A 123,510-nucleotide genomic window follows, 5' to 3' on the forward strand; every position below is an offset into this window, starting at 1 on the left:
TCCAGTTTCCACAGAGAAGACAGCGTCTCTAGCTCAGCACACACACACACAGGCGCGCACACACACACACACACACACACACACACACACACACAGACAGACACAGACACACGCACGCGTTGACTCTAACTGTCTGTCTCTGTCACTGTCCAGCCTCACACAGTTTGTCTGCCGCGGGTTGGGTGAGTGCCACCTGAATGACAGGCCTGTCACTCTAGTCGCTCAGAAACCGCCCCCTCTCTCTCTCTCTCCCCCCACACTCTCTCTCTCTCTCTCTCTCTCTCTCCACCCACTCTCTCTCTCTCTCTCTCTCTCTCTCTCTCTCACCTATAGCATGCATTCCCACTGGACCAGTCGAGCCACATTAGTAGTACCTGCTCTCCGGCTGCACTCCTCCTTCTCCTCCCCCGAAGCGTCACCTTTCTTAGGGCGGGTCCTCTGAACCTGGGTGACAGGGAGGGGACAGGGACACAGGTGGAGATAATGGAGGAAGAGGTATAGGTGTCGCTCACAAGGAGGACACCCAGTTAAACCAAAAGATCCTATTGTAGTTTTATATTTGGACCATGTCACTCCCCTATTCAATGACTGATTTGTAACTGAGAGAGAGAGAGAGAGAGAGAGAGAGAGAGAGAGAGAGAGAAAGCTTATGGGTCTTATGGATTTTTAACCACTTTGAACCCAAGCAAACTCGGTTGAACATTTAGTGAAAATAGCTGATCAGCATTTATTATTATTTTTGTACGTTCAGCTATTTCCGGCTAAGATATGTAGCCGGGGGGGGGGCTCATTTGTTGATTCCGATCAACAAGTGATAGGGTCTTAAGTGGTTTGGAGAGATTAGTGGTGTAAAACTATATCTTTGCAGGTTAAACAGACTAATTGCACGCCATTACAATTATGTGTCTAACCTGTTAACCCATTTTGGGCGGGAACCCCTTTGGGTGTTTTAAGCATTATTATGTTATACTTTAGATATTGAAAAATAGCAGATCTACAGCACAAGCTCATAGCGATAAAACGATAAAAATCGTGAAAACTTAGTGCAAATCTTTGAATATATATTCTTTCAGAGCCAACGTTTTTAACTCTGGTTTGCTTCTGGAAGGTCCCTGGAACTACATATTTTCAGATGGGGTCGGCGGCCAATCACATATTTTTGGGGGTCCTTGACATGCAAATGATTGAGAAGGACTAACATAGAAACATTTAGAAGGCATTTGTAGAATCGGCGTCAGGTCTTGTCCTTGTAGCAGAAGCTGCAGGTCGACCATCGAGTGTGAGACTTTGCGTTCCTCTGAACTTTAAATTTGACTCCAGTTTGACTCCTAGTCATCAAGCGCACCTGGCAACTCAATAGCACAGTGAGTGCATGAACATCTGCTGTTGCGGTACCACAACTGATTAATTATTTGTTGTACCGATGGTGGAGGATAATGAAAAGCATAGGCGGGGCTCTGACATAGTATTTGTCAACAGTGTTTTTATTTTCTTTAAGCAGCTATAACATGAATTGTTACGGTTTTTAATATTTAATATCATATGTGCCTCAAACTTATTCATAATGGTTTGAGCCTCAATCACCACTCTGATATAAGACAGTCCATGGCATTTCTGTTTTTGCTGCAGTACCTCAATGTCCTGAGGTGGTGGGGGTGCTGATATGCAACGTATATTTGAGTCATTATAATACTGATGCTAGATAAACACAGGCTTGTTTCCATTCCATGCCAGCTTGGAAAAATCAGCAATGGCGGACATTGTAAACAAAGTGGAAATGCTAATTTGGAAATGAAGACTGAAGAGAGGGAGGAATTATACAAAGTAGGGTGACATTGATGACATCACAAATACGACCAAATCAGTTGAGTGCAACTGAGTGCAATTTCCATAAAAGCCCCTATATGATGATGTTTGTGGGGATAGAAAATACACAGGGGAGCTGAATTTAAAATACACAGGGGAGCTGAATTTAAAATACACAGGGGAGCTGAATTTAAAATAAACAGGGGAGCTGAATTTAAAATACACAGGGGAGCTGAATTTAAAATAAACAGGGGAGCTGAATTTAAAATACACAGGGGAGCTGAATTTAAAATAAACAGGGGAGCTGAATTTAAAGATGCCCATTTTGTACTTTTTCTGTTTTGTATGTGTCTATGAAGTTAATATTACTATAATTAATAGACCCCGGGTGTGGTTATAATATTCAAATAATGTCTTCCCTTTGTATTTTTGGTTTCTTCCTGAAAGCCTTTGAGTCAAAAGGCCCAATCGAAAAAACACCACTTTAGTGACACACTTAACTTAACATCATCCCCTCCCCTATACGCAAATTATCATATGCAACAGCTGTGGGTGCATGAGGCCTCATTCACACTATCAAACAAATGGTTCTGTGCTCTGTCTGTGATTAATTAATGTATTAATGGCTATACCACTGAGAGTGCACAAAATGCTCAGAGTTACAGACCCACAAGGTTCCATTTGATATAGCTGAATATTAACATTGTATTTTAACATTAATGCTGGACATATTGGTGGTGGTACTTGGTTAAAAAAGGTTGAGAACCACTGCTGTACAGCTGCTTAAATTGTGCTGCCTATACCTACTTGTTTGAAGTGAACTTAAGTTACAGACAGTACTTTGCACTTTTTTTAAAAGCACTCTGGTATCGGTATTCAGTATCGGTATCGGCTAACACAGAAATTGTTGGATCGGAATCGGATCAGAAACGAAAAAAGTGTATCGGACATCCCTAATTAATAATTATCATTTAGCTGGGGACCCCCTGGAACTCCCTCAAGGACCCCTGGGGGTTCCCCACTTTGGGAACCACTGCACTATAGGATTTGTGTGGTTAAAAGAAAACGGAAAGACATAGCTGCACTATCTTCCCTTTGTCCAGCCGGCCTGCACATTTTCTGATGGTGACATTCCTGAAATACCACTTGTCTCAGTTGTCTGCACACTTTTAGCAGAAACCAGAGGGGAAATGGACCTGCTGCAACAGCCTGTGAAAGGAGTGCATTGTCTCCCAAAACAAGACCAATACCAATACTAATGCTAATGGAAATGGTAATGAAGCTCTATAGGACATGATCAGGCTTTCTCAGGACAACATGATGGGAAAAAAGGGAATTACGACGGGTCTAGGAAGTTAATCAGTAACCAGACATCAAACAAAAAGAGAAATGTGGATATTTACTCCCGCAATCAGAGAGCCAGCCGGACACCCAGTTGGACCTCTGCCCAAAACTCAACGTCACGTGGGCATCCTGTCCACCCCGTCCACATGACATGAACTTCCTGTCTGTGTCCTGTGTTTTATTTTATCCCACGATTTTTGCAGCCCACTTTTTCACCAAGTGTCAATTATCTAATATAATCCTGGGCACTTCCTCTGCCAACCTGGGGAGGGGGCAGCGGACTAACCTCATGCTTCCTTCAATGCATGAAGAGTCCAAGCTGCTTCTTTTCTTTTCACCCGACAGGGGAGAGTTTCCCCGGCTGGACGTAGCGTGTGGAAGGAACACGTTATTCCAACCAGTTCCTTTCCCCTCCATCAGGCACCCTGGCTGGCCAGGGTGAGGCAGTTTAGAGACCAGGATTACTGCATGTTTTTTTGTGAGGGTGCCTAGTTGCCTACCCTAGGGGACACGGGGAGAACATGTGAGGGTGCCTACCCTAGGGGACACGGGGAGAACATGTGAGGGTACTTACCCTAGGGGACACAGGGAGAACATGTGAGGGTACCTACCCTAGGGGACACGGGGAGAACATGTGAGGGTACCTACCCTAGGGGACACGGGGAGAACATGTGAGGGTGCCTACCCTAGGGGACACGGGGAGAACATGCAAACTCCACACAGAAAGGACCTTTCGGGTATGGGCACTGATGACGCGGAGGAGAGGACACGCCCCCCCAGTGTCCCCAGCAGGAATGGAACCCAGGACCTTCTAGCTGTAAGACGGCACTACCGACTGTGCCATCGCACCCCTCGTCCTGTGTTTTAGTATTGATTTTGACAGCAATTTTTTATTTTAGTTTAGTCGTTGTCTTTGGAATTAAATTTTAGTTTTAGTCACATTTTAGTCATCTGAAATGTTTAACGTTAGTCAAATTTTAGTCGACTAAATATCATACAATTTACAATTTAGGCATTTAGCAGACACTCTTAATCCAGAGCGATTTACATTAAGCAAGAACAAAGAATAAAAAGCATGATAATACATCAAATACATACAAAGTAGTTGAATGAATCATACATAAGCTAAGAGCGTGAAAGTGGAAAATCTATATAATGAAACTATGCATATACCGGTATATACTATACAGTGCTATGTTTACATAGAAATGCCATGTGAGTCTACATAAACTGCTCTCTAAGTATACACAAAAATGCTATCTTAAGATTTTAGTCGACTAAATCTACAGTTGATTTAGTCGAATGCTGAAAATAGCAGATCTACAAGCTCTCTCTACAAGATCTGCTATTTTCAGCATGCAACTATAAGCATAACATGTATTTTAGTTCTATCTCTTCTCCACTTGTCCCTCCCTAACAGTTTAGTCTAGTTTTTATTTATTGATGAAATTGTCAGTATATTTAGTCTTAGTTTTAGTCATCATATAGCTTAAGTTTTGATTTAGTTCTCTTCAGTGGGAAAAAAAGGTAGTCGACGAACATTTTTAGTCCTAGTTTTAGTTCACGAAATCAACACCAGACTTCACTCTCCCATGCGTACTGTATGTCAGCTGTAGCCTGTGACCCTGTATAATCATGCTTACTGTACTGTCAGGTGTGTATCATGTTATTGTGTAGGTTATGATGAGAAGGTTTTGATCTTGTCGATCCTGTTTGGTCTTACAAGAAGAGCCTGTTCTATATGGAGCACGACGACTTGACTCATGACCTTCTAATTCCTTTATGCTGACATAATAATGACAACCTACTGTGTGTTTATTGGGTTGTTGCACGGTGCAACCAAACTGGCACTGATGCATTGAATTGGATCGAGACCAAGAAAACCTAATAAAAACAATAGTCTCCGCCAACCAGGTAGGTCAGGTCAGGTCATTGTGGTTCAGCAATGTTCGGAATTCAGTCATTATCAGTGGTGGTAAATAGTGGTTGATATAAAAATGTACTTAAAGTACCAAAAGTAGAAAGTATACTCTTCATGCAGAATGTCTCATTTCAAGTTTTCAAATGTATCAAAATCATTTGAAAATAGCCGATCTACAAGCTCACAATGCGTTGCGATGCCAATTTTAAATGATACATTCTGTATAATGACTTAGTTAAGTTACTGCGAGAGTGAGGTCTAGCAAATACCAACTCGGGATTCCTGGCTTGCTGCCCTCCACACTTTCCTATTATATCTAACATCAGGTTCTTGAGCTCTGCAGTGTTGTTAGCTAAGCTGTCGCGCCGCAGTGCGTCTACATCAAGGGGCCAGTGAGGCACTCCAACGTTGAAGCACTGGGCCCTAGTGGTAAGAGGAAGGACTGCAGGCGGACCCGTGGATTCATGACGAGGAAACCCCGTGCAGCTGGGCTTTAACATTGACATTCGGTTGCATTTCGGCATTGCGGAAGTATTGACGTTTTGAGACGGTCCTTCCGGGTGCTTCAAAACGCCACTGAGCAACTTCCACTGACATGAATAGCGGAGGGGGCGGAGCTTCGCACCAGATCAGTCTCCATCCTTCTTTATACTCCATGGTCTACGTATGTGGTGCACTTCTTTCCCCTCCTGGCTCTGCCCTGGGTATTGGCTCCCATATGAGTCAATTTACTTGCCTGCAAGTTCTCAAGTACTTTTACTTACATGCGAGTACTTGTTGTGTTCCACCATCGTGTCTTAGGGTGTGTCTGCATCATGCATGGAATGGGCGGTTCAGGGCTGTGTATTGTTCCATGACCGAGACCATGGAGCATGCTGGCTCTTTAAGCTGACACTGTGGGACCTCTGTGGCAGGACACTGTGCTTCCTACTGTACACAGCAACATCCTGACACACTGTAATAAGAGTTTTTTCTTTTCTTTTTTGAGAAGTGCACACCACTCCTAATAACTTACTTACTTACTTACTCCTCTTCGTCCCCAATGGGACATAAGGCTTCAATGAGCGCTCTCCATTTCATTCGATCTCTGGCAGCATGTTGCGCCTCTCCCCAGGACAGATTCATCTGTTCCAGCTCCTGCGTCACAGTTCTGCGCCAGGTGGTCTTGGGCCTCCCAGGTTTTCTTTTTCCTGGTGGTGTCCATCTTAAAGCCACCTTTGTGATGCAGTCCTGCTCCATTCTCAGTACATGCCCTAGCCATCTCAGTCGTCTGTGTGTAATGTCCTTTGTAATGCTCCGGCTCCCTGATTGTTTGTACAGTTCATTGTTGGATATTTTATTTGGCCAAAAGATCTGACATATACGTCTTAGGCATCTGTTGTGGAACACTTCCATTTTCCTTGTGTCTGTCTTGACCACTCTCCAGCTCTCAGATCCATACAGCAGAACAGACTTGACATTGCTGTTGTATATGAGCATCTTCGTTTTGAGGCTATACTTTTTGGATTTCCAGATGGATCGGAGTTGGGAGAAGGCACCCTGAGCCTTTCCCAGCCTTGCTCTGATGTCTTTTGATGCCCCACTGTCCTTACTGATAAGGCTGCCCAGATAGGTGAAATCGTCCACAAACTCGAGTGGTTTTTCATCGACAAGGATGGGTTGTGTGGGGGTGGAGTTCACACACAACACTTGTGTTTTTGAGGTGTTTATACCGAGTCCGACCTGTCTGGCGAAGGTGCTAAGCCTGTCAGTTTTAGCCTGCATGTTGTTGTGGTTTGTGGATAGGAGAGCAAGATCATCAGCGAAGTCAAGGTCTTCCAACTGGGAGAATAGGGTCCACTGGATGCCTCTCGGTCTGTCAGCTGTGGTGTTGGTGGTGATCCAGTCAATGGCGACAAGGAAGAGGATAGGAGAGATGATGCACCCCTGCCTCACTCCGGACTTCACGGGAAACGCCTCAGAGAGGTTATTCCCCATGATGATACTACACTCAAAATGTTCATAGAATGTTTTTATGATGGATATGAGCTTTGGTGGTATCCCATAGGAGTTCAGTATCTTCCAGAGGGTGTTTCGGTGGACACTATCAAAAGCCTTCTTGAAGTCCACAAAATTGATGTAGAGGGGTGTGTTCCATTCTAGGCACTGCTCTATTATGTTCCGCAGTGCAAATATCTGGTCTGTACATCCTCTTCCCTTCCTGAAGCCTGTTTGCTCCTGTCTAAGCCTGGTGTCAATGGCTGTCTCCATCCTGTTGAGAAGGACTCTGCAGAACACTTTGCATTGTAGTTTCTGTAACAATGGTTTTTTTATGGGGTGGCATTGTTAGTGCCACGCCCAACCCCCAACCCTCCTAATAACTGGCCGCGTGTATATGTCTACGTCTTAAAGTTGAGCAGCCTAAAGGGCCATGCACGGTTCAAGTATAACTAACAATAAAACTGTACCATATACAGTACAGTACAGAGTACAGTACAGCAACTATTACCAGTAAGACACCTGAGGTGATCCTTAAGCACTGTAACTACAACTCCAATATGGTTTACCATTGTAGTTAGACGTTGTCAGGCATAAACCTCTTATCTCCATATATATAATATTATTATCTCCATACTAAAAGCATTCAAAAGTAGCAGATCTACAAGCTCGAAATGCAGCGCATTGTGTTTCGAGCTTGTAGATATTGTACATCGAGCTTGTAGATCTGATATACAAGCTCACAGAGCATGCACGTCTGCTATTTTAGATCAAAAATGTTTGTCCCCATGGCACAAAACATGTTCAGATGGGGGTCCGGCACGCAGCCAATGTACATATATTTTTCTTTTTTTTTTGCCTTTAATAGTATCAAGTGAAGACTGACATGCAGGAAAGAGGGAGAGAGAGAGAGAGAGAGAGAAGAGGAGAGACACGCAGCTAAAGGTCGTCATGAACGGAACTCGAACACGCAAAGCGCTGTCAGACCAGAGCCAGCGGCGCCCCAATACATATAATGTTGGGGGTGCTCGACATGAAAAGGTTTGAGAACCACTGATGTACTGTAGGCTATTACTTACTTGCTAAACCTAATTATGACTCTTCCAGAGTAACTTAGCCCAACACCGGCCTCTACTAATGTTGCAACCAACAACAATGCATGCTCTACGTCTGGCATCACCACATCAGCATTTAAATAACGTGTGTTTTGTTCTTTCCATTTGACAGAAGAAACTGATGGACATGTACAGATAGTCTCTATAAACAGTCTAGTGTATTGTGTGTCCGTGACACACTGAGTCACACCGATGGAATGAACCCACCACTAACACAGCAAAACTGGTTGTTTGACTTCTCCAAAACTTGTTGTCAGATGATGATATATCGTTGTTGTCGAAATGGAAAACTTGCATGTTCAAAAACCATTCCATTTTTATTATCATTATGCATCATAAAATGCATTTGAACGCATTCAGACCTGAGGCCAAAATGTCTTCTAAATACAAAAATATGGTAATGGCGCTTTACATAGATTGGGTGACGTTCACCCATTCACATACACATTCACACACCGATGGCGGTGGAAACCATGCAAGGCACCAACCAGCACATCAGGAGCAATTAGGGGTTCAGAGTCTTGCTCAAGGACACTTCGACACTGACTCTGGGGGAGCCCGGGATCGATTAACTAACACTATATGCATATGGATATGGTGCTATTTAGTGATGCTCAAACTTTTCAAGTTAAGGGACACCAAAATCATATGTATTTAGCAGACGCACCGCCAAATACATATTCTCAAAATCTTTTTGTTCCAGGCACCACCAGAAGCAAAGATTTAAGATAAAAATGTTAAAATTCACAAGATTTGCACCCATTTTCACGATTTTTCAAATATATAAGATCTGAAAGCTCATAGCGCTATGATCTTGTGCACAGTATGAAAATAGTGACACACAGAAACAGAATCATATACACATACAGTATAGCTAAAATGACACAGTTGCTTTTCCTTCCTTCTGTGTGAAACCCTTTGCATGGTGAAGTAGGACGGAAATAAAATAAACAACGTGAAAAGTTGACATTTTGGAGATACGAGGTTTCAATTAATTCTGCCCGACAGCAACGATATGTTAGTAGTTTGGTTGTCATTGACAACCATTCTGTAGGCTATATACACGACTACTTACTGTAACAGTTCTGGAATGTTTAGCTATTGTATTGTAGTATTGTTAAGATAAAAAAGGTAATGTTATCTTTATGTCCTAGTACTATACAATATAACCAGCACACAACTGTATGTCCTGGCTACTATTATTTGCTTTGCTTTGGTATTCCTGAGGCATTCCATTTGTTAAAGAGTATAGCTGAAAACAACTATAATAAACTAAACAATTATTTGGAGTAGACCTACTTAAAGGACAACATTAGTTTTTTCATGTGCTGCTTTCTTTCGTTTTAAGGATTGTAGCTGTTTTTGACAGGGGGGGGGGGGGGGGCATTCGAGCATGGAGCTAAATATGTAAAAAAGAAAATACATTTTATAGCGATTTCTTTTTTATTATTAATAAAATAAAATATACAATTTTGTTTAAAAAAAACCAACATATTTAGCCCCATGCTCGATGCCCCCGCCCCCCTGTCAGAAACAGCTAAAATCCCTAATACGAAAGAACGCAGCAAATGAAGAAAAATTAACACTCATCTTTTGCTTTCTCTAATAACAACCTAAAACATGAACCTTGGTTGGAAAAAAACTAAAGTTGTCCTTTAAGATTAGAATCAACTAAACTTAGATTAGATTTAGCATAAACACAAACATTCCTTAAAAGAAAACTAAACTTGGACATCTGCAGGCCATTTAAAGGTAGTGTAAGTCAGTGGTTCCCACACTTTTTCATGTCAAGGACCCACAAATTGAGACGCATTTGAAAAGATGCCAAGGACTCCCATAAGAGAAGAGTTTTGTGGCTCTAGCAGTGATTTTCAACCATTTTCATTTCAAGGGCCACCCGGTTTGACCCCCATTTAATGACATTTCAATCTCTGGGACCCCCAATTTATGTAAAATCAATGTTTATTTAATAATGGAACCAATTGGACCTTAACGGGTCCATTTGGTTCCATTTGTAGACTCTGAGTTACAGACCCATAAGGGTCTATTTGGTTCCTGGCTATCATTTAGCTATAGGACCCCTTGGGGTCCCCGGACTGATTTAAAGGTAGCCTATAGTGTAAGTGATATATTTGTTTTTGGTTCAAACAAAAAAGTTTATTTTGTTATAAAGCAATACATCCTAAATAGTATCCCCATCTCTTTGTATACATTTTCAGGTGGGTTGCCAATTTCAGCCAATTAGGAGAGAGAGAAAGAGAGAGAACCCATACCCATCCGCTTAAATCAATGTTATAGTGTGTGTGTGTGTGTGTGTGTCTTAAGTTGTTGATCCTATAATGTATGAGTTCTTTCAGAAAAGGATCAAATTCCTATACTCACTAATTAACCTGACCTGAAATATAAAAACTCAGCCATGAAGAATGCATATTATTTTTCACTCATAACAATAAGCCTTTTGAGACAAAGACAGTTATAGACTTACTTGAATGAGGGACAGTCCTCTCTTCCAGTTCATGGAGGCACATTTAGGAAAGAGTGATACAAGCCAGCTGCTCCACTCCTAAAATGAATTAGCTCGTTAGCTGACATTACCATTACTTTATATCACTAAGCAGAATACATTTCCGTCTTCAGTGTCAGCTTCGTCATTCTCCATGTGCACACGTTAGCTGCAATTAAACATTCCTCGTTGTTTGAGCTCGCACAGAATATTTCAGATTCGGATAAAAATGTAATTGACCTCTTATCTTCTTATAATATTATTTCTTGGCTTTTGTGTAGACGTTACACTTACACATGACATGGACGCCAAAACAAACAGAAACCAACGAATACTGCCACCCCCCCATTTTACTTCATACATGTCATGTCTGACTCTGCCGCTAGAGGGCAGCATAGTACCATGGAATTCTTCTGAGAAAAATATTCAAGGTTGAAGTTATTCATTTTTCCATTATTTTCAACACTTTTCATATTCAAGGTCCAGTATTTATTTGGCATTTGAGCCACGGGACCACCAGTTGATGAGATTTATCGTTGGTTGGATAAGATTTTGTCCACAATTCCATGCTGTATTGATGTTGGTACCTGCATATACCATATATAAGAGGCAAACATTTGTCAAAATAACAATTCTTCTATATCAATTGTGTAGACTTCTTGTAAATTATGTAATGCAGAAGTTTAACAATAATTCAACTCAACTCTTGAGGAGGTCCAAAATGTGGTTATAGATCTTTAACTCTCAAGAGTTAAAGATCTATAAGGGTTCCATTTTGTTACCAACTTTCCATCATTTAGCCGGGGACCACCTGGAACCCCCTCAAGGACCCCTCAGGGTCTAGTTATTTCCTAGTTATTATAATTAAGAGTAGCATCTAGTGCAATAGTTGTCAAAAAGACAAAAACTACATATTCCCAGTTCCCACTCCCCTCTACACAGCAAAATCCTGCTCTGTGTAGGACATTTGTAAGTCGGTCTGAGAGTATACAATGTGGACCTTTAGGGTCAACTAAATTAACACTTAGGAGGACTTTACTGTGCACAAACTGTTCCAAAACTCAATCTGCATGATAGTCACTGAAGCACATGAAGGAATTCCAAGAATGGTCACCTTGCAAAGCCCCTTTACAGTCAGCACAACATGAGCCCCTATTTAGTTTACTGCTTGGCTTGACGGAGAGGAGACAGATAATGCCTTCAACATTTAGCAGGTTGATCTGTGTGTTCTGAGCACAATGACAAACAAACCGCAGGTCATGACCTCGGAGCAACAATAGCCACTAGCCAGCCCCCTTGAGAGGTCGTTTCAACCCCGTTTTCTGATGCAGTCAACTGTAAAAAATCCCCCTATAAAGAATGACTGCATGGATTGGGAGCATCAATGTGACCACCCTTCCCCCCCCCACCCCCCCCCCCCCCCCCCCGACATATTGAGTAATTTGATTAAAATATATTGCGATATTTGATTTTGTCCACAACGCCCCGGCCCTAAAACCTAAAAATGTTGTACCTTCTGAACACCAGCTAGGGATTCATGTCTTTCTCCCACCCACCCCTTTTTCCCCTCACTGTATACGTTTATTTTCCCTTTTTTCCTCCTTAATGAATTCCTGTTCTGTTCTTTGGCTATATAGAAGTGTATACGTCTCTAAATTATTTGATGAATTGAACAAGGTGGACCCTCTTGTAAACAACTGTAGTTCTTTCTTGGGTCGTCCACTCACAGTTAAGTCTTTGTATTGAGTTGTGCTTGAAATCGACTGTAATTCTGCAAACTGTTAATAAATATTTCAATCAATCAAACAATCAAACATGTCATAAATACTGCACAACAATGTTAACCACTTCCATTCTGAGGTGAACATTGGCCAAAAAATAGGTCTACGATAAGCTTGTAGGTTATTTTGTGGCAAAGAGATTTGGAGGTTTGGTGTAGTACACACAGACACACACACACACCCTCCTGCAGAGAGGCACGCCATTAAACAGAGCGACTGTTGACACAGCTGTTTTATCCAAGCACTGATTTCAGCAGGATGAGAGAGGTCAACCCATGGAAGACACCAAGACACCACAGAGGTCAAACTTTCATCTTAAATCAAAATGGACCACATGCTGATTTGCCTGTCTTAATCTGGCTGTTGTGCTGACTGCTGTCTTGGCCAGGTCCATCCATCCATCTTCAACTGCTTATCCGTAGTCGTGTCGTGGGGGCAGCAGCAGCAGTGCTCCAGACTTCCCTCTCCAGGGCAACAGTCCTGGGGGATCCCGAGACGGTCCAAGGCCAGTGAAGTCGATGTGGTTCCTCCAACTGCGCCTTGGTCTTCCCCGGGGTCTCCTCCCAGTGGAACGTGCATCGAGGACCACCCTAGGGAGACGCCCGAGAGGCATCCATTCCTAACCAGATGCCCGAACCACCTAAACTGGCTCCTTTCCACTTTCCAGGCGAAGAAGCAGCGACTCTACTCCGAGTCTCTCTCGCGTGACTGAACTTCTCACCTTATCTCTAAAGGGAGATCTAAGGGTCTTTTATCTCTAATTAATTTCAATATTTTACAGATAAATCAATTATTGCAACTCTAGAAATTGAAGATGATAGGCATTTGAGATTAACTAAGGATAACTTTATTGTAGTCTCAGCAGGAATTTAAGTATCAGCAACATAAAAATGTACAGTATAGATAAGAGAGGTAGTGGGAGGATTTCTTCTCAAATCCACTCTCTCCCCTTCACAGGCAAACAGACTTGGATGCATTCAACAATAAGCCAACAAAGAGAGTGCAAAATTATCACAGTGTAGCAAAACAAAAAAAAATAGAAAAAAAAGGATAGATTGTCAGAACATTTCATCTGTAGTCCAAGTTCCATCATTAATTTAAACTTGCGTGATGGGAGGACAGGATTCTTCACATAGGGGACTTCAGAGCAGTGGTTTCCAACCTGGGAGCAAGTGGGCCTCCAAATAACTATAGGATTTTAATGATAATAACAACACACAAATGTTCTTTAAGTAAGTCGGGAGTCTATCCCTGTTCGTTGTCTTTAAAACCTTGAAACCTTTTCATTGTAATACCGATAAAATACAAAGAGAAAATAGTAACTTAAAAGTATACTATGTTACTTCCATTGATCCAAGCCGGGAACGGAATAATTGATTGACCATTCAAATAAAAATAAAAAGAGCGTGTGTTTGTGTGTGTGGTCCATCGACTGGAAGTGTTCAGTTGCGTGGCGGGGCCGCAAACACCATAGATATATATAAGAAAGCTAGATGGCTCACACATGCTCTGGCCAATGGAGAGCGACGTTGCTACGTGATGGCCATCTTACCTCGGGGCAGCATAACATTGCGTCTATGGGGCATGTACTATTTAAATACCGGTAACCATAACTTGCTCAATTTTCAACCGATTATCAAACGGTTTGGTTTGTTATAAACTTATATGCTTTTATATGATGTTCATATAAAATTAAGCATATAAGCATCCTGGATCATAGCCTCATTGACAATGTTTGTAATAAACCAACCCGTTTGTAAATCTGTCAAGATTTGAGCGAGTTATGACTGTTTTTGTTTGAGCTGCCATTGAACATACTGTACTGTAGCCCTGAGGCAACATGGCCGCCGCGTGATCTACGTCAGAGACGCCGCCTTGAGCCATCTAGCCTATATGTCTATGGCAAGCGCCTCCAAGATGTCCAAGTGCAGGGCCCTGATGCAGACAAGGTTGGGAACCACTGGGTCTTTATAGAGAAAAGCACACTGATGCTCTCAGTACAGGTAAAGCCTGGTTCATATACTTCGCTGTACATCATGTCTCACAACCAAGTATAGTAAATCAGGCTTAATGTGTTGCCTCATGCTCATAGAGGCACATTTCAAACACACATATATATACGGTATATGAGGTGGACGACAACAACATAGGTTTCCAGTATGTTCAACATTAACACTGTCACGTTCATTGAAAAATATAGTGTAAATATAGCTAACTTCTAACATTGTAACCTGTTTCCAGTAAGAAGATAATATTCTTTAGAGATTAGACTTCAACTATGTGCCGGGTTTTGTACAAACATTACCTGCTAGATAGGGAAATATAAAAGATTTAGGAAAGACAAGTTGATTTGATTGCTGCAGTACTGCGATCGCACGATGAAACGTACAATACAAAGGCCGATTCCAGTATACGCAGGAATACTGTAACGTCCGTTACCGTCCCAAGTTATGAATTATTAGTCAAAACATGGTATAAAAATGTACAAAATCCCTCCTTCAAAGTTTCCCTAAAAACCGATTGCCCTTCACATAGCCAGCCTTTCACACAATCAACCATAAAATAAATTAAAAAAATATATATTGTGGCTGAACCTGTTTCAGTCCTGGCATTCTGCACCTTTGTATTTGAACACATCAGACAAACATGAATATTCAAATGATAGCTTCTAGCATATACGTATGATATATACGGTGTGTGTGACTTCAACATATTTGATAGGCATAAAAAGTTAAGAGTTAACAATTTCATATGTTTCAAAAAGGTAGTACTGGTTACGCTATTTACAGTGCATTAAAGGCTGTGCCTTAACGTTTACTAATGCTAGATTAATTAATCAAATGCGAGCACGGGTACTTCATCAATGGAAAAACCGACAGATAGACAGATAGGTTAGACCCGACTTCGAACTTTAGAAAACGTCTTCAAAATCCTACAGTTTTCTGAAATACCTGTTTCTATATCAGTGGTGCTCAATATTTCATGTCAAGAAACCCAAAAACATGTAATTGGCCACCAGCTGGAAAATATGTTGTTCCAGGGAACCCCCTGAAGCAAAGATTTTAGTTAAAAACGTTCGCTCTGAAAGAATACATATTCAGAGATTTTGGCCACATTAAAAAAATAGCAGATCTACAAGCTCGTAGTGCGGCACTCGGTGCCACACTATGAGCTGGTAGATCTGCTATTTTTCAATAGCTAAAGTATAACAATACTTAAAACACCCAAGGGGGTTCCCGTCCAGAATGGGTTAAGACATCCGTCAGTGTCTTCAAATTATCTTAGACTTGCTAAAAAACCCAGTTTGAGGATGTTTACGCACATAAAACAAATGAAACAAAAGTTTGACACAAGTAATATTTCTACTGTTCTGCAGTCAATCACCATTGCTGTGATGCGTAATGCAATGATGGTACTCGTTTCAGAAGGCAGTTTTTCTTATTTGGTCCAACAGATTATGTACACATGCACATTTATATGTTTAATTCAGGGGTTCTTAAACCAAACCATCCAACTTGATATGTATTTGGGGTGCATTGCAGACCCCCCCATCTGATTTTTTTTGTGCCACAGATAAGATGATATGTCAAAATTTGTCAACATTACACACTCGCTGTGAGTGTGTAGATCAGGCAATCTTTGAATAGCTGAAAAATGAAATAGTATTCTTCATTTTGTTGGAGGGGACCCCCTGGATCCCCCTAAGGGGGTCCTCGGAGTTACTACAGGGGGCCGCCAAATCTTTGTGTGAAAGGAGTTTTTTTTAATTAACCACTTGAACCCCCCTAGTATCCCTATTCTGAGGAAACCTTTAGTCCAAACTTGTCCATACAAGGCAAGCTCACAATGCCTTGCTCTCCATTATGTTCGGCAAAGAGGGCTTGGTGTCAAGGGATGGTTTAAGTGGCTAAATGACAGTGCTGTCAAACGAGTCAATTCTATGAAATCTATGAAAGATTTGCAACACAATTTTATACAATATGTAGTGTGTGTGTGTGTGTGTGTGTGGGGGGGGGGGGGTCTCTCTGCTAAGGGGTTCTTGGTGAAGACCTGTGTCTCTCTGCTAAGGGGTCCTCGGTGAAGACCCCTGGTTCACAGAGTGAAGGTGGTCAGCATGTTCTCCTGACTGGAGGAGCGCTTATACCCGGAGGATGAGCTGAAGTAGGTTTCTCCGTCAGTGCTGATGTCGTCTTCATCGTCGTCGTCATCCAGGTTGTTCAACAGCGGGGCAGAGTTGGTCTTACGCCTTCGGTGAGAGAGAGATGCACAAGAAAAGAGAGAGAGAGTTTCAAGTAGGAGTCATTCTTTTTTACATTTAAAAACAAGAACTGTTGAGATAAGCTGTCACAAAACAACACAATTAAAACATGCAAAACCTTATAAAAAAGACAAATACAAAATTAAATATTAAAAGCAATACGACCAAAAGAAAAAAAAAGAAAGCCAACTCTCATACTGGGTTAAAAGCCAAGGAATAAACATGTTCTGAGGATTCAGTCAGTTTGAGATATACCAGGATACCAGCATGCATAACCGTTTCTAAGAAAAGCTAGATTTGATCACGGGGTTGATCTTTTTGTCCAATTGAAAATCACTAGGGGTGCACGATACCGATTCTGACTGATTCCAGAGGACAACAATGGAAACAAGCCTATAGGCCCTATAGGGGCTTGTCCCAAAGCCTGGATTAGGAGATACGCGTCATTCTTTCCGCCGCGCTAACATGTAAGTCAGCGGCAAGCTAATATGAGCCCAGAGCGTAGCATACGGCAGCCGAAAGGCGAACGGGCAAAAAAAAAATCTCATAATGATCAAATATCATTGAGGATGCGCTAGGACGTCCAGCGACGTCTAAGGTACAGCTCGGTTTTAATCCTTAAGACGCCTAGGGACGTCTTACGTACAGAAACTGTTTTAATAAACAAATAGCATATACTCCTTTCCATGTGTCTGTTTTCACAACTGAATGACTACTGAATGAGATAAGTACACAAATTAAATGTAGATTTGTTTTTCTTTTTGCTGGTGAAAACAGATAAAATAATCTGTATTATTTTGAGACCGATTCAATACCGATATGGCATTTTTATGGCCAATATGGCTGATTCCGATTATGCTACCGATTAATCGTGCATCCCTAAAAATCACTGTCCATCATCACAACCAGATGTTGCAGTAGTTCACTTAGTTTTGGTCACATTTTTGTCACCTGGAATGTTTTAGTGTTAGTCTAGTTTTAGTCAACTAAATGTCATAAGATTTTAGTCGACTAAATCTACAGGTGATTTAGTCGACTAAAATGTATTTTGGTGGGCCTTGATGCTGTCGTAACGACTGATTTTACACTTGCTGAAAATAGACGATCTACAAGCTCACAACGCGTCGTGCTGCAACACGTTGTGGGCTTGTAGATCTGCTATTTTCAGCATGCAACCAAGTGTAAAATGACTTATACTGGATCTCTTGTCCACTAGTGCCTTCCTAACATTTACTCTAGTTTTTAATCTGTTGTCAAAATTGTCAACATATTTAGTCTTAGTTTTAGTAATCATAGCTTAGTTTCCATGTAGTTTTCGTCAGTGAGAAAAGGTAGTTGACGAACATTTTTCGTCTTGGTTTTAGTCGACGAAACAAACACTGGTTCCAGGAAGATAAGAGATATCCACCAGAGTGGAATCACAGGCAACACTGCCTCCAAATATCAGGACACCGTTTTACTCTCTTGCTGCTAACTTTTTTTCTTCTTAATTTTCTTTGTCTGGTATTTCCTCAGGATGGGGGACAACATTATTTGTGTATGATTAGCACACCTGGTGACACATTATGATTAAAAAAAAATCTCTGTAAACTGAAAATAACTATTTTGGTAGCGAACAGTTTAGTGTTTTACAGTTATTTGTCGGGGCTTGGGACACCCAGCTTGAAACGGGGACAAACCCAGGTAAACTAGGACATCTAGTCACCGTAACCCAAGGGGAGCACATAAAGGGAAAATAGGATTGCCCCAAGGACAGAACCCTGAGGGACTTCACAGGGGAGAGGCACTGGGGAGAAATACACAGAATCACCAGTTCTGACAGAAAAAAACCCCTCTGTTAAGACCTGAACCACTCTAGACAGAGCAGTACCTTAAATACCCACACAACGCTCCAAGTGAGAGACGAGAACACTATGGTCTACTGTGTCCAATGCTGCTGCGAAGTCTAAAAGCAAAAGAATGGTGGAATCCCCGGAGTCAGTATAGCTAATACAATGACTGTAATAATCTTTTAAAAGTGCAGATTCAGTGCTATGAATGCTTTAGGACAGATAGTCAGATTGGTATGTGCTTAACACAGCCACTTTGATGTACTTGTTTTTATATTTATTTTTTTGTTATCAGTTTCATAAAAAATCCAACAAATGCAATATTTCAGTGTTATCCAGGGGCATCAAGGGGTCCTTAGGGGGTCCAGCTAAATGACTTAATATAGCATCAAAATAGCCCATCTACAAGGCACTCTGTGAGATATGCCATTTTCCTATGCCATGCCATTAGTTTCATCAACTTTGAACCCCACAATTCGTCTCTTATGGGATCCTCCACTGGCACAAAATATTTTCAAATGGTGAGTCTGCTGCAGCATGAAAAAGTTCATTTTTAAATTAGTGTTGTTTATAACAGCAAATTTGGATTTTAGTTTTAGTCGTAGTCTCTTGAATAGTTTTCATTTAGTTGTAGTCACATTTTAGTCCCCTGGAATGTTTTAGTGTTAGTCTAGTTTTAGTCAACTAAATATCAAGATTTTAGTCGACTAAATCTAGTTGATTTAGTCGACTAAAATGTATTTTGGTGGGCCTTGATGGTCGTAATGACTTGCTGAGCTTGTAGATCTGCTATTTTCAGCATGCAACCAAGTGTAAATAGACTTAAACTGGATCTCTTGTCCACTATAGTCCCTTCCTAACATTAGACGAAATTGTCAGTATATTTAGACTCAGTCATCACAGCTTAGTTTTTCATTTAGTTTCCATGTAGTTTTCGCCAGTGAGAAAAGGTAGTCGACGAACATTTTTCGTCTTAGTTTACAGTCGACGAAAACAACAGTTTTTTCATGACCTTTGATGTATTGCCATATTTCAAACTGTTCCATATGGTTGTGGTTTTACCTGATCTCGCTCCTCAGAGCTTTGAGCTGACTCTGGATCTGTTGTGGTTTTACCTCATCTCGCTCCTCAGAGCTTTGAGCTGACTCTAGAGCTGTGTGGTTATACCTCATCTCGCTCCTCAGAGCTTTGAGCTGACTCTGGAGCTGTGTGGTTATACCTCATCTCGCTCCTCAGAGCTTTGAGCTGACTCTGGAGCTGTGTGGTTTTACCTCATCTCGCTCCTCAGAGCTTTGAGCTGACTCTGGATCTGTTGTGGTTATACCTCATCTCGCTCCTCAGAGCTTTGAGCTGACTCTGGAGCTGTGTGGTTTTACCTCATCTCGCTCCTCAGAGCTTTGAGCTGACTCTGGAGCTGATCGTTGGCCTCCTGCTGCTCGTCCAGCTCTCTCTGCAGCTTCTTCTTGCCGTGCTCCAGTCGGTCTATCTCCTCCTCCGCCTCATCCATCTGCCTCTTCAGGGCCTTGAGACGCAGATTCAGCTTCGAGAGAAAGGGAGGAATGAATAGCGATGGTTTAATGACAGCATGCACACTGCATCATCAGCACAAATTCACTTTTCTTTTTCTCTCTCGCAAATGTTGGTTTTGGATGATAAATGGGCACGGCCCGCTAATCAATGCAAGGTATGCGTACGTACGTGTGTGTGTTGTGTCTAGTCTCTACTCTCTACGTGTGTGTGTGTGTGTGTGTGTGTGTGTGTGTGTGTGTGTGTGTGTGTGTGTGTGTGTGTGTGTGTGTATAGTGTACGTTGTAATATTGCTTACCTGGTCTTTTTGGTCTTGCATTGAGTGATGCTCTTCATCCCCTTGCATCATCATCTCCTTCACCTTCCTCTCCAGCCGACGGTTGGCCAGCTGTAGGTTGGCACGCTCCCTGGAGAACCAAGTCAAATCAAAATAAACTTCTATTTATTAACCCATTTTGACCCGAGGACAAATTCTACAAAATGTCTTCTAAATCCTACACCTATTCTAAAGCATGGCCTTCACCTCTCCTCTGCTTCCAGCCTCTCCTCCAGCTCCTGGATGCGACTCTCCATTTGGGACACAACGCCATCTTTGTTGGATTTCTGGGAGCCCTCTAGATGAGACACGCGGCCCTTCAGGTCTTTGTTCTATAGGAGGAAGACACATAATAAGGAGGACTTTCAGTAAGACACCTGCATTCACTGATTTATGGGCCCACCACCTACCACCCAACACACAAAAACAGGAAAAGAAGAAGAAATGGAATGGATGCAGCAATGGGGCAAAAACCATCGGAAACGGCATAAAAAGAATGAAGAAGGACGTGCAGACAGAGATGAATGACACGACGCACAGGGGCTTTGATTTGATTCTGCTCTTTTCGAGACTTTGTGCAAGAGTTTGTATTTGTCCTCCAAGACAAGGCGAAGTTGAGTGGAGTGCTGTGGTAGTTAGTAAGTACCTGTCTCTCCAGAGCCAACTTGTCACACTCCAGGTCCTGTCTGCCAGCCCTCTCCTGCAGCAGTTCATTCCTCATCTGCTCCACCTGTCAAGCAAGAGAGCCCAGACACTGTCATCGCCTTCCTTGGCCTGGCCCGGCCCGCCGACACGGCCCCCGCATTCTGTCTGAGGACAATCATTACCCGTGCAACCACCGGGCTGAGCCTATCCCCCCCCCCCCCCCCCTCTCTGAGGAGGGGAGGGAGGGAGGGGGGACCACTGTAGCGTGCAGTGACTCAAAAAATACTAAAGCCACGGCGGTTATGACTGACAAGGGCTTTAGCTAATTGGCAGGTTTTGGAACATTGGATATTCCTGTTCGGTGGCATTCCAACCGCCTTACTGTTATGTACAGTACATTAGTACTGTACAATGGTTCCCATGTCAAGCCTCAGTGTAATGTGGCTCCAAATGGCTGTCATAAATCACCGGCTTTCAAGACAGAAAGTGGGAGCCAAGAAAATGTGATTAAGTTTCATTATCATTTCTCATAAGGTTTATATAACTTTTTTTTCTTGTTCAAGAGTTTCACCTTTCTACCCGCACTTTGATTCAGTTTAAAGTCACGCGAGGGTAGGCAACGTTAACCCGGGGCGATTCAAATGCTCACTATATCACTTCCACACTCAAGTTGGTTCGGCGCCAGGAACTTAACAGTATGGCTGATTTTATACTTGGTTGACGCGACACGTTGTGAACTTGTGTTGCTTTGTAGTTCGATCCCGCAAGTTTTCCGTGCACGATGCCCGGCACTGCACGCAACTAAATATAAATCCGGCTATAACAGAGTTGGACATCCAGAGTTGTCCAAGTAAAGTGACACTTTAAAAAAAGGCAGCCAAGGGATGAAAACCACAATCGATACAAGCGGCGGCCGGGGTGATGGTTCTTTCTTTTGTGGAAGAGAGAGAGAGAGAGGGAGAGGGAGGGAGGGGGACTCGAGCAACAGAATTGGTGATATTTTATGCCAATTAGTGGTGTGACAGTGGGGCTGGCTCTGATGAACGATGGCCCCTATAACTGGTGCGCCCCGGCACGGGCGCTTGAGGGAGCTGAATCAGCAGACTGGAACATACAGCGAAACTAATCTGCTTTGTGAGAGACGGCGGGGAGAGGAGAGGAGAGGAGAGGAGGGGAGAGGGGGGAGATTACTCTCATTTAGACAGGAGAGGAGCACCTGGTGCTAGGGAGAGACGCAGGTGTTCTCTCACTGCGAGCGCCTCTCTCTCTCTCTCTCTCTCTCTCTCTGCTGCCACCAGACCCCCATAGCCATACACCCTCCAACTCGCATACGCACGCACGGCCGCACGCTTTTTCTAATACTATACTTTTGAGGACATTCACATTTTAGCAGGACAGTGATTTTTTATGAATGCCATGTTTAGACATTATTATTTTTGAGTGGAGCACAGCCACTATGTCTGCATGACATGTCCGTATGTTTAGGGTACTACCAACAGGTGACAAAGTGGCGCTGTTGAGCTTCACACTGTGCACAGGTACATGATGGGAAGCTGAGTTTTAGTTAGTTTTCAGTACAAAACAGAGTACCAGACGCAATAGCATTTGTTGACCGCCAAGTGTCACTGTTGCACCACTCACTTCAGACGGGTCTGATTTTCGCCTAACTAAAGAAAAAAAGAAAAAAAGCCTGCAAAGCCTTGTAGAGCTTGTATATTGGATGGTTTCGGCAGTGTTGGAAAAAGTACTCAATTGTTGTACTTGAGTAAAAAGTATCAATACTGCAATGTAGAATTACTCCGTTATGAGAAAAAGACCCGAATTCAAAATGTACTTGACTGAAAGTACTAAAGTATTGTCCTCAAAATGTACTTAAAGTACCTAAAGTAGAACGTGCTCATTAAGCAGAATCCCATTTCAAGTTTTCAAATGTATACAAATATTTTTTTAAATGGCAGATCTACAAGCTCACAATGTGTCGCATCGCAACGCATTGTGAGGTTGTAGATCGGCCGAAATACGTACAAATACCTACCTCAAAATTGTACTTAAGTACAGTACTTGGGTAAATCATAAAACAAACAATTTGTCTTGTCCAAGAGAGAGGCCAGGAAATGTCTCACTCACTCCACTCGGACTGCAGAAAGCAGTGTTGCCTGGACAACAGCACTCAGGCTCAGCTGAACCCAACCCATAAGCACTGCTGTCACAATGCCATTCTCCTCCAGTTTGCAATGTAGTCCACTTGCCAGAATGTGAACCCAGTCATGTTGAGTATACAGTACACCAACGTTTTATGTTAGAAATGTTGAGCATGGGTCCCCAGCATGTAGAAACTGTCAGATGCTAACTTGCATATGTTGAGCAATTTTCGTAATTGCCATAATATGTGACTATACCATTAACAACAAAGGGAAAAAAATATCGTAATCATACATTTAATCATGCTTTAAGTAGCATGTGACGTGTCAAACTAGGGGGTTTTCATGATGCTGAATCTATTCTATTAGTTTTGCACAAAAAAAACATTCTTTGGGCTAAAAACGGCCATAGCCATAGGCTATGGCCCTTTGTTAAAACTGATAAATCATTAAGGAAAGTTTATGCATGCACTATGTGTACTATGTAAACTCTAAACTTCCATTTTCCAGCCATTGAGACATTCAGTTCCAGAAAAAAACAATTTCTAATTCCCCCCCCCCCCCCCCCCCCCATCATCCTGATCAGATAATCACCACTGGCTAATGCGTTACACAGAGTGTACATGTTAATAGCATCTAGAACAATGTAATTTCCTCCACACACACACACACACACACACACACACACACACACACACACACACACACACAAAACGGTCCAAAGGCAACAACATTCTAACAGCAAAACCAAGCTCTCACACACAAACAAAATGTTCCCCCTGCTCGGTTCATAACGCCTCCATCAGCAGCTTTATCGAAGAGGAAGGGGAAGAAAGTGGAGCACTCGCTTCGCCCCGGCCAGGACACGAAAGGTCTGACCAGGCAGGCACAGCACGGGGAAGGAATCTTGGGAGTTTGTTCTGGAGATGCACTTATACTGCACATGAACTCCACAACCTCCACAACTTGAGACATTTTAGCAGTGTGCCACCTGAGAGGGGTCTGACTCTCTCTCTCTCTCTCTCTTGTGACTGACGCATGGACATTAGATAAGATGCTGTTGGACCCACAGCTGGCACACTGCCAGTGTTGATTTTTACAGCAAATTTTGATTTTAGTTTTTAGTCATAGTCTCTTGAATAGCTTTCATTTAGGTTTTTTTTCCTTCTATATTTAACCCATTTAGGCCTGATGTCCAAATTTAAAAAAAATGTCTGAAAAACCTCATGTTTCTGTATCAGTGGTGCTCAATATTTCATGTCAAGGACCCCAAAAATTATATGCAATATGTCTCTATAACTAATCTGTACTCCATAACATGTGATCATGGTCGTGAGTTAAATAAATTATGATGATGATGATGATCAAAAATATCCTCTTTTCCCTTTCAGTGATTCTGTGTTGTTATATGGGGTGGTGAGGTGAGGCAGAGTATAGCAGGATGCTGAAAAATGATGATCTGGAGTCAGTTTGTTATAAGTTGTGATGGAGCGGGTGTTAAAAAAAAAAATTCCAAACCACACCAATGGTTCGCCGTGACAACTCCTCGCAACCAAACGGTTGCGAGTTACTAGACGCACGTCTACCTTTTTTCACTGACGAAAACTAAATGGAAACTACATGAAGACTAAGCTATGATGACTAAAACTAAGACTAAATATACTGACAATTTCGTCAACAAATAAAAGCTAGACTAAAATGTTAGGAAGGGACTAGTGGACAACAGATCCAATATAAGTCATTTTACACTTGGTTGCATGCTGAAAATATCTGATCTATGGCTCGACGCGCTCACAACACGTCACGCTGCGACGCATTGTGAGCTTGCAGATCGGCTATTTTCAGCAAGTGTAAAATCAGCCATTACGATGGCATCAAGGCCCACACATTTTTGTCGACTAAATCAACCGTAGATTTAGTCTAGTAACACTAAAACATTCCAGGTGACTAAAACTAGATGAAAACTATTCAAAAGAAGGGCCTTGCAAATGGGGAGCCTCATTTTCAATGAGACCTGCATGCTTTTTTGCTCGGTGAAGTCACGGTGCGACAACACAAGTGTATTTACGTGAGCACGGTCCCGTGAATTTGGTAGCGCGTGCTCGTTACGTGCACACGCCCGCGACTCACCAGACCTGGATTCTGTTTAGCTTTTTTTTTACGCTTGCGTTGTTGCGCCCCTCTTCAACAGAGATGGGGGAGACCTGTGATGATCCAGACCCTCTTCAACAGACCTGGAGGAGACCTGTGTTGATCCAGGCAACAACACCTGCGTTCCTCACTTCACGTTAGCAAGGCCCTTAAAACTAAAATCAAAATGTTCTGCCAAAGACAATACTGTTGCAAGCAACCATTGAATTGAACCAATTGAATCACGTGTGGTTGACATGCGTTACCAATGCGCTGACGTGCAACAGGACATAATATGACACAGCTGGGACGAACACTAAAACCGTTTGGTCGCCTCAGTCTCGACCCATGTGTGGTTTGAGCTTTATCACTGACTTGGGGGTCAGTCTAACCGACAGGGTGTGCTTTATCACTGACTTGGGGGTCAGTCTAACCGACAGGGTGAGCTTTAACACTGACTTGGGGGTCAGTCTAACCGACAGGGTGAGCATTGGTGTGGTTTGAGCTTTATCACTGACTTGGGGGTCAGTCTAACCGACAGGGTGAGCAGCACAGTTACCTGTTCTCGTCCGCGGTCGATCCTGTCCATCAGCATGTCTCCACTGTTACGTTCTTCATCCAGGTCCAGCTCCAGCTGAACGATCCTGTCCTGCAGAAACACCAACATCCACAATATCAGTAAGACGCACTCAAAGAAACCCCACAGTCAATTAAGCAATATTACACGAGAGGGGGTGGTTTACTTCGGCGTTGCTTTCGGAACATGCCCTGCAGGCTCGTTCCTGCAGCATCGCAGGCATGCATTAATCACGTTAATCAGAAAATCGCTGAAAAAAACATATTTCTTTAATGACAGATGTAGTCCTCACTACGACCACAAATGTCCCAAGAAACTAGCTAGCCTAGCCACCGAGTTTGCTGCGCTCTGGGAGAACAGAGCAGCAGGAATTCTTTGTTTTGATTAGGTGTGGAGTGGTGCTCGTTTGAACCACGGCTAGAAGGTCGTTTCAACCAAACCAAGCTTCCTCGAAATGACCTGTTGTAAAATAGCCAATGAAGCACTCTTGTAAACCGGTGCTTCTCAAATGTAGCATCACTTGAACGACTTTATCCATGATATGTTGGCTATTCAAAAATAGCAGATTACAAGCTTACACTACAAGCTCTGTACATATATACTACAGTTCATTTCACACAGATATAATTTTGGGCTAAAATAGTGCACAGTCTCGCGCTGCCAGACTGTTGCCTCTCGCAATTTCCAGACGCTTTCCGTCATACAGTCTGGAGCAACGGAAGCTCTGATCATCATGAGTAAAGCAATTTAGTCCTGACAGTCGCGCAAGTTTATCCTAATATATACTGTGAATAGAAATCATCTAAGCATATATAGCTTGCTGCTTAGCAGAAATGAAAATAAAATAATACTAGATAAAGTGCCCCTCGGGGCACAGGTCTCCACCAGGGCAGGTCAGGTTGTGGCCTCCTGGTGGCGCTATAATAAGCCAATGTGAAAAGGGTGGGATATATTCCTCAGCCTATAGGAAAGTCTGTGAAAGATTTCACGTAAATTGCACGCTGTGTTCATGATTTGCCCACATAACGTTACCGTCAACCATGGAATCGACAACCAAAAAAGAAACAGGAATCCTACTGTTAGTACCTCCAACAGTTTGATGTGACGCGTCTTGTCGTCTTTAGAGTGAGAGCTGCTTTCAGCCTCCTTCTCCAGGTCGTAGATGTGTTGCGTGAGGGTCTTCTCGGCGAGCGCGGCCTCGTCTCTCTCCTGCCTGCACTGCCGCAGCTCCTCATCGCGCCGGCACAGCTACGGGGATGACCAGACAACATGAATGGTAAAATGGTGCCTTTATCCAAGGTTCTTTACATAGATTGTGTATTATATTCACACACACCGATGGCGGAGGAAACCATGCAACTGAAGCGAGGCACCACCAACCTGCACATCGGGAGCAATTAGGGGTTTAGCGTCATGCTCAGGGACTCTGGCGGTTCCCATCCGGCCACTCTACCGCTGAGCCACTGCCGTCCCCAACAACACACGGATGAATGGATGAATACGTACAGGACGCAATATATTCAACCACCAATCAGTGTTGATTTTGTCGACTAAAACTAAGACGTAAAATGTTCGTCGACTACCTTTTTCCACTGACGAAAACTGAATAGAAACTAAATGAAAACTAAGCCATGATGACTAAAACTAAGACTAAATATATTGAAAATGTTGTCAACAAATAAAAACTAGACTAAAATGTTAGGGACTAGTGGAGAGATCCAGTATGAGTCATTTTACACTTGGTTGCATGCTGAAAATAGCAGATTGAATGACATATTTTTCACTTGATGAATCTACAAGCTCACAACGTGTCGCAGCAGAAAAACTAAAACTAGAACACTAAACACTAAAACATCCCAGGTGACTAAAATGTGACTGAAACTAAATGAAAACTATTGAAGTTTGACTAAAACTAAACTGGTATATATACAGCACAGGACGCATTATATTGAACCATCTTCTCCTTGAAATACAGGAGAACTGTTTATCATCTCTGTCGGGCAGAGAACTTCCAAATGTCCAAAACTGGTACTTTTCAGGATTCATATTCAAAAGCATCAAAAGTAACAGATCTACGAGCTCAAAGCACGTTGTTTTGAGCGTGTAGATCTGCTTCTTTTGATGCTTTCGTGTGATGCTGTAGTTATTCATGGAATGAAAGCAAAATAAAATGACTGAAGTTTCTTAATGCTTTTTTTTGTTGGTATTATCATTCTGTGTTGCTGCTGTTCCACATTAACCGCAAAACCGGTTGAAGAAATAACAGATTTGAGGATTCAAAACCTTTGCTTTTATCAACACCGTCGTTCATGTCTATGGAAGATGCTTCTAAGATCAGTTCAAATACTCTTAAAAATATATAGATCGGTAATTTATCCGGCTAGACGGCCAGATGGGCTATTTTCGGTGAGCGACGTGCTTTCACAGAAGAAATACCTTCTATGGAATCCAAATAACTGAAATCAGTCTTGGCGACAGAGAACTTTAATGAGTATGATTACAGTCAGTACCGTAGTAGGGCGTTCATTTAGCAAAAATAAAACAAACCTAAAAGTTAAAATAATTATGGAGATAATAGGGTTTCTGTCTCGACAGCGAACGTTATGTTTCAATTTCACCCGTGACCACGGTCTGCTGCTTACCGGTCCTCCTCAATGACTAATAGAGCTTTTGCACAGCATGTTACTGGTGTGTGTCCCCACCCCCGTGCCCTGCAGCTGGAAAGCCCCCTCTTCTTAACGTGGAGACAGTGAACATTCATCATTGGACTCGCTCCTTCGCGTCCCCCAAAACAAATATTTGGCAATTACACTACAATTATTCCATACAGCACAATATAAGAGCTCCTTTTTTCTTTGTTTTAACCCCCAACAAGTAAAGAAATGAACGCTGGGAAAAAAATAGGTCTGAAATACCCCCACCCCCCCCCCCCCACTGCTGTGATAGATTGCAGAGGAAAAACACAAGTACCATTATTATTTTATACCTGCTTACTGTCATTTCAACACTGACCACAAGGTGCCCTCGTGGCTGCTGTGAGCCACAGAAACATTAACATTGCATGCATTCAAATGAATGAACTAGCTGTCAAAATAACTTAAAATAAAATACTGGGTAAGTGAGATAATTTGTGAAATGATTTAGATAAGAAAGAAATAACGCAATTAAATCCCAATCCCATAATCCCATCCACTCTGTACTCTCTAGCCCTATCTGGGCATACAAGGACACGAGTCCATTTGGTAACATTCCTATACGCTATCAACTCAAGAGTACATTTATTAGGTGTTTTTTGTACCGTGCATGTTTGTAATTTTAGCAAAAGTCTGCCAAATGTAAAAAATAAATAAATAACAAAAAGGGTGTGGAGCGACAGGGATTTGGCACAGCTTTAGAGGTGACCTCACCACCAGATTTATTTTGGCGGGACGGGTGGCTTCATTAAAAGGAAGTGGGGAGAGGGGCTCGTACTGTAGGAGGATGTATAGGAGGTCAGATAGCCCCCCCCCGCCCATGGGCTTTCACAACAATGACACAACTTCCTCTACTTCCTGTACGAGCAGCTGGACAAAGAGACTTGGCCGTGCGTGGATGTCGGAACGACGGAGCAGAGCGAGAGAACAATGAATTATACCTGTGTATGCTGTTGCTTCAAGGAGCCAAAATTAAACAAATGACCCCATTCCAAAAAAGCCTCCTACACATGCAAAAACACAACTCTTGATACGGGCCCGGGCATTTATCAAACCCACCGAAAACGACACTTTCCCGTGATTAAAACAAATGTTGTCCTGAAATACCGGTACCTGCAGCCCAGAAACGTTAGGAAAAAAGAAAAGGTGTGTGGACCCTTCAAAAACACCGCCAAGGGAAGGCAAGACAACAGGTTCGTATACAGTATACACTAACTACAGTAGTTCTCAAACTTTCTCGTGCCAAGGACCCCCAAATGGACACTAGCCCGGCCATGGACTCTCATTTGATATACCAGGGACCCCCATAAGAGACCATTTACAGTATGTATACGGCTATAGCAGTGATTCTGAACCATTTGAATTTCAAGGACCTGTCCTCCCACATTATTTTGTTATGCAATACCACAGACTCGAATGTCATACCATTATTCTCTCTGGGACCCCCCAATCTACATGATGATGTGTATAAAATGGAACGGGTCCATTTGGTTTCATCTGTACGCCCTTGGGGTTACAGACACATACTGTAAAGGGTCCATTTGGTTCATTAACTAGGGCTGGCTGGGGACCACCTGGAACCGCCCCAAGGTCCCCCGGTGTTCCCTGGACTCCCTGAAACCATGACTCAGATTGTCTGGCAACCGAGAGACCGAACGCGAAGGACTTGTGAGTAGCAATACTGAAAATGTCAGTTGATGATTAAAAGATGCTACAAACTAAGAAACAATGATACACAGAGGTCATAGTGAAAACGTGCTCTCAAATCCACACCTAAACTGACGCTGTCCAAAGATGCAAGGAAGCAGTCAGGGTTTCTGTTTTCAATTCAAGGACACTTTGACGTGAAGCCAGGAAGAAGAGAACGAACCGGGAACCTTCAGCTCCTGACTCACAGCCGTTAGCCACCTAAAGAAAACACCTCCCCAAATTACCCTCCTTCAGTTATGACTCATGCAATTATGAGTGTAGGACTTATTATGAAGTATTTATCAATTACAAATATGATTAACAATATATATCGGCACTTACCCCATGTATCTGTTCATGCCCTGTATTAGTTGTATTAAATACAGCTGTATTTGCGCCCCAGATAATTGGTACCAAAAGAAAATTCAGAAGATGCATCTTCTTCTATAGAATATCATGTGATTGATTTATATGCAAATAATGTTTCCGCCCTTTTCCTACATTAACCCATTCATGTCATTACGGAGGCGGTGGCTCAGGGGTAGAGTGGTCGGATGGTAACCACAAGGTTGCCAGTTCGAACCCTGTGCATGGTTTCCGCCGCCATCGGTGTATGAATGTGTGTGTGAATGGGTGAATTGATCAATCTATGAAAAGCGCCATGGATAAAGGCACTATATAAATGCACCATTTACCATTACTATAGTTCTCAGGACTGAAATGAAACATTAACCATGGAATCCAAATTTAGCAGGCTGTTATGACAGTGTCCTTGGTAAAACAAAGGGGGGGAGGGGGGGGGGGTGGAATAATAAAAATAACCTGCTGGTTGTGTTGTAACATTTTTTGTTTAAACAAAGCTAACACTTTTTACTGGATATACTCCTTGTTCTGGGTGACTGGCACCACATGTTGGAATGTTACACAAAGGGATGACTAACTTCTCAAGGACCTTTTTTTGTAATATCTGAAGATAAAAGTTGCTTTGCTTGCTGACCCAGAAATAAACTTTTTACTGCCTACTGTAGTTGAGAGTCTTAGGTTTTGCTTTGTCTTTGTTTTTTGATACTACTGAGTACACCAGCTTCTCTTGTGGACATTCTATTCCCAATTGTAAGCATATCGTACCCTATACCCTAGAAATACTGCTTCCTCATCTTATTCCTTGTTATTAACAACTTGCGCTATCAACTAATACATTGTTGCTGTTGGGCAGTACTTTGTGCAGTGTTCACTTTAATTCATGTACCTTTCATTGCATGTGTTCCACTGTGTTTGCTAAAGCTAAATAACTAGACATGTATTGCTGTACTAATGTCATTTCATTTCATAATGTTCCTCTGTATTTTCTGTTGTTACATTTCAGATACCATTCATTCATTGATTCAACATTCATTAACCCATATCTACTTTAAATAAAGACCATAAAATGTCAACCAGTGTCATCCTTTACTCATGCTCTCCGACCGGTGGTGGGCATAATTATAGCTACTACTAGTACTAATATTTCACATCGTTGCCGTTGGGCAGAAACCTCCAGTATCTCCATATTCTAACTTTTTTTCCTTCTTTTTTGTGTGTAAATGAACGCCCTACTTCAGTGTTGATGTGACAAGGCCCATTATTAATTCAGCATTTGAGCCACGGAACACCATTTGATGAGATTTAGTTAGACCCAAAACTAAAGAATATTTTTGTTATTGTTGAATTTCCATGCTGTATTATGTGGCACCGTAGGAAAGACAACAGGCAATCGTTGGATCAAAATAACAATTATCCAATTATCCAGTTTTGGACATAAAACTAACCCACCATAAACTAAAAAACACCAGGACAACGCTCCACACGTCCCAAACTCTTCTCCCCTCTGGCTCCAAAACTATGGAATGCACTTCCCACTGCAATCAGAAGTGCAGACTCACTCCCAATCTTCCGCCGTAGTCTGAAAACCCACCTCTTCAGACTCCATCTTAGCCCGTAGCACTTGCCCTAGCCCCGACGACCTTACAGGCGTATGCAAAGGCTCAACTTATGTAACTTAGATAACATGTCTTGTAGACATAGCACTCTAGTGTATTCATTATATAGATATTCCACGGTTCTTAGCTTACGTATGATTCAGGATGACTATTTATGTACTGTATATGATGTATTACCATATTTATGTTCTTGCGTACTGTAAATCGCTCTAGATTAAATAAAATTATTAAAAAAGGTCAAATAAACCCCACCCTTTATACCTAATTATTCACACAGGGCCTTTTTTCCCTAAATAATTGTACAAAAACATTCCTGACATTCTTAAGGCGAAACCCGATACATTGCAAACAAACGGGAGTGGCTCGGAGATTAGTGGCATTATTTCGTGGTTATCAGTTATAATAATCGTGGGAGCCGCTGGGGCCAAAAGTTCTGCAAAGAATGATCAAAGTGATTCAACACAATTTCCTTTCTCTCCCAGCGTCTATACCGTGAACGAAACTCAATCAAATGCTTCGCATTTGGGGCAATGACAGGATTATTACTCTCTCATAATAATTCTAAACCCGGAGGCTCCATTTTCATCGTATTAGCACTAGACCAGTGTTTCCCAAAGTGGGGTCCGGGGACCCCCAGGGGTCCTTGATGGAGTTCCAGGGGGTCCCCAGCTAAATAATAGTTTGGAACCAAATGGACCCTCATGGGTCTGTAACTCTGAGAGTGTACAAATGGAACCTAACGGATCCATTCGGTTCCATTTGTACACTCTCAGAGTTAAAACATTGATTTCACAATATAAATTGGGGGTCACAGAGATATAAATGCCATTAAATGGGGGGTCCGTAGACTAATATGCATGTCTAACTGGGGGTCCCTGGCATATCTCTTCAAATGGGGGTCCGCGGGGCTCATCAGTGTCAACTTGGGGGTCCTGGTTTGGGAACCCCTGCTCTAGACCTCTGGGCTGACCTGTGTTGCATCTTTAAACATCCATGAAATGACCGGCGCTAAGGATGAGGAGCAGGCTAGTTAGAATCGGGTGGGAAGTAACTAATAACATTTACCTAAGTACTGTGCTTAAGTACAATTTTGAGGTATTCGTATTTGAACTTTACTTTTACTCCACTACAGTATATTGAAAACTTAATAGTTACTGGTTACTTTTTTGTAGATTTTGATTAATATTACAAAACATACAGTAACCACTTCAGCCACAATATACATTTCGGCCATTCTGAAAATAGCCGATCGACAAGCTCACAATGGGTCGCGATGCGACGCACTGTGAGCTTGTGGATCTGATGCGACGCACTGTGAGCTTGTGGATCTGATGCGACGCACTGTGAGCTTGTGGATCTGATGCGACGCACTGTGAGCTTGTGGATCTGATGCGACGCACTGTGAGCTTGTGGATCTGATGCGACGCACTGTGAGCTTGTGGATCTGATGCGACGCACTGTGAGCTTGTGGATCTGATGCGACGCACTGTGAGCTTGTGGATCTGATGCGACGCACTGTGAGCTTGTGGATCTGATGCGACGCACTGTGAGCTTGTGGATCTGATGCGACGCACTGTGAGCTTGTGGATCTGATGCGACGCACTGAGAGCTTGTGGATCTGATGCGACGCACTGTGAGCTTGTGGATCTGATGCGACGCACTGTGAGCTTGTGGATCTGATGCGACGCACTGTGAGCTTGTGGATCTGATGCGACGCACTGTGAGCTTGTGGATCTGATGCGACGCACTGTGAGCTTGTGGATCTGATGCGACGCACTGTGAGCTTGTGGATCTGATGCGACGCACTGTGAGCTTGTGGATCTGATGCGACGCACTGTGAGCTTGTGGATCTGATGCGACGCACTGTGAGCTTGTGGATCTGATGCGACGCACTGTGAGCTTGTGGATCTGATGCGACGCACTGTGAGCTTGTGGATCTGATGCGACGCACTGTGAGCTTGTGGATCTGATGCGACGCACTGTGAGCTTGTGGATCTGATGCGACGCACTGTGAGCTTGTGGATCTGATGCGACGCACTGTGAGCTTGTGGATCTGATGCGACGCACTGTGAGCTTGTGGATCTGATGCGACGCACTGTGAGCTTGTGGATCTGATGCGACGCACTGTGAGCTTGTGGATCTGATGCGACGCACTGTGAGCTTGTAGATCTGCTATTTTCAAAAGATTTGTATACATTTACATTTGACAACTTGAAATGGGACATTCTGCATAAAGAGTACTTTTAATTAAAGTACATTTTGACGCCAATACCTTTGTACTTTCACTCAAGTAAACGTTTAATTCCGAACTTTTACTACTTGTAATGTAACAGGAGTAGTTCTATATTGCATTACTGATACTTTTACTCAAGTACTAAGAGTACTTTTTCCAACACTGGTTAGAATGTGCTATAAGAGCGGGGGGGGTCAAACATTCCTAAGCCATGACATCATGCTCTGAACCTCGGGGGGACGGTGGAGGGGAGGTTGATGTGGTGGGGTAGGGAGGGGGGGGAGGCTGTCAAACCACATTAATTCAGGACAAAGACTCATCATCCATTGTTCTTGGTGGGAGGCTTTGGCTTGGTGTGAGCCTAGCCTACTGACAACCACATGGTCCCCCCCCCCCCACATGACCCAGAGAGTGGAGACTAACAAGAACACTTTTGGCAGAGGTTTGGGGTTGGGTTCAAATAAGTTCCAGAATGCATTTTTGAAACAGCTATAGTGTAGATTACTAGATTCTGTCTCATTTAGACCTGAGGCTTCGATTCTACAAATGTCTTCTAATTTCTGCAAACACCTATGTTTCTATGTCAGTGGTTCCCAAACTATTTCATGTCAAGGACCCCAAAAATGATATGTAATAGCCATCCGACCCCAATCTGAAAATACCTTATTCCAGGGAAATACCTTATTTGCAGACGAAATATTTTAGTTTTCGTTTTAGTCACCACAACTTAGTTTTCATTTAGTTTCCATTTAGTTTCCGTCAGTGAAAAAAGGTAGTCGACAAACATTTTTCCACCCAACAGAGACGATATAAACGGCAGTGATGTCCTCTATCTCTCTCTACCTTGTCTTGTAGAGCTCTCTCTCTCTCTTTCTCTCTCTCTCTCTCTACCTCGTCTTGTAGAGCTCTCTCTCTCTCTCTCTCTCTCTCTCTCTCTCTCTCTCTCTCTCTCTCTCTCTCTCTACCTGGTCTTGTAGAGCTCTCTCTCTCTCTACCTGGTCTTGTAGAGCTCTCTCTCTCTCTACCTGGTCTTGTAGAGCTCTCTCTCTCTCTCTACCTGGTCTTGTAGAGCGTTGGCGGCCAGACGCAGCTTGTCCATCTCCGCTGCTCTGTCCTTCAGCTGCTTGTGCAGGTCGGCCAGCTCCCGGCGGTTCTTCTCCTTGTAGATGTCGATCTGCTCCTGCAGCTCCTGAGTGGATGACTGGGAGGCCTCCACGATGTCGTTCATCTGCACACACAATCATAAATCATAAACCAAGTCTAAAACAGTATAATTCAAATTTATAATGTGTACATTTTATGACCAGCTCAGTGGCCTTGTGGTTAGACTAGAGTGTCCGCCCTGAAACTGGGAGGTCGGGGTTCGATCCCCGGCCTGGGTCATACCAAAGACTGTAAAAATGGGACCCAATGCCTCCCTGCTTGGCACTCAGCATCAATGGGTTGGATTGGGGGGTCAAATCTACTAATCAAAATGATTCCTGACCGCGGCGTGGCTGCAGCTCACCGCTCCAAGAGATGGGTCAAATGCAGAGAACAAATTTCACTGCGGTAACGTGTGTGACAAATCGTACGACTTAAACTATACAAAGAAATTAACCTTGAATCTGTGTAATAACACATTATATTTTAACGTTTGCATAAGCCCAGAAGGCCGTCAACTCAAGGCCAGGCCTAGTGATAATTCTTCAACATAACTCTTCTCTTCTGGGGGTCCAAATACTTATCAGTTTGGGGGTCCTTGACAAGAAAAGGTCTGAGAACCCCTGTCAGTGGCGTGCACAGATAGACACCAAGTGGTACTAGTGCACCTGCTCTTTTGCCCTCTGGACAGCAAAGTGCCCTTTTGAAAGTTAGTTTTTTTGTACAGTTTGTTCATTTCAGTTTTGTTTTGTACAGTGTACAGTATTTGGGCCCATGGTGACATCAACCAATTCTAGATTAAAAGCATTGAATGAATTATTTATGCCCACAAAATCTATACATCTCACACACTTAACCCATTCTGGACAAGCACGCCGTTTGATGTTTAAAGCATTTAGATTTTGAAAAACGTGAAAATGTGGTGCAAATCTTTGAATATATATTCTTTCAGAGAGAGCGTTTTTAAGTGCTTCTTGGGGGGGGGTCCCTGGAACAACATATTTTCAGATGGGGGTCGGTGGCCAATTACATATATTTTTGGGTGTCCTTGACATGAAAATGTTTGAGAACCACTGACATAGAAACAGGGTTTTCCTAACATACAGTAGTACACAATGGTCTCCAGTTATGTTCACTCTCAACATGCAGTAGAACACAATGGTCTCCAGTGTGCTGTATGTGCTCTGCTCACCTCCCTCTGCAGTTTGTCCACCGTGCGGTCCAGGAGCTTCCTTTCATCCTCGATCTCGTTCTTGGTGTTTTTGAATTGCTCCTTCTGAACTCGCTCCTCCTTCAGCCTCTCCTCCAGCTCCTTGTGTTCGCCGTTCATCTTGGTCAGGTTCCTCTGTGTGTGTGTGTGTGTGTGTGTGTGTGTGTGTGTGTGTGTGTGTGTGTGTGTGTGTGTGTGTGTGTGTGTGTGTGTGTGTGTGTGTGTGTGTGTGTGTGTGCATGTGCGTGCGTGTGTGTGTGTGGGAAGAAGAAGGTCACCGCCATGAAAAGACAGTCAGGGTGAACCCATCAAAAAATTCACAGAGCTTTTCATTTGAAAACTTCTTAAGGTTCTTTGAGGTTGCTTTCTTTCTCAGCGGCGACCGGGCCAGCTAGTATTAAGCCAAAACATTTCAATCACTACCACAATACAGAACCCACTGATGGATATCTCTGGGTCCTGAATGGCTGATAGAGCATGCCTCACGACAACATACAGTACTATTTACTTATTTTTGGTTGACAAAAAAATGCACAAAACACGTACCCTCTTGTGCTGAATGTATTATAATCAGGACTATAATCATAGACTATTTGACATTCAATGTTATTTTTCCACAAATGAGTCTTATAATCAGTCTCGTCTTATATTCGGCACAATACGGTATTTGGCACGTACAGTATCTATCACAACCAGTGTCATGCTTGGAGAACGCAGTACCACGGCCGTGGTACCAAATAAATTGTGACGTGCACGCGCAGGTACGGAACGGTGCACGCGCATAACTGTTTACGTGTTAACGCACGTTCTTCTCATACACGGTATAAGCAACACTTTCACAGCAGTATGGCTCTAGTCTAGTAGGCTGTCTGCTGTGGTGTTCTGCACGCAACTAGAATGCCTCCTCCTCCTCCGTCCATCAAAGAAGAGATGCGTCCAAAGCAAACTTTTTTGTTTCGCTATACTGCAGCGCAGGAAAGAAGTTTGTCTGATTATTTTAAGTCTACTTTTGTGTTTGTGTGGCTTAGGCCATTGATTATTCCCAACCTTTTAATACTGAAGTACTACCTAAATATACATTTAGGTAAATATCTGGCTCTCCAAGTACCACCATAATAACTGATGTTAAAATACTGGAGCGTAGACCCGCCCTTTTTGTTCCATTCCTATAAGCCAATAATGCTGCTGCTCTGACAAAACTCTGTCTAATCACAAATCAGCACAACTGATGATATTTCTAATGTGATTAATCCCTTCTCAAATCTTCTATTAACAGCTAGGTGTGCCGTCATGCTCATTTCAGCCGTTTCAACCATTTGCTTGGTCATAAGAACTACCCAATAATATTTAAAAAAAGTCATTCCACTTTTTCTCCTTATTGAGGAGACTCCTCTGTGTACCACTAGAGGGAGGCTCAAGTACCACCAGTGGTACTAGTACCAGTTAGGAACCTCTGGTTTAGCCCATCAGCTGTTCTGTGCGCACATGTAGGTTCGCGAGTGCACGTGCGAGCGTGTGCGTGTGCATGACGTGCCGTGGTACTAAAATAAAAATCACCATTACACCACTGATCACAACGATTGAACACATTAGACATTACACAAAACACATGAGCTTTTTTTCTATTTTTGAGGGAGCATTTTGAACCTTGGGCAGATTATTATTATTATTTTCTTTCTTTCCAATAATAGCAACAAATAGCCGATCTACAATCTCACAATAAGTCGTCGCATCGCGGCACATTGTGATCTTATAGATCAGTTACTTATTTTGCTATTTTGTCATACGACAAAGTATATCCATCTATAAATGCAAGTCTCTTTGTGTTCTGTACGTGCGTATGTCTGTAATCCACGTTAACTCAGAAATCGTTCGGCGTTCGCCCCGCCGACTTCAAATTTGACCGCTCTAGTATAAATAAACCTTGGCCGGCCATCTCACCTGGACATCCTCTAGTATAAATAATCAAGGGCCGGCCATCTCACCTGGACATCCTCTAGTATAATAATCAAGGGCCGGCCATCTCACCTGGACATCCTCTAGTATAAATAAACCTTGGCCGGCCATCTCACCTGGACATCCTCTAGTATAATAATCAAGGGCCGGCCATCTCACCTGGACATCCTCTAGTATAATAATCAAGGGCCGGCCATCTCACCTGGACATCCTCTATTATAATAATCAAGGGCCGGCCATCTCACCTGGACATCCTCTAGTATAATAAACAAGGGCCGGCCATCTCACCTGGACATCCTCTAGTATAATAATCAAGGGCCGGCCATCTCACCTGGACATCCTCTAGTATAATAATCAAGGGCCGGCCATCTCACCTGGACATCCTCTAGTATAATAAACAAGGGCCGGCCATCTCACCTGGACATCCTCTAACCGGGTGGTTAATGCGCGGTTGGCGTGCGACATCTCTTCTTCCTGTTCTTTGATTTCCGCCAACGACTCTTCCAGCTGCCTCTTATCCCTCTGCCAGTGCACAAACGTTTCATTACATTAATACAATGGGGGGGAAGCAAAAACACAGTCTAACAACATTTATCAGGACACTTAAAAGGTGATATTGTGATATAAGTATAGTGTTAAATAGCTCTAGATTCTGAATATTGTTCGATGCAATTGGTATCGTGTTTGCCAAAGACCTGGGAGAGACGGGAGAGACCCCCGTTACTGAACAACCACTCTCTCTCAAAATAAACCTCACTCAAAACATATAGCAGATCTAAACGTTAAAAGGACGTTAAAAGTAAATATATTTAGGACGTTTGGATGGCACTTACACCCGCCTTCTAATGAGAGCGCAAAATCTCTCTGGGAAGAGCCACCCATCGACTAATCTTATATACGGCAACCTTCTCCGTGTTTCTTCACTAGTCCGATCCAGAAGAACACCGTTTGCCAGCCACTGCTCTGGAATCCTGCCTCAAAGCAGACCAGAGGTAGAAAACTGTGGTTCCCTGATCGCTAGGGACAAATGCTTCAGTAAGTAGGAACTGGGGATGGCAATGAAGGACCGGAAAGTCTAGCGTGGCATTGTGAAATCCATGATCTCGACCGCGGTCGAAAAAATTATGATGATGAGGACGTTCATTTAGGCCTCACTCACACCTAAGACACACTTGTGTCCTGTGTCTTCTGTGTGTCATGGCCGCCTCAATGCATTTCCAATGAGAGTTACATGGTTTCATGACACGACCTTGTTGCAAACTTGCATGGCAAACTTGCATGGCCCATGCAACAAGGTTGTGTCTTCCAACCATGTGAGTCCCATTGGAAATGCATAGAGGCGGCCATAACACACAGAAGACACAGGACACAAGTGTGTCTTGCGTGTGTCTTATTAGGTGTGAGTCTTATTAGGTGTGAGTGAGGCCTTACAAAAAAGGGGGAAAAAAAGAAAAACGTACAACATGGAGATAAGAGGTTTTCTGCACGACGATAATTGAATAAAGTCTCACCTCCAGTCGGCCAACCTTGTCTCCCAGTCGGCTCTCCTGCAGCTTGGCCTCGTCCACGATGCGGTTGAGCTTGACCACCTCGTTGTCCAGCTCCTGCGTCCGCCTGCGCAGCCGCTCGGCCTCCTGGGCCAGGCGTCCTGTGTGACCCTCGGCCGCACCCCTGGCCGCCTCCACCTCCGCCTTCTCTCGGACCACCGCTTCACTGCTCTGTGTGACAGACAGACCGAGACCAGTATTATTTTATTATGTTTTTTTGGGCTTTCGCATATGGAGGGACAGACAGTAGGCTGACAGGAAATAGGGGAGAGAGATGGGGAGTGACATGCAGTAAAGGCCGTCGGGATCGGGAGTCGAGCCCGCGGCACACTGCCAGACTCAAACTACCGGCCAGACGAGACGATTTTAGTTTTATATTCATATTCAATAGATTTCAATTAGCTTTAGTCACATTTTAGTCACCTGGAATGTTTTAGTGTTAGTCCAAATTTTAGTCGACTAAATGTCATAAGATTTTAATCGACTAATTCTACAGTTGACTAAATTGCATTTTGGCGGGCCTTGATGCTGTCGTAATGGCTGATTTTAAACTAGCTGAAACTAGCCGATCTACAAGCTCACGACGCATCGCACTGCGACGCGTTGTGAGCTTGTAGATCGGCTATTTGCAGCATGCAACCAAGTATAAAATGACTTGTACTGGATCTCTTGTCCACTAGTCCCTTCCTAACATTTTAGTCTAGTTTTTATTTGTTGACGAAATTGTCAATATTATATTTAGTCTTAGTTTTAGTCATCATAGCTTAGTTTTCATTTAGTTTCCATTCAGTTTGTCAGTGGAAAAAGGTAGTCGACGAACATTTTTCGTCTAGGTCGACGAAATCAACACTGCAAGCCAGAAAGAGGGGAGCCCGTGACAGGTGTGACTGTCACCCCGAGACTAGAAAGTGGAACAATGTGGCGCAATGGGAGAAAAATAAATAAATAATCAGAGGCTTGTTATGACACGAAGACATTTTTTGTCACGCTCATCACTTTCTGGAGACCTCCATTGTTGGCCCCGTGGGAGAGAGAAAGAACACGGCGACCTCCTCCCGTTATTCTCTGACACATCATCATAACAAACCAGGAGAAAAATACAGGACAATACATCTCAAGCCTCCATTTAGCTTTTTTCTCTTTTTTTACTGAATGAGTGAATGGCTTCTCCTGAACTAGGCTGGGAGCACACAAAGGCCGAAGTCACCAGCCATAGACGGAAGAGGTAGAGATGATTGGTCCCCTAAACCCCAATTTATCCCTCCTGGACTGATCTGGACTTGCAGTCAACCCGAACCGTTGGATAGATTAGTTTCTAGGTGACTGCTGGTCAGTCAGTCGCCCCCAACGGGCAACGACGCCAAGACATTCCCTCAATAGCCCCAATGATGGTGCCTTCATTTAGCCCAAGGTCGATTATAAAAAAATTATCGTGGCACTTTGTGCCGCGCTGTGAGCTTATACTGTACATCTGCTATTTTAGAAGAAAGAAGAAGAGAGAATAAGTCTTAATGGGCTAAATAGTTCCAAGTTCACCTCTGGCCGTTGGGAAGTGTTTTTTAGGACAGTGCTGTGCTTTTTCAGCTGGAGAAAACAAAAACTCTTTGGTGGACATCATCACACACACTGGGGCCTTATACTGTAAGTCTGGATTTGTGTGCTGAAGAAGGGACCGTGTGTGCGTACGTGCGTGCGTACATGTGTGCGTGCGTGCGTGTGTGCGTGCGTGCGTGGCACTGTATTGCACTCCTCTCCATGGCCCAGATTTATGAATAGGGGAGTTTTCTTTGGCTAAGCATGTCACTGTGTGGAGTTCAGTTGTGCAACTTAGGGGTGAAAAAGAGAAAGATTATTCAAGGCAGACAGGAAGGAGGAGGAGGAGGAGGGGAAAAAAGAAGAAAGAAAGAAAGAAATGCAAGGAAGATGATGCAACTTGACAATAACCACAGTATAGAATACTAATCAGTGGCGATGACATGCATCCTGCAGACAAGACACGTTTGAGTCTGAGAACACTTCACACATGTTTGCTCAAAAACCAGAATATCGGAGAAGCGAAGAGGAATGCCAGACAACAGGTTTGAGCGGTTTCCTGTTCCGACACCAGCTAGCGTGAGGAATGTCATGTATACCATGTGTACAGAGTACACACACTCCGATGCCTGTCGCTTCTTATCTAAGATGCATAGACGATTATCATTTAGACCCGAGGACGATGCTACAGATGTCTTCTAAATCATGACAGTTGTCTGAAAAAAAACTATTACTATATCAGTGGTGCTCAAACTATTTAATGTCAAGGACCCCAAAAATGATATGTATTTGAAAATATGTTGTTCCAGGGACCCCCCCCCCCCCCCAGAAGCAAAGATTTTAGTTAAAAATGTTCGCTCTGAAAGAATATATATTCTAATTTTGCCTCAAACTTTTCACGACTTTTAAAAAATAGCTATTTTTCAATAGCTAAAGTAGATAACAGGGGAACGCTGATCAAAAATATAAATTCTCCATTCTCTCTAAATGTGTAGACTTCTTGCAAATTAAGTAATGCAAGATGTCTAACAATAATTTAACTCTTGAGAGCGTAAAATGAAACCAAATGGACCCGCTCTTAAGAGTTAAAGATCTATAAAGGTCCATTTGGTTACCAACTCTCCATCATTTATCTGGGGACCACCTGGAAATCCCCTCCTCAAGGACCACTGGTAAACCTCATATGTCCAAAGACCAAAACTGTTACCTGTTCAGGATAAAAGTTGTAATATAGCAAACGTATAGCGGATCAGTCAGGCAGAAGAGGTTTCTGTCCGACAGCAACGATTCATTCATGTTAACCACTTCGCTACCAGGGGTTTTCCCCCCAGCCAAAAATATAGTCACTGTAGGACTGAGACCAGATTCTACAAAATGTCTTCTAAATCACAGTTTTCGGAAAAAAAACAAAGATTATGGTCTCTATCTTTTCCATTTGCATTTTTCTTTTTACTATTTTAAAACGTTTTAAAATAGTTCAACTAGCCAATCGACATACTATAACTAGCCAATCGACATGTAGACTTGTAGATCGGCTATTTGTACTATTTTTAAATGTTCTAAAATAGTTTAAAAAAATGGCGAATAAGTTTAGGGATGATAAGGGGTAAGGGGTGGCGCAAGATATAGGGCTGGGACTATTGGCCGAGTATATGTGAATGTGCTCTTCACTTCATTGCATATGCCTGATTTGCCCATTTACAATCGTGCGCCCCTTGCCGAAAATAGTACCTCTCTACAAGGTTGCACGTGGTGAGGTGAGACCACGCATGGTGAACTTGTAGACCAGGCTATTTTCAGCAGCACTGCGGCCGGCCACGTCATCCACAGACCCAGAATAACTCCAGGCCTTAGCGTTAAGAATGTGTCACTGGACATGGTAGTCAATGAACGTAGTAATTCATTGACAATGCAGTGGCTCAACTCCAAAGTCCATCCTTCCCCATGGCTGCTAAAAACCCACTCTACCTCCTACTCAGACGGTGCGATGTGCTGGTCAACTAGCAGGGCTGTTACAACAACTAGCCTGCAGGGTGTTTCAATAGCAGGGCTGTTACAACAACTAGCCTGCAGGGTGTTTCAGCTAGCAGGGTTGTTACAACAACCAGCCTGCAGGGTGTTTCAACTAGCAGGGCTGTTACAACAACCAGCCTGCAGGGTGTTTCAACTAGCAGGGCTGTTACAACAACCAGCCTGCAGGGTGTTTCAACTAGCAGGGCTGTTACAACAACCAGCCTGCAGGGTGTTTCAACTAGCAGGGCTGTTACAACAACCAGCCTGCATGGTGTTTCAACTAGCAGGGCTGTTACAACAACCAGCCTGCAGGGTGTTTCAACTAGCAGGGCTGTTACAACAACCAGCCTGCAGGGTGTTTCAACTAGCAGGGCTGTTACAACAACCAGCCTGCAGGGTGTTTCAACTAGCAGGGCTGTTACAACAACCAGCCTGCAGGGTGTTTCAACTAGCAGGGCTGTTACAACAACCAGCCTGCAGGGTGTTTCAACTAGCAGGGCTGTTACAACAACCAGCCTGCAGGGTGTTTCAACTAGCAGGGCTGTTACAACAAACAGCCTGCAGGGTGTTTCAATTGGCACGGGTGTTTCAGCTAGCATGGGTGTTTCAGCTAACATGGGTGTTTCAGCTAGCCTGGGTATTTTTAAGCAATATTACACGAGAGGGTGTGGTTTAGCAAGCATCACTGAAGTGGCAATAATCACGTTAAACCACACCCTCAAGTGTAATATTGCAATTATACAACTGTTACACTTAAAATTTAAACTAAAAATAATCGCTGAAAAAACAGACTATAGCTAGCCTAGCCACCGAGTTTGCTGCGCTCTGGGGGAAACAGAGCAGTTGAATTATTTGCTTTGATTAGGTGTGCAGTGGTGCTCGTTTGAACCACGGCTAGAAGGCTCTTTCAACCATTCAGATTGCTTCCTCGAAACTGTTGTATAATTTAACTTTAACCCATTAAGACCTGAGACCAGATTCTAATGAAATGTCTTCCAAATCCTGACAGTTTTCTGATAAACCCTATGTTTCTATGTCAGCCATGCCATGATGCGATGCCAGCTCAGCACTAAGAGACCAGTTAGACCAGTTTCTCCTCTGCCACCACAATGCCACCCTCATCATGCCTCAACTGGCCCGGGTCACAGCGGAGAGAGAGAGAGAGAGAGAGAGAGAGAGAGAGAGAGAGAGAGAGAGAGAGAGCGCTCCATGGAGACTGGCTGTGTTGTGTTTCACTGCTGATGGATTTGGTAAATGGATGCAATTAGAAGAGTGAACATTAAAGTAGAACAAACAAGAGTTTACTGTAGTAGTTTGCTTCTTCTTCTTCTTGAGAGGTGCTAGCCCCTCCTATATTCAGCTATTAGTGTAGATTTTCGTCTTACACAAATTACATTCCCATCGACAATTAAAGGAGAATTCTACGTCCTAGTGTCTGAGCAAATATATAGGCATAGTGTCTATTTTACGTCATGATGTGTATAAGAGCGCCCCTCACTTCACACGGGTGTGATTTTTGATAGAGCTGTTGTCCCCACTCAATTTTGACAATATTTGACAATGAAAGGAGAAATGAGGTCATATGTCCACAAATATGACGTACATTTGTGGCAACACAAACATTAAATGCCATTGATAATGAAGGGAACATTTACGTCACAAGACGAGCAAATCGGCTAACCAATCACATAAATTCAGTTGTGCATGATGTGCAGATGTATAATGATAAGAGCGCCTCACTTCACACGGGTGTGATTTTTGAGGGGCGCCAGCCCCTCCTATATACAGTTTGAATGTTTGTCTTTCAACGAAGAAAACGCTGTAGACAATAAAGAGAAATGTAAAAGTTTAAACTAAAACAAACATTAGCACCTGTTGCTTAAACAAACATTATGTTGTAATTGATGTTGTATTATGATACGAGCGCTCCTCACTTCACACAGGAATTTTTGAAAAATCGTGAAAATGTGGCGCAAATCTTTGAATATATATTCTTTCAGAGCGAACGTTTTTAACTCATATCTTTGTTTCTGGGGGGCCCCCGGAACAACATATTTTTCAGATGGGGGTCGGCGGCCAAATACATATATTTGTGGGGGTCCTTGATGTGAAAATGTTTGAGAACAACTGAGATAGAAACATGGGTCTTTCAGAAACTGTCAGGATACAGAGGACATTTGGTAAAATCGACTCAGGTCTAAATGGGTGAACTTATACCTGGGGGTCCACCGGGGGTCTGACCTTGAGGGCTGTTCTTGTTTAAGAAGAAGTGCTGGTGGGCATACTTGGTCCTGTTATGGTTGGTTATAGAGTCAGCAGAGGTCATGGAATGGGGAGGGGGGGATGGGGCAAGGCATTCATAACAAATGGACCCGGAGTGTTTTCAAGTGAAGCCCCGCCACTCACCCCCCCTCACTCCCCTGCCTGTCCCACTTCCCACACTCATTGTAACGATCCATTTATAGATACAGTACAAGGGGTTTCAGCCCTCCTATAGGGCGGCGCCATTTCTCTTTATTTGGTGTGAGTCTTGCACATAACCTCCTCGACATTAACCTGACTCCGCCAGATTGTGGCAGTACTGAGTTCACAAGTTCCCTCCTCCTGCCTGGATCTGGGATCTCTCAGGCAGAAACGATGAACCAGGAAGCAGGGACAAAAATCTGATATCTCCATAATAATTTTGAGTTGTAGTCTTGTTAGGTTGTGTTTACATTGCGCTGTGACACAGCTTCCATATGTCATAAGTCTCGCGTTGATCCCGCCTCTAGCGGCCCCATACAGCCGCGTATCGCTCCGGCCGGAATTCTACCGGAGTACATCGTCTCTGTCTGAGAGATCCCAGACTCACCCAGCTGGCAGAATGCAAATGTTGTCCAGCAGGGGGAGTGGTTCTACCAGGCTACCTCGACATCCCCAAGACCCAGAAAAGCGCTATATAAGTTTGATATAGTATTATTATTATTATGGATCTCCATCTTCCATCGTTAGCGACTCGGTGCTCTACAGCCGGGCACCGGTTCAGTGAATAAAAAGAGGAAGTTTATTAACAGAATATCATGTGGAGGTAAAAATGCCACAGTTATAGTATTATGTATGCCTGGTTGTTGACTCTGTGCTCCATCCTTGTGAGTGATGTGACTTCAAGGGGATTGCTGTGCACTCAAACTGTTTGACCAGCAGTTGTGCATTAATGGTGGTGGACAACAGTACAGTACATTAACTAGTGTTGTGAAGTACTGTGGTGGACAACAGTACGGTTAACATTATTATTATTATTTTTTACATAATAGGTAGTTAAACAACTAGTTTAGTAAACTAAGCAACTAGTAGAAATCACTAGAAGTGAAAGCCCAAGTCTCTCTCTCTCTCTCTCTCTCTCTCTCTCTCTCCCTCCCTCCCCTCTCTCCCCCCCCCCCCCCCCCTTCTAGGTCATTCAGACAACACAGCGTTGCCAGATCAGCTGACAGACATAAACACTGGAGTTCTCCAGTCCCTTGAGCAAACAACCTGCAACAATCAAGGGACTGGTGAACTGCAGCATTATATCGTTGCTGTCGCCGGGCAAAAACCTCTTATCTCCATATTCTAACTTTTTGATTTGATTTGATTTAGAAAAGCAATTATTAAAAACATTATAATCAGTGATTCAAGGATTTCACAGGAAAGTCCAAAGACTTTTTATTTCCACTGAGGTCCTCTCACACGGAACGGAACAATACTTAAAGACTTTTTATTTCCACTGAGGTCCTCTCACACGGAACGGAACAATACTTAAAGACTTTTTATTTCCACTGAGGTCCTCTCACACGGAACGGAACAATACTTAAAGACTTTTTATTTCCACTGAGGTCCTCTCACACGGAACGGAACAAAACTCTTGATCATTCTACAGCGTCACACAAAAGCATCAAAAGTTCCAGATCCAGACGCTCGAAAACATGGTGCGAACAGACACATTTTGAGCTTGTAGATCTGAAAACATGGTGCGAACAGACACATTTTGAGCTTGTAGATCTGAAAACATGGTGCGAACAGACACATTTTGAGCTTGTAGATCTGCTACTTTTCATATTTTTTTAATAACACCATAGACGTTCAAATGAATTGAACATTAGCTGTTGATAATGATAAGCATGTCCAGCCACGCCTTCCCCATCCTGCTGTTTGATGATTGGGACCAATAAAGAAATGTCAACTGCCTCTCTGTCACGCTGAACGCAATCTAATATAATTTTACAATCAATATTATGTATTGTTATCGTCCTTCAATCTAGGGAAGTCAAAGCTTTTCTCACTGAGCCTCTGAGGACACGGCTATATCTAACTAGTGGGCGACATGATTTGTGCATTGCTTTGCCATTTACTGTCGATATCATAAACAACAGCTACGATAAACGCGCACGAAAGGTTACTGCACAAACATGATGCCCGTATGTACACATCAATTATTGCCCCTAGTAAAACAATTTGTATGAAGTGACTGCAACAAAGGGTGAGAAAATAGCCTTGGCTGGATTCGAAGTGGAAATCAGGACGAGCTGAAAAGGCAGGATATCCCCTCACAGCTGCAAAAACATGCTGACTGGGACTCCACGTGCACACATGGCACCGTGGCACCGTGTGGATTTAGTTGAAAAATGTTCGTCGAACGAAAACTAAACGGAAACTACCATGAAAACTAAGCTGTGATGACTAAAACAAATTTTGTTTATTGTTGACGAATTGTCAATGAATATATTTAGTCTTAGACTAACATGTTAGGAAGGGGACGAGTGGACAAGAGATCCAGTATAAGCCATTTTGCATGCAAGTTGCATGCTGAAAATATCTGATCGGCTATTTTCATCAAGCATAAAATCGGTCATTACGACAGCATCAAATACATTTTAGGTGACTAAATCATTTGTAGATTTAGTCGACTAAAATCTTATATCTAGTCGACTAAAAATCGACACTAAAACTTTCCAGGTGATTAAAATGTGACTAAAACTAAATGAAAACTACTCAAGAGACTATATGACTCAAACAAAAAAATAGAAAATCAACACTGGCCATGTGAACAAATGATTAGCCAATAATAAATGACACAATCTATTCAAACCAAAAGGCTTTGGCACTTTGCTGAGAAATGTAAATAAGCATTACCCTTGTAACTGTGTTGTAAACGTTTTGTCCTCACATGACGTGCGGCAAAATGTAAATAGGCTATACTTAGTGCACTGCTTCAGGTCAATGGCATTGTGATTTAGTGGGGCTGTCTTTTTGAGCGCCAACAATGTTGCTTTTTTGTGACACTATAGTGTAGGTTGAAAGTTTCTGAAAGCTTTAACCCATTTTGAACTGAGGCCGATTAAAATCTTAACAGTTTTCTGAAAAACCTACGTATGATTCTATATCGGTGGTGCTCAACCTTCTTCATGTCAAGGACCCCCAGAACTATCTGTATTTGGCTGCGTGGACCCCAATCTAAAAAGATGTTGTTCCAGGGAGCTTTTTGTTGACTATAGTCTGTGGCTTCACATTACATGAAAGAAAATGCGGTCTGAAAGACAGAACTTCATGAAGTCAGCTAAAAAAAACCCATCAAGGTCATTCCCTGTAGCGTAGTAACTTATCAGTGTTCAACATTCATATCAGCTCTCTCTCTCTCTCTCTCTCTCTAACACACAAAACAGTTGTCCTACAACGATTTTTCTATTGGGGGAAACTTTTGGAAGTTAATGTGGTTAATCCATTTTGGGCAGGAACCCCTTTATTATTACAAATCTTTGAATATACTGTATATTCTTTCAGAATTCAGAGCGAAGGTTTTTAACTCAAATCTTTGCTCCTGGGGGGGTCCCTGGAACAACATATTTTCAGATGGGGTTCGGCGGCCAATTACATAATTTTGGGGGTCCTTGACATGAAAATGTTTGAGAACCACTGACAGAAACAGAAAACTGTCAGGATTCAGAAGACAAATGTAGAATCGTCCTCAGGTCTAAATGGGTTTAAAAGGAAAGGAAGCACCACAACCATTCCATCCCCCCCCCCCGTCAATGCATAATATGAATAATATGACTCGACTTGTTCTGCCAGCATGACTGCATGTTACAAATACAATAGAATGTATCATAAAACCACACACACACACACACACACAGCGCCATAATAGAAGACCTGTGTGACAGTCTGACAGGAAAGGCTCACAGTAGAAATTAAACTGTGACACTTGAGAAGCATTGGCATTTCTCTCTCGTCGACAGGCCAGTAATTAAACCAAGTCTTCTTGTCCTTAAGAGAATTTGAAAAGCAACACTCTTTTTTTAAATGGAGTCCCAATATGCTATGCCAAGCTGGTGTTTAGGTTTATTAAACTAATATAAAACCCTCTGCAATGAAATGCCAATCTTCATACATTATTTTCAATCAAATAAGAACGCATGCTCTGGATAATTATACAAATAAACGTCCCACAGTCAACATAATTGACTCCAAGGAGATACAAGAAATGATTTGAGTAATGTCCCATTAAGACTTGGAACACCAATAGAGGGAATGTGCATACATAAAGTGGCAAAGTGAGTTTAAAAGGTTAACTCTTTTTTATTTATTCTTTTAAACCCAAGGTTCATGTTTTAGGTTGTTATTAGAGAAAGTAAAAGGTGAGTGTTAAACCTTTTTCATTTGCTGCTTTCTTTCATTTTAGCAATTTCAGCCAAGGGTTTTTTCAAGGATCTCGGGATCTATTGAATGTGAAGGTATTCACATTCAATAGATCCCGAGATCCTTGGTGGCCAGATGTAATTTCCTGAGGTCTAGTAGGACTATAGTAGCCTAAATAATAATAAACAATACACCTGTTCGAATGCCCCTGCCCCCTGTCAAAAATAGCTAAAATCGCTCAAATGAAAGATAGCAGCAAATGAAAACAGTTTAACACTCATCGTAACTCATCTTACTTTCTCTAATAATAACCTAAAACCAGGGGGGCAGTCAGACAGATATTTTGTGAAGCCACTGAGGAAATCGGGATTTCCTGAAAGTTCATATAATGGCCTGTTGTGGCGCTGTCATTGGACCCAGAAAAACCCATAGCCCCATAGAAGTCCATGTATTTGGGCCCAACTTTACCTAGACTGTATTACCTTGATAAACATGGTCATGAATACTTTCTGCTTCCAGTCACTAGTTTAATGTCTCATTTCTAATGTCATAATATTCTTTTTGGAAAATTATGGTCCCATTTATTAAAACAATGACCATAAAGTCACGTATGTTCTGAGGGGTGTGGCTACCGTTACAGTCTATGATCGGGATTCCCCTCCCACTCGAGTCAAAATAAAAACCAACAGAGAAGAAGGGGGGAAGTCCCGCCTCGTTGTCTGGGCCAGCCAATGGCCAGCTCGGCCAAAACGGATTTAGAAAGATGGCGACTTACAATACAAGGACTGACAGGCTTCATTTTACGTTCATGTTAGACCCGGAGAACGCTTTGTCCATATTTTTTACAGTCTATGCCTAAAACATGAACCTTGGTTGAAAAGAAAAAGTTGTACTTTAATGTTGTTAATGCAATCAGATGGGACTCACAACAAGCTTGTGAGCTTGTAGATCTTAGCTTATAGATCTGCTATTTTCAGCAAGTGTAAAATCAGTCATTATGATGGCATCAAGGCCCACCAAAATAAATGTTAGTCGACTAATCCCCTCCCCTCTTCCCAGTGGCCTGCTACATCAGCACCTTGCAGCCATGTTGCCAACAGTTTGCTATCATCAAACAGACAGGCTCGTGTGCGGGAGGGAAGGAGAGTCTTTTCGTTCAGAAGTGGCGGCCTGAGGGGAAGGCCTCTCTCTCTCTGCAAACCGCATACATTTGGCGTTCACACAGGATTATACGTCTGCTCGCCGGGGAAAAATTGAGCGGGAAAGATTACTCAAGGGTTTGAAAAAGAAAATCACACCCGTGTGAAGTGAGTGGTGCAACTCCGTGTGGGGGTCCTGTGAGTTCAGCCGCCCCGCGTCCAAAACGGTTGAGAAATTACAGAGTTACCATGGAGGTCCCTCTACTGGGACTGCAGGGGCACTTCTCCCCAGCCACCAGTGTCCACTGGGAGAGAACTGGCTCGCAAGTGACGGAACACAACCTGTTTTCACCGCTTCGACAACTGTTTCTCATATAAACTTTTATTTCTTTCCATAAATATGCTATGGTCTTGAAAAATGGTTTTGTCAAATGAGCTCAACTCCGCCTCCTCAAACCACGCTGTGCTCTGATTGGCTAGAAGCAGCTTCTAGAAGCTGAAGCCAGAATCCAGCTTTTAAAAGCTGCTTCAAAGTTAAGCTTTGACGAGAAAAAAAGGACGCAAAAAAAAAAAAAGTGTTCATCCCAAGCTTCAAAACGCAAAAGCTGCTCTGCATAGAGATAACATGGGAGCACGAAGCTAGAAGCTGCTGCTTCTAGCTAGGTGTGAATGGGGCATTAGTGTTAAAGGAGCACCTTTCTCCCTTATAGAGCGTCGCAGTCCCACCCCTGACTAGCGGCCCAGAAGAGAATTTCCCATAATCTTTTTTCCCATAGACGTTTCAAAAAGTATTTATTAAAGACATTTTTTTGTTTAGTGAGGGTACAACACCTGTAAGGGCCAAATGACCACTAATGTCAAACACATTTATGTACATAAGCGTCAAGTTCACGGGCATGGTGAGGGAGGATTGAACCGGAAGGGCAAATGGCTTTGACCGCAAAATACTGAGAGGCGAAATGTTTGTCTGACAATATCTGTTTCTGGCTATACTCTATTCTAATTATACCTTTTCCTTCTGAAACCGCAGATCTGATGCTGTACCATGTACTCACTATGGTGGAATAAAATGTCAAACGCATGAGGAGCTTGCATGTGTGTGTTATTGCTGCTGACACACACAGTGAACCAACAGTACGGCATTAGCATTAGCGCGTCAGCCAGGTCCAGCCACGGATCAATCCAAGAGAGATCCGTATGAGACGGAGGCTCTAATAACACCTTTTCCGCTCTATGGTCATATAATTGGTCCTCACTAATGCTCATTACAAGAAGCACCATCTCTGTCTACTCACTCTTCTGTGTCTGGTTTGAGGACAGTTCAGAAACCTGCCTATATTATAGAGCGTCGCAGTCCCGCCCCCTCGAGAGACCCGGAAAAGAGTTCCCCGTTCATTTTCCTCATAGACTTTTCAAAAAGTATTTATTTACAGACGTTTACACTGTGGACAAAGCCAACTTGAATTGAGACTAATCATGACAATAAACACAATGTTTTGGGCCAAACAAAGAATTAGAAAGTAGAAAAAAAACAGCATCACTTTTTTGTTGTTTTCATTCTTTGTAATTATTTGTTTGGTCCAAAATATTGTGTTTGTTGTCATGATTTGTCACAACTCCAGTTGGCTTTGTACATCGACCACTAAGACGCAAATCTGCTATTTTCGTCCTACACAAACATTAAATTCCCATTGACAATTAATTTACGTTATACGTGCACGTCTGAGCACATCGACATGTTACGTCATCACGATGTACGACGATAAGAGCGCCCCTCACTTCACACGGGTGTGATTTATTTTTAATAAGGATATTATTTCATCATACATGTGAAAAGTGTCAAAAAAAAGTCACAAAAGTAAAGAAAATAGTATCTACTATACAAGCTCACTTTTTTTTCTCCTTTTTTCTGTGACTGAAATATGCTGTGGGGGTCAAGGAGATGCAACCTGAAAGCTGTGGCTGAGAGAAACCATCAGGCATGTTACTCAAGAGTAGAGACAGACAGACAACAGCAGGACCCCCACCCCTCACCTCACACAGCAGAGACATATTTAACATTTTCAAATCCCTTCTTAAAACGCACCTTTTTTCCCTGGCTTTTAATGTGAACTGATTTTAACCTTTTTAGGCACTTTAGGACGGTACAGTATTATCCATGTCTCACGCTGGTTCTATATACTATGTTTTTATGCTTGATGTATTCTGTTTGAACTTATCTTTTGTTGTGAAGCACTTTGGTTGTTCACACAGTCTAGTTGTTGTTTTCGTCTATGACGAAAAATGTTCGTTGACTATTACCGTTTCACAATGAGGAAAACTGAATAAAAACAAATTACAAACTAAGCCACGAAGACTGAAACTATGACTAAATATACAGACAATTTCGGCAATGAAATGTTAGGAAGGGACTAGTGGACAAGAGATCCAGTATAAGTCATTTTACAGTTGGCTCACACAGTTAGCTCAAAACGCGTCGCTCTGCGACGCGTTGTGAGCTTGTAGATCAGCTATTTCCAGCAAGTTTAAAATCAGCCATTACAACGGCATCAATGCACTTTTACTCAACTAAAACTAGACTAACACTAAAGACATTCCTGGTGACTAAAATGTGACTAAAACTAAAAGGAAAACTATTCAAAAGACCTAAAACTAAAATCTAAAATCAGCTGCCAAAAACAACACTGATTCTGCCATCATGGGGTGTGTTGCTGAGCTTCTCTCTCTGGGGGTGCACACTGCAACACATTCTCCTCCTGACTGACTGACTGACTGACTGACCCAGAAAATTCCTGCTCCAACAAAACACTCTTCACTCTTCTACTCCTCGCCGCCGCGTCCCGCGTCGCAACATTTTTCACATTCCAAAGAGAGATCATCTCCCTTTTCAAGAACCAAAAGAAGTTCAGATCCGTTTGGAGTATACGACCCCGAAATGTCAGCATGTTAAAATTGCGTCTCAGCTACGAGTTAATAAACTATTAAAATATGTTGTGTGTGCTTGCTTACAGCGCGCACACGCACGCAAAAAGCAAGGCTTTTGTAAAACAAACTTTAGAACCCTTCATAGAATTCCAGACAATTTCCAAGTCAATGGCGCCTAATTTATGCTTCATCTATAGCCGATCTACAAGTGCACAATGCGTCGCAAGCTTGCGGCTCAGCTATTTCAGCACATTGTCACTGTCTTAGGACAAAGTATAAATCAAGCTTTAAAGAGACAATGCGCTCTTCAATTAAAAGACACAAAAAACGGGCCTCCCGGTCTTTTCAGAGGGAACGGAGGTGCATCCCCTTTCAAACGGCACACTGACCCAATTTATTGAGCCACGAAACAACCCAACCCCCGCCGCCATTATATTGTGTGAAACAAACTCATCATTCATTATCAACGGATGGCCACAATGACCCCTCCACTCTCTCGGAGCACAGAAAGCAGAGGGACACAACAGGACAAACACGTCTCATTATCTTTAGCGATGACTAGAAACTAGCAATTAACTAGTTTACTCAATAGTTTGGGGGGCGCTCCGTGTTTCCAGCGTTCATTCTTGCTAAAAGGGACCAGACAAGATAAGATCTTAAGATCTTAAGTTACTCGATTCAGTATTTAGATATTTGATATTCATTTTAGCTGCCCCGCCTCCTTCCTATACAAAGCTGTACTGTATGGACCCTTGGCAGGGGCCCTATCCAGAGCCCGGGCAGAGGCCTTTTGTGGCGATTCTGGACAACCGTGGGTCCGACCGACTCAAACAGCCGTAGTCAGCTTTGTGCAGAGTTTGAAAAACCCTCTGCTCTCAGGTGAAAATGAAAATGTGTGATGTCTCAAGTCTCTCATGCATGAGGACAACACAGCAGCAGCAGCAGCAGCAGCAGCGTGAACTTCCCCTGGGAGTTGCAACAAAATAAAACAAGCCTAAGATAAATACAATCCTATAATGTCCACAAAACAGCAAACAATGGAGGCATATTGGAACACGTGTTTGCAGAGAATTACACGGGTAAACCCCCCTCGATGACATGATGATGCTCCCCTGAGGGAGACAGACGTTCCTCTTGTTCTGAAAAAGGAAATGTCCTCATACAGACACTCTGTGCGTGCGTGCGTGCGTGCGGACCCCCAGTCCACCAAGCCTGAAGGAAAGTGAGCAACAAGGAACAACAACTTCCACTCGGGGAGAAAAACAGGAAGACGTGAGTCACACATCTACTAAAACACACAACAACACACAGCAACCGTCGTCCTGTTCCCTACAGAGACTACATGCTATACATAATTATCTCTGTCGGACAGAAACCGCTCTTCTCCGTATTCTAACTTTTTGTGATTTTTCTTTCGTAAATGAATGCCCCTATACTTGATCATACTGCAGCGTCACGTGGAAGCATCAAATCTACAAGCTAGAAATGCTGTGAGAAGGGACATGATTTGAGCTCGTCGAATTCTGAAAAGTAACAGTTTTGAGCTGCAGCTATCAACTTTATAATCACCTACTTCCAGTTAGTCTGAATAACTACCCTCTCTCTCTCATAGAGATAAGTCCTAGCACACTTCATTGGGTAAACATACTCTGCTGTGTTCCCATGATGAAAAGTGATGACTAGATAGATAAACTGTCACATAGCTGAGTCTTCTGTTTTCCTTTCTTGCATGCGTGTCCACTGGTTGGGCCGGCTGCTCAACTGTTTTAAAATAAAAGGCTTCATTGTGCCTGACACACATAGTAGCACACATTGGAACATAAGACAGTCTTTTTGATACAGAGCCAGTCAACTAACAGTTCAGGTGAGGAGAGAAATGCTTAAACATGTAGCTAGGTGTAATGTTAGAGACCACAGAAGTGAATCTTTCAGGCCTGTTTTCTCAACTGATTCTCTACACGACATTACTCTAATCTAATCTCCACAACTGGTGGGTCAAACTGAACAACCAATAATCAATTTGAATCTATGATTCCCTGCTTTCACATGACATGGAGAAAAAAAATGTGTCAACTTTGGTCACATATTATACCGAAAGTCAACGTCAGGTGGTATACAGTCTACTACAGTGTGTGCCTGTGCATATTATCTGTTGATTTGAAGCATGGAATTGTAAACTGTAGATATGAGACTGTGCTAAGGCGTTGGTGGTATAGTGGTGAGCATAGCTTCCTTCCAAGTAGTTGGCCCCGGGTTCGATTCCCCCCCAACGCATTCCTTTTTTGTGACCAGCCACCGTAGCTTAGTGGGCAGAGGAGCAGTGGTGTTTCCAGGAATAAGATTTTGGTCAGGCAAGATGTGTTAATTGTCGTCTCCCCACGCACAATCGTAGCACTAAAGGTTTTCAAAGAGATATACCTGCCAGACGAGTAGTATACAAAGGCTGAAAGGCGTGCATTTACATTCCAATGGGTGATTGCGGGTGGCGCTCTACCGCAACGGCCAATCAGCTGTCCACTAATAGCTCTCAGGTCTTGTTTTTGTCCTCTCTTTTTTCTCATTGTATGGATTTTGGCCAGGCAGAAAATGGATTTTGGACAGGCGGACGCCTGCCCTCGCCTTATTGTAGATACACCTCTGCAGAGGAGGCCGTCTGACATTCTGCCCAGTAATAATATTAATAAATTGCAATTTTATAGCACTTTTCCAAGTGCTCAACGCGCTTTACAATGGTTCATTCATTCATACATTGGGGTGAAGCGGCGAACAGTCGACGCCAGCTTCCTCACTTCCCACATTCACACACCAATGGTGGGCGAGCTCACACCGACTAACTCATTGGAGGCAATGTAGGGTTCAGTGTCTTGCCCAAGGACACTTCGACAGGAGGAGCCGGGATTCGAACCGCCGACCCAGGGACCATTGGATGACCTGCTCTACCTCCTGAGCCACAGCCGCCCTAAGTAGATGTGTCAAAGTGTCCCTGAGCCACAGCCGCTCTAAGTAGATGTGTCAAAGTGTCCCTGAGCCACAGCCGCCCTAAGTAGATGTGTCAAAGTGTCCCTGAGCCCCAGCCGCCCTAAGTAGATGTGTCAAAGTGTCCCTGAGCCCCAGCCGCCCTAAGTAGATGTGTCAAAGTGTCCCTGAGCCCCAGCCGCCCTAAGTAGATGTGTCAAAGTGTCCCTGAGCCACAGCCGCTCTAAGTAGATGTGTCAAAGTGTCCCTGAGCCCCAGCCGCCCTAAGTAGATGTGTCAAAGTGTCCCTGAGCCCCAGCCGCCCTAAGTAGATGTGTCAAAGTGTCCCTGAGCCACAGCCGCTCTAAGTAGATGTGTCAAAGTGTCCCTGAGCCACAGCCGCCCTAAGTAGATGTGTCAAAAACGCTCCAGTCCACGATGATAAACAAAACATATAATATCAATACCAGCAAAGGTACTTTATTGGAATCTAAAGTTTCCGGCTGGGAAACATTTAGATTTTCTTTTTAAATAAATCAAATCTGCCTAATGATAATGTCACTGGTAGTCGGAGTTTCCAAATAGTAGCCCTCTGAGACACAGAGTGAGTAGAAAAAATATATATAATAATAATATGAAGATGGGAAAGAAAATGGGTGATGTCGTCCTTTAAGACATTAAACAGATACATATAGTGTATAGGCTACTGACAGATGCTGAGAAGTGGAACAGAGTGTGTCATGTAGTCTTGTAGATCTACCAAAATTCAATGATCTAGCTGGATGGACGATTGAGCAATATATCTTGGAAACATGTGGTCCCAATTTGAGACTTATGATGCATGCCTCATCATACAAAATGTTTCTGACGAATTAAGCCACTTGAATGCTAAATATTTGCAGTTCAAGCATTTAGTTTTGGCTAACGACACCAAAAAAAGAAAAGACTAACTTAGGCTGATGTGCTGGTTGGTGCCTTGCATGGTTTCCTCCGCCATTGGTGTATGAATGTGTGTGTGAATGGGTGAATGTAATGCACAATCTATGTAAAGGTGTGTGAATGTGTGTGTGAATGGGTGAATGTAATGTAATGTAATCTATGTAAAGCGGCTTGGATAAAGGCACTATATACATTTACATTTAGCAATAAGGACAAACATTTGAACGGCAGCATACATTGGCTTATCTTGCGTACATACATACCTACACCCAAAGACAAGTATGTGGCACAGACGTAAACAATTGCACTTCAAAGCAAAGGCGTTAAACTGCCATGCCAAACATGTGGCGAACGGACAGAACGCTGTTGTTATCGTTATCTCAGCTGCAGCCTTCTGCTTCCAGGGAAAGTTACTGGAACAGGCTGGTGGAGGAACATAGCGTGGAAACCATGGAGTTCTAAATGTAAGCTTTTTCTTTTTTCCCCCCGCAAATGAATATCCTACTCCATTGTACAAAAGCAGAACCATAAAGCTCAGAAGGGAGCTCATAGCGTGGCACAAATCAGCTATTTTAGATCAGAGCATTTTAACTCTTTGCTTCTGGAGGTCCCCTGGCAACGAAAGTCGGAGGTTCGAAGACGATCAGATACCGTCGTAGTTCCGACCATAAACGATGCCGACTCGCGATCCGGCGGCGTTACACCCATTACCCGACGGGCAGCGGAAGGACAAAGAGAAGTGACAAACAGGAGTCTTTGTTTCATCCATCCATCTTCAACCGCTTATCCATAGTCGGGTCGCGGGGGCAACAGCTCCACCAGAGTGCTCCAGACTTCCCTCTCCAGAGCAACATTAGTGACTTCCTCCGGGGGACCCCGAGACGTTCCAATTCCAGTGAATCAATGTGTTTCCTCCAACTGCGCCTTGGTCTGCCCCGGGTCTGCCCCCAGTAGGACGTGCGTCGAGGACCTCCCTAGGGAGACTCCCGAGAGGCATCCTAACCAGCCTATCTCTAAGGGAGATGCCAGCCACCCGTCAAAGAAAACTAATTTAGTCCGCTTGTAATCGCGACCTTATTCTTTGGGTCATGACCCACACTTTGTTGGTTTGTTTTCCGTTACCTGCTTGGCCTCCTCCAGAGCCGCGTGCAGCCGGCCCGTCTCCGTCTCGTACTGCTCCCGCAGCTTGTCCACCTCCTGGTCGTGCGTGGCCACCTCCTCCTTCAGCGCTCCCTTCAGGGCCGTCAGCTCCCTCTCGCGCCGCCTCAGCACCTCCTCCTGGTCCTCCTTGGCCATGAGCACCTCCTGCAGGTCCACCTTCATCTGGACCAGCTCCTATGGGGGGGGGCGGAAGAGTACTGAAAACTATAGTATAGAGACATCTGCATCTAAAAATAAGACTGCTTGGGCGTCCAGGCGCATCATGCCACATATAGGCTCTGGCCTGACAGCGCGTCACATGTTCGAGTCCCGTTCATGACGACCTTTGCTGCGTGTCTCTCCCCTTCTCTCTCTCCCTCTTTTCTGTCTGTCTTCACTGTAACTATCAATAAAGGCACAAAAAGCCAAAAGCTTAAAAAAAACTAAAAATAAGAATGCTTGGAGCTTCTTTACCTCCATGATGGCCTCTTTCTCGCCGCTGTCACCGGCTGACTTCTTGGCCGCGTCCAGCTCGTCATGCATCTCCGACAGCTGGTCCTGCAGGTCCCTGATCTCCGTCTGGTACTGTTCCCTCTCCATCTTCACCTGGAAGAGCCTGGAGAAGAGAAGAGAAGAGCACACAACACAAGTTACAACACTGTCAGAAACCACCTGGAAGAGCCTGGAGAAGAGAAGAGAAGAGCACACAACACAAGTTACAACACTGTCAGAAACCACCTGGAAGAGCCTGGAGAAGAGAAGAGCACACGACACACACACACTGCGCAAAAAGCATGGAATACGGATGTGTATATTACAGGAAAATCACACCCGTGTGAAGTGAGGCGCATGAAGTGAGGGTGCTCTTATCGTCATGAAGTGAAATAGACACTATATCGACCACTAGTTGGGAAACTAACTAGTTTATTAAAACAGTTTTACTGCCAGGAATGGTATACTCCAGGTTACTGTCGCTGCGATATACGACATACCCGCCTTATTTTTATGTGTTTAATCCGTCGTATTGTAATAAATAAGAAAGAGAGAAGCGGAGAAAGAGACTAGATGGTTTCGTTTTGATGACGAAACCGGAAATCGTCACATGCTGTGGGCTGCTAGGGCTTCTGGGAAATTGAGGCCAATGCAAATGAATGGGGTACAACGCCTCATGGAGACGGGTCTTGTGCTGCGTCTTCCGGGTGCACCAAGATGGCGGATGGTACGATCGGATCACAACAAACCGAGGGACCTTTTTTCGCTGGATTTTCGCGGATTAAAAGCCCAAATAATGCAGCGTATGCTCTAAAGGTAATACAACAATCTCGGCAGTGAAGGGGGGTTGATTAAAATGCGGGTTACGCGTTTAAACCAGTCAAACTGTTAAATGACCTGGTGATTAGGGATGTCCCAATCACGTTTCTTTGCTCCCGATCCGATTTCCGATCATTTGATTTTGAGACATACCGATACCAATCTTTCCCGATCCGATCTTTATATTTTTATACAACACTATCACAATAGCAAATATCCTAATGTATGTCACTCTAGTCTAGTCTGTTGTGTTGCTTTTCAATTATTGAAAGGCAAAATGTGACTATACTGGACTGTGACTAGATGTGACTAGAATGACTGTCATTGTGTTTTTGAGTGGTGCAACCACTCCAAGGAACAGCAATGTCCGTGTTCACCTATGTATGTGACGTTCACCTATGTATGTGTTAATGAGCACCAGTATGAGTACCAGTAGGGGAGCTGTTGTGCCAACAGAGAGAGAGAGACAGTGCTGCACTGTTGCCTGCTAATGAGAGAGAGAGAGAGAGAGAGAGAGAGAGAGAGAGAGAGAGAGAGAGAGAGAGAGGAGGGGGGTTGAGAGAGAGGGGGGAGTTGCACCACTCGGTTCACATGGGTGTGATTTTTTTCTTTTCTATGAAAGCATGGAATCATAGCAAAATAATGATGTATTGGTTAATTAGAGTGAATACAGTTCTACAGCTTATAGAACTGAAGTCAAGTTAAAACTCTCATTCAGAGAGAGTGGGCTACTACAGACACCTATGCCATCATGCATAGTGGGGGCTAGGAAAATAACTAGCATAAACACAGTTTATACAAAATCTCATTGCTTATACATCTTTCTTTGAGATTTACATTAGACAATTAAAAATACGATATTTTCTCCCTGTTTACGATCTTTTGAAAATCATGTGATCGGAGCCGATTGCCAATCACCGATCCGATCGAGACAACCCTACTGGTGATGTATGTATGATGACGACACATCAATGTTGTCAGTTACTGGGAAGTCGGATGTCAAGAACTTCCACAGAAAATGGAGTTTGAATTTCAAGGGAAAGTGAACTGGATTGACTGGTTGAGTCTATTAGGAGATTTATCTAAAGATAGACTGATGAAGGCCGCATGGGCCCAAACGTTGCTGTTTCCCAATTAATGTTTTTTCACTGCATTTTTCACTCAGTTTTCGGGTGTTTGTTCTATGTCATTGTACAACAAATAGTGACAATAGCAGATCTACACATGCTCTACAACACGTCACATTGTGATACGTTGTGAGCTTTGTTGCTCTGGTATTTCCGTAAATCGTTTAATCATTTAAATATGATATGAAATATTAAATATAATCTATATCATCAAAAAGAAATCCAAGCCTGGTAATTACACAGTACAAGAACATTAATTTCACAGTAAAAAAACCAACAACAACAACATGCGAACAAGGGTTCATGTGAGCACACGCACCCCTCCCACACACACCTGTGCTTTGTCAGACCAATTCTATTGGGTTCTATTAGAGTAATGTTAACTCCATACATGCAAAACAGAAAAAGTGCAAAAATCACGGCACTCCATCTTTAACGCTTGCTCTGGCAATGTATATAGCTCTTTTGAATTGGATTCTCTGGACATCAGGCCAATACAACCAACCAATGAAAAACTGCCAGGCACTGACCAGGCCGACCAATCACACTGTCTCCTGAACACAGCACGGAGAGGGGATTATTTAATGACAAACAATCATCACACATTTCCATTGCCCCATTCATTGACTCCATGCACTGCATGGACCACAGATGTCAGTCTCCACTGGAGAGTGGAGACTGAACGTCCTTTAGTACCAGACAGAATGCTGTTTACCCGCTAATCTAGTTTCTTTGAAGCACTACATTGTTCTCTTTGCACTCTACTTACGGGACTATTTACACTGTCGTTTTGTTGACCAGAGTCATGCTTTACTCTTATTTCACACTCTGTCGCTGGATGAGAGCGTCTGCTAAATGAATGAGAGCGTCTGCTAAATGAATACATTGTGGAATTGTAGGACGCATTAGATTTTGCATGACACAAAACGTCGTAGGCTGTCTTTTTTTTTTGCCTGCAGTCTACAAAGCAGCTCCTTTTTTCTATTGATGTTGCAAGGCAACCAGATAATCACACACAATCACACTCCCTTTTAAGATAACCATTATTTATTTACTTTGGCTGACAGCTACATTTAAAACGATTAACAAGGCTAAACTAAACTAAGTCTAAAAACGGACAGGCAACGAGCAAAAAAGCTTCACTGGCATTGAAGTGCACTTGAGAAACGCCTCCTCATACCATCTGACTACAACAACCTTCACACCGGCTAACTCCAGATAAAGTATTCAAGGTCACAATGACGTACCTAAGTAAGCTTTCCTTTCCAAGCGAAGCAATGTTTGCGTTTGGAGGACGAGGCCATCCATTATATATTATTTGCTTAATAATTATTGCCACTCAAAGTATTTTTAAGACGTTCCATATGGTGGAAGTTAATTTGGGTGAGTTGTTTTGGCTGGGTGGACCCCTACAATAGCACGTTCTCATGATATGACTTATATGAATTATTGCAAAAACATTGGCAGTATAGATCATAATCACTGCTTTGTATGAACCTAAGGTTGAAACTAGATGGATCCAGATAAGGTTAACCCATTTAGACCTGAGGCTAATTCTACAAAATGCCTTCTAAATCATGACAGTTTTCTGAAAAACCTTTTCTATGTCAGTTGTTCTCAAACATTATCATGTCAAGGACCCCCAAAAAAATATGTAATTGGCCACCGACCACCATCTGAAAATATGTTGTTCCGGGACTCCCCCCCCCCCCCCCCCCCCCAAAGATTTGCAACATTTTGTGGTGCCATGCTATGAGCTTGTAGATCAATAGCTAAACTATAACATAATGCTTTAAAACACCAAAAGGGGTTCCCGCCCAGAATGGGTTAAGTCAAACAATGCAGAATCTACTATATTACTGGGTGTATACTGTATATACAGTTACAATTGAACACATTGGGCCCAGCTATTCTCCCTGGTGTTGTTGAAATGTTTGATATAGTTACTATAATTGCTACAATGTCTGAGGAATCAGAACAAAGTAATTGTAGTCGTATGTGCACGTACACGTGCATAAGATGTAAAAAATACAGAAAGAAAGCTTCGACCTTGGATAAAAGAAGGAACCAATGAAAACATCAATTAAAAAAAGTCTAGTTTTAATTTTTTGACGACATTCTCATTATATATTTAGTCGAAAAAAGCGAAAAAAGGAAGTCGACGAACATTTTTCGTCTTAGTTTTAGTCGACAAAATCAACACTGGTTTGAAATGCTCACAAACCAGTATCTGACATGTCATCTTAGGAAGACAAACTTCCTGGACGCCACCAACAACAACGTCACCGGACTGTGAACCCGCCAGACAGGAAAGCAGGACAGGAGAGGAAACACAGAGGAGAGCCAGAATGTGAACCCACAGGCATGTTGAGTACACCAAGGTTTTATGTTAGAAATGTTGAGTATGGGTCCCCAGCATGTATAATCTGATGTTATAAATGTTGAGTATGGGTCCCCAGCATGTAGAAACTGATGTTATAAATGTTGAGTATGGGTCCCCAGCATGTAGAAACTGATGTTATAAATGTTGAGTATGGGTCCCCAGCTTGTAGAAACTGATGTTATAAATGTTGAGTATGGGTCCCCAGCATGTAGAAACTGATGTTATAAATGTTGAGTATGGGTCCCCAGCATGTAGAAACTGCCGGATGCTAACTTGCATATCTCTGCTGTCGGGAGGAAACCTCATAACTCCAAAATGTTCATTTTTCAGGAAATGAAAAATATACATTTTTCAGGAAATAAAGAAAACCTTATGTTTTAAAAACAAAGCAATACTGCCTCATCAAAGTTGGTGTTGTGATTTTATATATTGTCAATTACTTCCATGAGAGGGAGAGAGGTGGTGGAGTTAGTTGCTTTAGCAGACAGTTTGAGGGTCCAATGGAGTTAAGAGGTTTTGTCCACTTTTTACTACTTTCCATTGGTTCAATATTTTCGAAACAACACACAGACTCCAAAAAATGGAGTGATGAGGTTTCCTCCCGACGGCAGCAAATGATTATGTTAAGCAATTTTAATAATTGGCAAAATATGTGACCAAACCAATAAAAACCAAAAAGAAATAAAATCTGTTAGTAGCATGTGACGTGATAAACTAGGGGGTTTTCATAATTCTGAATCCATTCCAAGCATTAGTTTTGCACAAAAAAACATTTGTTGGGCTAAAATCATTATATGCGTCATCACATGTGATGAGGTCAGCACATTTGGGCTCTGGGCCTGGCTATGGACGCCCAAGGAGTTTTTTGTGTGCAAAACTAATGCTTGGAATTGATTCAGCATCATGAAAACCCCCTAGTTTGACACGTCACATGCTACTTAAAGAATGATGATTTTGCCATATAGGCCTATATGTTTTTAATGGTAAGGTCACATATTATGGCAATTGTGAAAATTGCTCAACATATGCAAGTTAGCAAACGGTGGACCTCTGGGGGATCCCCTGGTCAACAAAGTGTATCGTTGCTGTCGGGAGGAAACCACCTCCTTTCATGAGGTTTTACATTTTATTTTGCATAAATAATAGCACTTAGCATTAATAAGTGTTATTAAACACCCTTTACGTCTGTGTTTGGTTGAAAAGTAGTAAGTAGTACTTCAGACAAAACCTCTTAACTCCGTTGGACCCTCAAACTGTCTGCTAAAGCAGCTAAGTTGCATGATTCAATATTTAGATATTTGATATTCATTTGAGCAGACACGCCACATTAGACTCATTGATAACACATGCTTCTGGTAACTGATATTGTCCTTCAAGGTTCAACTTGACTGTCAAAGGCATGTGCGCAAAAAACCCCCCCAACAAAGCAGCTACAGTCTCAAGAGTTAAGAAGTTAAAAACAAATATGAACTGTGTTAAAAACTAAGCTGCATGAAGTAAATCTAAAATGCACCACGTCTCTTTACGTACGTCTGTAATCCACGTGACTCGAGAACTGTTCGCTCGCCCCACCACAGGGAGTGCAGTGGCCCTGGCCTTGAGTCAGTGAGATACACCGTTGTACAAACTCTGACACAGAAAACAAAAACAATAACCTGCACAGAATGTATCGACAGTCAGGAAGTAGCTCATAACATGTCGACTCTACGGTGGATTTTTAGGAAATAAAAAACTTCACAGATTGAAAGAGGATAATTCAAACTTTCCGTACAGCTGCAATGTTGGTGATTTTGACGTTGTTTAATACAATTAGATAGGACTTTTCTGTTTGGATTAATGGGCTGTCTATGGGAAGTTGCACCTTGTTAGCACCTTGCTGGGAAGATGGCAGCAGTACTGTGCATAAGGTCAATGGCAATCAAGGCTGCTAGTTACTTGTTTGAAACCATAATGAATGGACCAACAGACAACGCTGTCCTTTGGAGCCCTGCAACGCTAGTGTGACTAAAACAAAGAAAAATCCCACTTGTGTGAAGTGAGGGGCGCTCTGATGATGATAATAAATAATACATCATCATAGATCACATGATTCCGTGCTCAGCCAATCAAATAATTTCCGTGGTACAAACACAAAAAAAGCCCCTCAAAAAAATCTATAATTCTTAAAAGTATGTTCTTGAAATTGTACAGTCAACTTTCCAGATAAAGTACTGAGCCTCAGAATGAGATATAAAAGCTAAAGCAGGGGGATTACCGCACACACACACACACACACACACACACACACACACACACACACACACACACAGAGCACTGCTCTTTAAGCCATCATTGAGAGCAGGTATGTTCCATTCACTTACTCTTCGAGTGTGGTCTGCAGCTCAGCTTCTGTTTTGGACAGCTTGTCCCTGAGACGAGAGCAGTCCTCCTCACTTCTCCTCAGCTGCTGCTCCAGGTCCTTCACCTCGGTCGTCATCTTCCCCTGGGTCTCCCGGAGACCCTTCTGCTTCTGGAATACACAGTAAACCAGGCCAAGGTCAAGATCGTGAACATTTGTGACCGTTTCTGACCGAGGCTAAGAGATTGTTTTTTTTTGTCTCCACCAGGCCGAAGGCATGCGGAGAGAGTATGTTTTTCATGCCGTCCGTGTGCGAGTGTGTCCGTCCGTCCGTCTGTGAACAGCTAATCTCCGGCACCGTTAACCCGGTCGATGCCAAACTTTGCACACACACTCCCTGGATGCACAAAACTTCCCGAACGGCCTGTTGTAGCGCCACCAGGAGGCTGACTTTTGAAAAACAAATTATTTGATATTACCGCAAATTGTTACACATTATCTCTATAGTCATGTGTTCAAGACAGATCTGCATATTCCATCCTAATTGGCTAACATTGGCTTTCAAACTCTTTCACAAACTTTCCTACTAGGCTGAGGGATATATCCCACCTCACATTGGCCTGTTATAGCGCCACCATCAGGTGGATTTTTGCAAAACACATTTTTTGAACAAAATGCCTCAAATCATCCAATTGCCATGAAAGCAGGGAATCATATAGCTTCAAATTGACATATTGGTTGTTCAGTTTGACCCACCAGTTTTGGAGATATGGCTTATAGAATAATGTCTTGCAGAAAATAGTGAGTTGAGAAAACAGGCTTGAAAAGTTCACTTCTGTGGACTCTAACATTACACCTAGCTACATGTTTAAGCATTAATTTCATATTTAAATGTCATGACTGTCTCTGTAATAAAAAGACACATTTGAACATGATGATTCATTGTCACACAAAACAATTGCGATTATAACGACTGAATGGTGTTTTCTTTTGTCATTGATGGAACACTGGAATATAATATGAATATTTCTGTTTGGCTTTTTACTAGGCTTTGATTGCACAGGGCAAATACATGCAGTGCAGGCGAGTTTATACAGCATTAGTCTTTCTCTCAGCATTCCTGTGAGTTAATCATGTATGTTCCTCCATACTGAGCAATTAGCATCAATGGATTCCATTCCTCTTAGGAAAAGGATGGAAGCAAAGGATATTCTTCTGTAAAAAAAATAAAAAAATTGCTAATCTAAATCATGCCAGATCAGACACTAAAAGAGTGATTTATAATTGGTCACATGGCGGATCTCGCACAACTGACAAAAGCTGATGTACAAGCTCACAACGTATTGCAGCGTGATGTGTTATGAGCTTGTAGATTTTGTGGTGCAGTACACGTAATGTAAGTATAGTGTTCAGGCTTTAGACAGTGTCACATGTACTGTATCAGAGGGGCCGTGCAGTGAAGTGCAGCATCAGGGACGTGCACACATAGACATCAATGGGGGCTTCAGCCACTGCCCTTTTACTCGTTCGTCTGTAAAACAACTGCCCTCTCCAGACCACGAATGCAGCGTTTGTTTACTACATGGTGAAATAAATGCAAATGCCACTCCTTTCCTTCCATGCCATGCCGGAAGGCAGAATTCAGGAGAATTTATCCCCCCCCCCCCCCAGTCTCCTGAACTAGAACACAGAATTGCGTTGAACTAATTTGTTTAGAAATCCATCCAGCGCGACGCGTCCCAAAGTGCCCTCTCTAACACTCTAGATGGTTTGAGGTCATGGGGCTGTTGTTACCGTGGCGTGTTCCTCCAGTTGTTTCCTCATCTGTGCGACCGTCTCCTCCAGCTCAGCTTTCTGCTCCTGCAAGGCTTTGGTCTGGACCGCCATGTCAGGAGACTGAGAGAGGGAAAAACACAGAACATGTTTTGGAACGCATTAGTGATCGATTGATTAAAAAACAATCTAATTAAAGTTAAATATTTCATAAACACAAAACATATTGTGTGTGTGTCCTGTGTCCAACAACAGCACAGTGTCCTCACATGGTTGTCTCCCTGAAGGCTCCCCGTCGCCGTCGTTGCCCGCGACTTCAGCGTCTGGATCTTCTCAAAGACCAGGTTGACCTTTCGTTTGGTGCTGTCGTCGTTATCGCCGCTCCTGCAGGGTCACAGACACGGACAAGCGCACACACACACACACACACACACACACACACACACACAAGACAGGCAAACACACATGTTAACACACACACACACACACACACACAATGCTAATGGAGGGTTACAGAGGGGGCTCAAACGTATGGGGGGGGATCATAAACTAATCCCTATACTAGGTGCTCAGGGGGGGTTGTTTCCCCAAGCCTCTATACGTCAGGACGGGTCAGGATGGATAACGTTTGCTTTGATGTGTCACTTCACAAGTTCACAGTACAGGGCCTCATTACATCCATCTATTAACTATGTTGGGGCACATGTTGGGGGGAAAGAGGGGACTCGAGACAGAGACGTTTCACCATCTGACAGTGTTGATTTCGTCGACTAAAACCAAGACGAAAAATGTTCGTCGACTACCTTTTTTCACTGACGAAAACAAAATGGAAACGAAATGAAAACTAACCCTAACCCTAACCCTATGATGACTATAAAAACTACAATTTCGTCAACAAACTAGACTAAATTTTACACAAGGTTGCATAGCCGATCTACAAGCTCACAACGCGTCGTGCTGTGTATAAACAGTCATTACGACAGCATCGAGGCCAGACAAAATACATTTTAGTCGACTAAATCAACTGCAGACTATACAAACCCATTGTAACTTCAAACCCCATTTTAACCATGATAGATTCATCGAAAACATCCGTCCTTTTTTCTGGTGACTGATATTGTCCTTCTAATACGTGAGGGGCTGTGCTTTTTCATTTACTGTTCTTATTTATTTTTAATAATTAGTTCTCGTAATTATAAAAAATAAATGAAAAAACATGGCCCCTCACGTATTAGAAGGCCAATAACAGCATGGTTAAAATGTTGTTTGAAGTTATATTGGGTTTGTATAAGGGGGAGGGGCAGCTAAAATGGATATCAAATATCTAAATGCTGAATCAAGCAACTTAAAAACTGCCAGGGGTGTTCACATAAGCCTCAGTAGACAATAAAATGACCCAAAGTTTTTTTAAAGTGAAATATCCCTTTAATATACAGCAAGTGGTTGAACAGCAAGTAGACATTGTATATCTGTGACTGCCAGACACCAATCAGAGGTCAAGTAGGGTCACCAATAGTTGATTTCCGGTGTAAACAACAATTGTAGAAAACCAGTCTGACCCTGATGCGCTTACATTTAACCACTTTAAACCCTGCACTTAAGAGTTGAACGGAGCCCCTCAGGGCTCTGTACTCGGCGTGCTCCTTTTCCCCCTCCTCTGCACCACAATGTCTTTGAAGAAAGTAGCCGACCTACAATATCTCAACGGACCGCAAGCTTGTATAGATCTCCTATTTCCACTGAGACCACCGGTTGGTTCCCAATGGGAACCGGTTCAGTTCTTTGTGGTTCTTAGTCCATGAGCCAGAGCTCCAAGATTGGAACGTTAATTATGAATTGAGTGTGCAAATATTATATAAACTATATATAGTATGTTAGATGAAACTTCCCCAGTTACTTACACAAAGACAATGATTTATTGTATTACAAATTTAGTTATCATACATTAATTTACTTATATTGATCCTATAGACAATTTATTATAGGTATAGTTTTGCACACTCAAGTCATACTTAACATTCCAATCTCGGAGCTCAGGCTCATGGACTAATAACCAAAAAGAACTGAACTGGTTACCGGTGGAAAAGGGGTCTGAATGCTCATTGCTCACCCCAGCCAGAATAGACTTCATGTTCAAATGAGATGTTGTTTGGTCTCATATACAGTGGACGGTGCATTCTTTTCTTTTTATTATACAAGAGGGAAAGTGAAGACTTATGGGGCGACACAGCAACCATTGACAGTATATTATTGCAATGAATTCCAATGCTGACACAGAAAGCCAAACCCCTCCTTTTAGCTTCCCCACTTCCAGATGACTTTCATTAAAAACGTCCATATAACCCCCGCCAGCCGGGCCGGGCCTGCGAACCGTTTGTCCGCCATGCCGGAGGGAACGCCGCCCGCGGCTCTGCTTGAGTCGCGCTGCGTTGCTGCTTTCCATCTGTGTTTCCTTTCCTTTTGTCCTGTGACTCCTGACCCCGGGTCACCCGACACACCCAGAGAAATGCTTCTCTTCCTGCCCCTCTCTTCCCCTCTCTGACTAAGCCGTGAGGCTCATTTATGGAATGCAGAAGCAAGCGGGTTGGTTCCCAAAGCCTTTTTTCTGGATCACTAGTAGGGCCCGCCTGGAAAGTCTTGGAGGCGGTTGTGCCGTCCATGGTGGCCCACCTGTCTGGCCCATTAAACCAGTGCGTTTTCAACCAGTTTAATTTCAAGGCCCGTTATTTATTCAGCTTTTGAGCCACGCGGACCACTATTTGTGACCAGATTTGACTGAGAGACTGCCATAGTCAAGTTTGAAGAAAAAAAGGACGAAGAAAGGCGCAACGGTTTTCTCAGTGCTTCAGTGTAAATGAAGTAATGCAGATGTTTAACAATAATCTAACTCTTGAGAGCACCCGTATGGGTCCATTTCACGCTCTCAAGAGATAAAAACTTATAAGGGTCCATTTGGTTTGCAACTCTCCCATCATTTAGCTGGGGACCACCTGGAACCCCCTCCTCAAGGAACACTGGTTGAAAACCACTGCACTAGACTGTCAAATGGTGATGACTGAGTGGGCCTACTGAGCACAATCCAACACAAGCCTGAACTGCAATCGATTTGTGTTCCAAGTTTGAATCAGTGAAAATAACTATCGTAGTATACTTTTTAAGTTTGTAGTTTACGTTTTTTTTATTTTTATATTAATGTTATACTATCAATATCAAATGTGTTCCTTTGCAAATTATTTGGGGGGCCTACTTGCAATATCCTCACGGCCCACAGGTTGGGAATCGCTGGACCATGTTGGAGGTGCGACAAAGAAAGCAGGAAGGCCATCCTTCTGTATGAAATAATGCATGTCGCTGCGGTCTCCATTCATTGAGGTTTATTGTAAATTAACGCCCTACTGGAGCACACTGCAGGGTCACGCGAAAACATCAAAAGTAACAGATCCACAAGCTCGAAACGAACCTCGAAGCGATGCGCTTTGAGCTTGTAGATCTGCTATATTTGAATCCTGAAAAGAAACCATTTTTTGGACTAGTGTATAACTAGTGTATAACTCTCAAGAAGAACGTGCAAAATGAAAGTCATCCGATACGGCCGCCAGTCAAAGCTTTGATACGTCTATTAGTCTTGAGTATGCGGTTTGGAAGCCTCACCTTTCATTATCTAGTTGCTCGACCGGATACACGGCGGTATCCATGGATTTAACAAGAAAAAAACCACATAATGTCATTGCATTTAACTTCAAATTAAATCCAGCTCCTGTATCGTCCATACCGAGTTTCAAGAGTTTAAAGTTCTAGAACAAGGACAAAGCCTTTCCCTCACTCATTTCACTCTAGTGCGATGAAGAGAAAGCCAACGACAGAGAACTTCTGCCAGGAAACAGAATCCAGACGGCTCGCAGCTTGGATGGGAGGGCAAGGCAGAGCACATTCCTTCACTTTTTATCACAAAACAGTCAAGTTCAGATAAAGAACCATTTGAAACACTCTCGCAATATGGTTACTTGGAAAAGAAAATCCATTACATTGCGTGTTAACTTGGTGAAATGTGCGTTCAAGTATTATATCCTATAGGGCCTGAGCAGCTAGTATAGTTTATTCACCATATAATACGGAGTTAGGGCACGCTCACACTGACTGTTTACTGCTACCTGCCAATGCTTTTGGATGTGAGTGTTGTTTTTGCAGAAACCTGAATGTCTAGAAACCACTCCATTCCCAAGTTCAAATGAGCTGCCTGGGCAACTTTCTATAGTTACAACTAAATCAATCTGTAAATATGTTGACCGATAACAAAGTCCCTCAGTATACATTTGAGCGCGAAGATGCAAATTGTGACCTTTCATGGTAATAGGTATGGTATATTTATTTATTACTTGCGCAAGCAGAGCGTGCAAGTACTGCGATCGGCTGGGTATGTATGTGTCGGTGTTGTCCACCGGCCAATAAGGGACCACCATTCTTGATGACGTAACTACGTACGTTTGGTGATTGGCTGGGTATGTACAGTATGTATGCCAAACATACATGCCAAACATAAATGCATGCATGCAAGACGGAAGTTGGCACTTCGACAGAGTGCATCTCTGGTTTGCATTTATTTCTATTACCGTATACTTGTTACTGCGAGAGTATTCACTATAGCAATGTTGGCGTATTCTGGTTAGACGTGAAATGTACAAAATATTATATTTTTATAATATATAATATTATAATATTAAATATTATAATATGTATGAAATGGACCCGACCAGACATCACATGAAGTTCTTAACCCATTATTGTGGATCTGCTATTTTCTAATTTTCTAAATGTTTGAATATATATTCTTTCAGAGCGAACGTTTCTAACTCATAACTTTGCTTCTGCAGATCCCTGGAGGTCCCTGGAACAACATATTTTCAGATGGGGGTCGGCGGCCAATTACATATATTTTTTGGGGTCCTTGACATGAAATATTGAGCACCACTGATATATAGGTGCTATATACAGAAAGGTAGGTTGGTATTTCAGAAAACTTTCATGATTTAGAAGTAATTTCTTCTCAATTTCGATGTCAGGTCTAAATGGGTTAAAATGCCAAGTGACCAGAATGCGGGGAAACGTCTGAGGCTGCTGCTCGGTACTTATTAATTGAACGAGGGAAACATGGCATATGTATGGCATATGCATTTTATGATTTGCATATACTTTTAGTTTTTATGTCCCTGTAAACTTGTACTGTAAACCCATTTGGGAACCATCACACCTGTATATTACCGTATATTAACTGTATATGCCCGCTAAACTTGAGGTTTACGGGCAAAATACCTTTGGGGTAATTGAACAGAAAACGTCTGAGGCTGCAGCTCGGTTGGTACTCACCCGTCTTTGAGGTAATTGAACAGAATGAGTTTAGCCGTCTCCTCATGTGTTTGTTGTGAAAGCTCCTGCTGACCTTTCAGCAGATCAGGTGTCACCTGGAGGGAGAGAACAGGAAATGAGCAGAAGGCCTGGAGGTCACCAACCCAGCGAGGACTGAGACCAATTCTGACGTCAATATAATATACCATTCGGGGGGCGGGAATAATCAGAGGAGAAAGAAAAAGAGGGGGAAATAAAAATGTGAAGAGTCATTTTTTTTCTCTTGGGATTTAGAACAGTTGTTCTTGTACATCTTGCCATTTTTTTGGGAAAATCATTAGTGTTTGAAAATATTTCGATGGCATGGAATAAAGTACTGATTTCGAAGGGATCAGCATAAGGTCGTAACGGGTTCGAAAGACCGATGTTGACTTTGATGTTGACTGTGTTTACCTGAGCGTCTACCTCCGTGCCAGGCTTTGTCCCTGCACTGGAAGAGGGCTTGGCCAGAGACAGGGACGCCGTCTTTGTCACACCCGGGCCCGGGGCGGAGGCACCGCCACCTTCCTGGCTCTCTGCGCTGGCGGGCGGTAGAGTCGAGGAGCGACTCAGTGGCTTCTTGTAGCCCTGGATGGAGCCGACACCTGTAGAGATGGTGCTCTGAGGGGACCCGGGGGCGCTGCGGCTACTGCTTGCGGCACCAGCCGGGGCTCTGGTGGTGGTGGTGGTGGCGCCAGCCTTCCCTTCCACGGTCGACGCCCAGGAGTCCTGGCTGCCGACAGTCTTCTGCATGCGCAGCTGCGAGGGCCGCAGCACGTGCTCCATGCACGTGCCCTGGCGCCGGTTGAACTCGTCCGCGTACGCCCCCTCGTGCAGGCCGAAAGGCAGGGCGCTGTCGACGCTGCGAGATCGCTTCCTGTCCTCGGCGTTGATCCGGCTCCTCCGCCCCCCCGTTCTGCCCCGCCGCTGGTGGCTGCCGCCGTCCTTCCCGCCGCCGTCGAACTTGTCGATGAGCTCGTCCACGCCGGGGATGGAGCCCGTGTCGATGTCTCGGCCCGTGCCGGCGTGGAAGGGGATGTAGCGGCGGTTCTCGTGGCGGTTGATGGTCTCGGCGTAGAGCGTCTCCAGCGAGGCGTCAGCGTCCTGCGAGCATGCCCCCCGGGCGGTGTTTGTGGACGACGACGAGGAGTGGCGGGAGCGAGACGACGATGCCGTCTGCAGCACCGGCCCGCTGGAGTCCGTCCTGCGCAGGGGAAGGACGTCGGGCTCGCGGTGTCGCGTCCGCTCCAGGCTGGAGCCGGCGCTGCTGATGCTGCCGCCGACGGTACTCGGGGATCCGCAGGGGGGCCCGCTGACGCTGCTGCTGCTCCGCTCGCCGGCGCTGGGACTGGAGGCCGGCGGCGTTGCGGAGGGTGGCTCGGACGGGGCCGAGCGCTGCCGGGGCTGCGGTGGGGACGTTATTGGCTGCTGCTGTAGTGGAGGGGCCGGCTTGGACTGAGGCGGACCGCTCTGGTGGGGTTTGGCCTGTGGCTGGGCCACCTGGGCGTGTTGAGGCTTGCTCTGCGGGGGAGCGTGTTGCACCCGGGCCTCGGTCTCGGGGGGAGAAGGCTGGGCTTGAGACGAGGAGGACTGAGGCGGCGGCTCGGCCGGCCGGGCCTGAGGCTTGGAGGGGGCCGCCGTCTCGGGCTGGCTCTTGGGTAGGGGTCGCGTTGTCTTCGTCTGCTGCGGGGCGGGAACTCCACTCTGATCCGAGCTCGGCGACCCGGCGTGGTGGGACACCTCGGCGGAGGCGGGAGAAGAGACTCGCTGGAGGTCGCTATCATCATCCTCGATGTCGGCGGCCGCGGGGAGGGGCCGAGAGGGCAGGCTGTGGTACCCGTCCATGGCCAGAGAGTTGCGCTCCGGATCGTACGGCTGTAAGATCTCCGGGTGCCGCTGGAAGTTCAGAAGCGCAGACGACGATTTCCTCCCGTTGGAATCCGTCGCGACGCCGTTGTGAGGGCCGCCGCCGTAGTGCGTGGTGGTTTTACTCTGAGACCTGTACTCCGTGAAGGGGCTGGTGGAACGGGAGCCCTTGGCTCCTCCTCCGCGGAAATCATACTCGTGGTAGTTATCGATGAACGAGCCCTCCGCGTCAACGTAGCCATTGCTGTTGGGGTCTACGTGGGGCGGAGGAGGAGGAGGGCCCCTGTCCTGGTTGTTCAGAACCACATAGGGGTGTCCGTCGATGCCCTGGACGCGGATGCTGAGGCCGTAGGAGCCGGCCCCGTTGTGAGACCGGGAGGAGGGCCGGGAGGGGTGGGTGTAGCCTCGCTGTAGCGCGCCGTTGTTGGGAATGCCGGTCACTCTGTACGACTCCATTTAGGAAACGCAGAAGGAAAATCAATCCCGCTCTCCCTCAATTAGGTGGCACCACCTCTGCGAAGGGAAAATAAGAAATTGGTTGTTATTAGTGGTGGAAATTAGATCCTGCATCCGGTGGATTCTTTCCGCCAAACAGATGTTTCTAGGTGTGTCGTAATTGTTACATGATTGCAATTATTTGAGATAATCACAATTCCTTTTGCATTATCGTTAAGAACATACATTCCAATTCATCTGTATAGGGTTAGGGTAGAAATGTCATATTAGAATACTTTCCAATTCATCTGTATAGGGTTAGGGTAGAAATGTCATATTAGAATACTTTCCAATTCATCTGTATAGGGTTAGGGTAGAAATGTCATATTTCCATCATCATCATTTCCATTATTGACCACACTCTTGATCAACTGGCGTCTCACCTAATTCACTCATCTAATTTTTTTTATGTTCAACAGAAAATAAAAAGAATTAAACTGAGAGAGGACCATATTAATGTAATGGTATGTTACCGGTATTTGTCATATCTGCCCAACAAAGCTAAAAGACAAACAGAAATGTAATTTCTATTCATGTTCCAATGTTCAACAGCCAAAAAAGACAATTAAACCGTAATCACAATGAAACCGTAATCACAATGAAACCTCAACCAACCACGACCGTCCTAGATAAAGAGAAGGTTAGGCAAGTTATTGAGTGCTTTGTAGGTGGAGATCAGGATTTTGTAGTGAATTATTTGTTTGACGACGGGGAGCCAGTGTAGGTTGAAATTGTTGCTTTATTTAACAATGCTTTATTGTTTTGCAGGGGTGACTGACTCCAACAGGACCATCCTAGAGGTTTCCCAGCCAGAGCCACACACTGCAGCCACAAAGGAGATATTTAAGTATCATCATCATTCAGAACCCTTAATTCTGTTATTCTAACTTAATATTCTTTGGTGTTTTTATATGTGCCCAGGCCTTTGTTTGTTTAGCGAGCGGCTCTCGACAGCCCTCTCTGAACAGAGAGTCAATGAACTACTACCCTCAGTCAGCTAAGGAGGAGGTGCAGGTCGCGGTCTGCGCACCAACGCCATGAGTCAGCATGATGGGACCGCATTGTTTAAAACACTAAGACCTGAGGACACGTCATGTCTGTGTCACCTTATAGCTTTTAACCGCTTTAACCATTATTTTCAAACGTTAGCTGTTGATAAATAGCAGATCTACGAGCTCGTAGCGCTGCACTCGGTGCCACACTACGAGCTTGTAGATCTGCTATTTCAGGGGGGAAATCGTGAAAACATAGTGCAAATCTTTGAAAATATCTTCTTTCACAGGGAATGTTTTTAACTCAACTCTTGGGGAGGGGGGGGGCGGTGTCCCCTGGAACAACATTATTTTCAGATGGGGGGGGGGGGGGGGTCGGTGGCCATATACATATAATGTTTGGGGTCCTTGACATGAAATAGTTTGAGAACCACTGATTTAGATTAGAAACATATCAGAAAACTGATTTAGAAGACATTTAGTAGAAATCTGGTGTCAGGCACAGGTTAGAACATCCCATATGATCAGGTCACGGTGTCTAGAAAGGTAGAGCAAAGCAGGTGAGTAACGGACACGGTGCACCGAGATGACTGTTTACAGTACAGAACAAAGGCTTTGAAATAGTTTAAATGGGGGTGGGGGGTGTTAAAAGAAGAGCTGTCATCTCTGAATCATTTTGGCTGTTGCCATATTTAGAGTTGGTGAATCTGCGGGCGTGTGTGCGTGCGTGCGTGCATGGCGTGGTGTGCGCTCAGCTGATCCTTGTAAATCGCACTGTCATTTGTGGCCCCTATAGTTTATGCAGTGTGCCATGGGAAATGTGTCACTTTTGTCAATTTAACTCTGTTACACCATATTTATTCAATTGGGAGCGAGAAAAACGAATCTACCACTGGGACATTGAGAGTCAGCTGCCTGCTGGCGATACTCCTGTAATGCTGTTACACCTAACTGCATCACAACAGAGCATAGGGAGTCATTCATCGGCATAATTTATATACAATCAAGGTAAACCAGCCACTTTTCTTAAAAGGAGGCCTGTAATAAAGACACACACATCAGCAGCCGCCATGTGTTTCCATGGACAATGGCCTCTTTAACTGGTTCCTGTTTGCCTTGCTGATAATGCTGTGTTACAATACAAGATAAATAGTGATGGGTCTGTAAATGGGGCACAGATAAGACTTAAAACAAAAGCAAAAGGTTCACCTTTAGAATTGTGCAGGCTGAGGCAAACCTCAGGCAATCGTTGAAACGGTCATTTAAAACCACTTTCAATCTGCCGTCTCTATTTCGGGTATGTCATCACCGGTAAACATCTGCAAGCCCAGAATTAGCACAAAAAAAAAAAAACATAGAAAAATATATAGGCCCTTTATACTAGACAAATAGTGATAATAGCCGGATTGCTTTTGGCATAATACTGTATAGGCTGCCAATTAAAAGAATGCATGAACAGAATAAGTCAATCATTTACAAATAATGAGTCCAGGTAAAATAAATTCTGACTAGCCGGGGAGAATAAACAATGATACTCATTGGTAGATGAAAAAAAGAGATCGTTGACGACCACCCCTGATTTTTGTATGCGAGAATATAGACCAAAACAGAATGTATGCTTTGTCATACAATGGGGTTGTGCGCCAAAACAACACATTGTGAGCTTGTAGATCTGCTAGTTTGGACCTGTGACCCGCAGTATGGGCGAATTCGTTATAACTCGTTATATAACGTTAAGGGCCTACACATTATTCCACCTGAACTTCAGAACTCAGAAGGGTACTTCCCACGTCGACTAAAACTAAGATGAAAAATGTCCGTCGACTACCTTTTTTCAATGACGAAAACTAAATGGAAACTAAATTAAAACTATGCTATGATGACTAAAACTAAGACTAAATATACTGACAATTTCAGTCAACAAATGTTAGGATGGGAATAGTGGAAAAGAGAACCAGTAGAAGTCATTTTACACTTGGTTGCATGCTCAAAATAGCCGATCTACAAGCTCACAAAGTAAAACTGTAAAAACAGTCATTACGACGGCATCAAGGTCCGCCAAAACACATTTTAGTCGACTAAATCAACTGTAGATTTAGTCAACTAAAATCGCATAACACTTAGTCGATTAAAACTAAGACTAACACTAAAACATTCCAGGTGAATAAAATATGACCAAAACTAAATGGAAGTTTCATTCCAAAGACTATGACTAAAACTAAAATAGAAATTTGCTGCCAAAAACAACACTGGTGAGAACTACAAAGAATTACAAATTCCCATTTCCCAACTTCAGATATGTCTGTCAGAACTTTGTTTGTCTGTCCAACGTTTTATGGACAGGCCAGCCGAAAAAGGTTTGGGTGTTGTTTGGACTATTTTCTGAAGCATGTTAGTAGGTCAGACTCAGTAGGTTTGGTTCAACAGGTTGGTAGACCAACAGAGGAACAGGTATAACCTTATGACTATGAGATGTACTGCGGTATGCATGCTGGGTTTAATGCCAGAATTGAGCTTTAAAGTCATGCCAGGGCAAAAGGAAAATTCCTCCTCAAACCATGCCTTATGCAGGCTGACTCTCTCTCGCGATGACTCAGAAGAGCCCCCAGTTCATATTCAGTTCATATACTCCGTTACCAACCTACGCAGAGCAGGTGAAAAGTAACTTAACAGACAATTGAAAAGTCCCCTGCTGTCTGTCAAGACAAAACCGTGTTCTCTCTGCAGAACAGAATAAAGCTCAAGGACAACACAATGCGGTCTCTCTCTCACTGGCAGTATCAAATGTACATGTATTTAACACACAAGGACGCAGAGGTGTGTTTTAAGCAACTGTTTTCCTCCCATTGTCTTCTACTATGCGAGGGAGGAAACACTTGTGCCAACCCCGCCTTCTCTGTGTTCTGCTCTCCATTAACTACCATTAGGGCTGCATGCAGCTGCAGCCATCTATCGATTACTTTCTTGGATTACGGTAATCCAATGATCGAGGAGCATATCAATGCATATTATCGTCTCTGTCAGGTGGGAAAAAACTTCTACACATAATCAAAAGCATCAAAAGTAAGCAGATCGACAAGCTTGACAGCTTGTAGATCTGCTTGCCTCTATACTGTACTTCTCATGCTTTTGTGTGCCGGTTGTTTGTAGTATGATCAAGAGGTGAGTTGATTTACAGGACAAAAAGTTAGAATATGGAGAAGATAAGAGGTGTTTCTGCCCCCGACACGACAGCAGCCATATCAAACTAGGAGGCCCTTCTTTGAAATGATCAACAGGTCAGAGAGAATCACTGTTCTTCATGAAGGGGCGGTGGTGGCTCAGGGGTAGAGTGGCCGGATGTTCGAACCCGGGCTACCCCAGAGTTACTGTCGAAGTGTCCTTGAGCAAGACACTGAACCCCTAATTGCTCCTGATGTGCTGGTTGGTGCCTTGCGAATGGGTGAATGAATGTAATGCACAATCTCTGTAAAGCGCCTTGGATAAAGGCACTATATAAATGCACCATTTACCATTTTATTTACCATGAAGAACTAGCATCTCCACAGACTCCCTAAGTGCTCATGATGCAAGCCAGAGCAAAGGTTCAGTGCTGCACAGGTGTCAAGGCCAAGCCTGGGTCTGGGGTATCATTCACTGGCCTCATTCACTGTGCAAAGCACAATAAAAAGTTCAGTGATTCTCAAACTTTATGAGGGACCCCCCAGTTTGATACAATTCTTTATTGCTGCGAGTGCGACCCCAATCTACACTCTAAAAATCCTCAGTGTCTATTAGGGGAGGGATCAGGTTTTTTGGGACCGATACCGATCGATTGTTTTTCTGATACCGATACTGATCTTGTGAAATGTTGCAAATTGTAATATTTCAAAATGTTTATATGTCAAAACCCACATCAAAACTGTTCCTGTGTGTGGGGAGGAACGGGACAATGTTTAGGACCATTGTGGTCCATCTGTAGTGTACACTCTCAGAGTTATGAACCCAAAAGGGTCCATTGATTGGACCCCTGGTGGTCCCCGGATCTGACTTTGAGAAACAGTGGACTTTGAGAAACGAGTGGTTCCCAAACCTTTTCATGTCAAGTACCCCCAAATTGACACTAATTAGCCCGCGGACCCCCATGTGAAAAGCTATGCCTAATGCCAGTGACCCCCATAATAGAATAATTTTACGGCTCTAGCAGAGATTATCAACCCGTTTAATTTGGACCCCCAGTTTGACATGCATTCATCTACAAACCCCCATTTAATGACATTTCTATCTCTGGGACCCCCAATTTATATTGTAAAATCAATGTTAATTTAACTCTGAGAGTGTACAAACAGAACCAAAATGGACCCTAACAGGTCCATTTGGTTCCATTTGTACACTCTCAGAGTTACAGACCCATAAGGGTCCACTTGGTTCCACACTATCATTTACCTGGGGGACCCCCTGGAACTCCCTCAAGGACCCCTGGGGGTCCCCGGACCTCACTTTGGGAACCAGTGCTGTACGTAAACATCTCATCTACACTCATGTGACACCATTAGTCTTTCTTCTGCCAGTCCAAACATACTGCATGGTTTTGTAACTTGTGTTTGTTCAAGTTTAAGCAAGCTTGTGGAGACATCATGAATGCAAAACATACAATGACAATATGACGACAACAACAGCACCACAAAATAAATAATAATAATTTGCTTCATATTAATATATGACGCAAACACTGCATGGTGTTCAAAGCCAGCTAGTAACATACCGGTATGCAATGCTCTGTTTGTGTGTGTGTGTGTGTGTGTGTGTGTGTGTGTGTGTACTCTACAAGGGTAAAATAATAACTACTATATACTAGTCTACAGTAGTGCAGTTTGACGTATCATACAGTATTGTGGCTGCATCATCATCATGCCATTTTCCATCGGCTCTGTCTGTGTATGTAACAGGTGGAATAAAACAATAATAACAATTATTCCTCTATACTAAGCTTTGCGCTTCTTAATTATGAATTATTAAACCATTAACAATTTAGTCGAGAAGTGTAACATTCTCTTGGCGAAAACGAGTCTGTCTGTACACTTCTTTACAGTTTTTCCAGTTTTTAACCCAGTTCAACCCCTCTCTCTCTCTCTCTCTCCCTCTCTCGAGGATTATTGAATGAGTTTAGTTTGACCCCGAAACAAAACACACACAAAATAAAAACTATAGTTTTCTTACCAGGAGCGCCCGCCGTATTGTTGTCGTTGTCTCCAATAAGATACGTAGTTTGTAAAAACATTAAAATTATAGGATTAAATCAACTAGTTTTTTTGTTTTAAACTATTTTTCCTTGTACGTCTTTGCTCTTGTTTTGGGACTTTAGTTCAGTGGTTACAGTTCCAGAGAGACGCCCCGACCGACGCCATACATAGCTCCGCCCCTCGAATAGCATGGGGTGGATAGCAGATCTACAAGCTCACAACGCGTCACTTCGCGACGCGTTGTGAGCTTGTAGATCTGCTATTTTTTGGACGCGGGACACCGTCCTGCGACGGATTATACACGGACTCAAAGGAACCCAAACCCTCCCACATTAGCGCTCATTATAATAATAATAATAATAATAATAATAATAATAATAATAATAATAATAATAATAATAATAATGTAGTGGGTGTAGTTATGTAGCATAATCCAGTTTAGTGCACGTTGTTTCGTGAAGATTATTCAATGTAAACCATGCTTTTTTTCTGTTCTATGAGCCTCATAAATGTATGAGCCTCAAAAATGTAAACCGTTTTTTTTGCCCTGACAATATTTACCATTAACATCCTAGGACTATATAAGGTGAAACATTTCTAAATTTCATCAGTCTTTAAAGTAACATGTGACATATGAAATAGGGGGGTTTTCGTGATTCTGAATCCATTCCAAGCATAGGCAGGCTATAAAGTTTTGCACAAAAAAATTATTGGGCTATAAACGGAAAGACAGAAAAATCACAATACAACAATCTTCACGGAACGTTCACTTAAGTACACAATGGCCCGGGTCTGAGTGACTAGTTGAATTCAGATTAACACTCCAAAATCCAAAAGCACGGCCGCATTTTCTTCTACAGTTGACCCTCACCCGGCCCAGCTGGACCCCCCTCAGCAGGGTGTCTCAACAGACTCAAAGCCCATAGTTTCTCAGCCTGTTATTTGTCAAAAGATTATGTGCGTAAAAAGCGAAAAAGGTGCACGGTGCACCCACACATGCATCCATCCATCTCCATCTCCGTGCATCCAAAATGCAGAGCAGTTTGCGCACTCGATCCGTTCTCTCACTTTTCTCACAACACCTGCTTTTTGTTTGTGTGCAATTATTTAACTTTTTTAATGCATCTGTAGTTTATATAGTTGATCGCAGTACTAGTTGGGGAGAAATGTTGGTAGGCCTATAGGGCCAACAAAATAATCATAAATAATCCTCACGATTCACGATTGATCAAATACACAAAAAGAGGAAACAATAATGCAAGAACAACTGACGTTTGTATTAGTAATTATTGTTTGTTGCTTTGTATGTTTACCTTAAGTTCCAACAGTAAAACTATGTTGTCATGACAGGCAGTAAAGAGTAAAACATGGTTGTATTCGTATAAAAATTCGCCCAGCTCGCCTCAAAAGTAGTTGCAGCCTAAAATGACCCGCACGACATTAACTAAACACACTATATTTGCAATGCCTTTTAAACCCGAGAGCGCCATCTAGTGGATAGTCACGAATCCGGTGTAGTCTACGTTGGCCAGCTGCGTCTGATATTGAGAACTTTATTCGCAAATGTGCAATACTTGAAATGAATGTTGGTACTTGTAGGAGTTGCGAAATGCAGATTCTGCAGATACTGCAGCTGCCAGCTAACTCTGTCACATACCTAAGTAAACTGTTGCTACATGATGTGTTGACTGTGTTCATTGATTGATTGATTTGTTGATTGATTTAAATATTTATGAACAGTTTGCAGAATGGGTAGGCCATTTCACATGAAAGCACAACTCAATACAAAGACTGACTGTGGACGAAACACTGATAAAGCATTACAAAAAAAATGTAAAAACATGCATACAAAACAAAACATGCAGTAGCCTGCAGTAGCCACTTATATACTTTGGTTATTTAAAATTAGCCTATCTAGTTGTGAGCTTGTAGATCTGTTATTTTGTATTTTATTTTATTTATACATTTTGAACTTGAAAACTTTTAGTGGACCTTACTTTGTAACAGAGTATTCCTACGTTTACTTAAGTGAAAAACTGTGAGTACTTCATCGACCACTGAGTGCACCATAATTATAGTAATGACTCTGAGTGAGTGAGAGAGATGAAAACCAACATATTAAAGAAGTGATTTGTTGTGTCAGATCCTGTGTCTATATGTAGGTGTATAGAGGCAAACCTGACCACTGCTAGGGGGCGGGGCAACTGGGTTGAGTCAAGTTTAGACACATGCTTGAGTAATTCAATGTCCAGAGAATTGTATCATGTATTGTCCATCCATCCATCCATCCATCTTCAACCGCTTATCCGTAGTCAGGTCGCGGGGGCCAACCGCTCCAGCTCCAGACTTCCCTCTCCCGGGCAACATTAGCAACTTCCCGGGGATCCCACGGCGTTCCAAAGCCAGTGAGTCGATGTGATTATTATTATTTTTTGGTTCTTGCTTACTGTAAATCACATGGATTAAGAGCGTCTGCTAAATGAATGCCTAAATTGTAATTGATCCCTCCACCTGCGCCTTGGTCTGCCCCGGGGTCTCCTCCCGGTGGGACGTGCCTCGAAGACCTATAGGGAGACGCCCGAGAGGCATCATAACCAGATGCCCGAACCACCTAAGCTGGCACCTTTCCAGGCGAAGGAGCAGCGGCTCTACTCTCTACTGTGTGACTGAACTTCTCACCCTATCTCTAAGGGAGCTGCCAGCCACTCGTCAGAGAAAACTCATTTTGCGCAACCTTATTCTTTCGGTCATGACCCACACTTCATGTAGCCTGGTAGAACCACTCCCCCTGCTGGACAACATTTGCATTCTGCCAGCAGGCAGGAGGAGGGAACTTGTGAACTCAATACTGCCGCAATCTGGCGGAGTCAGGTTACTCTTCATGAGTCATAGACATGAATATGTCAATCCATTTATTGTACATTATGCCTTCTTTCCAGAAACAATACAAGAAACTCAAACAAGAGGCATTGAATGCCGACCTGCATGGCAGCTCGGTTAGAAACCCCTTGGACATACCAGTGGTAGGCATGTAACGCTCAACTCACGATACGATACGTATCACGATATGAGGTTCACGATACGATTCTTCACAATATTTTCAACACAATTATTTTCCAGACAAATGACCGATTAATGATTTATCTTCCCCCCCAAGCTTTTTTCACAATTTTTATTTAACTACATTGCAAAAGTAGCATTACTTTTGATGTAAAATTACTTAATTTCTGTGCAACAACTGTAACTTCTTATAGATGTAGACCTATTTGACAGTGCAGAAACATAATTGCATTCCTTTATGTATTAATGAGCATCAATAACAACCATCACCTGTGTCACAGATACATACAGCTCCCCTCTGCAGGCCTCTACTACTGAAAGTGACTGCATGTCTGTCTCATTTCTCTCCAAAAGCACGTGAATATGATGGAATATGATTACATTACAATACTTTTTATACATAATACATTATCGGATATAATATTATATCCGATAATGTATCGATTTATTGAAAAAATACGATATATCATTACATGCCTACACAGTGGTTCCCAAAGTGGGGTCCGGGGACCCCCAGGGGTCCATGGCATGCAAATATTCTTCACGGTTGGCCTATATACAAAAGCAAATATCTAGGTTTTTTTTTCTTTTTAATTGTCAAAATTCAAAAAGACAAATGTACAAGCGCACAATACATTTCGATGCAACATTTGCAGTGAGCTTGTAGATCAGTTTTTGAATAATCAAAGTATAAATTAGACTTAAATAATAATAATAATAATTGACTGTATACTGTGGCAACCCAGGGGAGAATAGGCACAGATTCAAAATAAAATAAGAGGCTCAGAGTTAGATTCAACATAAACTTAAATTGTCTTTTATTAAAGTGTTAGGGAAAGGGGAAAACGGGGCAAAACGTCAACACAGGGTTCCTCTTGTCAGGGGCTTGGGCTTCTATTCACATGCAGTCCTGTGGGTAGAGCAGAGAGAGAGCTAGTGACTACTTTACTCAGTTGGGTGAGAGTGCTGTAGGCTCTCCCTTGTGGAGTTCAGTCAGCCTAGGAGGGAGGGAGAGAGAACGAGACCAGGTGAGCCACAATACACGCACAGCACATCCAAGTGGGTCCATAGGTTTGAGTTAAGTCTTGTACTCACTTGTGAGATCTCCCTCATACCAGCCTCCTCATGAACAGAGTGATTCCTCACTCCTCCATTAGTTCAAACTGACTCACCACGTCACCAGACAGCTTGGGCGTCGGCTATTTAAAAGCTTCTGGTGATTGCCTTACCGGCTGCAGGTGCGTCCATGTCCAGGCTCCCATTGGCTGCAATACCTGTACAGGGTGATATACTCCCTCTATCACCTCCCCCAGCCTCATTATGTGGGGAATAGGCCTGGCTGTTTCCCCTGGTTTGCCACAATACCTATTTGATCGATAACCGGAACGCTCACCCCAAAACACACTTGCTCCCATTTTCCACCTTTTTCCACTGACGAAAACTAAATGAAAACTAAGCTATGATGACGAAGGACCCTAAAACTAAGACTAAATGTATTGACAATTTCGTCAACAAATAAAAACTAGGCTAAAATGTTAGGAAGGGACTAGTAGTGGACAAGAGATCCAAGTCATTTTATTAATTATTTGCATGCTGAAAATAGACGATCTACAAGCTCACAACACGCCACAGTGCGACACGTTGTGGGCTTGTAGATCAGCTATTTTCAGCAAGGGAAAAAAAAACAGCCATTACGACAGCATCAAGGCCCGCCAAAACACATTTTGTTCGACTAAATCAACTGTAGATTTAGTCGACTAAAATCTTATATGATATTTAGTCGACTGAAACTAGATAAACTAAATTAAAACTATTCAAGAGACTATGATTAAAACTAAAATCAAAATTTGCTGCTAAAAACAACACTACAATATAACTTAACAAAATGGGGTGGTTGTATTTCGTCTCCCTGCTCTTTGTGTCTATAGGTGAGACATGACCGTGGCTTTCACAGTCCTGTCTCTGGTTTGACACGAGGCACCTGTAGGTCAAGATTAACAGGGGCGCCTGTTACTCAAGGCCTGGCAGTCCGGGTGCATACAAACAACATAGGCTCTAATGTAGCCTGACAGACAGTGTGTCACAGGTTTGAGTCCCGATCCTGACGACCTCTGCTGTACGTGTGTCACTCCCCATCTGTCTCTTCCTGTCAATACTCACTGTACATCACAGCTTTTACATTTATCTTTTGATCAAACAGACAGGCTTAGCTCAAGAAGAGGACATATATTTGACCCAGTTGTTCTTAAATATTTTCATGTCAACTAAAGACCCCCAAATTGACATGCACTGAATTTGGTCAAGGACGACCATTTCAAACAATATTTTGTGTGAGGGACCCCCAAAAGAGATTGTCTATTTTTTTGTGGTTAAATACATTTTTATCCCTAACCCTATAAGCCACATTAATTCACTTTGCCCTTGAGGGGTTTGATTTCAATACTGGACAACTCCCGGAATTTTCACCAGTGAGGGGACTAACTTTGTAATATGCTATTGGCTGTTTGTATTCTTTTTGGAAAAATATAAAAAGATACTCCTGTGGAAAGGCTATTATTTTACTTATATTGACCCTATAAACAATTTAGTATTATTTAGTATATGTAAGGTTTTGCACACTCAAATGGTACCTCGACAGATAATCCACACATATCCTACAACAATTTCTGTGAACAGACTTCACTGTAGTAGCTTTTCATAAATTATATTTGTACTTAGGCTGTCTGCTGTCATGAAAGTTTATAGTTAGAGAAATTCAAAGTCCAGCCGTCTGCTGTCCAGCCTCTCCCACCCCTCACTGGGTAAAACAGAAATGGGGTGAGTTGTCTTGTTACTAGGGAATCAGGGATGCTTCCGATCCGATCCCGATACCTCAATTTCTGTGTTAGCCGATACCGATACCGAATATATAATATATATAGAATATAAGTGTCGTGATCTCATGTTGTGTTTATAGCTCATCACTCAAATGTGCACTTGCAGTTTGGGCAACTCCAAAGCAAACTCCACATGCCCCAACATTGTATTTACCTGCCATAGTGTCAACTGTCTGTGGTTAGACTGGCATATTCACCGATACCGATATGACCCGATATGACAAATATATGATCCGATACTTTTCCCGATACCGATACAGTATTTGGACATCTCTACTTGTTACCTTTGATTTAACCCTGCATATTTATTAATTATTATCAGTGCATGTACTGTACATGCAGAGACATGCAGAGGGTTACAAAAACAGGTCTGAATTGTATTTATTGTGTACACTAGTGTACAGTATCAGTACAATACAGAAAGGTATCCTGAAATGTCAGTGTATGATCTGTCATTCACCGTTGCAATTGTCTGCATCAGTGGTTATACAAATAACGCCATTCAATGTGACGACACTTTTCACATTCATCATACCACAAAAGGCCTACATTTCACACGACTCTTTAATATCCCTCAATAGCAGTGTTGTTTCCGTCAACTAAAACTATGACGGAAAATGTCTGTCGACTACCTTTTTTCACAGACGAAAACTAAATGGAAACCAGTATAAGTCAAATAAATTTTACACTTGGTTGAATGCTGATAATAGCAGATCTACAAGCTCACAGCGTGTCGCAGCGCGACACGTTGTGAGCTTGTGAGCTTGTAGAAGTGTAAAATTAAATCTGCCATTATTTACGACGGCATCAAGGCCTGCCAAAATACATTTCAGTCGACTAAATCACCTGTAAATTTAGTCGACAAAAAAAACTATAGACTAACACTAAAACATTCCTCGTGACAAAAATGTGACTAAAACTAGAGACTATGATGAATAAAACTAAAATTTAAATTTGCTGCCAAAAACAACACTGATCAATAGTAGCAGCAGCAGCAGCACCACAGGACATATTCAGGCCTTCAAGTTTACCATCACAGAAAGAACGTCCCCATAGCTTCACCTTCTTTTTATCTTGTTTTTTTAACCTTGGGAAATAGAAAGCAGCCATTTATATTGTTGTGAAGCATAGCACACAATAAAATGCCAATGGGCATGTTTACACTTCAAACCAAGACATCAAATAAATGTTTAAAAAAAACTTCCTTCCATAAAAAAAGAAAAAGAAAGAAAAACTGATCATTGTTGTGGACAAACACAGACAGTGAAGGACATCCGCCAGACCGCCATACACAGTGTATTTGACGTCCCGGCGGCTAGCCGCCCACCCCTCGGTTTTGCCTTTGTACTGTAGCGGTCCCACAGTTTTCATTTATGTCCATGAGAGCTCGGGAACCACAAAGTGGACTATATACTGTAGCTGCACAGCCTTTAATCTGTGCTCTCTCTCTCTCCGGCACTGTGTTGTGTTACCGACGAGGCACACAATGGACACTCTGTTCTCCAGTGAGGTGCCACAGCTGGGGCCTCTGGGCATGCTCAGTAGAGAGCGCTCGCTGCATGTGTGTGTGTGTGTGTCTGACCCTGACTCGTCTCAACTAAAGTGCAGGCCTTCTAGCGGCAACTCACCATAATTGACATGTACCAGAGACCTTTACAACACAAGCTGAAATCCTCAGTGTTTGGCGAGCGTACAAATGGAACCAAACGGGCCCCGTAAGCGTCCATCTGTACGCTCCCCGGTAGTTAAAAATGGACACATCGGCACTGAGGATTATTTTTTTACTGTGGCATGCACACATTTACAGTAAACGGCATGTGATTTCATTATAGATTAAAATGTTTTCCCCTAAACTTCAGTTTTTCTGTGATTGATTGTGGTTTATACATTGATGCGATGCGACAAGACCGCCCAATAAATAAAAATGAGCTGACAAATAAAGTGGGGTCAGTGATCTTGCAGGGATTAGAAAAACCTTGAAGGATCCTAGCTGTGACGGGGAACAGAAAGACAGATGTCCGTAACCCGTGCATACGATACTCCTCCTGCAGTGAGAACTTAGATTCCCAACATAGCAGTTATTGGGACTTTCTGTCAAGACTTTCAACCCTGTGTGTGCCGAGGCGTGTCCGTCATCAGGCCTGCCGTGGCCAGTTGTTGCCATGTCCGCCTAATATAGGCGACTTTGGGCTTGTTTTTCCTGTAAAGTCGCTTGCATATTTTTATTATTTTTATCCCACGGTTTTGTAACCCATTTTTCACCCCTGTGTCAATTATCTAATGTGATCCTGGGCTCTACACACCCTCCGCCAACCTGGGGAGAGCAACGGACTTAACTCATGCTTCCTTCATGCACGAGTGTCCAAGTCACTCCTTTACACCTGACGTGGGGGAGTTTCCTTGGTTGGACGTAGCACGTGGAAGGAACACGTTATTCCAACCAGCTTGCAAATATTTGTATAGTTTGCTAATATTTGGTGCTTGCTTGCTTCCTAATGTTGTTTAAACCGGTGGCATTCTGAAGCACTGCCATTCCGAAGTGCTCGAGTCCCTATAACCCTATAACCGCACACAGAAAGTCGCGTAGTCAGAATGGCGGTGCGTTGGAATGCCATAAACAGCTAGCCCAAAAACAGTTGGTGGATGGAAATGACTACAACTTGCAGCAGGGGGCGAAAAAAATGGAAACGCTTCCCCGACGCGTCAGGTTGCAGCCACGGGCCCGAGCGTCATTTCCATCGACCAGCTGGAGAGAAACCTTGGTGTTTTAGGCATTATGTTATACTTTAGCTATTGTAGCTTGTAGATCTGCTATTTTTGGAAAGTTTTTAACTCAAATCTTTGCTTCTGTAAGGTTCCTGGAACAACATATTTTCAGATGAGACCCTATACGTCCTCTCTGGGGGGGGGGGGGGGTTACTACCTGTGAGTGGGGAGTGTTGGCTGATGAACATCCTAATACATCCTGATACTGTTATGACAGGCAATTCCTGCTGTCAAAATATGACCCCCCAGTCAAAAAACACTTGCCAGTGCCTGGTGAAGGCTGGCTGGCTGGCTGGCTGGCCTGGTAGCTAGCTGCTTGCTCCTGCCCAGTGCCTGGTGAAGGCTGGCTGGCTGGCCTGGTGGCTAGCTGCTTGCTCCTGCCTAGCCCCTTTCAAAACCTTCGGTTAAGCTTTTCTGAAGTTTGGACATCGCTTAACCGTAGGGTCCCTAATCGGTTATTCCACTCTCGTTGGGATGCAGATGTACATACCCTCCGTTCACACCGAGCGGCGCGCCGCTTGATTGTTGGTGAGATGTTTCAAAGATGCATAAAGCAGCTATAGGAGAGGGAGAAATCTTTTTTTTTTTTTTTTTTTTGGCTACCCACTTCCTTGACTTCCTTGTTGACTTCCCATTATACCGCCTCCCGAGCGGCGACTGGTTAGCTGCACTGTCCTAGTTACTGCCTCTGATTGGCCAACCACGTACATGCAGGATGTTTATAATGCTGTGTCGTGGGAGGCGGCACATGGGAAGTGAGGAAGAGAGAATTTCAGAGAAGCCAAAACTAAAAAAAAGATAAAAAATTATCAGCGAGCCAGGTGCAGATTCTACCTAGTTCAGAGCTGAGGGCCTTTTCCACCTGCAGTTTGTTGCTGTCCGAGACCAGCAGTGCCGAGTCATCTGCGAACGCAGGAACAAGTTGCAGTCACAAGCTGATGTCATGTTGACGTCGTTTACATATTAGGAACAGTAAAGTCCCTAGTATGCTTCCTTGTGGAACACCACTTACGCCAGAGCTCACTGGGAGGGACGACGACGACAGTGTTCCGTTCACCTCCACCATCTGTTCTCCCCCCCCCCAGGTAGGATTGCATCCAACTCACTGATCGGTGAGCCAATATTCTCCAGGCTACCACCTCACAGAACGTCTTTCTCTCTCCATTCTTTTCTCTTTTAAAATGTAAAAGACGACAGATGTCTGTGATTTACGTCTCAACAGAGTCAACACTGATCGAGCTTTCCGTAGACAGAACGGCAGTCAGCATTTTCTTTAGCTTGCAACTCTGTCACAGTCACAGATCGAGCCATGAGGACATCATGATGCTCACAACAACACGCACCATGGTCGTTTTGTGCAGATGTCTTGACACTGTGCGTTCAATTAGCCTGGCCCATGAGCCCGTAGACACCCTTTCTGGCTCTGGAGCGTATGTGCTGAAGGGAGGGCAAAACATTCCCGAGAAGCCCCGCGGAAGCATGAGCGTGCATCACGGTGCATCACAGAGCGCATGTTCGGGTCTGTCCCGGAAAAGATGCGCTGTGATTGGCCAGTAATCACTTCAGTGACAGCGTGATGTAACGTGCCTTCCACACTTCCTGCGCACTTCCGCCCCCTCTTGCACACATATGGCTCCAACGAACTGCAACGCCCAATGAGGCATCTATTATTGAGGAACAGCAATGTCCTACATGTCCTAACCTATGTACCGATGTTTAGAGTACCAATAGGGGGTGCTGTTGCACCACTCGCTTCAAACTGGTCTGATTTATTTTTAATATCTATGCATGAGCCTGTATGATTTCTGGTCTAGAGGAGCGGGTGCCGGTCAAAGTATACAAGGCTTCCTGTGTCAGATCTTCCAATGCGTTGTTGACCCTGCAGGCTTTCATTTCTTAGCCAAATGCGAACGAAAATAAATAATAAAACTTGGATACCGAGGCTATACTGTGCATTCAGACTCTTTAGAGCAGTATTTCTCACAACTCCATAGCCCTATTGTGGATATTTTGTAAAATAGCACATCTACAAGCACACAATGCGTTGCATTGCAACACATTATGGGTTTGTTGGATCAGCTTTTTAGAATATATTTAGTGTATAGAGCTAAAACTAGAGTGGGACTAGTATAGAGCCCTGGGGGACTCCTGTCAACTATATACCGTTTAAAGTTTAATGGTTACATCCAGACTAATTACATCACTGGACGAATGGAATTAACCCATTAAGACCTGAGGCATTAGGCATTCTATGAATGCCCTCTAAATCACTTGTTCTCACACTTTCAAGATATAAAAAAAACCAATCCAAAATAGATGCGCTGTGAGCTTGTATATCTGCTATTCTTTGCCATTTAAAACTTGAATTAAGGTTTGTTGATTCCTTATCACAAAGTATGCTACTCTATGCATTTGGCATCCATTTCATATTGTGACAATTTTGCGCGTGGAATATTAATTTCTGAAAAAAGGTACACTCACAGAACATGTATACAGTATACGCCGCTAAATCACACTTTATTAAAAATAGAAACATATATATTTCATAGTACTTTTCATTCAGACTACAATGGTCCACTGCAGGAGTATAACATAGTGTAAAACGCCCATTTGGCCTAAATCCACTGTAGAAAGGTCTATGGCAGGGATACTCAAATAGATTTACCTGTGGGCCACATTACAAAAATGGCAAGGGGCCAGGGGCCAGTAGATAAAATTACGACATTAATGATACTTGATAACTTCTCTCTTTCATTTGCTTTATTTTCGCAAAATGTATCAAAGTACAATGTGCATGCACACAATATGTAAATAAATAAATGTGTTACATTTTCTTGCATAAACACAAAGAGCTGTTTCCATAACTGCACAAATTATTGCACATAACATGAGTAGCTGTTATAATAACATAATAACATAACATGAGTAGCTCTTTGCCTGCCTGCCTGCCTGTCTGTCTGTCTGTCCATGAGTAGTTATTTGTCTGTCTGTCAATGAGTAGCTGTCTTACTGTCTGCCTGTCTATGAGTAGCTGTCTGCCTGCCTGTCTATGAGTAGCTGTCTGTCTGCCTGCCTGCCTGTCCAATTGTCCATGAGTAGCTGTCTGTCTGCCTGTCTGAGTAGCTGTCTGCCTGCCTGCCTAATTGTCCATGAGTAGCTGTCTGTCTGCCTGTCTATGAGTAGCTGTCTGCCTGCCTGCCTAATTGTCCATGAGTAGCTGTCTGTCTGCCTGTCTATGAGTAGCTGTCTGCCTTCCTGCCTGTCCAATTGTCCATGAGTAGCTATCTGTCTGTCTATGAGTAGCTGTCTGCCTTCCTGCCTGTCCAATTGTCCATGAGTAGCTGTCTGCCTGCCTGTCCAATTCTCCATGAGTAGCTGTCTGTCTGCCTGTCTATGAGTAGCTGTCTGACTGCCTGCCTGTCCAATTCTCCATGAGTAGCTGTCTGTCTGTCTGCCTGTCTATGAGTAGCTGTCTGCCTGCCTTCCAGCCAGCAAGTTGGTTAACAGAAAATAAATTGTTATGGCTGAGTAAAATAAAATACAATAAACACAATTTGCCTGAAAATAGATTACCCAGCTATGACCTTTTTCATGAAAAAAAATGAGTAGTGATATGGCTGACTGAGTAAAATAAAACAATCTACCTGAAAATAGATAGCTATAAGTGAAGAGCAATTTCCGCAATTACCATTTCCGCAATTTCCGCAATTTCCGCAATTTCCATTTCCGCAATTTCCATTTCCGCAATTTCCTCAATTTCCATTTCCGCAATTTCCATTTCCACCATTTCCGCAATTTCCGCAATTACCATTTCCGCAATTTCCGCAATTTCCATTTCCGCATTTCCGCAATTTCCGCAATTTCCATTTCCACCATTTCCGCAATTACAATTTCCGCAATTTCCATTTCCGCAATTTCCGCAATTTCCAACTATTAATGGCAGCTGGGTTTCATCATTCAAAAAAAATAGAATTCTGTCCGTTTAGCTATAGAATTATGTCAGGGAATAGGGATACACAGTATATGTCTTTCATTTGCATTGCATCTCCCCCCCCCCCCCCCCCAAGCTTTTATTTTCGTTCGAGTAATAGTAGAACTCTAATAGTATTACTTATAATAATGTAATTAAAGATAACTTCATTCAGATTTATTTATTTTTATTTCATTTTCCAGATTTTTTTTTAGATTTTCATTGGTGGGCCAGTCATAATGGTCCCGCGGGCCTGATGTGGCCCGCGGGCCTGAGGTTGAGTATCACTGGTCTATGGGAATATAAACAGGAAAGCCTGTATATGACTATCATGTTACTGTCAGGTCACCCCGCCTCTTTCAGCCAGCATCTGACATTCAACAACTTTGAACTTGGCATTGCTATTGTGGACATGTGGTCCAACATGTAAGGTGTGTAAAAAAATAAATAAAATAAAGATAAAACAAAATTATAGGCGAGCATTTTCAAAAATTGCCAACATCAAAAAGCTGTGAGCTTATAGATCTGTTATTTAGCAGGCTATTTATGCTGGTTTAATGAGATGCAATCACGCAACGGCATGGAGTGGAGAAAAACAAATTAAAGAATGGGCTAACACAAAACCGTGTTCAGGGCAGGAAAGAAATGCATACAATCCAGTTTTAAAAAAGATGGCACATTTATTGCAACATAAATGTTATATACATTTTGTGTTTTCTGCTAACTGAGACAGAAAATTCAAATTTGTTGTTGCTGTTTCTTTTTTCTGTTCCTTTTCCCGATGTGCATCGACAATACCTTGAATTTCTTTTGACACGAGAACAAGTCTTTTTTTCAATCAAACAACAGAGACTGAAAAGCAAGATGGAGGAATCTGAAGCTCATATAATGCCTTTTCTTTACGTACTAGACTGAGCAACAGTCCTACTATGTTCTTAAGATGCCGTTTGTAATTTGTCTGATGATAATAATGAACAGGTTATGGTAAATAACCGTACATTTTTACTATCTAATATAGTAAAATAAAGTAAGAAACTTTTTTACTCAAAACTTTCGATTTAAAAAATCTAGAAAGAGTAATATTTAGAATTCAAGAAATATTCTTACAGTATTATTGTATAAAAGACTAACTACAGTGAAAAATAAGCCAAATGTTTTTTTTTTAACCTTTTGATCTTTTTTTCATATATTATACAAGGGAAAGCGTCGGGGAATACAGCACATGTCTAGCTTGGCAAACAGAGGAGCAAACAAACAAAGAAACAAAGGAAGTCAACAGGAAATTAAAAAAAGAAACACAAAGGAAGGAAGGAAGGAAGGAAGGAAAGAGAACAGGAAGTGACATACATTTATAACCCCCAACCAAAGTCTGCCAACATGAATACTGAAATGAAGTGCGAAGGCCACATGCAGTCAGAGACAATATCACTTATTCTGTGATGTTTAAAGGATATGCATTGTTTTTTGTAAACTCACAGAGTGGCATATCCATTGTATAAGCGATTTCCCTTTTTGAAAGAATACTCTATTCTGGATGTGGCAGCCTTATAGTTTAAGGTCTAGATTATTGATGGAAGACAAAATATACAAAGAAATCAATTGACTTTAAGACCAAAATGACTCAATAAAGGAAAAACATAAAGCATGCACACTGATAGGGGGTGAAACAAAAGTAAAGCCATGACCAATGTCTTGAAACAAAAATAACTGAAAATATCTTTTCTGCGTTTGTTCATAATTGCACTACTGTTCTAAGACACCAACTATTTGGATATTGAATTGAATTCATGTGAATTCAAAGAACTATCTAGTCTGGCTTACTGTGTCGTGTACCTTTCACCGCTTGGATCAAAACACCATTTAACATGTATGCTCAAAGTACAGTACAAATAAACATAGTTATGTGTATAGTTTTTCTTTGCCTACAGAAGTAACATTCTTTGAAACACATGTACTTGTGCTTGTGTTATTGACAGGAACAAAAAATAATAAAGTTTTATGTTCATCAGGCCAGGAGATACTATGGTCATCGTTTTGAATCTACAACTTCTTCGGTAAAGCAATTTCTGATTTAGCCAGTGGCAGGAAATAACAAAGAGAAAGCTATGTCTGCTGAAGTCCAGAGCATGAGCAGGTACACATTATACAACTTTTACAGTTTAGTCTTACAGTAGGTGTATTTAAAGTAGTGCCCATTACCGTGAATCGTTTATTGTAACAAGATAGAACAGGTTCAATGTTACTGTCAGTCCTCCTAGCAGTGGCCTCTGATGAGGAGTCAACAGCTCTATCGTGGAACGTATTACTTGCTTGTTCTATTCCGGTTCATTCCGGTCTAGCTACCAAAAACAAGGCTATAGCTCACGGTGCTCTCGCTACTCATTTACGCTGGTGCCTCGGTGAAATGTCAACCTAGTTACAAGTACTGTATACTGTTTTCGTATTTGCCTAGTTAAGACACCTTTTTGGGGAAGAAAGAGCAGCCAAACACATTTGACATGGCTCTGGACCAAAGGTTGTGTCGAGTCGTATAATGTGTACCTGTGGTGATAAATATCACAACAATCTGCAAAAACACATCAAATTGTTTACACGTAATACTATTATGGCAAAGGTACTAAAGGGAAATGAAATCCCCCCTTTAGTTAAGACACAAAAAATATGCAGGGAATGCTAAGGTCTGTAAATAGTTTGCTCTCTGTATTTTTGACTCACTACGCACGCACACACGCACGCACGCACGCACACACACACACACACACACACACACACACACACACACACACACACACACACACACACACACACACACACACACACACACACACACACACACGTACGTCTAACATTGTCATTTCAGTTAAACTAGAGTTTGCCATCCTTTTGCCACCTTTGCCACTAAGATGAAGTATTAGAGTAATAGGGGGGGCTATGCACAGAAAACAGCAGATCTACAAGCTCACGGGCGTGTCACACCATGACGTGTTGTGAGCTTGTAAAATCATCTATTTCTGTCGCGCGACATCTTAACACGCTAACCCAAGTCCAACTCGGGCTCTGTGTACTGGAGAGCTCACACAATGGGGGGGGGGGGGGCAGCAGGAAGCCTTCTGCGTTTGGTCCATTCCGTGGCGGTCGGTCAATATGCTACAGAGAAGGAACCAAGCATTCTGTAGGTTAGTTTTGGTTTAGAAGATGCTGCTCGTTATGGAATGAGATACATTTATAAATATAAATAATATATAGTCTTTTTTTCCCCGTTTTGAACGGGTCTCTCACCAATAAACATTTAAAATGTGGGGTTATAAATATCACTCTTAAACACTGGCCAATAAATACATTTCAATCTCTGTCGTTCCCCATGGCTCGTTGGGGCTAAGTGCTTCTGTTTGATTTATTCTTTCATTTTTTGGGGGGCGACACCTGGCAAACTGTAGATTGACTGAAAAGCTAACATGCTTCTCTTTTGAAAAATCACTTAAATTTCCCTTTAGACATACACTTTATAGTTCAATAACATAATAAATAGGGAAAAAAAAGAAAAAAAAGAAGAAACAAACAAAAACACAATTGCTGTTACAATGCATTCGTCAATTCAGTTTTAGGCACAAGGCAATTTCCACTTTGGGCTCGGAGGAGATTGCGTCAGTTCTCTGATTGTTTGTTCAGATAGTGATATGTGCTGAAGAAGTTTTTTCTTCTCGTGGGCAGAAATTCGCTGATAGACATTGACTGTTGTCACAGAGGGGGGGGGGGGGGGGGGGTCTTCAATCGTATAGGATTGGATTGTGTTAGTCTTGGTAGTTTTTCACTTGAAAAGTGGTCCGTTTCTTCCAATTGGTGTCACAAAACGTGTGTGTCCTGTCCGGTCTGACCACTGGGAGAGGCAAGATCACCATCTCTTTATCTTACAGAAATGATCTGGAGAGGAGAAGAACAGTATTTACAATCAAGAGATGCAATACAAGCCATATTCTGCCTCCTTATTCATCCCTATTGTGATGTCATCATCATTATCATCATTATCATCATCATCATCATCGGTGAGAATAGCTGATCTACAAGCTCACAGCGGGTCGCATTGAGAGCTTGTAGATCGGCTAGAGCTTGTAGATTTTTTTTATCGTGAAAATGCGCCGCAAATCTTTGAATATTGAAATGAAAAAGGTTGGAGAACCAGTGGTCTATACTGTAGGCAGTAGGGGTGTAACGATTATAGTAACTGCATCGAAAAATGTATTTCAATTTCAAGAATCGAATTAATCTAAACAGCAACATTGACTTTGTATCGTATTGTATCGTTTTGCAATGCAAATAATCAATTGTGTCAATACTAAGTACTTGTTGTATACAACTATGCTATTTTAAAAAGAAAAAAAGAAAAAGAGGCGTTTAAATACTATCGCAATAGTGAACCAATATCGTCCACGTATCGTATCGTCAACCATGTATCGTGATACGTATCGTATCGCTGTTAAAATGTATCCTTACACAGTAGGTACAGTAGGTGATGGTGTACAGTAATGGTTCCCAAAGTGGGGTCCATTTGGTTCCATTTGTACACTCTCAGAGTTAAATTAACATTGATTTGACAATATAAATTGGGGGGTCCCAGAGATAGAAATGCCATTAAATGGGGGTCCGTAGAGTAGACTAATGCATGTCAAACCGGGGGTCCCCATACAGACGATCAGACTCCCTGGCAGATAGGACATTAACTGATGACATGAACTCTATGTTCAGTTTTTAAATGTTTATTTTATTTCATTTATCTGGCTGTGCTTTTTTTATGGATTCCTGTAGTTTTTTAGGACTTATTTATATAGTATTGTCTTGCACTTGATATATTTTTTTCCTGCCGCTGCAGTTGGAAAGAAATAAAAACAAATAAAGCAATCTTGAACTTTGAAACGGGTTGAGAGTCACTGCTAGAGCCGTACAAAAAGTGTAATGCTGTATTGGGTCGTCCACTCACAGTTAACAGTCTTTGTATTGAGTTGTGCTTGAAATGTACTGTAATTCTGCAAACTGTTAATAGATATTTCAATCAATCAATCAATCATTCAGGTTGTACAGTACCTGTGTGCTACTGTACTCAGAGGTGGCCCATGGGATTGGATGCGTCGCTGAGGCCGGGATGGTGGGCCTGTTGAGAGTCTCCCCCCCCAGAGACCCCCGACAGCTTCTCCTCCTCCCTCCTCTTAAGGCAGGCTGCTTTAGGGTTTAAGTTACGCTCTGGAGGTTGATGAGGTGGACAAAACAAAGCAAAACCAAGCCATTAGGTTGAATACTTTTACTTTTAGTACTTTAAGTACATCTTGATGCCGATACTTTTGTGCTTTTACTCAAGTACATTTTCAATTCCGTACTTTTACTTGTAACGGTAGTAGTTCTAAATTGCAGTATTAGTACTTTTACTTACTTTTGGTGTTAGCATTATGTTATGCTTTAGCTACTGAAAAATAGCAGATCTACAAGCTCATAGCGCGCCACCGAGTGGCACGCTACGAGCTTGTAGGTCTGCTATTTTTTTTAAATCGAAGAACCACTGACATAGAAACATAGCTTTTTCAGAAAACTGTCAGGATGTAGAAGACACTTTTAGAATCTGATCTCAGGTCAAGTACTTTTTCCACCACTGGCTATAAAACAGTGAACCGTTGAGCTCCAACACTGACCTCTGACCTGCTGCTCCAGGCTGAGGATGACGGCCACGGCCTGGTGCAGGATGAGCAGCTTGGTCTGCGGCTTCTCGCTCTTCAGGTGCAGCTGGCACATGCGGCCCAGCTCCTTGAAGGCCTCGTTGATGTCGCGCACGCGCAGGCGCTCGCGTGCGTTGTTGGCCATGCGGCGCTCCCGCTCACGCTCCGCCTTCTGCTCCGGGTTGAGGTTGTCGTCGTCCTCGTTGATGCTGCTGCGGAGCGGGAACGGGGAACGGGAACGGGACGGGACGAACAAACAGAACCCCTCCGAGGTCAGTTTGGAGACTAGGAGATACCGTTTGTATTGAGACTAAAGCCCTACACACACCGTCTGCCAACGCCGCGCGTCAAAACAGCCGCCTCCGTTATTTTCAATGAACCTATCCCACACCGGCGGCGTCCGACGCACGTTCACACCTTGCCTGACACTCCGATACGCCACCGTTCTATTTTCCAGTGCAACGCACGGCAACGCCTGCGCAACCGGTGTGTGCTGGGCTTAATAAAGGGCCTTTCAAACCTGTGTTGTTTTCGTCGACTAAAACCCCAAAACGATTTTTTTTCCTCGACTACCTTTTTCCATGACGAAAACTGAATGGAAACTAAATGAAAACTAAGACTAAAATGTAGTCTTAGTTTAGTAGACTAAATCACCTGTAGATTTATCAGACTGAAATCTTATGATATTTAGTCGACTAAAACTAGACTAACACTAAAACGTTCCAGGTGACTAAATTGTGACTAAAACTAAATTAAAACGAAGAGACTATGACTGAAACTAAATTCAAAATTTGCTGCCAAAAACACCTGTGTTTTTTTGCACGGAGAAGCACGGAGAAGTTTTTGTTGCGCGCGTGCTCGTTCCGTCGTGCACACTCCCGCCCCGACACATCACCAGACCTGGATTCTGTTTAGCTTCTTTTTCTTGTTGCTTGCGTTGTCGCACCCCTCTTGAGCAGACCTGGAGCAGACCTGTCGTTGATCCAGACCCTCCTGAGCAGACCTGGAGCAGACCTGTCGTTGATCCAGACCCTCCTGAGCAGACCTGTAGCAGACCTGTAGACCTGTCGTTGATCCAGACCCTCCTGAGCAGACCTGGAGCAGACCTGTCGTTGATCCAGACCCTCCTGAGCAGACCTGTAGACCTGTCGTTGATCCAGACCCTCCTGAGCAGACCTGTAGCAGACCTGTAGACCTGTCGTTGATCCAGACCCTCCTGAGCAGACCTGGAGCAGACCTGTCGTTGATCCAGACCCTCCTGAGCAGACCTGTAGACCTGTCGTTGATCCAGACCCTCTTGAGCAGACCTGTAGCAGACCTGTAGCAGACCTGTCGTTGATCCAGACCCTCCTGAGCAGACCTGTAGACCTGTCGTTGATCCAGACCCTCCTGAGCAGACCTGTAGCAGACCTGTCGTTGATCCAGACCCTCTTGAGCAGACCTGGAGCAGACCTGTCGTTGATCCAGACCCTCTTGAGCAGACCTGTAGCAGACCTGTCGTTGATCCAGACCCTCTTGAGCAGATCTGGAGCAGACCTGTCGTTGATCCAGACCCTCTTGAGCAGACCTGTAGCAGACCTGTAGACCTGTCGTTGATCCAGACCCTCTTGAGCAGACCTGGAGCAGACCTGTCGTTGATCCAGACCCTCTTGAGCAGACCTGTAGCAGACCTGTCGTTGATCCAGACCCTCTTGAGCAGACCTGTAGCAGACCTGTAGCAGACCTGTCGTTGATCCAGACCCTCCTGAGCAGACCTGTAGCAGACCTGTCGTTGATCCAGGCAACAACGTGTGCGTTCCTCGCTTCCCGTTTGAGAGACGTTTTGGCAGCTGAGAGCAGCTCTACGACGACTCATCGTAGCTGTTGCAACTTCCTGTTGGAGCCGTTCTGCGGCTCTGCCAACGTGCACATGTTTGTTGTTGTTCTGCCTTTGGGTGTTGATTTTTATTATCCATTGATGTTCTGTTTTTGGTTCACCACTTCGTGGGGCTCTGAGCTTGTACATCTGCTATTATTGAACGTATTGAACGCAATGTGATGCGAGTATTTTCTAAAGATTTTGTGCATATTTTGAACTTGTGAAATGGGACATTCTGCAATATGAGTAATTTTACTTTAGTAATTTAAGTACATTTTGATGCCGCTACTTTTAAACTTGAGTACATTTTAAATACAGGACTTTTACTTGACGTAACGGAGTACATCTACATTTCAGTATTTATACTTTTACTTAAGTAAAACATTTGAGTACTTTTTCCACCACTGGGTAAAGGAGAGTAAAGCCTATATGTATACCTAGCCTCGGAAACCCAGACGTTTGTTAAATTGACGCAGACACGTACACACGCGCACACACACACACACACACACACACACACACACACACACACACACACACACACACACACACACACACACACACACACACACACACACACACACACACACACACACACACACACACACACACACACACACACACACACACACACACACACACACACACACACACACTCCTCTCTCTCTCTCTCTCTCTCTCTGTCGCTCTAATTAATTAGTCTCATGTCCTGCAGCTGTGTCTACCCACCAGTACTGATAAATGTCCTTTTGAGATTGAGGAACAAACGAGTGGGATGGTACTGTAGTTTCTCCTGCCTATGCCACAGAAAGTGTTCCAGTCTAATATATACCTGGTCCGGGTGCCTCCGCGGGGGGTCTTGATGTCCCTCTTGTCTCCGTCAGCGTTGGAGTCCAGGTCGTCGGAGGAGTGGATGTCGTCTTTGTCTTGGTTCTCCAGCTTCAGCTCCAGAGCGGCAGCGACCTGTCCAGCCAGGCCCGCAGCCAGACCTGCACAAACACACACACTTAATGACTGTTGGTAGGGCGTTCCACATTTTGGTGGCATAAGAGCGAAATTTATTTAGTCCCTTGTTTGTGCCGAATATATATAGAGAGACAGAGACAGAGACAGAGACAGACAGACAGACCTCTGAAGGTTTCCAGGTGGCTCAGCTCAGCGCTGGATGTGGAGCCGGCACTGGGCAGCCCTCCATGGCTGCTGTTCAGGCTGGCATCGTCGCGATGGTGGGTGGCACCCTAGAGCACACACACACACACACACACACACACACACACACACACACACACACACACACACACACACACACACACACACACACACACACACACACACACACACACACACACACAGCGACAAGGACTGGTCAAGGACAAGGCTGTCATGTGACAATACGTCCATCCAGAGAGAAGAAGCTCTTAGTTTACCCGTGGTGCCAGCCAGCCAGCAGCTACAGTAGGATGTTTCCCATTACAACCCATTTAGACCTGAGACCAGATGCTACAAAATGTCTTCTAAATCCTATACCTATATAAACGTTTTTTTGTCATGTCATGTCAATCACTGGTTCCTTTCTAAATTGGCCTGCAATTCTCCTCTTCCTCCTTTCCTAATAGTGTTTTGTTGATGCATGCCGTCACGTATTAATTGTGCAAATCTGCAAGTCACGTGTTAATTGTGCAAAACGTTGATCAATTGAATACATTGGACCACAATGGAAACAAGTGCCATATGCAGGACTCGTTTGTGTTACCAATTTACAATTTAGGCAGATGCGCTTAATCCAGAGCGATTTACATTTTGCAAGAACAAAAAAGCATGGCAATACATCATATACATGAAAAAGTAGTTATCCTGAATCATACGTATAAGCTAAGAACGTAACAGTGGAATATATAACAAAACTATGCATATAGTGCTATGTCTACATAAAATGCTATATAAGTCTAATGCTATCATAAATTGAGCCTTTTCATGAAAACCTCTCCCTAACTTCCCTCCCGACCCCCAATATAAATTGACTGCTACAATAACCTTAATAATAGAGACAAAACAACATAAATAAATACTGAAACCAGATATAATCATTAGGGAAGGTGTATGCATGTACTATGTGTACTATATGTAAACTCTTCATTTCCATTTTCCAGCCATTCAGTTTTGTTTTTTTTGGAACCCCCCAAAATAATTTGGCAACCCCCTGAGGGGTCGCGACCCACGGGTTGAGAACCCCCTGACTTAGCACATCGCTAGCCTTGGAACACTTCAACTTTCTAAACGGTTGAAACCAACTATGCCACCTTTTCTCCAAAAGAACAACAAAGAGCCCTGACCGTTTCCCCTTTATTATTCTGTCCACGTTCAGAACTGTGAAGCTTCCATCACGCTTTGCACCACCAAGGTTCCACCACATGTTCTGCTTTCCCTTCAGAGAAACCCGCTGGAGAAAGAAGGAAGGGGAAAGCAGGCGCCTGCGAGGGCACTGGTGGAACGTGGCCAGTGGTGGAAAAAGTACTCAGTTGTTTTACTTAAGTAAAAGTACCAATACTGCAATTTAGTAAAAGTCCGAAATTGAAAATGTTCTTGAGTAAAAGTACAAAAGTATCGGCATCAAAATGTACTTAAAGTGCTAAAAGTAAAAGTACTCATTGTGCAGAATGTGCCATTTCACAAGTAAATAAAGTTTTCAAATTATTGTAATGAAGTAAAAGTACACATTTTGGCTCTGAGATGTAGTGAAGTAGAAGTAAAAGTATTGGAAATTGGAGTACAAATACCTCAAAATTGTACTTAAGTAAAAGTACTTTACACCACTGAACGTGGCCATGTTGTACATTTACCCACGTACTGTACTCAGGTCACTAGTTCTCAAAAATTATTCAAAATCTTCCAAACATTTTAGAGATCTTTTTTTTTGCAATAGCATATGTATACAAGCTCGAGGAGATGTATACGAGTTTGTAGATCTGCTATTTTTGAATACCAGACATATTATACACCACGGATAAAGTGGTTAAAGTGACTATTAGCTCCACCCCCAATTCTCCCTATTTTTCGGGCGGAATGTGATGATCCATAGAAAGGAATACCAGCACTCACTCAGGGTGCCTATGGGCTATGGTTCCAAACATTGGAACTATCCCATTGAGTTAGAATGAGCACTTCCGCATTCCATTGTTACAATGGGAGTCAAGGCTAGTGTCGCCACTCTCTTACTAGATTACTCTGATCTCTACCTGAACCAATGTGCACCCAATGTCACTCTATCACTTTGAACGACTCAACTGAGTGCATTTTTGCTTCTCCTCCTTTCTTCAAGGATTGTGATGATGATCCACAGTCACTGTTGGCCTCCGTTAACCCTGTACCAAACGCTAATCTCTTATAGCTGGCTGCTCAACAGGTGTCCAAACAAGTCTTTGTCTGGTAGGAAGAGGGTGGGGTGTGGGGACTAGGGGTGTGTGTGTGTGTGTGTGTGGGGGGGGGGGGGTTGGGGTGTGTGTGGGGGACGACGACGACGACTAGGGGTGTGGGGGGGAGAGTGGCGAGGAGTAGAAGAAGAAGAGCCGCTTCCATTTTCACGGGTGGGGGGGCAGGCCTTGATTACCATACAGCTGAGGAAAGGGGACGTTCTGTTTTGGTGGAGAGAGAGAGAGAGAGAGAGAGAGAGAGGGAGAGAGAGAGAGAGAGAGGAGCTGTTTCAGACACACACACGCTTCTTCTTCCCAACCATTCAGATTTCCTGAGTTGTTAAAAAGAGGCGATGAAAAGAGAGAGAGAGAGAGAGAGGGAGGGGGGGGGGGGCTGTGTTGCGGCTGGTGGGCCGTGGTGGGCTTTCTGTCTGTCTGGGGGGACCCCCCCCCCAATACACACAGGAAGCACTGTGTCTTCTCCTCTCCCTCCCTGTGGGGGGGGGGTGCACAGTGGTGGAAAGGAACATAACGTTTCTCTCGCTCCCCCACAACACCGCCAACAAACACGGCCTCAAACAAATAGCGCCAGATTCTATTCAACGCCAACAACACAAGCAGTGATTCAGTCGCCGGTCATTCGTTTCTTCGTTCGTTCGAACAGAACGAGAAACACACTTCCCTCAAGCGGCGTCCAAGGATCACACACACACACACACAACACACAACGTCAACACAATGTGTCCCCTGATTGATGTCGCGCAACATCAACAAGTCCCTCGTGGGTAGGACAAAGTGCACGCAACGGAGCCAGAAACAAGTATAAAGAGACTGTAATAATAATAATAATAATAATAACTAGAAAAAGTGCCCCTCGGGACACAGGTCTCCACCAGGTCAGGCCAGGTTGTCGCCTCCTGGTGGCGCTATAAGAGGCCAATGTGAAAAGGGTGGGATATATTCCTCAGCCTATAGTTGGAATGTGCATGGAATGGTATGTACGGTATGGTACAGGATGTAAGCTTGTGTGTGTGTGTGTGTGTGTGTGTGTGTGTGTGTGTGTGTGTGTGTGTGTGTGTGTGTGTGTGTGTGTGTCGATATATTATAGCTTTATGGGAGAGACACAGACAGAAAAATATTGAATGAAAATCATCCTGTCTCACAGTTATATATATATATATAGTTATATATTTAAACTGTGTTTAAACCACACTATGACATGTAATTGCACGCCGATTTGATGCGCAGAAAGAACATATCATATTCTAATCGGGTTAAGGTGCACATAATAAGAAATGTCCTTTTTATCGGGGATACCTTGTAGGCTATGTCTCCGGTGAATTGCAAGCAGCAATAAGCACATTATTGTTCAAACACCTGCTCCTCTGTTCATCTGTTGCTCTTATTTGGCTTATAAAATAATTATTAAGAATGAATGCAATAGCAAGTTGTTGCTGTCGTTCCATGTTGCTGTTCTCTTCTCTCTCTGTGTGACTGAACTTCACTGAAGGTTGTGCCCAAAAATTGTAGACAGTGATTTCCCCTCATGTTCTTTTTCCCTCGTAAAATGACCTATTTTCTTTTTTTCCCACTATTTGGTTCGCTTAACATGTTCACGTGTCATTTGTTTACATATTTGGTTTGCTTTACAAATTAAGTCCTGTCTGTGTGAACACTAAATGGACCAAAATCTAAATGCAACAACTTAAACATTAATTTTGGTCCCATGATCCGGACCTTCTAAGCAAACTTTGGGTGTGAAAGCGCCCTAAAATGTGACTAAAACTAAGTGAAAACTAAATGAGAAAAAGTGCCCCTCGGGGCACAGGTCTCCACCAGGCCAGGTCAGGTTATTGTGGTCTTCTGGTGGCACTATATAATAGGCCAATGTGAAAAGGTTGCCATTTCTTTCAAAAGACTATAATATGACTAAAGAAAAAAGTGCTGTCAAAATCGACACTGGTCCACCGCCAAATGACGTATCATTTTGGGGGTCCTCGACAGGAGAAAGCTCTCTGGGAAGCAGTGCTCGGCTACAGATGTGCTCAAATCCCCACGCTCTTTAAAATTAAATAAGTCAGCCTGCATTCCTCCAGCCCCTCTGGAGTGTGTATCGTGCCCAAGAGGCCAATAGCAAGAGGGTCCAACTTTGCTTTACTTCCCGTATCTGCGTGAAGTGGGCGGACACATTATTAGGAGACAGGAAGAATGTTGGAGTCTTAATTTCCAATGGGAGAGTGAAAATGCAATTCATTATTATGTCACTATATTACTGTTTTTTTTCATTGGCACGTTTGACTGTCAGGAAGAAACCCTAAATACAAAGGGAATACATCATTGCACATAACACGACTCCAGGGTGTCTAATGAAGTACTGTCACCTCATAGACAAATGACATAACAACCACACCAAGGGCTCTAATGAAGTACTGTCACCTCATAAACACATGACATAACAACCACACCAATGGCTCTAATGAAGTACTGTCACCTCATAAACACATCACAAACTGGAAAAAGTACAAAAATCACGGCACTCCATCTTTAACTCCATGGTCACTGAACTAAATACTGTATCCAATCATCACAAGGCACACAATATTTACATGATATTCATACTAAAATGGCTTCTTTTAGTGAGACAAATCAGGAGAAAATCTACTTTGTTATCGACATTTCTTTATCCCAGCAACAAACTATCGCGAGATTTGACGAGTCCGGAAGAGTCTCTCTGTCCATGTGCAATTGACGGACGACACATAGGGGGCCCTAACCCCATATTTAAGATGAGAATATGTGGAATATGTGAATATTATAACGTGAAATGAATGGACATATTAAAAGTGAAATTAAATGTGTGTTCCAATGCTAAATAATAATATAATTCTTGGTTGATGAGGCCTGATTTCCGTTGTGTTGTTGTCAGCCTGGGAGAGGGAGGGTGGTGGGAAGGTCGGGGAAGAAGCAAACAACGCCTACTTTATTTAGGAGACCGTTTGTAGGCTTTGTGTACCATTTCACCTCTAGTGGCTCCAATGAAGATCGCCCATCTTTATAAATTAATAATCTTTGATCGTGTAAACCAAGTGTTGCCAGATAATTGGCGAGAGAAATAAACAACCAGGTCTGAAAACAAGCCGAAAAGAAGTGGCTATTAGTCCAAATGAGCACATTCAACCCATTTTGGACGTTAACCCCTTTTGGTGATTTAAGCATTATGTTATACTTTAGCTATTGAAAAATAGCAGATCTACAAGCTCATAGTGCGGCACCGAGTGGCGCAACATTTTTATTATTATATTCTTTCAGAGCGAACGTTTTTAACTAAAATCTTTGCTTCTGGGGAGGGGTCCCTGGAAAAGAATATTTTCAGATGGGGGGGTCGGCGGCCAATTACAGCCACTCCAATGCCCAGTGATGTTTGTCCCTACGTCTCTATGTATGTCTATGTATATACAGGTGCATCATGGGAAGCAGAGTTTTTTTTTGCACCACTCAACTTCAGACGGGTCTAATTTTTGGAATACATATTTAACCAATATTTAACCATCAACGAGAGCTTGTGAGTAAATAATAACTGCATTGCATCCATTGGAACACGAGCTTTAATTTCCTGAAAGGTAAATTGAAGATTTCTTTTTGACATACAAGGTTTTCCAACCTGACCACGATGGAACACTTTCCAGACTGAAGAACAACTTCCACTCCATTATACGCCTGCTTTTCTCATTTATTTGACTTTCTTCACCCCTTGTGTATACTAGCCTTCCTCAAGGAGCAGGAGGGAAAGGTCCTACGCCAGGCATGACCACTTATGGAAAATATGTCAGTAAGCAGTTCAACTGGCCTATGTGGAAAACAGATCTGGTTTTTTGTTGCATATGGCAGCCGAGTCATTTCTGAACAGGTGGCCCATCAGCCTAGTTTTGCAGTGAGTCTGGAAATGTTCTATGTGAATTATGAGAATGAATACTTAAAGATGGAGCGCCATGAGTTTTGTATTTCTTCCAGGTTTTCCATGTGTTTAGGAGGTGACGGTACTTTATTAGACCCCTTGGCGTGGTTGTTATGTGCAATGATGTCTTCCCTTTGTATTTAGTGTTTCTTCCCTAGGCTGAAACCTTGACAGTCAAACGTGCCAATGACAAAAAAAAGAAAGTGATACAAAAACGACATTTTAACAAATACTGTATTTAAAAAATAAATAAAGACGTGTGTTCTTTGTGTTTTCCTTAAAGATGGAGTGCCACAATTTTTGTATTTTTCCAGTTTTTCATGTGTCTATAAGGTGACAGTACTTCATTAGACACTCTGGAGTCGTTTTTATGTGCAATGGTGTATTAACTTACTTAGGGTTTTATCCTGGAGGCTGAACCCTTGACAGTCAAACAGGCCAATGAAATAAACAGTAATATAGTGACATCACACTGTCAGCCCCTCCCCTAACCCCTCCCCCTTTATCATACAACTACAGCTGTGGGGGCAGCTTCAGTTCAGGTGGATCACCACCCATCAGGCAAACCAGGCATACTTAATGAACTGTCCACATAAAAGCATGGTTTTAACAAATACTGTACACTTTTTGGAAAAAGTTCTCCCTCCTTATATTATAATAATACCTGATGATCATGTTTTAGGGTGGAAAAAAATCGTGGTACTTTCTTTTGGTACAAATAATTAATAAAAATAAAGGACAAATTGGAGCCATTTATTTGAGTTCACACTATGGGCACAGGTTTTCCCGTTGGCCCCGCACTATAGGGCAACAGCCCTACTTTACTATTCATCAACCACTCCCAAAAGTTAGTCAATTAATCATGAGAGATATGACTGTGTGTGTGTGTATGTGTGTGTGTGTGTGTGTGTGTGTGCATGTGTGTGTGCGTGCGTGTGTGTGTGTGTGTGAGTGAGTGCAGGGGCGGGGCTACAAATCCCGGGCCCCAATTAATATTAGTTAATTAGTTAATTCATTAAACATATAGTTTTGCTGACAGACGGAAACCTCTCATCTCCATAATCTAACTTTGATCATGATTACTACTTCATGATCATACAACAACTATACAGCGTCACATGAAAGCATCAACAGTAGCAGATTGAGCTTGTAGATCTGCGATCTGTAGTATGATCAAATAGGGTGTTAATTTACGAAAAAAGTTGTCGATGGAGATAGGAGGTTTTGTACGTTCAAGATAAATAAAGATCAAATCAAGTCAAAGGTCCACGTACCATCGCTGCTGTCCGACTCTGGGCCAGCGCAGACGAAGGGAAGCTGGCTCCGAGGGCTGCTCCGAGGGGCCCGAGGGCCGCTCCGAGGGGCCCGTTCTGCACCTGCCCCAGGAGACTGTGGATGTCGCTGGGCAGACCGGCGGTGGACCCCACCGCGTGGTTCCGCAGGACGAGGATGGCGTCGTCCAGCCTGTCCAGACGATCCTCCATCCGAGACTGAGAGGACGAGGGGGAAGAGGAGGAGGAGGAGGAGGAGAGGGACAGATACAGAGAGGACGAGGGAGAAGAGGGGGACAGACGAGGAGGAGGAGGAGGAGAGGGACAGATACAGAGAGGGCAGAGAGAAAAAGGACAACGGCAGCTTAATGACAACCATGTTAGGACAAACAAGCCGAGAATGCTGATTGATCGTTATTAGAGATGTCCCCGATACTGTATCGGTATCGGGAAAAAAAGTATCGGTATCGTCCCTTTTTTGGTCACATCGGGATCGGCGAATATATGCCAGTCTAACCACCGATCCGACACGGGGGGGGGGGGGGGGGTAAGGGGTTGACACTAGGCAGGTAAATAAAATGTTGGGGCATGTGGAGTTTGCTTTCGAGTTGCCCAAACTGCATGTGCACATTTTGAGTGAGGAGTCTGCTATTAACAACACGAGATAAGATGTAATTATTATAAATATTATTCTCTGGTATCGGTATTCGGTAACCTAGCTAACACAGAAATGGTGTTATCGGATCAGGAACGGAAACAGTGTATCTGGACATCACTAATCATTATAATGGTGTGGACTTGGAAAAAGAAGGGGGTAAATAAAATAAAAATAAAGAACATTTTGAAGTGTAAGATAAAACAAATGCATCCAAATGCATGAGGTTTGAGCCATTTCAACTTGAAGTGGATGGATTAATTAATTTTGACTAAAATGTGTTCTGGCGGGCCTTGATACCGTCGTAATAACAGTTTTTACACATGCTGAAAATAGCAGATCTACAAGCTCACAACACGTCGCAACACGTTGTGAGCTTTTTCAGCATGCAAACAAAGTGTAAAATGACTTATACTGGATCTCTTACCATAACATTTTATTCTAGTTTATATTTGTTGACAAAATCGACAGTATATTTAGTCTTTTAGTCATCATGGCTTAGTTTTAGTCCTAGTTTTAGTCGACGAAAACAACACTGCCCGAGTGCTCGCACAATGAACTCTATTTTTCCTCTAACTGTAAAAACAGATGCACCCGATCATGACAATTATTTTATTTTTAGTCCGATTATGCACCTAAGGTGATCATCCCTGCAAGCTGGAATGGCTAAAAAACCTAAATAACACTCATGAAAATTACAGAAATAAAAAATAAACACATCAGAATTAGTGGAGCTGCATTTCACTGTGTGAGGAATGCAAGATTTGGAAGTCGAGCTTGAGAAAGAAACTATACAATGATGGAAGGAAGGTATGTATTATGGCTGATGAGAGAGAAGATGGAAGGGGGAAGAAAAGCTTCCATCTTGAAGGGCAGGAATACCTCGCAGACATCCTTTAAGAAACACATGGCATCCTGCAGATGCTCATGGAGCTGCTGGTGAACTCTGTTTTTCTGGCAAGATAAAGTCAAATATGAATAAGACAAGTGTTATGAAAAAGAGAAAAGCTATAGAAGACCAATCAAGACAAGAGGTCGTCGTCAAATCAAATAATTATAGGCCCCCATTTAGACTGCAGTCACAGATCCAGTCAAATCTGATTCAAGTCTTGATTCATTTCTCAAATCTGATCTTTTGGCCCCGATCGTTCACACTGCCGTTTGTCAAGTGACCAGATCTGATCTGCGTGTTCAGACTGGCAGCCCAAATCCAGCCTGAATCAGATCTGAGCGACATCCAGATTGGAATCTGATTTGTTTAAATAACTCTAAATGCAGACAGGTCACATATAAGTCACATGGAATGTGATTTAGATCTAACCAGGGACCCCCCCCACCCCCAGAAACAAAGATTTCAGTTAAAAACTTTCGCTCTGAAAGAATATATATTCAAAGATTTGAATATATATACTTCGGTGTATATGCTCCAAAGGTAATCAAACAATCCTTGCAGCCTCGGTATATTGGATTCATTTAATTTAAAGCCCTCAACGTGTCAACGGTAAACAAGCCCCTCCTCCTCCTCTACTCTCCCAGTCCAGCCCAGCCCGCCGGGGGCTCTACAAGGAGGCCATGTCATACATCGCTCCACCCCCCCCCCCCCCCCCCAAATTGTGAGAATGCATGCATGACGATGTGGGCATCAGGTTGTTATGTACATGAAAAGTGATCCCGGTCCCCCCGTCCAGCCCCGTCCACCCCCCGTCCCAAAAGGCAGCAGCGTAGGAATCTCGGGGCAGTGGTTCCACGGAGCAACAGCTGCCAAGTCCTCCCTCCCTTCCCCTCTTCACTATCCCACTTCATCCTAGCCGCCCCACCCCAACTGTCACCCACCCCCCCCCCCCCCCCTCTTACCAAGTGTCGCCAGATTTTTGCGAGTCCGGTTTCCGTCCGGTTCTTAGGAAAACAAGCGTGTAAATTAAAAATCACACCCGTGTGAACTGAGTGGTGCAACTCCCCCCCACCCCCCCCCTCTCTCTCTCTCTCTCTCATTACCTAGCAGGCAACAGTGCAGCACTATCCCTCTCTCTGTTTCTGGCACAACAGCGCCCCTACTGGTACTCATAGTCATATACTGGTGCTCATTAACGTCACATAGGTAGGTGAACACGGACATTGCTGTTCCTTGGAGTGGTTGCACCACTCAAACAGGAAAGTGAATAACGTGTGGCTGTATAGGCCTATAGAGGCCATAACGATTTAAACCTATTGGCATCGGCTATATTTAGTATTTATGGGAAGAAAGTAAAAATATATATAAAGGGGCCAAGGGGTTCTGCATAAAAGCTGTTTTCAAATGGGGATATGTGGATAATAACTAGAGGAAAACTATCGGTATCGGCCCTTATTTTGTCTAACCTGCACCGATCCGACACAGGGGTAGAGGGTTGACACTATGGCAGGTAAATAAAATGTTGGGGCATGTGGAGTTTGCTTTGGAGTTGCCCAAACTACAAGGAGTCTGCTATAAACGCAACACGAGATCACAACACTGGTATCGGTATTCTGTATCGGCTAACACAGAAATTGTGGTATTGGGATCGGGAACGAAAAAAAGTGTATCGGGACATCCCTAATAATAGCATATTAATTATTATTAAGGGGGAGGGGGTGTCCTTGACGTGAACATGTTTGAGAACCACTGGTTTAAACGGCATTAGGAAAGAAACTACACTTAGAAAGAAAAAATCTCCAAACACAGGCAACTCGCAAACTATACCAGTATTTACTATAGCAACTTACATAAAAACTAGCCTGAAAGTACCCGAGCTTTTCTTGGCATAGTGGTGGCGGTTCAAACTATCGCTGGAAACGGACGCCGGCTCTCCCCATTGGTTCATTACATATATATACACCCCATTGGTTCATCTACCTATATACGTATATATATTAGATATTCGCCCCGGGACCCAAACTTGTAGATCGGCTATTTTCACTACGAGTTTGTTATTAATTCATGAAAAGTCTAGCTTTTATGGAGGAATGTCTTATATTTTGAAATAATAATAATAATAATTAAAAACCAAAATGTATAGGGAACAAAAAACTACGGGGGATCCATAACAATGTGTCCGCGGCCCCCGGGGACCCCCACAAGTGGGTCCCGACGGACGACCCACTGTTTGGGGGGGTTACGATAAGCGGACGTGGCAACCACGAAAAGCCGAGAACAGATGGCACGTACGGCCTCGCCCCGACTCCCCGAGGGAGCAGGTATTGTTCAGCAGGGCTGACTCTAAACAACCCCCCCCCCCCCCCCCCCCCCATCGCACCCTTTTCAACGACATTTGTCAACTAGGAATCTCCCCTGTAATGCTATATAGCTCCGTCTCGCTCTCCAAGGCTAAACCCATCTTAGCCCCGAGCATCCATTTCAGACGGTTCTCTAAGTGCGGAACGGAGGAATCCTCTACAGGGGTCCTTCAGTGACTTCCAGAGGGTCAGCTCGCCCCCCATGAGTTAAAGGACCACTTTGCCCACTTGCCCTATCTTCATAGAATTGGTCCCCACTAATGTTCATGATAAAATAAAATATCACCATTATAACGATGATGTCACTGGTGGACGGGATTCTGAACTGCCCACAGGACCAATTATATGAAGACAGGTTGAAAAGTGGTCCTTTAACCACTTAAACCGCGCAGCATCTGATTCTTGTGAGCTTGTAGATCTGCTATTTTCAACATGCAACCAATGTAGAATGACTTGTCCACGAGTCCCTTCCTAGTTTTGATTATAGCTTAGTTTTCATTTAGTTTCCATTTAGTAAAAAAGGTAGTCGACGGACAATTTTCGTCATAGTATTAGTCGACGAAATCAACACTGGGGGAGAGTGGACGTGGGGGTCTTACCAGTGAGTGGAGAGAGTTCTCGTAGTTCGGGGAGGAGGGGTTTGTCCGCCGGCACGAGGGCCACTGGTTGTTACCTGAGGATAGATGAAGACAGACAGAGAGAGAGAGAGAGACAGAGAGAGGATGGCTGCCATTAGATCAGGGAGTTGGTTCTCCAACAGCTGCAGATAAAGCTTGAGAGTCCGAAGAAGAGAAGTGTGGTGTCATCCATTCCACGGACGGACCCAGACATGCAAAAATACTTCAATGTTAATGTTAGCTTAACATTTGAGAAACGGCCACCTACAATGTGTCGCATTATTGCGATCTGTTTGTGCGCTTGTTTGAAATTAGTTTGTAATACATTGTCTGCTATATTGACGTATATATACGTGTATATATATATAACCATTTCTGAAAAACCCTGCATATCTAGTCGCCCATAAAAGCTGGTCCAAGGTCCAAGATGGGTTCCAACAACAAGCTTGTTTGCTTGGCTTGGGGAAACCCATGTGCGTTAGAAGAACTCTCAACCACAGCTCACTCATTCACTTTCAGAAGGACGCGGGTGAGAGAGCTGTATCCTGCTCTCCAGCTTATACAAAGACCCACACACATTGAGCACACACACACACACACACACACACACACACACATACACACACACACATACACACACTCACGCACGCGCAATAACACAATAACATGTCGTCATAACAGCACACACATCCTGTTTTTTTCCCTCTTTTTTCTTGTTTGCTCTTCTTGCTTTGGGTTAGTTTGATATTTTTTATCTTTCAGACTCAAACTGCATCACTTCCACATGCCTCTGGTCTGCATACTGTACTGTACTGTACTGTACTGTACTGTACTGTACTGTACTGTACTGTACTGTACTGTACTGTACTGTACTGTACTGTACTGTACTGTACGCTGTTGGAAGTATGGGGAAGAACTCCCACATATACTTCCACTCTGGAAGCAGTGTTGCCACGTCTGCTAATTAGAAGCGATTATTGTGCTTGTTTTTTTGACAGGCCAACAACACACACACCAAGCTAAGGCCCGCCCCCACTCGATCATGATTGGCGGAAGGCCCCTCTCTATCCTGATTGGATGAAGGCTGGGCCACCTAGCCAAATTGACCCCAGGGGTCAAAACTGGGGACATGGAGGAACTCCTTATATGGTCAGCACACTCTATAGAAGGGAGGATTATCTCAACAAAACAAAAAAATCACACCTGTGTGAACTGAGTGGTGCAACTCCCCTCTCCCCCTGCCTCTCTCTCTCTCTCTGTAATTATAGCACTAGGCAACAGTGCAACACTATCTCTCTCTCTCTCTCTCTCTGTTTCTGGCACAACAGCGCCCCTACTGGTAATCATAGAGCCACATAGTCACATACAGTACATACATAGTCACATAGGTTAACACTGCTGTTAACATTGCTGTTCCTTGGAGTGGTTGCACCACTCAAAAATAAGTGATGTTTGAATTAAGTGAAATCACTGAATATACCTTAAAAGCTAGAGTATATTGTAGACTGTACTTTATGCACCAAACCCCATATAAATCCCTGGCAGATTTGACTGAGAGCCTGTCATCGTGCAATCTCCAGCTTTTCACCAGATAAAAACATTATATTTCATGTTTCGTTTTAATCCAAAATGAGTTAATAGCACAGGCAGACTCTTCACATACTAGCATGACTGAAATAAATGTCAGAGCTGAAATCGACATGTAAATATGAAATACATGTGGCTAGGTGTAATGTTAAGAGACCACAGAAGTGAACCTTTCAAGCCTGTTTTCTCAACTCGCTGTTTCTCTGCAAGACATTACTCTATGAACCACATCCAAAACTGGTGGGTCAAACTGAACAACCAATATGTCAATTTGAAGCTATGATTCACTGCTTTCATATGAAAAAAGTCAAAAAACGTATAATAATCCAATGACAGGCTCCCATTCACGATGGGTCACATATATGACACAAGACTGGACATGGATCTTGGGATTGAAATATACAGTAGTAGACCATGTGTTACAACAAAAGTCACATTTTCTTTTCATAAAAAAAAAGAAATTAAATTTTAGTGTTTTAACAGGTCTTAACGGACCATTGGGATTATTGAATAGACTGCCTTTTCTCCAGATAGAGTTTGTTTCATGCATTTCTTTTTAACCTCATGTTTATGCGTTGGTGGTTTATTTGAAGAAGGAAGACTATACATTGAAATCGGCCGGCCCCCCCACATTTTTTGGCAGGATGTTACCACTCATCCATCATTAGGATTACGTCCGTGCACAGCACATTACTCAAGGCATGGTTTTGTTCAATTAGCTGTGGCTGGTGCACGTGGGGACCAGAGCCCCAGGCTAATTTTTCATCGCCGGCAGCCTAGCCAGCCAGCCAGCCAGGAGAGGCTTACCAAGAGTTCCTGTCTGAGTTCACGCCAGGGAGAAAGCAGAGCAGAGAGAGGCTTTCTCATTTCCTCTTCCAAAGTAACTTATAATAGCCTGTTAATTAAAAGCGTGCTTTTTTCTTTCTTTCTTTTTTTTCTTTCTTGGGGTCTGTTGTGGATGAATTCAAGGGGCCTTGAAAACTCAGATGCAGCTGAGAAGAAAAAACAGTAGAAGTGCATTAAGAGACTTCCCTGGGAATTAATAGATGGAAAGTATTATTCTAAACAGTTCCCCGTTCGAGCTCAAGAGGAGATGTAATCTGAATGTTTCTCAGAAACAAACTCACGCTTGGACTTCCTCTCTCTCTCTCTCTCTCTCTCTCTCTCTCTCTCTCTCTCTCTCTCTCTGTGTTTTTGTTTTTGTGCTCTTTGAAATGCTGAAATACCATTTTAGGTATCACACCTATGATGGTGACGGGCGAGGAAAAAAGAGGCTTACCAGAATCATTTCACAACTATACACTACTTCTGCTAAACCGGAGAGTGTAGTTGATGCTGCATTTACACAATTGCTTAGCTTATAAAGTTGCACTACTGTATGTAACTTTACTCTTCTATCGCAGATTTGAACCTGTTCTTTTTACCCGTTGTTTTTTTACCATAGAGCTAATAGAGTCGACCTGCTTGCTTTTGACATGATCTAAATGTCTCGATAGAAGAGCAGGGAGACTAAATACGACCACCCCAATTGTAAAAGTTATATTGTCTTAACACCCCGATCACCCAGGACGAAGTTCACCGGTCTTTCAATTAGTAACACCCTAATCAATCTTCGTCCTGGGTGGACGAAGATTGATCAAAAAGAGGTTATTGATATCAAAACCGATCGAATCGCTCCACAGCCTGGGAGCGCCTGTTGCGCAACACTCGATGTTGCGCAACAGTGTGACCTCATCGAAAATGATCACCCCCTGTTTAGCCGACGAGACCAAAAATCTAAAATCTACAGTTGATTTAGTCGACTAAAATCTTAGGATATTCAGCCGACTAAAACTAGACTAGACACTAAAACATTCCAGGTGACTAAAATGTGTCTGAAACTAAATGAAACCTATGACTAAAACTAAAATCTAAATTTGCTGCAACGTCAACGACACCAGCGTGCATGCAACCAAATATAAATCAGGCATTCTGGTGGTTGGACGCCAAACCCCTAAGCCCTCTATCCTGGGGAGAGGGCTGCTTGTATAGCACTTTAAACTACAGATGGGAACTTATTTGTTTTGGTTACTTCTCAATCATTTAGGGCTGTTTGTGAAAACGCACTGTCAATACTAGGCTTCTCTGTTTTGACAAATCTCTGCCATTGAGCCGCTTGAAGAATACATGAGGCCGGCGGGGACGGAGGTTTCTTCTTTTTTTTTAATACCACAGGGATCTTGGGGGGAAATCAGTCCAACCCACACAGGAGATTTGTCACTGTTACTTTGCCGAGTAATTTATAAGCTACACAGAACGGGAGAAATAACGATTTCATCTGTGAAGAGTTTGGTGTCGAGATTTTTTTTCTTCTTTTTTCCAAACAATGCCTATAACTCAAACCGTTGAGTGCTGCGCCATTTTTATTTTGGCCTACACTGACTTTTCAGTTTTTTAATCAATTTCATATTTATTTATTTTTCTATACAAAATCACAACTGTCTGACTGCATGACAGCTGAAATAAAGCATGTTCCTTCCAGATGTGGCTGTTTAGAACATCAGGAAGGAGACACCAGCACAGGAAAATATATCCTTTTTTTAGAGAGGGATGTGTAGCTCAACCCCTTTTGGAGTTTTAAGCATTATGCTATACTTTAGCTATTGGAAAAATTGTAGATCTGCTATTTTTTTTTATTGTGATAATGTGGCGCAAATCTTTCAATATATATAGATATTCTTTCACAGCGAACGTTTTTAACTCAAATCTTTACTTCTGGGGGGGGGTCCCTGGAACAACATATTTTCATATACATTTTAATTTGGCGATGTCGTCGTAATGACTGTTTTTACACAGTCATTACGTGTGACGCGTTGTGAGCTTGTAGATCGCCTATTTTCAGCATACAACCAAGTGTAAAATGACTAACATTTTAGTCTAGTTTTTATTTGTTGACGAAATTGTCAGTATATTTAGTCTCAGTCTTAGTCGTCATAGCTTAGTTTTCATTTAGTTTCCATTTAGTTTTCGTTAGTGAAAAAAGGTAGTCAACGAACATTTTTCGTCTTAGTTTTTAGTCGACGAAATCAACACTGGTTGCAGCATACAGTAGATAGAGCATTGTGAGCTTGTAGATCGGCTTTTTTTTGTTTTTTGCTGCGCAACACCCTCTCTTAATGGAAGCCAGACGGTTCAGTCGATGATGATGAGGAGACCCGGTCTGGGAATAAGGGCCGCGGCGCAAAACACCACTTCATGTATAAAAAAAACCTGGAAGGCTATCGGCTTATTGTCAGAATCCATTTAGGGATATTTGATGGTATAATGCACTGCCTCCTGTGTTTGGCAGACGGATGGATGGTTGGAACCGACCGCAGCAGGGAGAGAGAGGAACGATGAGAAATGTTGAATTTGGAATTTTTGACATGTGACGAGCAGATGTGGATTCCTTTTTTTTTTTTTACTCCCCTCCGGCGATAATTTACAGCAGATCAAATCAACTTGATTTACTTGTCTATATGTCTACGTTCCATGATGAAGGGCTTGGAATGGACCTCTGGTATCACCACACATATAACACAAAATAAAGAAGCCATTCAGACTTCACTTTTGCCACTTTTCCGAAAATAAAATATGATTCAGAACTCATAATACTTTGTAACTTGGTTGCTTCTGGGCCCTTAGTTGACACCCCGAACGCCCGGGGTTATTTAATGCATTAAATCATAGCGCGGAGCACTTTTACAGACGGACTGGATGTTATCCCGGATGTGGCTGGAGCAGCTAGATGTAGCCAAAACACAACACTGCGACTAGCGACGGGACCGCGCTGGGTACAGTACAGTACAGTATACGACAGATTTATTTTTATTTAGTGATGACATTCTCATTTCTGTTTTGTGTGGATTGAAATGACCTGCACTATGCAGCCTACACCTTCATCAGTTCATTATAGAAACATTAGCAACAGTAACCATGCTTTGGATCTCAATTAATCCATTTAGACCCGATACCGTATTCTACTAATGTCTTCTAAATCATGACAGTTTTGTGTCAGCGGTTCTCAACCTTTTGCATGTCAAGGAGCCCCGGAATTATCTGTAATAGCCTATAGTATGTATTAGTACAGAAGCAATGTCATGACATTTATATTCAAAGATTTGCGCCACATTTTCACGATTTTTCAAAAAATAGCAGAGCTTGTAGATCTGCTATATTTCAACAGCTAAAGTATAGCATATAATGCTTCAAACACTAAAAGGGGTTCCTGCGTCTTGAATGGGTTAAGGAAGCTAGCGTCCATATAACATTCACATTTATATTTGATTCTGCGGCTGCAGACAGTTGGTTTCATGTTTGTCCAGTTCCCATTCAGATCAGTGGATGAGAAATCCACCCACAACTTTGTTGTTTTATATCCACTCGCTCACTGTTGTCTGTTGATCACAACCTAGGGAGCCATCGACACTACTTCCAGCATCCAGGAATACGAGCCCAAGGAGGGAGAGGTTGGGCTGCATGCATGCCCAAGACACCTCGTTATCGCTGGGGATGATGTGCTTCCCCGCAGCCAGCCTCCTTCTAACCATGAGCTCATTAAGTAGCGGATGTGCTGTAGTACACGTCAGTGTGTGTAGTGTAGTGTGTAGGGTCAGTGTCCGTGTGTGTGACGTATAGGGTCAGTGTGTGTGTGTGTGTGTATGTAGGGTCAGTGTGTGTGTGTGTGTGTGTGTGTGTGTGTGTGTGTGTGTGTGTGTGTGTGTGTGCGTATTCGTCCCCAGTGTGGAAGCACGTGGGAGTAACTTCCTCCCCGTTCTTTTTTCCACACGTATACTATACAGCTTTGTGTTGTGGTTCAGTGTTGCCAGAGTTTGTGAGAGAAATAAGCAACCAGGTATAGGAAAACATGAAGCCCCAAACGACGCGACTATAGGCCACATTTTGAGTGGTGCAACCACTCCTATAGAGAGCTATGTGTGTGGCTATGTCCATGGGTCTTTCCCTGGCTTTGTCCCACCACGAAAATAGCGTTGTAGTGTTTGTTCACCACCAAGTGTCACTGTTTCACAGCCTAACACACACACACACACACACACAGGCCAGGGAGGAGGGCTTGTACAGTACAGTACAGTACAGTACAGTACAGTACAGTACAGTACAGTACAGTACAGTACAGTACAGTACAGTACAGTACAGTACAGTACAGTTTCCATTTAGTTTTCCTCAATGGAAAAAAAGGTAGTCGACGAACATTTTTCGTCTTAGTCTAAATGGAGATCAACACTGCAGCCTTGGGGGGTGGGGGGGCAGAGAATGTACTACTAGTGTAAAAAAAAGGGCGAGGTACGAGGGGGGTATAGAGGAGGGATGTCCCTGTGGTGTGAGGCCCGGCCCGACACACACACACACACACACACACACACACACACACACACACACACACACACACACACACACACACACACACAGACTCCTCCACATCATTCCGCTGAGTCACTGCCCCACTGGCACGATAAACCACCGTCTTTTTCTTTGCAGAGCTACGGTCCATGGGGCGAAGGGGGGAGAGGGGGGGTAACAGCTGTCCGTGGGCCAGGGCAACAGCTGAGGCTAAGGGGAGGGGGGGGAGAGGGGGGGACATAACGTGGGAGACAGCTGTCACCCGCTACATTACCGCACAGGGCAACACAACAACTGCTGGATGAAGCAACACGCCCGGGCTTTCCCTTAGCGCGCTCTCTCTCCCTCTCCCTCTCCCTCTCTCTCTCCACTGCCTTCCTCAGTGACAGTCCCAGACACTCCGTGAAAACAGGAGTTAACTAAAATATTTGCTGTTGGGGGGGGGGTCCCAGGATGGACCGCTGAGCCACGCTGAGCCACGGCCCAGGATGGACCGCTGAGCCACGCTGAGCCACGGCCCAGGACAAAATGCGCTTGTTTTCTAACCTGCCCTTCTTCCTTCGGAAGGGGTGCCCGAGGCGGCAGCGGCCATCACTGTACCTGCTGAGGAGGAGGAGGAGGCGGCGGCGCCCCCTGTGGCCGTCAGTG

General features: G+C 43.2%; 2 protein-coding genes across 5 annotated transcripts in view; both read right to left on the reverse strand.

Moving 5' to 3' along the window:
* Nucleotides 1–13,271: 13,271 nt before the first annotated feature.
* On the reverse strand, nt 13,272–82,612 carry cgnl1 (cingulin-like 1). Of its 3 annotated transcripts, XR_013963775.1 has the most exons (20): nt 82,482–82,612; nt 74,344–76,308; nt 73,912–74,006; nt 68,817–68,931; nt 68,569–68,670; nt 66,797–66,945; nt 60,090–60,231; nt 59,598–59,810; nt 40,285–40,491; nt 39,191–39,295; nt 36,800–36,952; nt 35,522–35,692; nt 26,957–27,118; nt 25,853–25,942; nt 21,024–21,107; nt 20,585–20,709; nt 20,360–20,468; nt 19,911–20,074; nt 15,658–16,693; nt 13,272–15,586 (listed from the first exon to the last, which is right to left on the reverse strand). XR_013963775.1 is itself a non-coding variant. In XM_080759091.1 (19 exons), the coding sequence occupies exons 2-19, from the start codon at nt 76,249–76,251 to the stop codon at nt 16,540–16,542; spliced, it is 4,248 nt and encodes a 1,415-aa protein (XP_080615217.1). In that variant the 5' UTR covers nt 76,252–76,308; nt 82,482–82,612; the 3' UTR covers nt 13,272–16,539. The 3 variants fall into 3 exon arrangements, 2 of the variants coding, with proteins under 2 accessions (XP_080615217.1, XP_080615218.1); XM_080759091.1 differs by having other exon boundaries at nt 13,272–16,693; XM_080759092.1 differs by lacking the exon at nt 82,482–82,612 and adding an exon at nt 78,492–78,593 and having other exon boundaries at nt 13,272–16,693.
* A 13,224-nt stretch (nt 82,613–95,836) lies between these two features.
* tcf12 (transcription factor 12) overlaps nt 95,837–123,510 on the reverse strand; it is a 139,724-nt gene continuing 112,050 nt past the window's right edge. For both annotated transcript variants that reach the window (XM_080759483.1, XM_080759484.1), the window contains 8 exons: nt 123,463–123,510; nt 115,879–115,952; nt 111,376–111,591; nt 103,866–103,974; nt 103,569–103,725; nt 100,855–101,090; nt 100,256–100,411; nt 95,837–99,097 (listed from right to left, as the gene is read on the reverse strand). The exon at nt 123,463–123,510 is cut by the window's right edge and continues 70 nt beyond it. In XM_080759483.1, coding sequence (XP_080615609.1) covers nt 100,272–100,411; nt 100,855–101,090; nt 103,569–103,725; nt 103,866–103,974; nt 111,376–111,591; nt 115,879–115,952; nt 123,463–123,510 — 980 coding nt within the window. In that variant the 3' untranslated portion in view covers nt 95,837–99,097; nt 100,256–100,271. The remainder of the gene's footprint in view (nt 99,098–100,255; nt 100,412–100,854; nt 101,091–103,568; nt 103,726–103,865; nt 103,975–111,375; nt 111,592–115,878; nt 115,953–123,462) is intronic.

This window comes from Protomyctophum bolini, assembly GCF_963924005.1.
Source record: "Protomyctophum bolini genome assembly, chromosome: 1".
Classification (NCBI taxonomy): domain Eukaryota; kingdom Metazoa; phylum Chordata; class Actinopteri; order Myctophiformes; family Myctophidae; genus Protomyctophum; species Protomyctophum bolini.

What these genes read in the sequence shown, in the direction of transcription:
- cgnl1 (XM_080759091.1), bottom strand. Translation starts at nt 76,251, where the DNA reads ATGGAGTCGTACAGAGTGACCGGCATTCCCAACAACGGCGCGCTACAG. An exon ending in GCACGGAGGTAGACGCTCAG is followed by an intron (nt 74,007 to 74,343) that starts GTAAACACAGTC and finishes CTCTCCCTCCAG; the next exon opens with GTGACACCTGATCTGCTGAA. An exon ending in CCCGGTTAGAGGATGTCCAG is followed by an intron (nt 36,953 to 39,190) that starts GTGAGATGGCCG and finishes ACACACACACAG; the next exon opens with AGGAACCTGACCAAGATGAA.